This window comes from Phascolarctos cinereus, unplaced genomic scaffold, assembly GCF_003287225.1.
Source record: "Phascolarctos cinereus isolate Bilbo 61053 unplaced genomic scaffold, phaCin_HiC Scaffold_2;HRSCAF=192, whole genome shotgun sequence".
NCBI classification, from domain to species: domain Eukaryota; kingdom Metazoa; phylum Chordata; class Mammalia; order Diprotodontia; family Phascolarctidae; genus Phascolarctos; species Phascolarctos cinereus.
Window position 1 is genome coordinate 370,586,147 of NW_027555625.1, and position 142,642 is coordinate 370,728,788.

The following is a 142,642-nucleotide window of genomic DNA, read 5'->3' on the forward strand; positions in this document are numbered from 1 at the left end:
GGGAAATAAGTGGAATTGCAAGGAGTAACCAACAGTGAAAGCAGAAAATGGCATAGCATAATATGGCATGCAACTGACTGCCTGGCTTGCCATGGCAGGACAACAAGCTAAGAAATAAAAGCTGTGCTAGACTGTGCAACAGTAGCTTCTGCTTGGATTACTTTTTTTTTTTAACATCTCTAATCCACCTGTTTTGTGAGAGAGTTAATGAAAAGGGGTAGATGGTAACGGAAGGGTATGGGGACAAAAAATGAGCAGTGTACTGAATTTTCTTCAACAAAGGATCATTTCAGATTGAAGGATTGGGTTCCCTGACCACAAAAGTAAGGAGAATGTTATATCTTTAGGCATTTGTTCCAATAACAAATATTTCAACTACTAATAGGTGCTCATCCTCCCGTTTTGGTGAAAATTTGAGGACATAATTGTTTTCCATGTTTCTCCTTTCACTACTGAATTAGAGGATATTTTTCTCTTATTTGTTTAGCATAATATTTCTGGTTATAGTGTCTAAGGGCTTCTCCACCAATCTCCCCCCCCCAACATCCTCCCTCCAATAATTAGAGCACTATGTGGAAAATGGCTTCAATACAATGGGCTCTAGGTGTTATTGTAGACTAGTCAGCTAAACAAAAACACCTGCAGCCTCTAAGCCAGGGACTGGGAGGATTCTCAGCCCTGGTGTTGTCAGAAAAACATGTTAGCCTAGAGAAAAAACATACTTGGGGGTTTGGGGTCAGTTAAAAGAGGGAGAGGTGCAGAGGAAAGAGGCCAAGGGTCAGAAAAGGAGCCAGTTTAAGAGCAAAATTCACTATTCTAAAAACTTAGTTTCCATAAAGAAGAAAGTAGTTCCCAGCAAGAGAACTAAGATGCATAGGTGCAAATAAGGTTTAAGGAGACCAATAATCAGTCTTAACTTGGGAATCCTAGAATATCTTGCAATACTCGATAGAACACAGCAGTGTAAGAAATTACCATCCCTCCATAAGAAAGCTGATGAGGAGCTTTGGATATTTAATACTTTTTAATACTTTTATCTATTCTCAGATAGTTTTTCTTTTGGATATAACTGCCTTGTTCTAAATAATTGTGTATGCTTTTTAAAAATCATCTGTGTGGACATTTCTTTACTTGAGACTTTGAAATAGAGGCCACCTTTTCCCCTTACTAGAGCTGCATAACATAAGTTGCATACCTGCAATGGGCATTCAGATACTCTGCCCAGGTAGCAGATTAATTTGACAGCATTTCCTATCACACTCCCACCCCAGCACAATTTTCACATTGGCATAATGACTCATAAGGTGGCATCAGCCTGCTGTGCTTTATTACCAAGCTTGCATGACAAAGGAAGCCATGAGTCTTGAACACCATCAGGGTCTTCTGAATGGTCACCACCATATTGGTTTGAAGAGGTTTTCAAAAGAAACCTATGAGTATGCAACAAAAGAGATGCTTAACTGGGCCACTGGCTTATTCCCGGGCTTACATGGAATGTGCAGTATTTTAAGGTTAAAGAACAGTATTTGTAAACAAGTAAAGGAGAAAGTGCTAGGGAATAAGGCAAAACGCAACAAGATGCTGAAGAATGTTAGATTGGCCATGGGCCAGTGGAAAGGGAAACAATCACAGTCCAAGGTTCAGTGGCCAATGGGAAAAAAAGAATTTCGGCCATATGTGCCTCGGACCAATGGGAAAGGATGACTGGAACACCATGTGCTTTGGGAGCCAATGAGAAGAGAGATTGCACCTATGAACCAATGGGAAGAAAGACTACCTCATGGGCCGGCCAATGGGCAGAAAGGGATTGAACTTTAGGTCTACAGGTTGAGAAGACAAGGGGTTTGGGGGCTTGATCCTATTTATACTGGACAGGACCACTATACATAGTGATCCTCCCCAAGGTTTTCGTCTCCAAGGAAGATGACCTCCAGGGTCTCAAGGGATAGGGAACCCTGTGGTTGGGGAACCATGACTCCTCCCTCGAGTGCCTTCATAGAGGGCGCTGTTTATCAGAGACCAGAGTAGGGGGCAGGAGAAAAAGGACACCCCACCCACCCAGCGTGCAGTTCCCCTCCCGACCGCAGGGGGCGCTGCAGCGGGGAGACGGGGTGGGGCGCTGTGGGGGCCCGGGGCTGCGGCCCCGCTCCGGACCGCGGGGGGCGCTGTGAGGAGCCCGGGGCTGCGGCTCCGCTCCCGGCCGCGGGGGGCGCTGCGCGGCGGCGGTGGTTGGTGGTGGCTTGGGGGTGGGGGGGAGGGGGGTAGGGGGTGCGGAGGCCTCGCGGGCGGATCGGGCGCTCGGCGGCGGCAGCTCCTGGGCTTGGGGAGGCGGTGGGAGCGGCGGGTCCGGCCGGCCTTGGTCATGGCGGACGCGGCGGCCTCCCCGGTGGGGAAGCGGCTGCTGCTTCTGTTTGCGGATGCGGCGGCGGCCTCGGCCCAGGCACCGACGGTGGCGGCGGCAGCAGCAGCAGCTGCCGAGAGCGGGGATCCGGGGCCTGCGCTGCGCACTCGGGCCTGGAGGGCCGGGACTGTGCGGGCCATGAGCGGGGCGGTGCCCCAGGATCTGGCGGTGAGTGGCGGGCACGCTGGGCACGCAAGGCCGGGGCTGCGGGGCCTGCGGCGGCCCAGGGAGCAGGGGGGCGGCTCCTGCCCTCAGCTCGCCCGTAGGGACCTCCGTGAAGGGGCGGGTGGGGCCCCAGGGCCCCGGGGCCTCAGGAAGGGGCGAGCCCCCTGGAGTGCCCCCCATTTCCTCCTGGGAGACGAGCCGGAGACCGGGAGCTGCTGCTTTCCAGCCATCAGGCCCCGCCTCCTGGGCGACCCCTTTCCCGACGCCCCCCTCTCCCCAAACACGCCTTCCCAACAGTCCCCCGGAATCCTTCCCCCCCAACCCTGGGGCCCTGCTGGGCCTCCGGGCCCCGGCCAGCAGTGGGCGCCCCCGGAGCTGCAGCCCTTTGCCTGCCTCCCGCCCTGCCTGCAGCTCCCCCCGGGAGGGCTCGGAGCTCGGGCTCCGCTCTCCCGCTCCCCCTTCCAGGAGTCTCGCACCCCATCCGCCGCCCTCGGCCAGCCCCGGAGCCCGGGCAGCGTGCGGGGGAGGGCGGGACGGAGGGCAGGGGCCGGCGCGGGGTACGGGTCTGGGCTAGGCTAGTCCCGGCAGCCGGCCCGGCCTCGGAGGAGGCTCGCAGCCCGTGGCGGGCCGCTCCGGTTTCCAGCACCCGCAGTGCCCCCGGAGGGTGACAGCAGCCTCGGCCCGGCCGCCGCTTCTCCCCTGGGGCCCGTTCGGCTCCTTCGGTTTCCTGCTTCTGGAGTCAGCTCCCGCCCGCCCCGGGAGAGGTTCTGGGTTTTGTGTTTGGTTTTGGTTTAAACTTTGCGTTTGGGGAGCAGTGGGGGGGGGGTCGTGATCCGAGTCGGGAGCATCCGAGTCAGGAGCATCCGAGCCGGGCCGCCCGCGAGCTCGAGGCGGAGGTTTTGACCTCGGGGTGGCCGGACCGTGTCCGGAGCTTGTGCGGCCTCCGGTTCCTCCTCCTTCTCCGGGCTGGCCCGAGCTTCTCTTTTGTGAGGTTAGCTTGTGAAATGTGGGGGTGCCTCTGGAGGTATGTGACAGTTAAACGTCATGCTTTGAAAGTTTAGTTTTTTGGAGCAGTGTTTGCACCTGCCTGTATTTATCAGCGATTAACTTAAAAACAGTTGTTGGTGATTTTTGAAGTTTGGGACTGGTATAATTTAATAAGTGTTACTCTGTCTGATCTCGTGGGTGTTATTTGGTTTATAGCTTTTTAGTAATCTTGGTCGTCTTCTAAAAACTCAGCCTTGGTGCTTTGTGGATTGTTAGGTGACTAGACTCAGGGATTCTGAAGGGGACAGGGGAGGGATTTTATTTATTTATTTTTAAGATAGAGAAAATGTGGAAAGGAGGAGGCCAAGGAGAAGGGAATTTGAAGGGAGATCTCCTGTTATCCTGTTTCATACTTTGACTTGGGGAAATAGGGTCAAAGTGGAATTGGTATTCCCCTCACATCTGATTCTCGAAGTGGAGTTGGCATTCCCCTCACTCTGCTCTTGGAAGTGAGGTTGCTATTAAGGTTTAGGGCTCCTTTAAGATATTTGGAGACGCACTGGTCCACATCTCTTCAGTTTAATTCTTATTTACCAGTGAAGTTATCAGTGTAAGAAATGAATTAGGGCTAGCCATGTATTTTACCTCTCATTTTGAGAGTGATGGTCTTTAAATAACCAACTTTCATGTCTTCTAAGGGAGTTGGATATTTGAAGCAAGTTGAGTAAGCTTAACATCTGTTAATTCACGAAGAAGACCCACAGACCTGGTTCCACAGAGTAGGTAAAATTGTAGTAGTTGTGGAAACTGGAGTGTACACTTTGATACCTCACTATGACCTAGCAGTGGGGCTCTGCATGAAGCCAAAACAAAAAGTTCGGGTTTTTTAAAAGCTCTTATAAAATTGAACTTGTGGAAATTTTGATATGCTTGCAAGATATTTCTTGCTCTTGCACATTTAACCATTGTCGTGATAATAATTTGGCGATAAGTGTATATCTGTAATTTGAAGATGTATAGAAGCCAAACTGTATGCCATATTTTCCATTCTGATTAAATTTCTTATTTAGCCACCATCCTATTTTCTTTTAGGCCTTAGGCTTGTGGGCCTTTCTAATTTGCATGGCCGTTGTACAACACACTGTAGTAAACATATCACACTGTAGTAAACATATCCATCCACCAATCACAAGTGCTCTTCCTGTACTCATGGGTGGAGTTTGTAGAGAGCAGGCCAATGATTGGGCATATGTTCTTTCTGTTATTTTTAAGATGTTTTCAGGCATTCATAGTTTTGAGTAATGCATAGCAGGGCTCCCCTATTTAGTATGAATAATTGAGGGTTGACTAAACAAGCTTCTGGAGTGATTCAAAACATTCCTCTTAACTTTAGGCACAAATGGTAGTGTAAATTTCTAAATACACTTTGATGCTGAAATTGCTCAGAAGTTAATGCTCCTCTATCACCATAGTGGCAAAACAACATGCAAATTTACAATCTCCTTGAGATGGAAGATGAATATATAAAAACCTGTGTCTTTTAGCTTAGAAGTTTAAATCTCAGTTGGTCTGGAGCCACATTGAGTTTTTCCGCACTCAGGTACAATTGTGCCATTTGGGTTTTGGTTTGGGGTGTTTTTTAATTGCCAGTTTCCGTCAGATCAGATGCTGCTGTTGAGCAGCTTACTAGAGTTTCTAAAATAGCATCATCGTAACTTTCCTTTCTCTTCTACTTATTTCAGGTTTGTTCACTATCTCTTCCTGTGTTCATACTTTCTTACATAGTAACAACTCAATAAATAGTTGTTAAATTAGTGAATGAATCATTACTTCCTCAATTTCCTTAGAATATTCTCTATTAACTGATCTTCCCCTGGTATCTGTCTAGATGGTTCCGAGTGAAAGATGTTCACTCTTCACAAACCTTTCAATAGGCTAGGACTAATTATTTTCTGCTTCACTAATTGTCTCTTTCCTATCATGGATTTCCTTCCCTGAGAACAGGATTTTACCAGTCTTGCTTTTCCTGTTGTTTTCCTCAGCAACCATATAACTTCCACCTCTACATGACTACTATAAGGTAGTATGTCAGTTTCATTTGTCAGTAGCACCCTAAACAACAGCTGGGGTGGGCCCCTTCAGGCTTTTCTTGCCATAGCACCTGCTACTGCTTCTCAGTTTTCACTTGCCTTTGACAGGTTGGTGTTTTTCAAGACTCCAAAATGCCTTTGCTTCTTGAGATGACAATTATCGTCTGGCTGTTTCAGGAAGGTAGAGGGGACGTCACTCTGTCCACGGGATTGCAGACTGTGAGAAGCTTACTTTTATCTCTTCACCGAGGAGCAGTCACGTTCTGAATCATGAAATCTAAATTCATAAGAGACTGGTTTATAAACCCAAACGCCATTTTATTAATTTACAGTGGAAGCTATACTTAGCCTGAGAATGGGTTGGATAGTCTACATAGGCTGGATACTCCCTACCCACTATCTGGAGATTAAGACAACTCCATTGACTGAATTCAGAGGTTGAATATGTAGTAGCAGCAGCAGCAACAACCACCCAGTCAGTCAGTAAACATGAAATGACAGCTGTGTGCCAAGAACTGTGCTAAACGAAGGAGATATAAATATGAAAAAGCAGCCCCTGTCCTCAAGGAGTTTACAATGGAAGGGGGAGAGACAACCCATAAAAAGAAGATGAAAAGGCTGAAAGGAGAATGAAGGGAAGGAAAAGGAAAGGAAAAGAAAGTGATAGAATCCAGTCCAAACAGACAGTTGGGAAACGGGCGAGAGGGCTGGACTGGGCTGAGAGACCTCTTTAAGTGAAAGCTTTGAGAGGAGTTCTTTTCAGTCATCCAGCCCTGCAGTCAGAAGGGCTGAGGGTACAGATGAGAGGTGAGGATCCTGACTGACGCTATTTAGTAGCATGATTAGTTTCCAGTTGATAAGTTTTCCTAGATGATAGAGTCTAGTCCACACCAGTACAGCTGGATGGGAAAGGGATATGCCAACAAAAAGATACTGACGTTAAGCTAAGGCTTAGGCTGTTGGGTTATTTTGTTCTACTTAAACAGTATTTCTGCCTAAAAGAGAGCTATTCCATTTATTTGGCATTTAAGACCTAGGCTTTCTGCTCTTTCAGGGTATACAAATGCAAAGCATTTGTCCTGCCCTCAGGGACCTTACATTCTTTTGTGGGAAGACTACACTTAAAGGGGAGCTGAAAAGAGTTGGGGGAAGGGGGGAAGGGTTTAGCCATTCTTTGGAGCTATAGCCAGGAAGTGTGGTGGAGGCTTCATACCTGGGGTAGATGAGGCAAAAGGTCACTTGTTGGGTGTCCTGAGGTAGGGGGTGGGCATGATGGCCTGGGTGGAGACTTCGTGGTTTGAAGCTGTTGGCAGGAAGTAAACCAAGAACATTATTCTACTGTCAGAGCACGGACAGTATGAAAGACATAACTAACCCATTCTTTGTTAGCTGTCATTTGTCCTTCGGTCTCTTCCATCCATTATCAGTACATTCCATTATTTGACATCACTTGCTTTTTATCTTTTAATATATTAAAATTTCCAAAAATTAAAGCCTAATTTATATAAGATGCTACCCCTAATTGTATCGGCAGCATTTTTTATTTAAAATTCTTTTCTTTTGAAAATTTATTTATTTATTTATTTTTAGTTTGCAACATTCACTTCCACAAGATTTTGAGTTCCAAATTTTCTCCCCACCTGGTCCCTCCCCCCACCCCAAAACAGCATGCATTCTGAATACCCCTTCCCCTAATCTGCCCTCCCTTCTATCTCCCCCCCTTCTCTTATCCCCTTCCCCTTCTGTTTTCCTGTAGGGCAGGATAGATTTCTATACACATTGCCTGTGTATCTTATTTCCCAGTGCAACATTTTTTTAAAGCGTAGGTTACCATGATAAAGATTTCCAGAGGAGACTTTAACCCATCTGTTCATGTGACTTATGTTATCCCAAGCCATAGAGTATATACTTTCTGGACCTTATCTAATCTTTATTCCTTGGGCCTGGACTGACTCCATTTGCAATAATATTGTTCACCTTCTATACCCCTTCCTTACTGGCACCTCTAAGCCAAATCCCTTCTCACTTGCATTTATAGACAGTATTTCTGTCAAGTTCTACAACTTTATTTTCTATTTAAAAAAGAAAAAAACGTTATCTTCCCTGTTTTTTTTCTTTGTTTTGTTTTTCCCAGAGGCAGTCAGCATTAAATGACTTGCCCAGGGTCACACAGCTAGTAAGTGTCAAGTGTCTGAGGTCACATTTGAACTCAGATCCTCTTTGCTCCAGGGCCAGTGCTCTATTCACTGCCACCTGGCTGCCTGGGTTTTTTTTTCTTTGTATGTCCAATAAATACAAACTTAATTTTTTTTTAATTGTGTGGAAGAAGGAAGAATTTCAGAGGGAGGATGATATACATGCATCATACTGACATCAAAATAGAGTTCTATTTTGATTATTGTTTCCCCTACTCAAACTACCCCTCCTCCAAATTTCCCTATTTACTGTCGAGGGCACCATCATTCTTCTGGTCACCCATTTTCATAACAGTGTTAAGTATCTTGACTCTTTTAACTCTCCATTATCCCATTATCTAATTATTTGCCACTTCAAATCACTGCTTCCTGCACAGTCGACCTTTCCCAATCTCAACTCAAACTGCCCTACTTCAGGCTGTCATCATCTCATCTCTTACCTGGACTATTGTATAATCTGTAGAATTTCCAAAATAATCTTACTCAAAGCTTAGGTCTAATCATGTTATTGCTCTCTTTCTCAGAAATCTTCAGTGGCTCTCTATTGCCTCTAGGATAAAATATATACTCCTTTTGTTTGGTCGTTTCAGTTATGTCCGGCTCTTTGTGACTCTTTGCGTGGGGTTTTCATGGCAAAGATACTGGAGTGGTTTGCCATTTCTTTCTTCCTCATTTTACAGATGAGGAACTGAGGCAAACAGGGTTAAGTGACTTATCCAGGGTCAAACAGCTTGTACGTATCTGAGGCCAGATTTGAACTCTTCCTGACTTCATGCCTGGCACTCCATCCACTGGGCCACCACTTGCCCGTCTACCCCTTACCTTGACACTTAAAGCCCTTTGTAACCTGACTGCAGCCTACCATCCAGACTTTCAAGTTACTCCTCTACATTTTAGCCAAACTGGCCTACTCTTTGGTTCCTGAATGTGGCATTCAGTCTCTTGCTGTTCTGTACTTTTGTGCTTTCTCTGTATTCCCCCTTGTTTGAAGTGTACTGCTTCTTAGAATCTTGAGCTTCATTCAAGGCTTAGCTCAGATGGAAGCTCTGCTTCCACCTCTCAGATTTCTTGGTATTTACTCATTTGTGTACAGGTTCCCTCCTGTTGCAGACTCCTTGGGGGCCTGGAGCTATATTATTATTATTTTTAATTTGTATCCTTAGCTCCTAGCCTCACTTGTAGCTGGTAGTAGGCAGTTAAATGCTGATTGACTGATTGAAATTCTAATGCCTTTGTCCTGGTTTTCTTAAAAAATATATATATAATAATAACAAGGCTTTGAGTTAACCCTCTTCTACAATATTGTTCGATAGGAAAATGTGTTCTAGATTCCAAGCAAGACCAACTTAGAATTTTTGGAGGACAACCCATTCATAAATTAGTTTAATCCATAGGGTGTAAATCCAATTTGGATTCACAGAGTTTACAATTGAAATATTTCTTCTGGATTTATCTGGTGGTGGTAGAATCATGTCAGTAATTTGTTTTGAGCCTACTAAAATCATTCTGTGTGTGGCCCTTTTAAACTGTTTTTCTGGATCAGGGTTGCTAGAGAATTACGTATCTCAGTGAGCAGTGACTGCTTATTTGTTTAAAATAAATTACTTCTTGTGTTCCCCATTTCCATTCTGAAATTTTATAACCCTGTTTCAAGACTATAAAGTGGCTGTTGCCCTCACATAAGAATCCACTGCTTGAACTACCCTGGGAACTGATCGTCGTTAGCCTTTGGAAAGCTGAGATCATCTGTACTTTCTGCATCTTAATTGGTTCTTTTAGAGTCTTCAATGGAAAGTCCTCCTGGGTGTTTGTCACTGGCAGGGACCAGCATCAACTCCCTTTGGGAGTTCTCTCCATCATCTTCCTTTGGGATATTGTTTTTAAATTAATTAAACTAGGATGTAAAATTGTTCTAGTAGACAATTTTTATACTGTTTCAGGAACATTTAAGATTTACCTTTAAAATACCTCCTTATAATACTGTTAGATACTCAAATGGATTTGTGATTATAGGGATATGAGTATTGCATCCAGGTATGCATATTGCAACCCACTCATACCTAAACATTTTGTATGACTCTTGTCCAAGTCTGGCCATAAGCTTGCCGTGGAGATAATTCAAAAGTACTTGTATTCTCCTAACATAGTAGGGATGCCAGCGTAGCACATATATCCATCAGTATCAGTTATACTTACCTCACTTGTCACATGACCAGCCCATCCTAGGGTTTTCATCATACTTTTTTTATAATATTCTTTAAATCTGTGCTCCGTTGGAATTCCTGACTCAGAACAAATTACAAAAGTTTATTCTAATCTCCTGTATTAAGTCAGTACTTATTTTGGTAAGCCAAGAAAAGAGAAAGATTTGACAATTCTAGTGACTAATCTCAAGTGAGTTAATGGTTTGTTGTTTGAAGTCGGGCAGGTAGCCTCTTAATGTGGGGGGCAGGGAGAACAGGAGGGAGATGGAGGAGGGGCGAAGGAGAAAGGATCTATCTTATGTCTTCTAGGGAAGCTGAGGGGAAACATACAAACTATAATAACCTATGGGAAATCTTTGGAAGAAGTTTGGAAGAAGAGGATTAAGTGTAAATTGAAGGGTTTTTTTTAAATATACATGCAAGTGTTTTTAGAACGTGTCTGTGAGGTACCTAAGCTATTTAATTTCAAAAGCCAATCTGTTTAGGAATGTTTGAATTAAGTTTTTATAGGGGGAGCCGTGAGAAGAGAATAATGTCTGCAAAAGTAAAGGTTCTCCCAGAGGTCCCTTCCAGCCCCAGATATTATGATGCTATGAAATAACTGGTTCTTCCCCAACATTGTCTCAGTTTGCTACACAGTTTTATAGGATGGATATTTTGGAAGACTCCCATTTGGTACGAAATGTAGAGAAGATTGGGAAGGAAAGTTCTGTTATCAGTGATATCTCAAAGGAGAACAAGCCTTGTGAAAACTAGAAGCAAACGCTGTTCTGCTTTATATCACTTTGGAAGACCTGTATTTTTTTTTTCCGTCCTCTCGGGAGAGTTTATGAAAATGTGGTGTTTCGGAACTGTTTTTTCCCATATTTGATTTTAAAACTCCGAAGTCATATCAGGTTGGAGGGAATCTTTTAAAGAAGAGCAAAAAAGTTGTACTACTGTATGTCTGTTCTCTTAGGATAATTTATCCTCTGGTTCCCAAGTCCCAGTTACAGCATACTGTTGCCTTTTCTCCTCTTTGAGAAACAGTGCTGTTTTTCAGCTATGTTGGACCACTTCTTTTGATCACATTCCATTTAGAACTTAGTATTTTGCTTTCAGTGTTCTATGGGTTGATATACCCACATACCATCACCTATTTTGTCTTAATCTTTACTACTAGCTAATCTGTGATCTGACTACTACCAGTTATCTTGTGTATAAAATTTTTCTGATCTTAACTCATTTCTGAGACTTTTATTTTCTGAATTGAATTAAGCTCAACGTTAGATGCATATCCTTTGCAGGTATTCATCAACTCATCAGAAACACTCCACATTTTTATTCTAATCATTAATCTTTAAGAAAATAGATGGTTTTTGTTTTTATATCACATTCCTTTTTTAAACTTTTAATTCTAAAATGTACAAACTAAATAAAATGAGTGTTTCCATATGCATAGAACAGAAAAAGAAAATTGATCATACATGAAATTGGGAGTCTATTATATATACAGCTTGCTTTTCTTCTTAAAATATGTAATGAAGTCAGCCTGTAATTTCCAAAACCATCCTGCTTGTGATGTTTCCTAGTCTCTTCATGCCTCATTGACCCTGACTTTTTTTCCTCCTTTTTTGGTTCCCCTCTCCCCTTTTTTGGGGGAAGGAAACTTTATAGCAAATATGTTTAGTCAGGTAAAACAAATTTCCACATTGACTATAGCTGAAAATATATGTCTTGTTTTATGCATCATCATCATTCCTCTAGAATCTTAGTTGGACATTGCATTAATCAGAGTTCTTAAGTCTTTCAAAGTTTTTTTTCTTTATAATTTACAGTTGTTGCTGTTGTATAATTCTCTTGGTTCTGTTCATTCTGCATCAGTTCATAGAGATCTTCTTAGTTTTCCCTGAAATTGTTCCTTTCATCATTTCTTACAACATAGGAATATTCTGTTATATCATGTACCATAATTTGTTTGGCCATGCTCCAGTTGATGGGCACTCCTTTAATTTCTAGTATTTCTTTGCCCCTACAAAAAGCTGCTATAAGGATTTTTGTAAATATCGGTTCTTTTCCTCTTTCTTTGATCCCTATGGAATATATAGTTCTAGTAATGGTTTCTCTGGGTTTAAGGGACAGTTAGTGATTTGGGGGTTTGAAAGACTGGTGGTAATAGTTCGAGAATAACTGGACCAGTTCACAGCCCTGCCAACAGTATGTTAGCGTGCGTGTTTTACCACAGTCCCTTCAGCACTTGTCATTTTCATTTTGCCTTTGCCAGTGTGAGGGATATGAAGTAGATACTGGAGTTGCTTTAATTTTCATTTCTCTAATTATTAGTAATATAGACCATATTTCATATGGTTATCGATAGCTTGAATTTCTTTCTTTGAAAACTTCATATCTTTTGCCCATTTATTTATTGGGAATGGTTCTTGTTTGAACACATTTTAATCAGTTTTTTGGATATGAGACCATTATCTGATCATTTAGTGCATAGTCTCAAGAAAGTGGTTGTCCTTGGCTTGCCAAAGGCTGGTTCAGGGGCAGCTAGGTAGCGCAGTGGATAGAGCTCCAGCCTTGGGCAAGTCACTTAACTCTGATTGCCTCATCAAAAAAAACAGACCAAAAAAAACCCAACAACAAAGGCCCTCCAGCCCTCAGTTCTTATATACTCAACAGTCAGGGAAGTTAGGAAATAATTGATTTTACATCGATTAGATGACTCACTGTGTGCTAGCTCTTCCTTAGAATTGTAAAGCAGTTCAGAGAATACCTAAAAGTTTATCGTTTAGATTATTGTTTTCAATTCCCAAGGTTACTTGTAATAGAATATTATATTCCAACATATGCTGAAGGTTTCAATTTTTTCGTTATTATTTTTACTTAGATTTTAGCATAAGTTTTAGGTGAGTATATTAGTGTTAAAGAGGCAGCATGGTGGGGAACCTGCAGCCTCAAGGCCACTTGTGGCCCTCTAGGTCCTCAAGTTCAGCCCTTTTACTGAATCCAAATTTCACAGAACAAATCCCCTTAATAAAAGGATTTGTTCTGTAAAAGCTTGTACTCAGTCAAAAGCCTGCACCCAAGAACCTAGAATTCCACAGGTTCCCCACCCCTGGTGGGATAGAGAGCTGGCCTCAAAGCCAGGCACCCTGGGGTTCAGATCTGACCTCTGACACCTACTGGGGGTATGACCTGGGGCAAGTCAGTTGATCTCCCCAAACAGAGATTTTGGATTACGAATTTCAGAGAATCAATTAGTTAACCAACAAGTATTTATTAAGTGCTTACTGTGAGCCTGTATGCTAATATGAGAGAATATTTATAAAATGCTCAGTACAGTGCCTACTTCAGAGTAGTTAACCCTAACCCTAATTCTTTCCCCTTCCTGAGTGCTGGGCATATAAAGAAAAAACAAAAACAGTTCTCTGCCCTAAGCAAACTTACATTCTAATGGGGGTGGGGAAACAACATAAGTAGATAAATCAGAAAATACAAAATAAATACAGGAAGATAGATGATAACCTTAGAGTTCTTATTAACAGCAGCTGGGAGGATCAGGAAGTGGCTCCTGGAGTAAGTGGTGCTTGAGCTGAGTGTTAAAGGAAGCTGGGGATTCTGAAAGTGAGGTCAGGAGGGTGAGTTCTCCAGGTAACAGCTGAGGAAAGGCACTAAGGAAAGATGGACCGTCTTAGGTGAAGAGTAGCCAGTAGGCCAGCATGGCTGGATCGTAGAGTGCCTAGAGGGAAGTGGAATGGAAGGGGAGGAAGAGGCCAAGAGTGAAGACACCTGACTGTCACACCAAGGACTTTATATTTGACCCTGCAGGTAATAGGAAGCCAGAGTTTCTCGATCGAGGGTTTGGGGAGGGAGTAATGTGATCAGACTTGCGCCTTAGGAGAATCACCTTGGTGGCTGTGTGGAGGATAAATGGGAGCAGGGGGAGAGACGGGAGGCACTCAGACCATTGAGAACATGATTGGAACAGTCCAGACAAAAGGAGGTGAGATTCTAAAGGGTGGGTAGTTGTGTAACTGTAGAGGAATGATTGTATTCTAAAGGTGTTTCAGAGAAAGTTTACCTGATTTGGCAGCTGATTGGATAAAGGAGTCAAGAATGACAGTGACACTGAGGTCCAAAAGTAAGTGAAAAGGCGCTAGTGCCTTGCCAGTCAGTACATAAAGGAAGGTCAGAAGGCTAGAGAGTTTTTGGGGAGGGAATGACTTGGGTTTGGGATGCTTATGGTTTGTCTTGTCCTTCAGAAAATTCTTTGACAGCAGGGTCCAATATGGATGGATAGTTGTTTGTTTTTTATTTAATTTTTTTGGTATATCCAAAGGCCTGCTTTAATGACATGCTAGTCCCACCAGAAAATAAACCCCCATGACCCTTCCCCACCCCACCCCCCCTTATCAGTAACATGGTTAAGTTGGCCAGCCACCTCCTACTTTTTAACCTCCATCCAACCATGCCCCTCCCTCCCACGGAAGTGTGCTTCATTAGGTGTGTGCTTGTTAAAACCACAGCCACCAAGAGGCCTGGTGGTTCCTGCCTTTACACTGTGATTCTACCTGGTAAATGGATGAGTGAGGGTTAGGGTTACTCAGCCACCACCTCAAGCTGAAGTAAAAGATGGCCAGCAACCAAAATGGACTTTTTGGTCCCAGTTCCCTTCTGCTACAAATAGTCCTTTTCTCCTTAGCAGGAGAGCTCTACTTCTGACCATACCTTCCCATTTGTTCTGCCTCTCTGGTAGTTGCAATAATGTCCACAAGGCTTTAATCTTTTAAGTTCTACATATACACCCCAGCCCCTATGTACATATACCCCATATAGTTTTTTGTTTTTGTTTTTAAATTTAAATTTAAATACTACTCTCTTTCTTGTGAAGGGAGGATAATTGGCTAGAAGTTTCTTTTTCTCTTTTCTGAAGTTGAACAGTTCAGATTGGTTCACACAGCCTACAGACTGTCTTTTGGCTGTTCCCCACTCTAGGCCAGGGAAATATAAAGAAGCCCATACAGTTAGAAGACACAGGGTTTGTTTTCCTGTCTGCCCAAGGTGAGACTACTACCCTTACTGAATCTTACCTTACAGTCTCATGCATTTAACATTCTCCCCTCCCCCCAAAAAACCCCCAGTAAATCCCTCCTTCTACCCACCCCAGCCCTTGTCTCAAATACTTAGTTCTTTTTTTTTTTTCCTCCTGGAAGCCACAATTCTTTGCTAATGTACAAACCTGATTAGGTAGAAGCAGTGGTTATATTTCTTCAACCCGTTTTCCCACTAACACACTATTTCTCATTCTTCAAAGTCATCAATGACTAAAAACATCCCTTAACCCTACTCCCTTTTACACACACACACAAAAGCAAGGACTTATCTATGGGCACCAAAAAAAGGCATTTTGTGCCCTGGGTTATATGTAGTAGGAAAATGTGGAAATGTCAAAGAAGGGGCATGAGGTTATAGGATGGGGCCTACAGAAGGTACCTGTAGGTCTTGAGAGACTAAAGAGGAAAAAAGGTTTTGAGTATGTGAATAAGGATATCAATGAAATAGGGAATCAAAAAGTACTGCCATGCCACAGGGACTGGATAGAAAAAGCTCTAAAAGGTGGAGGGGATTGTAGGTTGTGATGAGAATGAAGAATAGGTTTAGGAAGAATAGAACATAGAGATAGATAGAATGTGAGAGGAGGATTTGGTCATGTAGAAGAATGTAGAATTTTTGTTCAAGGAAGTAGAACAATTGTAGATAATGATGAGATCTTGGCTGTGATCGCTGTTTGTGAATAAAGTGCCCCAAAGGAGTGAGTCATGGCTTTTAAAGAGCTTGAAGAAGTGAGAGGTTAGGAAGTTTGAGGGAGCATCAACATGGAAGTTGAAGTCTCTTGAGGAAGACAGTAAGCTAGCCAGTGCCCAACTCCTTGAGAAGGGAAGGAGAATGAACTGGGTAGAAAATTTAATTGGCCAAACTTCAAAGGAAGACAGGTAACTGAATTATCATGGCAAAAAGGGAGTCTCAGAGTGACAGCAGGAAGCAAAACTTCTCCAGGACCATTGTGTAAGAGGATTTGAATGAAGGTGCAGCAAGTGCTGGAGAGGATGGCCTGTCATCGAGGGGAAGAACAAGTAGATGAAAGGAAGGTGAGAGAAAGAGGTCCAGGATGAAGGAAAGCTTGTTCACTACGCGGTGGGAATACCAGAGGGTGCAGGAAAGGGCAGGGTTGGAGTTGCACATAGGTGGAACAGGGTCAAGAAGGATAGGAATAAGAGAGCAGGAGGTTTGGGTTAGGAATAGTTGGCTTCTAGGTGTCCTGTGACTGAATAAGAGACGGAATAGGCAGAGTAATAGGTAATGTAGGTAGAGTGTTAGCCATAGGCATAGTAGTGGGTAGGTTCCTTGAGAACAGTGACCATCTATCATTTTCCTTTTGTTCCTTTTCAGTGACTTAGTAAATATTTGTTGAATGAATCCAACTGCCATTCTTCCCATTTCCTAATTTGGATTGATTGTTTGGTCCCAGAATAATTACATGAAATGGAAGTGGGAATCTGGGCCCATAGTATGCAACATACTCTAGAGAATGTTGGGGAAACTAGAACTTTGTATGTATCACTTCATTGTTTAGACAACTTTTTAGTAACATCTATCAACAGACATTTTATTGAGAATTTGCTGTGTGTTTAATGAATAGGTTGTTTTCTACATTAATCCCATATCTGTATAGATACATCTTGGGTACTTTGTGACTTGTATGATTGTGAGCCAAAACCAAACTAGATGGGGTGGGAGCTTGTTATTAAAAGTATCTTTAGTATGAACTGTTTCCATGTAGTAATTTCCAGTTAACTACATTTTAAGAAACTGAAATAGTCTCTTCAGGGAAGAATGGGAAGCTTTATTGTGACTGAAGCATCTCTTGGCAAATAGATTATAATCACTAATGACAACAACAATTGTTATTATTTTTTATTATTATTATTATTAATTCACATTAATTTTCAGCATAAGTGCACAGAGCGTGTTGATACACACACCCTGTAATCTTGCCATAGAATCCAAAAGGATTTAGAAGCTAAAGCCATAACTTCATTTTTATGTTATGACTCCCCTGAGATCCTATAATACATTAAAATTGTCCATTGGCCTAATGAGAAGGAAGTGGAAGATTAGAAATTCTTGTGTAGGCCTTGCTGAGAATTATTGTCTCTGTGGTTGTCAGTGTCTATACTTCTGTATCTTAAGTGATAAAATGGGCCTGAAAACCAGCCTTCTATCTCATTAAATTATGCTCAGTAACTCTTAAAATGAATTCTAAAGTAATTTTAAAAGAACTTAGTTTTTTTTCTTTAACCATTTGCAGAGCAGAAGGGGTTTGTATGAGTATGTTGTAAGATGAAGAAATTCCAAAATAGATCTTTTAATCTTTTCTTGGATTCTCTGGCAGATATTTGTGGAATTTGATGGCTGCAACTGGAAGCAACACTCCTGGGTGAAAGTCCATGCCGAAGAGGTTATTGTGCTGCTGCTAGAAGGCTCATTAGTCTGGGCTCCTCGAAAGGATCCATTTCTCCTCCAGGGGACCAGGGTCTCAATTGCACAGTGGCCAGCCCTGGTGAGTATAGTGGGCAGCAACTGATTTAGCCTTCTGCTTTTGAGTTTGATTTGGAAGTTACATTTGTAGTAGGAATCTGATAGGATAACCAAATCTATACTGTATATGTGAGGTTTTTATTAACAGCTATAATTTTTGAGAATTGATCTGCATAATTTAGAAACATGGACCTTGCTGTCAAATAATTTTCTGCAGGACAAGACAAACGCAAATAGGAAATGTTTTCTCAAATGTGCTCTGAAAGTTTTTATTATCTTAAAATATTTAGTTACTTTTTAATCTCTGGGGAATTTTGTCATCTTCAGTACATTCTTATAGAAAATTTTTGGAATGGGTATATTATCCTTGAAGGAGATTTTTTAAAATGATCAAATATTTGCCCTTTTAAGGCATCAGCTAGAAAGCTAGCTTCAGAGCCAGTAAGATATGGGTTCAAGTGCTGCCTCTGGCACCACTAGGCTCTGTGACCCTGGACAGGGCCTAATTTAACCCCTCGGTGCCTCAGACAATTCTCTACTCCAGGCAAGTTTGGGAAACTGAGAAGGTGCAGACTGCCTTGGTAGCCGTTTCCTCTCCTGGGAGTTGCCCTTATCAGCTAAATTACCGGTCTAGTCCTTTTCCCTATCTCTAAGGTAGGATATAATAAACAGAATTTAATTCTAAAGGTAAGTACTTTTTTCTTACTTATTCTGTTGTCGAAAACATTAAGTAAAAAGTGGCAACAACTGAAAGACAATAAATTGATAGTTTAAGTTTGAATTCATGAAAAAAAAAACTGGGCCTTAAACTTTTAGTGACCCATTGTCAGTGTAAGATACATTTGCACTTGCTAGAACAAGTTCTCTTTCCTTTTGTTTTTTTTGGGAGTGATATTAAATGTATTCTTCCTTTTATAAAATTGTATTTAAAAGTATATTTAACAAGGCAGAAATGAAACTGTGCTGTTGGTTTTTAAGACCCTTTCTGCATTTTTTTGGTATATTTTATGGATTTTGTTTTTGTTATAGTATTCATCTTTATTTCCATAGTTGTTGTGGATATAATGTATGTTGGTGGAGGTTTTCTCAGTTCTGCATTTCTTTGCTCTGCATTACTTCTATTTTCCCATATTTTTCTGTATTCTTCCTACTCAACATTTCTTATGACCCACTAATATTCCATTACATTCATATACCATAATTTGTTTAGCTATCTCTTTCATTAGAGCTTTGAATGATATTTATGGTCAGTTTATATTTGAAAAGTTGTGTGCATATGCACATAGATTTTAAGGACCCTGCACATTTTAGACAATTAATGTTTGTTGTATTGAAGAATGGTTATTTTTTGGAACCCCTCAGATTCCAGGAACACTATCCAGAGGTCTTAAATTTGAACCTGTTTTCCTTGGGTCTTTATCCAGGCTCAGTCCTAACAAGACCTGGCATGAAGGTTGAGTCCCTTAGAGATCATAGAGAATTTCAGAATTTTTGCATTTTGACCTTAAATTAACTTTTCTGCACAGGATTGCCTTGCTTATGATGGCTAATAAAAAAAAAGGATAAAGAAAGGGAAGGTTATTTGAAGGAATTGGTGCTGAGTTAGGAATCATTTTATAGCACTTTGTGCTTTAAATTGTCAATCAACTTTACTTACTGTAAAGTTCTGACAAAGAAGTTTATGAACAAATGGAAGCTTTGGGGTCTGTTCAGGTAAGAGTTTGGCCATGATGTGCTTCCAAGTATTTAATCTCCTTTTTCTCCACTTCTCACAGACCTTCACTCCATTAGTGGATAAATTGGGTTTGGGGTCTGTGGTTCCAGTGGAATTTCTTCTGGATCGAGATCTCCGATTCTTGTCAGATGCTACTGGATTACGCCTATTCCAGGTACTTGAACTCTGCTGTAGAGCCTCATAACTATTCCTGTTACTGTTTCCTTGGCTAATATATATGCATTCAATCAATCAGTAGACGTTTGCTAAGTGTCTGCGGGAAGCATTGAGAAGGTATTGTGGAGAAGACCAAAGAAAAAAAATACAGTCCTTACCCTTATAGAGCTTACATTAGGAATATATGGGAATTGAGGCAGCTAGGTGGTGCAGTGGATAGAGCACTGGCTCTGTAGTCAGGAGGACCTGAGTTCAAATCCAGCCTCCGACACTTAACACTAGCTGTGTGACCGTTGGGAAGTCGCTTAACCCCAATTGCTTCACCAAAAACACCCAACAAAAACTATATGGGAATTTTTCTACTTGCCTTCAGCTTTAAACTTTGTACTTCCTTGAACTGTTATGTGCCATTAAGTACTTTGACCAGGTGCTGTGCCACTGTGTAAAGTAAACTTTAGTGATCATACCTTTCCCCTTTGTGTATTCTCTTGTTCTGAAAACTTAAAGCTTGTAAAAGTGAACAGAAGGAGTTGTGGCTAGAGAAGGTGGTCAGCAAAATGGAAAAGATGGTAAGGAAAAAAAAAGATGATGGAAAGAATAAGAGGTACTAAGTGACTGATAATCAACTTAATTATGCTTGAGAACCTAAACAGTAGTTGAAAGATTCTGTTTGCATTTTGGGCTTAGGTAAGATTGGCAAATTGCCTATCACAAGCTGCTGAGCAAAGTAGCATTGTGTCCCCTAAGTCTGCTATAACTAAGTGAAGCCTTATTTAGGAGCCCCTGTCAACTGAACCCCCTGTACAGCAATATTTAGTAGGCCTACAACCTAGCACTTTGCTGCAATATTTCCCCAAGAGAGTGGCCAATAAGAAGAACTTGCTTCTAGCAAGTTCAGGGGCAAGAGAAATTTTTGCCATGGCATGCAGAGAGTACACTTAATTCAGTGGTATGTAGGTAGATATGTAGATAGGTAGATTATAAAGATAAGGCTGCTCCCCCTGATAGAAGAGAAAGTGATAGGTTGGGAGCAATGCTTCCCTACTCTCCAGCTTGTCAGGGAGACCAAAGTATTTCTGAAAATAATGGATGAAGTACATCAAAGAAAAAAAAATTGTGAAGAAGCAGAGGCATTTCATTGTCAGGAGGCTGCTGTTGTTTGTCCTTCATTCTTGAAGAGGACCAGGAAGCTGATGCCATGACTTGAAAATGAATTGAATTGAAGTGAGGAAGGGCTGTACAAAGTCACCAGTCTCACTTTCTCCTCCGGAACTATCTGGGTCCAGTAGCAAGATACAGATCAGGATGACCAGAGGTGGCCCCCATCAAGTGGCTGGGACAATAATGGAAGAATGTGCAATAAAAGAAGGCTGGGAAGAAGTACCGCTGAACATTTAAAATAAAACCTGTTATTGAATAGGTCTTGGCAGGGAGCTTGATCATCTCAGAAGGAAAAAAAACCAGTGGATTTGAAGTTAAAAAATCTGGTGAATATGAGCTCTGTTAGTTCTCTCTCCTTTCTGACTGTAAGTACCTACTATGTGCTAGGCACTGTGTTTAAGCACTAAAGACATTTTTTAAAAAAGGCAAAATCCCTGCCCTCAAGGAGCTCATGACCTAACGTTGGAGACAAGGAAACACATGTGTACAAACCAGCTGTATACAGGATAAATAGGAAATAATTAAGGAAGGCACTAAATTAAGAGTAGTTGGAAAAGGCATCCTATAGAAGCTGGGATTTAATTGGAAGTTAGAGGACGCCAGCGAAGGCAGTAGGCTAATAATAGGAGGGAGAACATCCCAGGCATGGGAGACGGCCAAGGAAAATGCCCAGAGCCAAGGTGAGTCTTGTTTGTGGAACAGCCAGGCAGTCAGTGTCGATGGATTGAAGAGTATGTGGCAGGGAGCAATGTGTAAGGAAAGGACTAGAAAAGTAGGAGGGAGACTAAGTTTTGCAGGGCTTTGAACACTAAGTAGGATTTCATATTTGATTCTGGAGGCAATAGGGAGTCATTTGAGTTTATTGAGTAGAGGGGTGACATGGTCAGACCTGAATTTTAGGAAAATCACTTTAGTGTCTAAATGGAGAATCGATTGGAGTGGGGAGAGACTTGAGGCAGGCAGCCCCACCAACAGGTTATTGCAATAATCAAGGCATGAAGGAGAGAGGGCCTGGGTGGCAGTGTCAGAAAAGAGAAGGGGGGCTTATTGGAGAGATGTTGCAAAGGTAGTTAATCAACCAACCTTGGCAGATTACGTATGGGGGGTGAGAGATAGTGGGGAGCTGAGAATAATTGCTAGGTTATGCCCCAAGGAACTGGGAGGATGGTGTTGCTCTCTGTGGTAAGAGGGAAGGTAGGAAGTACTGAGTTTAAGATGTCTGCTGGACCTCCAGCCTGAGATGTCTGAAAGGCAGTTGGAGATGCAAGACAAGTCATTTAATCATTTTGAGTCTCAATTTCTTTATCTGTAAAATGAGGGGAATTGGACTAGATCAGGGCTTCTTAAACTTTTTTCCATTCTCAACCCATCAGCACTTCTTAAACTATGGGTCTCGACTCCATGTGGGGATGTGACCCACAATTTGAGAAGCACTGGGCTAGATGACCTCTAAAGTTCCTTCCAGTTCTAAATTTATGATCCCCCAGTTTTAATGCTTTCCTCTCCAAATTACTTTATATTTATTTATCTGTGTACATGTTATTTACCCTTCAACAGTAAAAATTCTATGAGGGCAGGGACATTTTAGTTTTTGTCTTTGTATCCCCAGCATCTCCATAGTCCTTCTCAGATGCCTTATCATGGTTTTGAAGTGATTCTGAACTCTCAAAGTCTTTGCCGACAGAGTGCAAGGGCTGACAAGTTCTAACGTGCTGAAAAGGCTTCAAGTGTGGCCTTTGAAATAGTTTTGAGAACCAAACTAGATAAGTATGAAGAGGCATATCACCAATAGGCTAGCCAATGAGTGATAGATTTTTTTTTTACCATGATAGCCCATGAAACGAAGAAAAATAGAAAATGACCCTTAGTCCTATAAGGCTTCTTCTACTTCTGCAGTGATTGCTGCAGAGAGAGTGCTAAGAATAATACAATTTTTAGATTGTAACAAAACTTTTAATTTTACTACTGCTCTTCTAAGTGTGAGATACTTGTCCAAAAACTATCATGTGATCATATGCTAGAGGTACTAACTAGATCATATCAATCTTTAGTTTGTCAACACAAATGAAACCAGAAGAAAAACAAGTACAGCTACATGGAAGGTTTGACTCACAGGTACTTCTCGTACTCTTTTCTTTGAAGAAGCAAAGATAGTAATTGGTGGGGGCAGGTTTTATTGTACACCTAAAGGCAATAAGAAACGGTATTTTCATGGGATATTTGGTCATCATATATTACAGTGCTGAAGATAAATATTTGCATAAAGGCCTCCATAGAAAAAATTGGAACTCGTTCACTGACATCAGTTGCTGAGGGTGAAGTGATAGCTAAATACTATGAAGAACTTGATAAGAGTAAGACCCTTCAAGTTAAATCAGTCTACACTCTTATACTTCGAATATCAAAGTGAAAAGGTAGGAAATATATGGGAAAGCATGATGGTTCAAGAAGAAGGAATGAAATAGGCCAAAGATTTGAATATCACACAAAAGCTTCATATCTTCATATCGTGGACATTTTTATTGGAAGAAAAAATGGTAAATACTGAACATGTTGAGTACCAAAAGAAAAGGAAAATGATTTCATTTTAATAAACAAGAAAACACATGTTACTGATATGGGAGTTATCCCTGAATTAACTCTCTAGAGCTTTTGACTCTTACCATCACTAAGATAAAGAGTTTAAAAAAGAGAGAGAAAAACAAGAATGAGAGGAGGGAAATGTGCAGTAGAAACAATACTAATCTCTTTAAACAGATAATTGATCATTAAAATTGGAAATGAACAGCATATATTACATCAATCTATACCATAACAATTTCGTACAGAGTTTAACAAACACAAGTTAATTGCTACAACAAAGAGACCAAAAAAAGCTGAGAAAGCACCGTAGTCACATGTGGTTTACTTTCCAAATAAAGATGGCTACCAAAGGCAATACCAGGTTAGAATATAAACTCATTTGTAAAATTTTATGGAGAAGGCTGATGGATAATTATGAGCATGTCATCTAATAATCTGCAAAAAGGATACAATGGAGGACAAAACTGACTTAAAGAAGGCTTGGCAAGACATCCAACTAAGCAAAACATTCCAGAGGCATTTAAGGGTAAAAGTGGGAGGATAACAAAACAAGTGGAAAAGATTTGTAAAAATCATGACAAATATTACCACATTTGGACCCTAGCGTTATAGTCCCATATGTGCTAATAGGGGAGGTATAAATGGCACTTGGAAAACAGTCAAACAAAGGGGCCTGATTGGATTAAGTATATATAGAAAATATCTATGCTGGAGGTGACATAATTGTGAGGGTATTGATGGATCAGTGGACAAGTATCTGAAGGGGAAGAAGATATCAAAGGCATGGGAAAAAAATCTCAGACCTTAGTAATACTGAAAAAAGGTAACCAACAGAACATCAGAACTATCAACCTATATGCCTTATTCCTTATCTATGCAGAATCTTTATGAGAGCCACATACATTGTGGGCATTGTTGAAGAGGATGTTAGTGAAGAACAGGCAGGCTTTCACCAGCAATATTCAGTAATGGACCACATCTTTACTAATTAACTGAGAGATAGAGAATATGAGATCTCACTTTGCTTATTTGTTGATTATTAAAAAGCATTTGAGTAGAGTAAAATGTCAGTAGGCTCTTTTTCAACAATGTGTCTCCAGTCCATATCTCAAAATCATTCAAGATTACTTGAAAGAAATAACAGCTGAAGTGATATCCTGTTCAGTTACCCTCTTTTCATAAACATCAGAGAAGGCATAAAAGAAAGAAATGTGTGTGGTCAAGGAGATTCAGCAGGGAGTCCAAACTGAAGGATTTCTTGTAGATAGCTAAACCTTACTTTTTGCTTCCTTGTTTGCTTATATTGTACTTACTGCATCAAGCCCCAAAACATTTCAGAATGTCCTAGAAAATATCAGTAATTACTTACAAGCATTTAGCCTGACCACACAGAAAAAACCAAGTGGATTTAGGATGTCTGTTGCCCAGATAACAGCATGTATTTGCATAGACAAGTTGGGTCCAGAGTTGAACAAGAGGAGGAAAGTAAGCTGGATTACCTTCAGAAAATTGCAAAGCTCTTCAATGACCCTAAGCTTCCACAACATCTCAAAGGTCTTTCCTTTTAATACTAGTATTAATGATGGAGTATGGGCAATAGAGAGCTTCATGGTGAGTGTTTGCAGGTTGTGACATATAACCAGTGAAGAGCTTTCAAAAAACAGAAGTAAAAGGTGTTATCAGGGAATTTTATGGTAGGAAGAAAGGTTGATGCCATGTTAAAAGAAAAGGATGACAGGTGGACAGCCAGAGTGCTCTCCTGATACCCTAGAGATCTCAGGAGAAAACAAGGAAGGCCTCACAAGACTCCATGTGGCTACATGGAAAGCTATGGAGAAGAATTGTATAGGATGGTCAGACATATGTAGGTTGAGATTTCTATCATTAGAGGAAATACCCAAATCAGTCAGATCACAAATCCATTTCTGTATCCCCAGAACCTGACAGGTATATAGTTGATACTTAATAAATGAATGTTGAATTGTATCCTGTGATCCTACAAACTTCTTGTTTTCCATGAAATGATGGGGATCTACAGATGCCAACCGGAGAGAGATGATTTGGGAATGATCAGAGAAAAATGAGACAAATAAAAGTGATTGTGTGATTCCCTGCTTAGGGGTATTGTGGACCTGACATGAACAATTGAGAGGTCTGCTGTCTCCTGGGGAGCATTTATTGGAGACCTGACAGAGAGCTTCAGAGAGATTTGTCATACCCGGAGACACCTGCCCACTCCTGGTGAATTGTGTAGAGACAAATGAAAACAACATAATGGAGTGGAAGGAAAATTGGACTTGAAGCAAGAGAAGAGGTCTACCTGTCTTCAGAACACCTCTTATACATAGTGCTTCTGTGACCTTGTGGGGGTCAGCTTCTCCTGATCTGTAAGATGAGAGGGTTGGACTACATGATCTAGAATACCTCTTCTTGTTCTTAAATCCTCTGATAACACCAGAAGGAATCTAGAAAAGTATTACTAGGGATTATGAAGTCTTAGGCAGGAAATTCCAGACCTTAGGGGACACAATTAATGTTTCATCACTGCTACCAACTGGAAGCAGGGGCTTCAAAAGAGAACGATTTGGGAAATGAATAGATAAATATCATAAAATGTAATTTGGATTCTGAACCACAGCTTAAAATAGAGAAATAATGGGCTTTTGGCTAGGGATGCAGGATACTCAACCAGGACCAGTAAAAACATATTTGTCTGGAAACTTGCAAATCTTATGAAGAGAGCTTTTAACTGAGAGTGGAGGAAAAAGAGAAAGGAAACTGCATACGTAACTCGAAGAGTCGCAGTTACATCTTGGGAAAGAGGACTATTGGCATATATTACTTCTTAGTAAAATCAGAAATTAATGTGTCCGATTGGCATCAGAGGCAGGCATGTTCTAGTATTCAAAAAGGAAAAAGGTAAGAGTCCTTGATTTCAATTCCCAGCAAAATTCTAAGATGCTGTCTTTGCTCTAAAAGTATAGTTTGTGAACATTTGGAATCAGGGACCATGATTACTAAAAGTCAGTATTGTTTTGTCAAGAACAGGTAATGCCACTAATCTCGTTTCCTCTTTAAGTCAGGACCATTAGTGTATAATAATATGGTAGGTAGTCTGTCTAGATTTCAACAGGGTGTTAGACATAGTCTCATATCCTTATAGACAAGATGAACAGATGCATCAGTTCTCTACTCAGAAAATCCTAGTGGTTCATTGCCTTTATGATCAAATGTAGACTCCTGTATTTGTCTTTGTATACCCAGTTCTTAGCATGTAATTGGCACTGTATGATGGTTGGTTGACCAGGTTGGTATAGTTAGATACATTCTGAACGGGTTAAATGAGTAGGTCCTCAAAGTAATAAGGAGTCAGTGAGGTCAGCTTGGAGAGAAATATCTGGTGGAGTGTTTGGCTGTGTGCTTGTCAACACCTTTATCAATGTCTTGGATAAGGGCACATCTGGGATCCTTATCAAATACGTACATTTCTCCAAGCTAGGCTGATTAGCTTATGGAAAAGTAACAGGAAAGGGGGCAGCTAGGTGGCACATTGCGCAGAGCTCCAGCCTTCGAGTCAGGAGGACCTGAGTTCAAATCTGGCCTCAGACACTTGATGCTTGCTAGCCATGGGACCCTGGGCAAGTCACTTAACCCTGATTGCCTCATTAAAAACAAACCAAAAAGAAAAGAAAAGTAACAGGAATCAAAAAGATATTGATGGGCTTGGATGATGGGCCAGATGTTAGAAGATGAAATTTAGGTGATAAATGAGTTTGAAGATTCAATTGAAAAAGTATAAAATGAAGGGGATGTGGCTACATAACAGTTCTTATGAAAAAGATTCTGCAATTAAGTATACTGCAAAGTTGATACGAGTGTGACATGGCAATAAAAAAAAGTTAATGTAATCTTTGGCTACATTAAGAGAAGCATAGTACAAGGAAAGTCATAGGCCTGCTCTACTCTGCCCTGGTCAGAATATTGTGTTCCGTTTTGGAGATCACATTTTAGTCAGGATATTTTCAGGGTAAAAAGATAATGTGAGGAAGGGAAACCATGCAATATACATTTGAAAGAGCTGGGCTTTTTTTAACTTGGAAAAGAAAAGATATAATGGGCTTGAAGGGCTACCATAAGGAAAAGATATTGGACTTGCCCCATATGGTCCCAGAGGTCAAAACAACCTCTGGATGTTGCAGATTTAGGCTTGATATTAACAGAGACAACTCTAATAATTAGAGCTATCCAGAAGTGAAATGGGATGCCTGAGAAAGTAGGGTCTTCTCCCTCCCTGGAGGTCTTCATTTGGAAGCTAGATGATTTTTTTTATTGAGGATGATGCAGAAGAGATTTCTGTTTAGGTACACATCAGACCAGATGACCTCTTAAGTGCTTTCTAGCTATTGAAACTTTAATTTGTGATTCTGTGACTTTGAGCCACAACTACTATGGTGACTTCAGTGGTAAGGGTAGCCCCAGAGTGGCTGCTATGCCTTGTGGTAACTGTGGTTCATGCCACACCTCTCTCTTAACAAAGTTTCAGGGGACCCTAGCCTGCTGCAGTGGCAGGGCTATCCAGAAGTAAGAAGAAAGTTTAAGTAGGAGTTTGGTTGGAGAAAAAGCATAAGGAGAATAGATGGTTGGGATTATGACTAATGCAGTATTTATTTTAGCTTTTTTGTATAAAGCTTTCTGAAATTTAGAAATGAGGTCTTCTCTAGAGAGATTCTCTACTTACTCTAAAACTTTAAGAGTTATAGTGGTACAGTAGAAAAAGAACTGGATCTGGTATGAAAAGAACCTAGGTTTAAATTCAACAAGTGTTGCTTACTCCCAATTGGACAATCACTTAACTTCCCTGGCCTGCAAAATGAGGATGTTGGACTGGATCAGGGTTCTGAAGCTGAGGCCCATTTAGCCACTATGGACAGATGTCAGAAGGTCCATGAACTTAGATAGGGAAAAAATTACATCTTTATTTAATATAATTGGTTTCTTTTGTCATCCTAATTCATGTATTTTAAAAACATTCTCCTGAGAAGAAGATTGTTGGCTTCACCAGACTGTCAAAGGGCTCCAGGACACAAAAATGCTAAGAACCTGAGGGCCCTCTCAGGCACTAGCACTATGAGCCTAAATCTGGAAACGTGGCTGCTCAGGAGGCTAATTCTTTTCTCTTCTCACTAACCAGATGTTATTGCTCTTAACACTAACATTTGGTATCTTTTTCATTTCTTTTTGGCAGATGGGAACAGAGAGCCAGAACCAGATTCTTCTAGAACATGCTGCATTGAGAGATACAGTTAATGCTTTGATCAGTGACCAAAAGCTCCAGGAGATATTCAGTCGAGGTAAGAACAGGTAGTTTCCTGTGCCTGAGCTACTTCCAGCAAACCTATGGCTGGTGTTGAGGATGGTGAAATTGTGCACCATGTTCTTTTCCTGACTAAAAAAACCTGAGTAGTACAGTTTAGTAGTCACTGCACAACAGTAAAGATGTGCAACTGAGGAGTTGTATAAAATTTCTCTTACATAGGTTCTCTCACAAGAGATTAAAAAATCTAGTTCTGTAGTGATCTGGGTTGGGGCTGACTGTTGCTTTGCTTATTTTCCCTCTTCTGTCACTTTGTTTTCCCCACTGAACCTTGTAAACATTTAGATTCAGTGTCATAGAGTGCCCAAATAGGGTTGTGACTCTGTCCCCAGAGGAAGTCTAAGCAGGAAAAATTGATCTGCTGGTAGGATGAAGGGAGGGTAAAAAACAAAGGGGAGAGAAAAGAGTTAAGGGAACAGGCTATGTGACGTGTGACTGAGTATAAAGGTGACTAGAGGATGAGTGTGGTTTTTGACTTAAGTGAGTGCTCAAATGTTCGGGGGGGTGGGGTAAGGGTGGGCGGGTGCACGGGGGGGGGGGGCGCGATGTGAAGTAGCCAGCTGGGTGTAGCAGGTTAATCTTTGTATATCAGACATGATTGTAGCATGGGAGGGGCACTGCCCATCAAGAGGACTAGCTGAATAAGGAAAGCCACTATTACCTTGCTGTTGGAATAGCCCATGAAAGTGCTGCATTCTCCTAGGAAGAAAGATGTTAAATTTGATCAAACAATTATTAGCGTAGAAGTTGTAGCTCTTTTGCCTACATTGAGCTTTCTACCCACTGTTTTTGAAAGAAAAGGTGATATATCATTCCTAAGCATAATGGTTTATTCAGTTTATTAACTTTTTTTTTAAACCTTATGTATACATTGGGCATCTCACCAAATACCAGGGTAATTTAATTTTTTTTTTAAATAATTTTCCTTGTCCCATAAACAGGAAAAGAAACCTAAGGGTTTAGGAGGGTCTGAGGAGTTCCCAAATAAATGACAGAATTATGGGAGATTTGGGGAGGAGCAATGTAAAGGAACTGGACAGACCCATCAACTAAATTTTCTTTTGAAATAGTCTTTTATGCCTGTATCAGATTGTGCGCCGTCTTGGGGAGGGTGGGGGGGTGGAAAGGGGAGAAAATTTTTCAACTCAAAAGCATATGGAAGTGATTGTTGATAAATCAAAATAAATTAATTTAAAAAAAAAGAAAAGAAATAGTCTTTTACTTTTAGTACTTCCATATCTTTTAGATGGCTGAATGTGGTGGATCTGTCTTTCCTAATTTATTCACTTCCACATAGAAATTGACAACACAAGTATTAGTGCTGTAAACTGTTCTCCTCCTTCGATTGCTCTGGTGACTAATATTAGGCCTTTTATCATTGATGCTAACTGATTTTACCCCTAGGTCCCTATAGTGTCCAAGGCCAGAGGGTCAAAGTGTACCAGCCAGAAGGTGAAGAAGGCTGGGTTTGTGGTGTTGTAAGCCGTCAAGACTCCATCACTCGTCTTATGGAGGTGTCTTTATCAGAGGTAAGAACCTTGGAGCCTTTAGTTTGCTTTTTCTTACATGAGATACTATCATGTCTCAAACTCACAGCTGTAGTTTAAGGATAGTAAGCAGCAGGGGCATCTAGGTAGTGCAGTGGATAGAGCACTGGCCCTGGAGTCAGGAGGACCTGAGTTCAAGTCCGGCCTTAGACACATAATACTTCCTAGCTGTGTGACTCTGGGCAAGTCACTTAATCCCAGTTGTCTCACTAGCAAAAAAAAAAAAAAGGTAAGCAGCAGTGCATTTAAAAAAAAATTTCCTACAAGAGTTTTTCTTTTGAATTGGGAATGGGAATGGAAAGGGAAAAAAATAAAATGCTTGTTAACTAAAAAAAAAAGCAGAAGGGGGAGAATAGTAAGCAAATAAGGATTTCTGAGGTTCTTAGAAATATGTACTCTGCCCATAGAACTCAGGAAAAAGTTTCTGGTGAAATAGATGGACCGAGAAACTTAGTCTAGATTGGGTAATAAAATGATTTGTAATCAAGAAGTAGATGAAAATATTTCTTAGAAAATAAATGCATATACAGTAACATCTCTGAATTCGTTTCTTATCTTCACTTTTACAAGCACATTTAATGCAAGTAGCAGGGGTTGTATATGATTGGTTTTAGAAGCATTTCTACTCTTCTGGTCCCAATAATATACAAAATGAAGAAGAGTTTGATAGTATAGAAGTAGGAAATATCATTTCTAAGAAAGAAATATGGATATTGAATTAATTGGTATGTGTCATGTATTTCTTTTGGCTGATAAGTTTAAACATCTTTCTTTCATTCTTCTGTTCCTTGCCGTCTTGCTGCAACCTCTTATCAACTCTGAAAATTATCATAGAGTGGTGAGATCAAATCAGTGGATCCCAGACTGATACATGTGATGTTGATGGACAACTCTACTTCTCAGAATGAGGTACAGTAATGCACTGAGTCTCTGGGAGTAAAGTAAGGTCTTGGCTTTATTATTTAATCCATACTTATTCTGCATACTAAAGGAAATGTTGGGTATTAATTATATGTATTTCCACACACACAAACATACATATACAGTCTCTTTTGCCATGGCAGCTTTAACAGTAGTTCCATTTTCTGGGTCTGTTAAGGTGAGGGTGAATGAGAGGAGCTGTTGTTATTTTATATATTCCATAGTGATCATTTCCAGTCACAGTCATGTTACCAGTCATTTCTCAGATTCAAAACCAAAAGGCCAAAACTCTTGCCTTCTTAGACATTACATCTAGACTGATATATTTGAAAGATGTGCTGGACTGAATTATTGCATTAAACTTTAGTAGGCAGTATAACATAGAATCATAAATAAATTAAAGACAAATTGCATCTTATTCATTGCTTCATTGATGGGCTCCAAAGAGTATGTGAAATCTTATGGTAACATTTTGTTAGTGCCTCCTAGAGTGTGCAGCACTAACTGAGTTACTCAAAATTGTTGCCAGTAAAACAGTTTGTGTATTATAGATCAGGGCTTGTATCAGTTAAACTGAATATGAAACTCTTTCAGGTTAAAGCCACCAATCAGTGGCTTTTCAGTATCATTTCCACAGCTCTTTATTGACGTTGCTCCCTGAGTTCTTTCTTCTATAAAAGGCAACTCTTCATGAGGCTCTCTAGGCATCATTTTTGTCTTGATTGAATGCTGTCAAGCTGGGTCAAAAGAACAAGGAGTTTTCAGAGCTGGAATATTTATTGTCCTTTCATATGGAAACCTCTAATAGTCGTATCTTTCAGCGCACTGGTATGATGAGAATAATAAGGAAGATGATAAAGTGCAGAATGTATGGAAGTGGCAGTAAGGATCAAAACAATGAGGGGAAACAGAGATTACCAGTGTTTTACCAGTTAAATAACATAGGAATAAAAATGAAATAGATCCAAGACCAATATCAAAATGAATTAAAGTAAAATGAGATGCCTTAAGACTAAGAAGACTCAGGGTTAATTATTGTCATTGTTAACTAATATGGCCAACAGTCACACTTAAAGAAATGCTTGTGGCTACCATGTTGCAATACTTCATCTAGCAGGACACCTCACTGTGCTCTACAGACAGAGGAATGATTGGTTCAGAATGGGATGCCCAGGCCAAGAAAACCACAAGTTGTAGACAGTCCACAAAGACCGTCCAAGACTATCTAGTGGCTGACGTGAATCACACAAAACCAGCTGGATCTCTGGGCACCCTTTAAAGAAGATATTCTTCAGAGTTGTTGATAGCCCTCTGCTGCAGGCAGCATCCTCATCCTTATGTCTAGCCTCACCAGTGATACTTAACTTAATTTCAGAGGCTCTGACATTGTTACTACTGAAGTATAATAATAGTTCTGCCTGTCAAAGCTATGGTAGTTTATACTTCTTTCCTCCTTTCAAGCCTATTTTCTTGTGAAATAGAAAATTAGGAGATTGTTAGTAAGGCTCCCTAGCTCATATTTAGCCAAGTAGTCTAAATAATAATAAATACATACACTTGAAATTTTAGAAACTACTTAGATGTTCAAGCCACATCTCTACTAAATAGTGCTTTTTTGTTTTTGGTGGGGGATGATATAGTTAGCTTTATGATATGTGGGTTTTCTTATTTTATTGTTGTTTGTACTTATTATACACATTGGTGACTTGTGTCTAGAGCAAATGGTAGTATTTCTCTAACTGAGATACACAGTGAAACTTTTTTTCTTTTGATGGCTCATAAATCCCTTATCTTGGGAAGATTGGGTGCTGTCATTTTATGCTGGAACATTGTAGTATGTGAGAGCCTGTGTATTTTGAAGCCTTGGGGATCTCCCATATGGCCTGGGCCGTGCAGATATTCTTTTGGAATGGCAACAATGAGCCAGTGTTAGAGCAGTGTCTTTTATACAGAGGATATTTGATATTTGAAGTCCCTCTGAGGTGACAAGGGCCTTTGTGAAAGGGAATGGTATGCTAGAAGTAGAATTGAGGAAGTTCATAATAGGTTAAAATAGTTGACTAAAAAGGAATATATGTTAAAGCTGAAATTAGAACTTAAGCATCTTTGCTTCTTTGTTTCTTTCTTTGATTATTTCTTTCTGGAAACATAAAACCAAAATGGTTTATGATATTAACAAGGTAGAAGTTCCTTTTTTCATAAAAGTTTTCTGAATTTTGTGTTCATAGGGAGGTACATTAAAGGCGGTAAAGCCCTCCAAAGGAAAGAAGAAAAGAGAGAGCATAGAGGGGAAGGATGGACGAAGGAGGAAAAGTGCTTCAGACTCTGGGTGTGACCCTGCAACAAAGAAACTAAAAGGAGAGCGGAGTGAAGTAGACAGTAATGGGAGCGATGGAAGTGAGGCAAGTCGAGGGCCCTGGAAAGGGAGTGCCAGTGGAGAGCCAGGGCTGGATCAAAGGGCCAAGCAGCTGCCTCCATTTGTTCCCCAGATCAATCGAAACATTCGATTTGCCACATACACCAAAGAGAACGGCAGGACTCTGGTGGTTCAGGATGAGCCTCGAGGTGGGGACATACCTGTACCTTTCACTCCATATTCTTCAGCCCCGGGTCAGTCACCTTTGGTCACAGAGGTGGGTGGAGCTGGAAACAAGGAGGCTGGAAAATCACTGGATCAAGGTGCTCAGAGTCTGGCAGTTCCAACAGCCATGGTCACAACCACCAGCTCAACACCAACTACCGTGAGGATCTCCGACACTGGCCTTTCAGCAGTGACCCTGCAGGAGAAACAGAAAGTAAGCTGGTCTCAGACTCAGGGAGAGGTGAGTGACTGAAACTTGGGGCACGTGTTTTACAGCCACTGTTTGGTTTTTTTGATGTTATCTGTAGTTCACACATTAGAAGCCATCTCAGTTGTCATTGGAAAATATAATTTCTAAGATACTGTTAAATTATACTCCTTTGACAGGGTCTTTAATGCTTCATGAGATGTCATTTCCCTCTTTTGTCAAGTGCATCTATTTTAGTAACTTTATCAGTTCTTGATAGGTGCCTCAACAATTGAGCTAATCAAAAACTGATTATGCAGTCCAGTTTAATGAGATGCTAAGATGTTTCCGGTGGAGAATCTTTTTGAATTCAATTATCCATTTGGTTCACGTAGCAGTTGCATCCTTCACTAGGCCTATAAAAGGCAAGGTTAATGAATTACAGTGTTTGTAGTGGTGAACACTATAATTAAAGCTTTGTGTAGGCTACCATTACCATCCTCTGTTTTCAGTTCATAATTTTCTAATAAATTTTTCCTAAAGGCTGAGATTTTTCCATGATTGGGTTCAGCAAAAATTCTAATTTTTTCACATTGCAGGTAATTTCTGTGGACAAATTAACAGGATTGGCCATGATAAACCACCACTTCACGTATTCGCAATCTGTTTTTTGATTGTAGTTAGTTGCTAAAATGTAAATTTAGTTTTATCTACATTAGAATAAACCGATTTCTCAAATGCAGTTTTTTAAAACTATCTAAAACATTGGTGCATTTTTATGTTTACCACTATAATGTATGCTGTTATCTTTTTTTAAACTGGCTACTAGCTCTCAACTTAAAAGAAAAATGCAAAACTTGAAGGTACTCTGTGCTAAGCACTGTGCCTAATGGGTAGAGTTGTGATCCATACTTTCAAGGATCTTGCATCCTTAAAGAAATGAAGATTATAAGATACAGGTAAAAATATAATAGGCATCTTAGCTGATATTTGTCAAGTTATGATTAAAAAAGAGAAACTTTTAAAAATAATAAATTTCACCTGACTATCCATGATAATTTCTTGGTATCAAGGGAAAAGTAAGGTTGGATGTGTCTTAGTAGAAGAGGAAAAGGAGACTTATATGAAAATTTTACACAGATCATTGTTCTTTCTGAAGGGGAGACATAAACAAGTGTAGTAATACCTCTCTGTTCTCAGCTGTGAGCCAGCTGAGGTTCTCTAGGAAACCCCAATTGAGGATTTTATGTTGTCACTTCCATCATGTTCCAATAATTTTGTAGTTTTGCTTCATTTAAAATAGACTCTGCCTAAGGTGATGTGGCTCTAAATAGGCCAAGCTTTACATTTTAAGGGAAAAGAACCACAAAAATGCTGCTGATCTACAAAATTCTTTAGAAACTGAATAGGTAAAAATGTATGTTAGAAAACATTTTCTAATCAGGCTGTTGAAATTTCTGGGACTTTTTCTGTCATTTTGCTGATAATTTCAGCCTGGGTTTCCTCTGCGAACATAATTTAAAATACAGGAAATGATGCCTATTTTATGATGCCAGATTCCAAAATGGGGACATCTGGCCACTGGGAAACTTCATGCCCTAAATATCAAGTCCAAATGTAATTTTTTATCACTTATCCTGTGAGAAGATTTGGAATTGAATTACTTGAAGGAAAGTTTACAAATTGTATTCCCATTTTTCCGTTTTGATTAAAAAGCATGACTTTAATGTTTGAAACTTGTGCTACTCATACTTCTTTCTTTTAGTGGTATAGGTATCAAAGAGCATGACCAAACCTAGCCAGTAACTAACAAGGAGTTTTCAGTACCCAAGACAGGGTTAGCTTCTCCTCTGTAACACTGTAAGTATAAGAGGATTCAAGTCAGTGATTACAGGCAAACAGGAAGAAAGAAAAGAAAAAAATTAAATGACACCACTGGGGAGTGATTATTCTATTTTAACTTTAAAATAGCCGATAATAGCCAGCATGATCCCTATAGAATGTGCAAATTACCCACAAACTATATACAAATATCTGATGAGTCCTCTGATTTATACCATAAATGATCCTCAAAAAAATCCTAATGTCCTTGTCCTGGAATTTTCCCTGTTCTGAGACATTTAAGCAGGAGAAACCCTGATTGATCTCAAAGAATAATGCTAATATTAGTCATTAATTAATTAATCAACAAATGATGATTAAGCCTTACATTAAAAGAAAAGAGAAGGGCAGTATGGAGGGGAAAGTGTTGGATTTGGGGTCAGAAGAACTTGAGTAGATCCTTTGTGATCATGGGCAAGTCACTTAGTGTCTCTAAGCCTCAGTTTCCTCGTCTGTAAAATGAGGGAGTTGGAATAGATCTGTGGCCCCTTCCAACCTTAAATCATATCCTATGACGAACTGTCAAATTGGTCAAAAGAGATAATATTTGTAAAAAGCACTTAGCTCAGTGCCTGGCACGTAGTGGGTACTGTATAAATGTTTATTCCCTTCCCTTCCTCCCCTTGTCAGGAATGATATAGAGGAGATTTATCTTCAGGTATAGGCTAGACTAAATGAACTTTTAGGGCCCTTTTAACTCTGACACTCTGTGTTTTCCTATAAAATTGATAAGAGAGTTTATACCTCCTTTCACCCCTGTACCTCACCCCTTCCCCAAAGTCCTTAAGGCTTCATTATTTTCTCCAAAATACATTCATGTGCTTGCTGGGATTGGAGCATTACCAAATTTTATTATAACTATGATTATCAAAATAATTATAAAGCACATTTTATGATTTTAAAAAGAATTCTTTCTCTGTCTCATCTGATTTCCAAAATTGTCCTTCTGTTTGTTTGTAGCCATTTTCACCTGTAAGGCATAGTTTCAAATACATATTGTGATTTATGTTTTCTCATCTCTTACATATCATAATTAAAATCTTTCATACCACAGGGTTGGTTTTTTATACGCAAAATGCCAGTGGTTGGTTTTTTAAATTAAGTATGTATTAAATAATCTTATATCTATAAACATTTTTTTTAAAATAAATGAGAGACAGCTCAAACAGTTTCTAATGTAATTTAAAGTGTTTCTGGACTCAGGGTCCAAATATGTGCTTAGAATTAAAGAGCATTCACTGAATTCTAAAAAGACTATCTCTGAGAGTTTCCAGTTAATAAAATATAATACTTTTCCATAGCAGAGAATTTGTTTGCAGAGCTAAGCTCACCTCCCAGCAAAATGGTTTAGCAGTTTACAGTAAACTTTCTCCTCTCTAACAGTCTCTTAAAACAGTTGCATTGGGATAATATTTCATGGACTACTAGATATGCTTCAGATTAATAGCTCATAATCATCTGAGAGTAGTAAGGGAGAAACCTCTTTCCGAAGGGACTCCATAGTAAAATTACTCACTTTTGAATGCTGTGCAGGGGATTGCAAAAGTCTTAGTTCAGTCTTAAGCTTTATGTTTTTCAGTTTGTGGTAGCCAACTGCATCAGCTATGGAGGGAAGGCCATAGAATTAATTATGTTCTTCTGGTTAACTTCATTAAATAAACCATTCATATACTTTTTTTTTAAATAACCTTTTATTTTGTTATCTATATTTCCCAGTTTCCCTATCTCCCTCCCAAAGAGCCATGACTCTATAAATAAAAAAGAGGGAAAAAATAGTTTGGGGAAACTGATCAACACATCAAAAATCTGATGTTATATGCAATGTTCTATGCCCGTGGACCCTAACCTCTGCAAAGAAGCCAGGAGGGATGAGGTAGAGAGGAGATACCATCTCATATTTCTCATGCTTTGTCTTTAGGGACAGGCTTAAGTCATTGTAATTTCATGCCTTTCATTTTAGATTGTCTTGTTCTTTCCATTTGGTGTGTATATTGTTTTCCTATCACTGCTTACTTTGCTTCGTATTAGTTCATCTCAGTCTTCCTATGCTTCTCTGTATTCAGCATTTTCAGTGATCAGTAAATTTGTGTTAAGTACTTACTGTGTATGAGGCTGAGCACTATGGACATAAAATAAAGGTAGAAACAGCTCCTACTCTCAAGTAGCTTACATTTTGATCAGGGAGAGAAAGAAGATGTATATAAATAAGTACACACATGATGCATTTCTTGAAGTACATCAACATCGCAGTATATTTTCTGTACCACAACTTGTTTAGCCATTCTGTGGTTGATAGGCATCTGCTTTGTTTCTGGTTTTTTATGGTAAGAAGTGTCGCTATAAATATTTTGGTGTTTATGGCTCCTTTTTGTCATTGAACTTCTTCGTGTGTATGCCTAGTGGTGGAATCTCTGGATAAAACGTTATATACGTTGTAGTCACTTTCTTTGAATAATTGCAAATTGCTTTTCAGAATGGTTGGACCACTTCACAGCTATACCAACAAAGCATTAGTATGCCTGTTTTTCTATATCTCTTCTAGCATTGATTATTCCCATCTTGTCTCATCTTTGGCAACTGGCTAACATCCGTACACTTTTAATTCATGTCTCATGTGACCAAGATACTGTGGCTGCACCTCTATGAAGTTGTGGTAGTGGAGGGTAATAGTGTTTGAGTCATGGGGTTCACTGATGAAAAATATGAATATACTGTCTCCCGGGCCTGAGAAAGAAACTATAAGATTTGGGTGAGTTATAATAAGCAGCTCTTTAAAAAGTCACTAAATAATGGCTGTCTCCTGTTTCAGAATTCCAGAAACTCCCTCTTGGCTTCTTCTGGATTTGGAGCATCTCTCTCAAGTTCATCCCAATCCTTGGCTTTTGGAAGTCTTAGAGCCCAGTCCAATGGGGTCTTGGCTACAGAGAGCAAGCCTTTGGGGTTTTCTTTTGCCTCCAATTCTGCTGTAGAAACCCAGAAAGATTCTGATCTCTCAAAGAACTTGTTTTTTCAGTGCATGTCACAGACATTGCCCTCAAGTAACTACTTCACAGCTATTTCGGAGAGTTTATCGGATGAGTCCTCTGGTCGGGACTCATTCAAACAGAGCCTAGAGAGCATGAGCTCTGGGCTTTGTAAAGGCAAACCCACCCTGACAGTAGATACAAAGGCTGGCAGTACCCTGGACCGGAAGGTGCCCTCAGAGTCCATGCCTACCCTCACTCCAGCCTTCCCAAGGAGCCTCTTGAATACCCGAGTCCCAGAGAATCATGAAAATCTATTTTTGCAGCCCCCTAAGTTATCCCGTGAAGAGCCATCCAACCCTTTCCTGGCATTTGCAGAGAAAGCTGATCTCAGTCCTTTCAGCAGTTTTGCATCTCAGACAGCAGGTGGCTCCACTTCGGCTACCACTGGAGCACTCAAGGCAGCTTCTGGCTGGCCAGAGTCTCACGCCTCTGCAGATTCAGCATCCTTAGCAAAGAAGAAATCTCTCTTCATCACAACTGATTCTTCCAAGCTAGCCTGCAGTACACCCAGCTCGGCTGTGCCTCCTAGTGTCCCAAGCCTCTCTGCCATGGGAAATGGCCGCTCTAATTCGCCCACCAGCAGTCTTTCACAACCTATTGAGATGCCCACCCTCTCCTCCAGCCCAACGGAGGAAAAGCCATCAGTTGGGCCTGGGCAACAGGACAATCCTCTTCTGAAAACATTTACTAATGTCTTTGGCAGGCACCCAACTGGCTTTCTCTCCTCAACAGAGTTTTTGCAGGAAAACAAAGCTCCTTTTGAAGCTGTAAAAAGGTTCTCACTGGATGAGCGGAGCATGACATCTAAACAGGACTCAGATTCCAGCACCAATAGTGACCTGTCAGACTTGAGTGACTCTGAGGAGCAGCTGCAAGCCAAGGCTGGGTTGAAGGGAATCCCAGAGCACCTAATGGGAAAACTGGGCCCCAATGGAGAGCGAAGTGCTGAACTGTTACTGGGGAAAGGACGAGGGAAGCAGGCCCCTAAAGGCCGACCAAGAACAGCCCCTTTGAAAGGTGATGGTGCTGAACCAAGCTGAGCTACCAGGGTATACGCAGGATTGATTTTCTGTGCCCTGGCACATTCCTTTGGTTATAAGGATCCTTAATTCAGAGCTTTATGCCCTGGTAACACAGAGAGTCTGAGGGGAATGGTCTATAATCTACTGGGCAAGATCTCATATAAGCTATAACAGTTAAATGGTTGTCTCTCCTGTTCTTGACATCCAGAAAAGTAAATCCTGCAGTCTTTCTCGGCAGTAGTCCCTGTAAATACTGTTCCATTGAGTTTTTTCTTTTTAATCAGGAAGTGTTTCTTTATCTTCCATCACTCTTGCTTCAGTTTGAGCCCATCTTCCCTTGTTTTGTCTTTAGTAAAGGTGGAGACTAGTTGGTTAGCATTCTCCAAGAGAAAGGGATATTAGCTGTATGTATACTTTGTGTGTTATGCCGGGACCTTTAATTACAGTGGTTTGGAGTTAATCACTGTAGTGTGCATAACAAGATTATCAACTCAGTGTCCAAGTACTTTCACATCGTTCTGATTTGGGTAAAAGGCAAGGTCAAATAATGGGTAGAGAGCCAGCTTTCAAGTCAGTCCTTTGTAAATAGATAGGAAGAGAATTAAACTATCCCTTATCTTTGCTTCCTTGGTCAAAATATTAGGACCCTTGACCCTGGAAAGAAAACTTTCTTGTGGTATGTAGTTCTGACCAAGAATGGTGTAAAGTTTTTTTTAAATGATGCAAAGTAAAGAATTATGGTTCACTTGGGAAGAATACATGTTATTAATGGCGGGGGGGATATTCTTTTGAAGCTTATGGGGTTTAAAACATTGATAGCCTGGATTGATTGGGGTCGATTAGCACAACCTCTTACTTGGGTACCTCAGGTAAGCGGCAAGTGCAGCCAGTCTGTTGGAGTCTCTGGTCTCTTGCATTCATCCCGTCTTTGGGGTGGTACAATACTAGCTAGGACAACTCCTTTCCCAAGCTCTCTGCTGTCCTCAGTTTCTAGCTGCTGTGTCCTTTCTCTCGCCCCTACCTTTGGGTGAGCAAATTGGAGAGGAAGTAAACAGGCAAGTTACAAATTTTTAATAAGACTAAGTAAGTAGTAAAAAGTCAGCCAGTAAGCCAGGTGAGGGACTGTGGGAACTAGTAGCTGTCTTAGGCAAAAAGAAAATTAAGTGATGTCCTTTGTGAATAGCATAGTTGCCCGTCAAATCCTAGCTTTTGTTTCAGGCTATTTTGACCAGTGTTTTTGTTTTTTGTTTGTTTGTTTTTCCTCTTTCTCTCCCACTTTAGTTGGCCAGTCAGTGCTGAAAGACATGAGCAAGGTGAGAAAGCTCAAACAGTCAGGAGAGCCTTTCCTCCAGGATGGATCCTGCATTAATGTAGCCCCTCACCTGCACAAGTGCCGGGAGTGCCGCCTGGAGCGTTACCGAAAGTTTAAAGAGCAAGAACAAGATGATTCCACTGTGGCCTGCCGATTCTTTCACTTCAGGAGGTGCCAAGAATCATCTGTTTTGTCTGGATACCTTTCTCTCACCATGCCCCTTATCTTTTACCACCACCCCAAGGCTTTACCTGTTCTCATGTCCTGAGATTGTAAACACAAATAACCTGTCCTACTTTCACCATACCTACACTTTAAAGTTTACAGAGTACTCTTTCATTTGATCTTGTAAACAGTGCTGTAAGATAGAGATTGCAAGTAGTATATTTTACAGATAAGGAAATTAAGGCTTAAAAAGAGGGTACTTGGCCAAGTACATACCATAAGTATGTGCTAGTAAGAGCCAAAACCTGATGTCAAGATTGTTGACCATTCTTTCTATCACGTCATGTTGCCCAATGAAGAAATTAGCTGCCCCCAGTATTTAGTATAGCAACTGAATCTTGGGTCTCAGTTTAAAAATCTCTAAAAAATTATTATTTAATTCTGTAAACTGGAAGTTCCAGTAAAATGGATCAACCAAGATTCTATGGTAGAATGATGGGTGGAGGATGGTGGAATCCTTATCTCAGCTTGGGTATGTCCCTTCAGAGCTATGTCTTTTTTGGGTTGTGGACCCCTTTGACAGTCTGGTGGAGCCTGTAGCCTCCTCCACAGGAATGATTGGGGTTTTTTATTCATAATTGAAAGAAATGCTGAATTTCAATTAGCTAGAGGTTAGTGAAAATGAAGGTTTCATTTATTTTTCCAATCCAAGTTTACAGGGGTTCATGGACAACAAGTTAAGAACCCCTGCTCTGAGATGATAAACTCCAAAGCAGGTGCTGGTCTGTGCTGGTAGAGGGGGGTACTTCATCTAGGACTTTGCTGTGCCAATGAAATCATGGGTCCAGCCACATGCCATTAGGTTTGGGTGCCTTTGCTTCCTTCTGTGTGGTAGTGACAGTTCTAAGACTTCAAAAGGTAGATTCTCTTGAACTCTGGAGTATTCTAAATTTTTAACACAGGCTATTCTGTTATGGTACTGCATCATATAGGCATAACTTAGTTATTGCATTATTACAAGTTCACCTTTGGAGGATTGAAATTTTAAGGTTTGTGAGCTTTATCCATCAGCCCTCCAGCTCAGTTTAGTTTCCCCATTTGAATTGTTAATTTAAGGAGAATGAATCTATCCTATACTTCTGGTCTGCTGCTATGCCTTCTTTTTTCAATCTCTAGAGTAACTTGACTTGTGGTTGAGAAAGAAAAGCTGTAGGGGTATATTCAACACATGCAAACATGCCACCGAACTGCAGAGAATTGACACTAGGCCTTGGAAAGGTCCTATTTCTGTACCAAATAATAGCCATTCCTCTCAGATACGTAACTTCGCCACCACTCAGGAAACAGAAGTAGAGAAGCTGCTTATTTTTTCTTCGATTTCCCCATTACACTGTTTCCTTCATTACAGAGAAAACGGGTTGAAGTACTCAGAGGGAACATTTGTTTTAAATAAAGGAGCTTGTAGGAGTTCTTGCAGTCGTTTACAAAAAGCTTAAAACCCCTAAAAATTGTTCCCAGCCTTTCTCATTTTTGGGGGTAATGCATGCCAGAGTGGGGAGCATCAGGAGCCTGAAGGATAGGACCAGTGCTTTAGGTCAAATTTTCAAATTCAGTGAGGATTTTTACTTGCTCTCAGCCTAGAATTGCATGCATGAGGTGATTTGTGTGGCTGCCATGCATTTGACCAGCTTTTGTTGCTTCACAGGCTTATCTTCACTCGGAAAGGCATCCTCCGTGTAGAAGGGTTTTTAAGTCCACAGCAGAGTGACCCAGAAGCCATGAACCTGTGGATTCCCTCTTCCTCCCTTGCAGAAGGAATCGATCTGGAGACCTCAAAATACATACTGGCCAATGTTGGGGACCAGTTTTGCCAGCTTGTTATGTCAGAAAAGGAGGCCATGATGATGGTAGAGCCACATCGTAAGTCTTGCCTTTCTGTAGTTCATACTGCCTTTTGAAGAAACTCTTGTTTCTTTTACTTAAATGGAGTTATGTTTCACTTCCTTCCTTCTTTTGAACTGAAATAATCACTATTAGAATGTGGGAAAATTTTCCCGTATTGAGAAGACTTCTACTTATATCAGTCTTTCTAACTGAGGAGCTAAACTAAATTAAAAAATTTTGTTTTAGGGCCTCTGGAGACTGATAGACCCAGTGCATTCTTTCCCCTCAGTCTGGATGCTAATGAACTAATTTTACTCTCTACACTATTTTATTTGAACAAGAAGATGGTGCTCTGTTGTTTTTCCTTATTTAAAGTGCCCCTTGGTACCAAGGCATATCAGTTGACTTGTGATTCTTCCAATCTGAGTGGAAATTGGGAATTCATTATGTGGTTATGTATACAAGATGCCACATCTTATTTTCAAAGCAAGGTAGTAAAGTTTGATTTGGAACAACATTATGACTACTCTCCTTGTCTCATGGAAGAAAGGCTTCTTGATTTTCAGTCCTCAGAAGTTGCAGGGACATTTCTCAAAAGCTGTTAATCTTGGCATGATCATGGGCATTTGAAACATATTCTATTGCAGATTTTTTTATACGGTCTGTTGAGAAGCATTTTTTAAAACTTAGTCTACCTTTTGTATCTCCCAAGATACTAATTTTATAGATTGGTAGGGTTTTTTTGCCCTGAAAATACTAGATATGTCTGAAGAGTTGCCGCTGTTTATTGGGTTAGCAACTATAAATTACCTTCCTCTTGATCTTCTCCAGAAAAAGTGGCATGGAAACGGGCAGTACGTGGTGTCAGAGAAATGTGTGATGTGTGTGAAACAACCCTCTTCAACATCCATTGGGTTTGTCGCAAATGTGGATTTGGAGTCTGTCTCGACTGTTACCGACTTAGGAAGAGTCGTCCACGAAGTGGTAAGTGACTTTTTCTCTGTCTTGTTCAAAAGAGAATACAGGGAAATTCTGCTGGAATATGTTAGGGGTGAAATGAGTCGAGGTTTCAGGGTTAGGGATTGGGGAGACAATAAGACTATCTTGTGCCTCAATCATTGACTAAACTCAACAGCTTTTTCTCATCACAGGATCATAGAATCAGACCACAAAGGGACCTTAAAAACCATTCATGCTAATAACCCTTTGGTTTTATAGATGAGGCAACCATAGTAGAGAGTGAGGAGACTTGTCTGAGATCATAGTGGTGGTATGTTGCAGACCTGGGAGTGGAACCTGTATCCACTCACTCCACAGACAGCATTCTTTCCAAAATAATTCTTTGCCAGTTTTCACCTATTAGGAAAACCTTTATCAAATCAAGAAAATGTATCTTTCCTATGCTATTCATTCTTGGTTGCCCCAGCATGTACCAAGAATGTCTTCATACCTGCTTCCCTAGTTTCTTCAGCATTGCCTGGTTGAACAGACATGTGGGATACATTCTTTTTAGAGGAATTCTGAAAATCTGAAGGAAGTAACTAGTGGCTTAGGAAGAGAAGTTAGGGATATCATAGGTCCATGGTAGGAAACATACCCAGAAAAAAAATAAAGGCTCTTCCGATTTCAGAGACAGAGGAGATTGGTGATGAAGAGGTTTTCTCTTGGTTGAAGTGTGCAAAGGGGCAGTCACATGAACCAGAGAATCTCATGCCCACACAAATCATCCCTGGCACAGGTAAGTCCTACTCTGCACTCTGCTTGGTGAGGGGGACTTCAGATTAGTGAAATTTGCAGCACAGGTCTTAAAAAATTAGGGTTTAAAAAAAACAAAATCATAGAATCTTAATAATGGCACTGGTCTTAAGCCTTCCTGTATGATTCTATATTTATTTTTTTGTACTTAATAGTATTTTTTTTCCCAATTACACATAAAGATAGTTTTCAATATTCATTTTTGTAAGATTTTGAGTTCCAAATTTTTCTCCCTCTCTCCCTTCCCTCCCCCTTCCCCAAGACAGCAAGCAATCTAACATAAGTTATATGTTGTACTGATTCTTTGAAACTTGAAAATCCATCCTTGTTTGTTTAGGAAAAATGTAACTGAAAACTTAATACTTTCATTGTGTTATATGAAGGGGCCATCTAAATAGTATTAATAGATAACTTGTGATTGGGTCATGATATAAGTTTAATTTTTGTGTTTCCTCTATTAGATCTGTATGTCTAAGCTTGTATTTTGAAATATATGTGCTATAAATAAAAATGAATCCAGAGAACCATCACCTGCATCTCCTTTTACTTAAGAACTGTTTGCCATTTAGATGATAATCTCAATGTATTCATAAATACTTACACAGAAAAAATACTTGTCACATTTAGGGATAGTAATTCTCTCTCTTGCTAAGTTGGTAATTAATTTTCTGAAGTTTTCAGGTTGACATATCTATCCTATGTTTAAAGATCTCTAGTCCATGGAGAATTCCTTAAAGTTCTCCTTCATGGCCTTTCTTTCAAGTGTTATCCAGCCAAATCATATTTCACTTTCTTTTCAGCTCTTTACAATATTGGAGATATGGTACATGCAGCCAGGGGCAAGTGGGGAATTAAAGCCAACTGCCCTTGCATTAGTCGTCAGAATAAATCTGTATTGAGACCTGCTGTCACTAATGGGATTTCACAGGTAAGCAATTCAGGAAGCTATTTATAGATTAACTATAAACTACGTCAGCTGAAGCAGGCGCTGTGGAGTGAGTGCTTAGAGCTTGGTCAGGCATCAAAAAACGCCAAGGTCATCCACTGCATCCTGAGCCATTGCCGGTAGTTTTGACTTTTGTCCTGCCACTAGACTTTGATGACTCAGGAAGAAAGAGTGAAGCTCATGACTTTAGGCAGCTCTGCCTCACTTAAATCCAGTTCATGAGCAGGTGAAGATACCACCCGTGATTTTACTGGTCCTCTTTTTAAAAATAATAGGACAAACAAGAAGTTAAATGTATTCTAAAGCAGCTACGGAATAAGAGCTGGTTGTTGAGGTTAAGTTACTCGTGTCTGAGATAACCTAACTTGATCCTTCTTGTCCCCAGACCTCCCTTTGAGGTTATAAGAGACTCATCTAGAAACAGATCCAAAAGTTGTTCCGGCTCATCTGCTAGGAGCCAATGAATGCTTTAAAAATGCCCCAGTCACTTCCTGGTTTCCCTTCCTTCATTTGTCTGTGCTCAGTTTTGATAGAGTATTAAAACACCTTTGATTTAGAGTCAAGATTGCTATGTTAGAGTCCAAGTCTTTGTATGTTCACAGTGTGGAAAACACTGTTTAAACTCTATTAGTCTGTTTAGCCACATTGCACAAGCAAAACATGATCACCGTCTGTGGCATAATTATCTTCAAGCCTGGTGATAAAGACAGATTCATTTGTTTGGAATTGTCATACTGCAGACTGTTTTCCTGTGTCTCTACACACATCCTGGTGTAATCAAAGTTTAAAAAAAAAACAACATCCTAAAGTTGATTAATTTTGTCCCAAAATCCTTTCAGGATGAAGAATACAGCCAGTAATGAAAGCATAGGAGTTGAAAATGCAGGGGAAAGAGTAGGTAGGTAGAAAGAAAGTATGGCATGAAGGTGTTAGCAGAAATGTTTATATTTTTACGAAGGTTGAAGTGTTAGGCCAGACAGTATGAAAAATGGAGTGCATTTTTAAATTAATCTAGAACAGTTGTGGTACATTAGCAGTACTTTTTAAGGTATCCTTCTGCATTACTTTGTGCAATTCACCTATTTTTCTTTCCCGAGTACATTGTTTTAAGTACAGTTGATAACTATGTATGTTTCAGCTTCCCAGTATAAATCCCAGTGCTTCCTCTTCTGGAAATGAAGCTCCCTTCTCCAGTGGAGGAGGAACAACAGGGGTAACAACAGGGGTGACAACACCAGAGTCTGACCTTATACCCAAACCTGACACTGTGGACAGCCGGAGCGAGGAGGCACTGAAAACAGATGCGTCAAGTAGCAGTGGTGAGACAAAGACCAGCAGGCCACTCTGCACTGAAACGACACCACCATCCTCTGCTCTGCACTGGCTGGCAGATTTAGCCACACAGAAAGCAAAGGAAGAAACAAAAGGTTGGTAAATTAGATTCAGTCGAAAGGGAAGGAGCAGAGGCCGTGGCAGTGGTTGCTGTGACTCAGCGCATTTGTCCCAAAGCATCGGAGGAGTGTAGGAATTGAATTGCATGTGGTGGGTCACATAGAACAACGTAGTCTTGTCTGACTTCTCTCTGGGAAGATGTCATGGCACAAGGGATCATCTGGAGGAGGGCAGAGCCCTAGGGGAAAATGTAAATTAAGAGATGAATAACTGAGAGTAACCCAGCAGTGAATGCAAAAAGATTTGGATGAAAAGAGATTAAAAAAAGAAAATGGCAAAAATGGAAGTGAGATGGAAGAGGGCAAAGTGATAAAGCACATTACCTGCTGTGTTCACTGTTGGTTGTCTCTTCAATGTACAGTATAATCTTTCCCAACGAAGACTGTAGATTGAAAGGCCCTTATTCTTTTCTACTTGTCCCTTTGTTTTTATGGTTGTCACTCTGTGTTATAACATTTCAGAAATTCACTTTCTCTGTTTCCTTTATTATATTGTCTTTACTTATCTCCTTCTTATGATTCTTTTCTTAAAGAAGCTGGATCCTTGAGATCAGTCCTCAGTAAGGAGTCTCATTCCCCCTTTGGGCTGGATTCATTCAACTCTACAGCAAAGATTTCTCCATTAACTCCAAAGCTCTTTAATAGCCTGCTACTGGGTCCTGCTGCCTCCAACAACAAAACAGAAGGCTGCAGCCTTCGAGACTTACTGCACTCTGGGCCCGGAAAGCTTCCCCAGGCCTCCTTGGACACCAGCATACCTTTCCCTCCAGTCTTCTCAGCGTCTTCAACAGTGGGTATCCTCCCCATAACTTCAGCCATTGAATCTGGTTTTTTATTTTTGTTTGTTTGCGTGTTTAACATTGCAGTGTTCACCACTTCTTGAACAGAAAAGAAGCCAACATGCTGTAATATCAGGCATCTGGAATCACCTTGGCTATTATGTTCACCTTAATTCTGTTGTATTTTAGTGCTGTTTTCATTGACATCATTATATTCATTGGACATTGTTCTTTTGGAGCTGCTTTAATTCTCTCTGCATCAGTTCATGCAAGTTCTACCACATTTCTACAAGTCCTTCGTTTTCTACAGTTCAGTTATATTCCCTTGCATTCAGATACCACAGTAACCCTTGGATCCCGTGAAAGGATCTTTCATGAAAGATGTAATGGCATCCTTTTTGTGTAGGTCTCTAGATTGAAAGCCATACTGACAGGCTCCTTCTGTGCTGTTTAAGCTTTGTGAAAACGAGATTCTGTTGAGAAATCTCTGAAGTGAAATGAGGCATCATCTCATTGGTTTTGCTAGGGAAGAATAGAGCAGAAATTGGACCATTGCCTTCTCAGTAGTAAAATTAGGTAGCATTGGCAAAAAGGGTAAGGCCGGGGCAGATGCGTCTGACTTGGATTATTTGTTAGTCTTTTGACTGGATGGGGAACCTGTCTCTAAAGGAGAATTAGGCACAACATGTAGGTGTTTTTGATGGCTTTTTTAATGTCTGCAATCCACATAGGCTTATTACCATTATATACTCTTAGCTATCAAAATGATTTCTTAGGTCTTTTATAGACTTGCCGTGCCCCTGGGTGAAAGGTAGAATGAGTAAAAAAAAAAAATACAGTGCTTCTTACTGTTCCTCCCATTTGGTAAGGGATGTTTTAAGAACCTACATAGAATAAGGCTAGCTAGGTCAGTGACTGTTTTTCTGTGTTAGCATGAGTCGTTTGACTATCTTTTTTGCCGATGATTGTGAAACTAAATATAGATGTTGGGGCTTCTTTCTCTCAGGGGGTGAAGAACAAGGCCAGTCTTCCCAACTTCCTCGACCACATCATTGCCTCAGTGGTAGAAAATAAAAAAACTTCCGATGCTGCAAAACGGGCCAGTAACCTCACTGACACCCAAAAAGAGGTGAAGGAGATGGTGATGGGACTGAATGTGCTGGACCCACACACCTCCCACTCATGGCTCTGTGATGGGAGGCTCCTGTGTCTCCATGACCCCAGCAACAAAAACAACTGGAAGATCTTTCGGGAGTGTTGGAAGCAAGGCCAGGTCAGCTTGATTAAGGACCATGTTTAAAGCCTTGGGCCCACAGAAAATATGTGGTTGTAGCTGGTTGTAGTTTAGGCATAGCTGCTATTCCAGTGAATATCCAGTCTTTTACCATATCTCAGGGAAATACCAGTGGGATTGAGAAAAGGAGGAGGGAAGGAGAACCAGTGACAGAGCAACCAGATTCTTGTAGGTAGTACTGCTTTTGGAGAACCTTTGATTACTACAAGCTCTCTGACAAGTTCTGGAAAAGACCATGGAAATTCTTGTGAAATTAGTGATCTGGCTTGGATATTGTCTTGGAAAAGAAAGCAACATTAGGTGTAATGTGTGTTGCGGGGTGGAGGGTGGAGTGTAATACTTTACCAGGGAAATATTTCTTGGTTATACCAAGTATATATTAAAGCAGTCATTTATTTATACACGTTTCAGATACATAAGGAAGGGAAAGGGTGTGGGATTTCTAGAATTATCCTTTACAAATATGAAATGTTGCCAAAAGTTGAGTTTGTCAGTGTTTGGCCTCCCACCTTTCTTTTGTATAGCAGTAGGTATCCAGAGCAACAGAAGTGATTTATCTGATTGGACCTGGAAGGTGGAGGAAAAAGTGATAATAATAGAGTGGAAGCAGTGCCTATAAGCTTCAGCTGATGTTAGAATCGGGAATCCCATAATAGAGTTGTCAAGCTAAAGAACTTGGGAGAAAGAGGAGGAGGAGGAAGAAATGTTACTGGGGGATCCTTATTCCTGTCCCTCTTCAGCCCTGGGGGGCTCTTAGTGTTTTTCCATGACCGTGCTGCTGATCAAGATATTTCTTTCCACAGCCTGTCCTTGTTTCTGGGGTGCATAAGAAGCTCAAATCTGAACTTTGGAAGCCAGAAGCATTTAGTCAAGAATTTGGAGACCAGGATGTGGACCTAGTGAATTGTAGGAACTGTGCTATCATTTCTGATGTGAAAGTGCGTGACTTCTGGGATGGTTTCGAAATCATATGCAGTAAGTGGCTTTGAGGTCATATCCACTAAGTGCAACCTGGGAAGAAAGCCAGCTCTCTGTCTTCCCAAGATTGCTTTTCAGCACAGCATACCTCTGTAGAAACAGCCACAGAGGTCACTGTAGCATGGTAGGAAAATCTTGTCCTTGGACTGGCCACAACAGAAGCCCATCTAATGGAATAAATTCCTAGCCCTCAGTTTGTGGTCCAGCAAAGTTTGTTATCATTGACAAACAATGGAGACCCTTTTAGCCAGAGGTGTATTGATCTCTGAAGCCATGGACAGGGGAAACGTTGTATATCTAGTCCACTATGGGAGATAGAATTGAAAATTAAAAAGCTAGTCTTCTGTGAGGTTGAGCATCAGGAGATTTTCCATCATTCAGTTCAGTGAGCCAGGACTAGTAAATGACTACTTTATCTCTCACAGAACGGCTAAGATCAGAAGATGGGCAGCCGATGGTACTGAAGCTCAAAGACTGGCCTCCAGGGGAAGATTTCCGAGACATGATGCCTACAAGGTTAGCAAACTAAATCAAGCTACAGCATCTTACGGGGTATGTCACAAGAGAAATAGAGTTATAAGGGATTACGTTTTGAATATCACCAGAAGACTGGCTACTAGGGTATGACTTGTTTCAAACACAGCAACTAAAAAATGTCTCCTAAGAGAAGCTGGGAAAGTTTGCCGTCGGTTTTATTTGAGCATGTCTCCATCTGTGAAATCATAGCTCCTTGAGTATTAAAGTAAGTCAAGGGGACTTTAACTTGGTGGGCTTTTCTTCTGTAGCACAGTATGTCCTCTCCTCTCTCTTGCCCTTCTTTAGGTTTGAGGATCTGATGGAGAACCTCCCCCTGCCAGAGTACACCAAGCGAGATGGAAGGCTGAATTTGGCTTCTAGACTACCCAGCTATTTTGTACGACCTGATTTGGGTCCCAAGATGTACAATGCCTATGGTATGAGGGGATAGACCCAGGGATGCCCTCTCAAACTCCTCTCGTTTAACAGCTAAAGAATGATTTGTGGGCAATGAGGAACCAGGAAATATTTGTAGCTAGGAACCGGTATAGCAAGTGACCTTTTATTATGGCAATAATCTGAATATTATTGACAATTTTAAAAAATTTTTTCATACTGATTTATGTACCTGTATTTGTTCCCCCAGGTAGGTGGAAAGTAACCTTTTAAAATTTCATATATATTAAATTTAATAGACAATATTTTCTTATCTGTAAAATTGAAATAGTCATACTTTCAACACCTATTTGGTTTTTAAATTGGAAAGCACTATGTAAATGTGAGTTGTTGTTATTGTTAAAGATATGACTCAATTCTAAAAAAAAAAAATCAGAGAGTAACAGTGAAGAAGTTTGGATGCCAAGATACCCAGCGTGTCAGGCAGTCCTAGTAATGGACATCACAGGGAGAGAGAGGGAGGACGTTCTTGGATGTTACTGAGCCCAACCCTTATTATCTTTTTAGTTTTAGATGGGAAAAGTAAGGCAGGATTTTTTTTTTGGGGGGGGGGAGATATGATTTGTTTTGCTTTGATGGAAGCTGGTTGTTTAGGCAAAGATTTGGTTTGGAATACTCACTATGTTAGTGCTGTCTGTCCACTGTGTTAACCTGATTAGGAGGAATTGCTGAAATGAACTGGAAAAGTTTTCAAGACAGTAATTTGGAAACAATCTTAAAACCAGAACCTCAATACCCATATAAAGCCATTCTAACACATGTTCTTGGCAGAGGGTTTGTTTGGATTATTTAGAGTATTGGCTTTTCATCCTATTTTTTCTCTTCTGTAGGTTTAATCACTGCAGAAGATAGAAGAGTTGGTACAACAAACTTACACTTAGATGTGTCTGATGCAGTGAATGTGATGGTGTATGTTGGGATCCCCATTGGGGAGGGAGCGCATGATGAAGGTAACATCCCCAAGACTAATTCATTGATTTATTGTCCTACGTTACTTCAAGGTTGTAGCAAATGGGGGTGGTTGGTGGCCCAGTAGATAGGGCACTAGGCCTGGAGTCAGGAAGTCTTGAGGTTCCAATTCACCCTCAGACACGTGGGCAAGTCACTATTGAGACACAAGGCTCTCTGCCTCAGTTTCCTCATCTGTAGAATGGGAGTAATAATAGCACTTAACTCCCAGGGTTGTTGGAAGGACCAAATGAGATAATAATTATTAAATGCCTTGCACAGTGTCAGGCACATAGTTAACTCTACATGTGTTAATTATTATTATTATCAAACATTATTATCAAGATCTTGGTAGGAAATATTTGATATCCTTTTCCTTGTTTTAAGTCCCTGAGTGATGTATAGACCTCTCATCAAATGCACCCCTCCTCCACCCCCCCACTCCCCCATGTCAAGAAATATAGACTACAAACTAGATATAAGAAATGACTATAGTTTGGCAAGACACCAAACCACTTCCCCAGCTGGAGGGATGGGAGGAGGGGGGTTGAAATTGCCTTACTTAAGAAAAGGGAAAGAGTCTGTCAATGGAAGGTTTAAGTCATTCTTCCTGAAGGCTTGGTGATGGACTAAGTGGCATTTTGACCCTTTGATCTTCTGATTTATCCTCTAAAGTTCAAAATATTTGGAATCAATGGGCTTTACTTTTTTTCAATCTGTGGCAAATGGTTGACTGCGTCCGCCTGGTGGAGATCTGTTTATGATTTCTGTTTGCCCTTCCAGAGGTGCTGAAGACTATTGATGAGGGGGATGCTGATGAGGTGACAAAACAGCGGATTCATGAAGGGAATGAGAAGCCTGGAGCATTATGGCATATCTACGCAGCTAAAGACGCTGAGAAGATCCGGGAACTTCTCCGAAAGGTGGGGAGGTGTCTGCCAGTACCTTTTCTTTTTCTTTTCTTTTCTTTTTTTGCCAGCCCCTTTTCACATTCGCAGAAATGATTCTGGATGCCAAAGAAAAGGCTGAACTAAGCCTTTGGGACATGGCCTGGATTAGCCTTGCCACTCCCCTAGGATTTCTCAGGATATTAATCTTTTTGTGAACCGAAGACCTTGATATTTTTATTGTTGGTTCTACCCCCAGGCTGCTGCAACATATACATACTTTAAAATGCTTATGTTCCAGGCAGAAGTTGCTTCTTTGTGCTGCTTTGTATTAAATGTCCATTAGACCTAAATTCCTGTCTCCAAGATGTGGCAGTCAGTATATTTTAGCTCAGGATTGTCTCAAACCCTGCTGTAGCTCTGTGACAGATTGTGATTTTTGCCACTTTATGGGTCATCCACGTATTTCTTTGGTGTCTGGCGTTAGGTCGGAGAAGAACAAGGTCAAGAAAATCCTCCAGATCATGACCCAATTCATGACCAAAGCTGGTACCTGGACCAGACCCTTCGTAAACGTCTCTATGAGGAGTATGGCGTGCAAGGCTGGGCAATTGTGCAGTTTCTGGGGGATGCTGTCTTCATACCTGCAGGAGCCCCTCACCAAGTAGGTGTACAGTTTTCTAAGTAGGAAAATAGAATTTGAGGTAGTTGAAACCAAACTGTCCTTTGACCATTGAAAATCTAAAAGGCTGTAACTCAGCTGATAATCTATAGCATCTGTATTCTCTCTAGAAACCAGTTTCACACACTGCTGCTTGTACTCATCTAGTATATAGGAGTTGCCCCTATATTTCTTGCATGGTAAGGCAAGAGGTAAGGTGGCTAATGTTAGAACATTCAATTTTTCATTGTGTTTCCAATGCCTGTTACTTTCCTCATATTTTTCTCAGGTTCATAATCTGTACAGTTGCATAAAAGTGGCAGAAGATTTCGTATCTCCTGAACATGTAAAGCACTGTTTCCGCTTGACCCAGGAGTTCAGACATCTGTCCAACACCCACACAAATCATGAGGATAAACTGCAGGTGATTATGAATCCCCACAGACACACTTCCCATATTCTGGGTGAAACCATAGAGGAATGTTCCAGAGGAGAAGCTGGATTTTCTGGAGATATTGTCCTAGATCTTTCTAAACCACATTGCTCCAAGATTTTGATTTCAAAGAGCACACTTACAGAGCAGCTAGCTGACGCAATGGATAGAACGCCAGCCCTGGATTCAGGAGAACCTGAGTTCCAATGCCGACTGAGACATATAATATTTACTAGCTGTGTGACCCTGGGCAAGTCACTTAACCCCAGTGCCTAGCCAAAAAACAAAAACAAAACAAAGAGTACACTTACTTTTTCAACCTAATCTCTTTTCGGGTGTAGTTATACTTTAGGAGTCATTCTTTGTGTGAATAACTGTCTGAAGTCTAGCTGCACCAACCAAATGGAAAGAGCATTTTACCAATTAGTGTCTGCCCAATGGAGTGGAAGGGATCTTATTTTGTGGGAGATGGTCCTCCTTGAAATCAGATTTTTTTTTTAGGTATAAAATCCTCCAAGCCCTGACTATGAAAAAAAAAAATGGTTGATAATCTTAATGTCACCACTCAGGTGACCCTTAAAGGATGGGCATCCAAGAGATCCATCAGAAAGTGAATTTTTCGGCACAGAGAGTTCCTGGTTCTCCCATTAGAGCTCCAACTTCCTTGCCCAGCATTAGGTTATTTACTGGTTGATTTGCTCTGCCATATTTCTCTTACAGAGGCAGCTAGGCGGTACAGTGGGAACGCTGGGCCTGGGGTCAAAAGGACCTGAGTTCAGATCCAGCCTCAGACACTAGCTATGTGACCTTGGGCAAGTCACTTAACTCTGCCTGAGTTTCTTCATCTGTAAAATGAGCTAGAGCAGAAAATGGCAAACCCTTCCAGTATTTTTGCCAAGAAAACCCCAAATGGTGTCACAAAGAGTCAGACAGGACTGGAAAATGACTGAACTGAGTTTCTTTTATCCTTCTTAAACTCGGAAATGTGAAGGTCAGAACCACGGTACCTACCAGTGCATCTAGCTTGTGTGATATACAAATAACGAAGAATAAGGGAATAAAATAGCTCTGACTAGAAGCACTTTCCTTGCCTGCGGCTCAGTCACTTTCCAAGTTCACTGTATCAGGTGGAAGCATCTTGTTTGTTTGGAAACTAAGTCACCTTCAGCTCCATGTTTTAAGACAGTTCATTTTGATGCCGGGCTCTCACTCTTGAATGTAGCTCTAGATATTTCTTGATAATGTTTAGATTGGGGCTGCAGGAGGGCTGGAATTTGGAAGATGTCTCTGTGGTATGTGGAACACTGTGCTTTGCATTAATAAGATGGTATCACAGTTAGAGCACAGCACTCATTTGTCTTCACAGGCATAGGCAGGCACTGACTCTGTCCTTTTGATCTCCCAGGTGAAGAATATCATTTACCATGCAGTGAAGGATGCTGTTGGCACACTGAAGGCTCATGAATCCAAGCTGGCAAGGTCTTAGTTGTGGCTAGTTTCCAAACCCTTGTGAAGCAGGCCTTTCACTCACAGTACTTACAGGGAACGGGCAAGGGTCTCTGCTGGAGCAGGGACCCCCTCACGGGGAGCCGGTGCGGTCAGTATTACGAACTCTCCAGCCACTGTTTTCTACGCTGCCTCAAACACTGATGGTGGAAACGGGAAAGTCGCACTGTTACACACCCAATTCCAGACTTCGAGCCGAGGGTGCCACATCCCCCATCCTGCGGCCTTTTGGGAATCCAGATCACCTAAACACCACTGGGTTTTCCTGCATATTCTTGTGATTAGAGAGTCAAAACCAAGAATGTGGGCACTTTTTTTCTCCTTTTTTTTTTCCTTTTCTTTCCTCATGCCTAGTTAGTTGGGAATATGTTTGGAGATGGGGGGATCTGATAGCAGATACAGTAGGTGGCATTTGCCGAAGTGTGACCCATAGAAACCCGACAGCATATCTCTTCGTATGACCTTTTGTGTGACCCAGCCTGAGGAAGAGGGGTGAAGCTGTCCCCATACTCCCTCCCTTGTACACTGTAGACTTACAGAACCCAGGGAGAACCCACTGCTTTTCCCAGGAGGCTCCAGGAATAGGAGAATTGTGTATTTAGTGAAAAACTAGGTTTGTAGTGAAACAGTTACTATTTCATGAAAGTAGATATTTTTAGAATTTTTGGAAATACCACAACTGTTTTCCTGGATTATGAGGAAAGGCACATTACATTTAGTCTTCCTTTCAATAAAATCTTTGAAGAGAAATGGTTTTTAGGAATTAAATGTCCATAATAGCACAAAATTAGCCAAAGCAGAGCTCAAAAGAATTGGCTTTTTAGGGTTTCTTTCCTTTCTCCCCCTCCCATCCCAGCAGTCTCTACAGAGAGGGAACAGTAAACCAAGAATGAACTTTTGTCATGTCTGTGAGCTGTGGTGTGTATGTCCCTGCACTGGTGACTCCAGGAACCATTCCACCTGTTACCAGCGTTCCCTTGGGACTCAGAATACTTTCCATACGTGAAAGAAAATTTAATTTCCAACATCAGGTTTTTTGTCCAGAAATATTTTCAACAAAACTTTACAGCTCAATGGAGTTTTATTCAGATTTCAATGTCAGCATTTGAAAATGATGGATTTCATTGTCCCATGATAAGTACATTGGGAAGTGTATCTACCTTCTTTTCAGCTGTACTGTAGTGCCCCCTGCAGGCTTGTTTATATGTTCACAGTTACTTCATTTTTTAAAAAATAAAAGTCATTTACTGTAGAATACTTTTAATTTCACTTTCTGTATTTTCATTTTGTGAAGGGCTGATTGGGGTTTCCATGTTCTTATTAAAATATAACAAATCTCTGTGGAGTGGACTAACTTCTTACCCCCTAAACCCAGGCCAGACTTTTGGATGTCATTACAGATAAGGTCCCTTTTGGTTCTCTGTGACTGGTACACACCAGAAAACTCACTGTGGCTTTGACACTTTGAGTTAGCACCTTTGCCAGAGTGGGACCCGATGCTGTTTTTTGAGTTTCACTGGCATTTTATTGAAGTGTAGTGGGAATTTCTAAGGGTAGAAGGTGAGGGAAGGGTTTTTTGCAGTTTATCTTTGAATGAATATGAAGGCTTCCCATCTCAGCTGGGGCAGAGGTCCCAGACTCTAGTCTCAAGTTTTAAACAACAGTTTCTTTGCTCCTTCCATTTGCTGCCCTGTGAACTCCCTGGTGACTCTGAAATAGGTTGTGAGGTCTTAAGTCTCCACATGGTTCTCTAAGAAAGGAGAGTCAAGTCATACTTTTCCTAGTTAATCTTAAAGGCAGTTTATGGTTCATTTGACAAAGTGAAAAAAACTTCAAAACTGAAGTCCTTGACAAATGCAGGAAATACTTTTCTTTGTGACTGTAAAGAAGGCCACCAAGCCAACCTTGGGGGAAGAAGGCACCAGTACAAACCTTGACGTTTTGTGACTGGGTAGCTAGAATGGTTTACATGTTGTTTTGGTGAAAAAGGGTTGCAAAACGAGGAGGAAAAAAGCTTTTGGAAGAGGGAGCTTTACTGAAGGGAGAGAAGGATCACCAGGGCTATTTCTCTGAAGGCTTCTGAGATACTGATTCTGGAGCATTTGAGATTCAGAATGGAAATTGAACAGCACTTAAACCTTATGCTTTGAAATTCAGAGTTTGTAAGCTTGGGTGATACAGAGGGCACCAAAAGATCTATGTACCCTTTTGAGATGTACCACCTTTCTATAGAGACAATAGGAATGGCAAGGGAAAAAAAAAAGCTTTGAAAATATTACACCAGTGGGATCAGAAAGGAAAACAGTGGTGCCAACACTGTGTAGATGTGAAATAAAATGGAAATTGGAATTTTGCTGCTTCATCGAAAGTTAGTGTGAGAGATAGCCTACATTTTGGCTATAAATGTCTCAGTAATTGGGGCAGCTGCTGGAGCAGGTACTGCCCTGTGGGAGCAGCGCCTAAGCTCCTCGCCCAGTTCCTCTGCTGGCCTTCTTGCTGCCTCTGACCTGTTGTCTCATGGTAGATAGTGTTCCTTGTGTTTCAGTGGGCCAGCAGCCCCCCCAACACCCGCCTCAAAACCAGGTTTTGACTCCTAGCCCAGACCTGTTTCCTCTGTCCCAGAATATGCTTTTTCAGTCCATTGGTGCCTGATCCCTAGCGTCATCAATATTATACCCACACCCCTCCTACCACAAAAAAACAAAAGACCCAGAGGGGTACTAAGGACAGCCTGTTCTGCAAAGATTTTTCTTCCCAAGAACTGAGCACTTAGCTTCTCAGTTCCTTTATGCATGAAGGAGGTCACAGACCGATAGGCTCTTAAGCTTTTCTTAGGATCATAGGATCATAGATTAAGGCTGAGTGACTTGCCGAAAGCTACACAGGGAATAAATACCAGAGCAAGATTTGAACCCAGAAGCTTGACTCCAGCTCCAATGTCCTTTTCACTGATAGGGCTCAGTATTCCCTAGAGCTACACAGAATTGTAGATACTTGAGTGGAGCACAGCCCCTGTCACAGTGCCTGACACACAGGTGTTTAAGAAATGCTTGTTAACTTTTCTGGGGAGGTAGGTGGAATAACGTGCACTCGGGCCCCCTTGAGGTTTCCGGGTGGTTGTGGCCCCACTAAGAGGGACCGGGGGGGGGGGCGGCGCGGCAGGGATTTAGGCTGGAGCTTCTAACATCCGAGAGCGAAGAGGCCTGTCCAGATTGAGAGGGGAGGGGGCAAGGAGGGAGAAAAGATGAGTCTGAAGTCCGCAGATGGCCCCAGGCGGGGAAAGGGAGTCCGGGGTGACTGGGCCAGAAGATAAAAGAGGGCTTCCAGGCTGGGTCGAGGGGGGCGATGAGAATCTGGCCAGTGATGAAACCGGTGCCAGAAGGCATCGGGGAGGGCGGCTCGGCCCGCACTGGGCTGGACCGGGCGGAGCAGGTGCAGGGGAGGGGGAGGGGAGGGGCGCGCGCGGGGCGGCCGACAGCAGCGGCCTCCCCTTTAAGAGCCGCCGCCGCCCGCAGGCCCCGCGGTTGCTGCAGGAACCTCCCCTTTAACGGCCGCCGCTGTCCCGCTCGCCCTCTCGGGCTCCTCCATCCTCCGGCCCGGGGCCCCCCGGCCCGCGGACCCAGGCGCTCTCGGGGCGCGCACCTGGCCCGGCCCCGCCATGGTGTCCTGGATCATCTCCCGCCTGGTGGTGTGAGTAGGGGCGGGGCGGGGGCGGAGGAGGGATGCGGGGTCGGGGTGTGGGGCTGAGAACGCGGGGTAATTGGGGCAGGTGCGAAAGGACAGCCGAGGGTGAGGGCGTCGGGAGGGGCGGGGGCGCGGGGGACGTTCCCCGGGGGCTTGGAGGAGCCCGGGAGGGGTCCCTTTCAGGGATGACCGAGCCTCTCCTGGGGTACTCATCCCCCATCCCCGAGGTCTGGGGTTCCCCCACTTGGCCAGGGAGGCCTGGCGGGGCGGGGACGTTTGCGCCCCCTCCCCCATAGCTCATCCCCACCCGGGATGGCGAATGCAGGGGGCTGCACCGGGGACCCCCCACCCCAGCCCTGTCGGGGCCCGCGGAGGCAGCCGCGGCTCCTCCCTCCGAGCATCCCCTCTGCGTGCCCGGCTGCCGGGCTCCCTTCCCTCCTGCTCTCATGGCCGTGGCATTGCCGAGTGCCCTCGGATGGGTGGGAATCCCCCCGAGCAGCATCCCCGGGCCCCGGAGCGGGAAGCGGCGGCACAGCTGTGGCCCCCCCGGGGTGTGAGCGGGCGCAGAGGGCGGCGAAGGCGCCCCGGGAAGAGCCCCGGTCCGCGAGGCAGGCGATCCGGGTGCTGCGGGGGAGATGTCGGCAGCAGTGACAACGTCGGGGGCGGCCGGGGCGCGATTCCACCGAACTGTAGAACCAGAGGGGCCTGGAGGCTGCTTAGTCCAAACCCTTCATCTTACAGAGGAAGAAACTGAGGCCTGGGGAAACCAAACAGTCCCGCAGATACTGCTCTCAGATCCCCAGATTCCCAGGGTGGACGTTGTATACCGTTCTGTCGCTGCCCTCTATGGAGCTAAACGGTGCCTGAGGGCTCTGCTTTTTCATGCGTTTAAAGGGGGGTTCTGGATTGTGAATTTAGTGAGAATGGTGGGTTATTTCTGGATCGATTCCACGAACATGTAATGCTTCTTTTGAGGGATCCGGGTCCTCCCAAGGCTGCTAGAATAGCTAGCTGGTTCCTCAGTGCAACTAGGCCTAGCCGAGTTCTCCTAAGGGTTCACCCCAATCCTCTAGGGGAATTCTGTCCTGAATTCCATGTTATCTACATTCAGCAGGTTGGGGAGCAGGGCTGTCGACACAGGGTGGAGGAAAAGGTAAACTTTCTTAGTTTACCTTGCTGAGCCATCCTTCACCCTGTGTCTCACCCCTCCCCTGCCAGGGAAGATGGGTTACCTCAGATCTGGGGAAAGGAAGGCTCATGCCTTCAGGAAGCTGGGGTATGATGGGGGTCTTGAAAGATCATGGTTGTGAGGCAGAGGAATTCGGGGCAGGGAACAGAGGTTTGCTTCTCTGATATACCAAAGCAGAGAAGAGAAGGGTAATTCCCAGGCTGCCGTGATTGTAACCCCCGCCCCATCCTCCATGCCATTTCTCCTCAGCTCTAGGCAGAAAACTCTGCCCTCTTTCCTCTTTCCCCAGGGAATCCCTATTATTGACCAGGTCCAAGGAAGGTCCCCTGGTAAGAAATCGTGCCTCCCTCAGCCCTCCATTAGTCAGGAACAGGAAGGAACTGGGAGAATTAAAGCCCTTAGTTCAACCTGGTAGCCAGGACCCATCCTCTCAGCTACCCATTTGTCCCCGGAGCTGGTAAGAAGTCAAAAAGAAAAATTGTGTTTCCTCTTCATTCCCAGCCACTGTGTCCCCAATTTCCCTACCCCTCATTCATAGCCTAGAGAAGAAGGAGAAGCGGGATGCTAGAAACAGTTGCTAGATTCCATCTCCCCTCTGGCTAGTGGCTTCTCCTTCCCTCTCCCCTCCCCCATCGTTATTGTTTAATCATGTCGACTCTTTGTGACCCTATTTGGGGTTTTCTTGGCAAAGATACTAGAGTGAGTTGCCGTTTCCTTCTCCAGCTCATTATAAAATGAAAAAAACTGAGGTAAACCGGGTTAAGTGACTTGCCCAGGGTCCCATAGCTGGTGTGTCTGAGGCCAGATTTGAAGATGAGTCTTCCTGACCCCAGGCCCAGTGCAGTATCTACTGTGCCACCTGGCTGTCCCCCTCCCCCATTACTACATATAGATATATGTATGTATGTATATATGTGTGTGTATATATATAGATACATATAGATTTTAATTTACTTATCTCTGCACATATTGTTTCTCCCAATAGGATATAAACTCCTTGAGAACATGGATTTTTTTTTTGGGGGGGGGTCTTTGTTTCTCCAGAGCCTTGCATAGTGCCTGGCATACACTGGGCTAGGGGGCTAGAGCTAGGGATTGGATCTATGATTTCAAGGGTATAAGCAGCCCCTGCTTAAGGAAGCTCCCTTTACCGGATGTAGAATGACACCATGCCTGCAATTTAGAGTTGCCTAGAGCCTAATGCCCTGTTCAGTCACATGCCATTATGTGTAAGAAGTGGGATTTGAACCCAGGTCTTCCTGGCACATAGTAGCCACTTAATAAATGTTGTTGTTGAATAAATAAGCTGGTGGATAAGTGTCCAGGGTAGTCTTGAATGGCTTCTCTCCCTAGCCCTGCTTTGTGGCTTGGGCCAAGTCATTGACCCTTTCTTTGTTTATCTGACTGAGCCATCCTTCTCCCTACCCTCACCCCCAGGGAAGATGGGTTACCTCAGATCTGGGAAAAAGGAAGGCTCCTGTGCCTTCTGAAACAGTTCAGGGGCTTCCCCAACTTGTTCTCCTAGGAACAAGATCACAGTTGCCTTCTGTTACCTCCTCCCCGTGGTTCCCAGTGTCTCAAGGTCTTTATACACATCCTCAATATTCCCATCTGATCCCCTGCCTTTTCCTCACTCCAGCTTATACCCTCTGACAATTCTCCTCTTCTCTCCCAGCTCCCTTGGTCCCAGGTCCTCATGAGGCTAGAACAGCAGCCGCCTCCTGGCTCTTTGGTCCCCTGGACATCACCAGGGGCAGTGCCAGGTCACCAGGGGCAGTGCCAGGTCACCATTCATTAAGCAAGCATTAAGCACCTATTGTGTGCCAAATACTGGGGATCGTAAACAAAAATGAAAGAACTTGCCTTCAGAGAACTTTATTGTATTGAAAGGAAATAATGTGCAGAGACAGGTAAGAGGCAGGGCCTAGGCCTGAGATTTCAGTGGTATATAGGAACTCTCAGGAGAGGAAACTCCACCAGTGCAGGTTGGCACATTTGCTATGACTTACATTCTTTTACTTTGGGGGGGGGGTTGGTAGGCAATGGGGTTAAGTGACTTGCCCAAGGTCACACAGCTAGCGTCAAGTGTTTAAGGCCAGATTTGAACTCAGGTCCTCCTGACTCCAGGGCCGGTGCTCCATCCACTGGGCCACCTACCCGCTCCTATGACTTATATTCTTAAAGAGTGGCCTAGGAATTGAAAGGTTAAGTTACTTGCTCAGGGTTAAACAGCCATTATTACATTACATTGAACCTAGGTCTTCTTGGCTCCAAGGCCATTTCTGTATCTACTATGTCACATTGCCTCTCTGTTCGTAGAGAAATGAATATAACATATGTACAAATTGCCTTTTAAAAGCAAAGCAGTGGGGAGGGGAAGGACTAACAGTTATGGGGAGGGAGGAACTGCAGTGATTGGTGTGCACTCAATATGAAACAAGCTGGCCCCAGTACCAGATGATCCCCCACCTTCCAAGGCCTCCTACCCTCCAGTCATACCCCACGATCCCAGGGTCTCCGGCATCCTCTCTGGCCCTTTGACTGCAAGAAGGCATTGAGTTCCAGTTCTCTTGAAGAGCTGGCCCCTTAAGACCCACCTTCCCCTCCCCGATGGTTCCCTGAGAAGGGCAGGGGTGTGCTGATAAATGTTTAACAACTGGCTCTCCAAAAAACATAAGAAGACAAAACCAAAAACCCTTGAAAATGTTTGTAGGATACACTTTCAAGTTTAATCTGCGTTATTAGTTTTTTCCATCTGTTTATTAAGTCTAAACAATCAATAAGACAATAAATCAAGCCATGATTTGTGGTGTTTGCTAATTTCTGGGGTGTAAATACTCCCTGAAAATTCAGCAGTCAGCTCTGTGAGTCAGTTCAAGCTGGCTTCAACACATCCCTCCCAGGGGACTGGAGATGGAGGTGCTGGACTTAGGGACCAGAAAAGGGCCCTTTGTGCCCTTTCACCACAATGAGCTGTTTGGGCTGGAAGCTGGGCTGAAGGGTACTCAACTGCTGAATTGGGGTCTGTCTAGCAGGCAAGCCCGAACAGATTCCCCAGCTCCTGCATAGGGAGTTGTGGACCAGAAGGGTGGGCGGTGGCTCTGGCCCTGGTCTGAAGGACCTCAAGCTGGCTCTTGGAGCACCTCCTTCCACCTACCCAGGACCAAAGAAATGTTGATGCCTTTCCCGTGAAGCAGGGGCTCTTAACCTTGTTTTTGTCCTATCCCACTTTGGCAGTTTGGTGAAGCCTGTGGGAACCCTTCTCAGAATACTGTTTTTAAATGCATAGAATAATAGAATTGCAAAGAAAACCAATTATGTTGAAATAGTTATCAAAAAAAATTTTTTTTAAAAAACAATCTCATGGATCCTAGATTAAGAATCCCACCCTGCCCTAGAAGATCCTTCAAATAAAATCTTCCAAGATCTTTCTGTTCCTGTAGACTTAGAGCCAGAAGCAACGGGGAAGGGAGGATTGTGGTAATGAGGAAGGGCTTCCCGGGGGCTATGAGTCACAGTGATTGTCTCTGCCTCTCCCCAGGCTGATCTTTGGCACGCTGTACCCAGCCTACTCGTCCTATAAGGCTGTCAAGACAAAAAATGTGAAGGAATATGTGAGTGTGTGGGGCTCCCTGCCTCCTGAGGTGGGGGGTGGGTATGATCTGACCCCCAGGGTCAGAGTGGGATGGGGAGCTGGGGGAGGGGCGTGTGACCTCCATGACTCCTCCCACACACCTCCTGCTGTGCCCACAGGTGAAGTGGATGATGTACTGGATTGTGTTTGCCTTCTTCACCACTGCTGAGACTCTCACGGACATTGTGCTATCCTGGTAAGCGCTGTCCCTGGCCCACGCCCACGTGCTCACAAACCCCCTTCTCAGCTTTCTTCAGGGTCCCTCACATAAAGAGTGCCGCACACCTACCCAGACTCTCCTGGGGTAAGCAGAGAATGGAGACTCCAGAGTCAAGTCAGGAAATTTTTCTGGAGCTCTTGTACCCTGTGCCCAGTATAGGCTCTCATCTCCTTCCTCTTCTTATTATAGCAATAATAATGCCCTCTCATGTTTGCATTAGTATTTTATGCTTTTCAAAACCCTTTTAGATCCTTCATTAGATCATGATAACACTCCTGAGAGATTAGGCAGGGCAAGACTTATTACCCCCACTAGACAGGTCAAGATACTCAGATTCAGAAAGGATAAATGACTCAGAGGCAGCGTGGTACAGTGGAAAGGAAGGAAAGAAGTGAGCACGTGCCAGGCACTGTGCTAAGTGCTTAATATCTCATAATCTTCATAACAGAGGCAGGTGCTATTAATATTCTCATTTTACAGATGAGGAAACTGAGGCAGGCAGAGGCTACATGATTTGCCCAAGGGTCACACAGTTAGTAGCTGCCTAAGGCTGGATTTGAACTCAGATCTTCTTGACTCCAGGCCACAAGACTCTATCCACTGGGCCATCTAGCAGCCTTTAGAAAAGAACATTGAACCTGGAGTCAGATGACATACTTGTACAGATCACCACTTTGGCAAGTCACTTAACACCCCTAAGCCTCAGTTTTCCCATCTATAAAATAAGGAGGTTGGACTGGATAGTCTCTAGGGCCCTTTCTAGGTCTAGACCTAGTGTGATGGTATGAAGCACAGGACCTCAGAGCTCATCAATTCCAAGCCATAGATGGCCAACAGTCTTATGATAGCTGTGTGGCCTCCATGAGAAATCTCTGATGTTGGGAAAGCTCACTACCCCCCTCACCCACCCCCCACCCCCAATTAAACAAACACTTCCTATATTTTAGGCACTGTGCTGGCCATTGGGGATACAAAGAGAGACAAATACTGTCCCTGCTCTTAAGGAGCTCATTACATACAGACAAGATATATTGGATAAATTGAAGGTGGTCATGGGGGAAGCATTAGGATTAAGGAGGACTGGGAAAGGCTTCTTGCAGAAGGTGGGACTTTAGGAAGTGAGATTTTAAGAAACCCAGGGGAAGCCAGGAGTTGATCAGGGAGAGGATTCCAGGCATAGGGTCAGCCAGTGAAAATTCAAAGAGAGGAGGAAGGGAAAGAATTGGGAACTCAAAGTTTTAAAAATAAATGTTAAAAATTGTTCTTACCTGCAACTGGGAAATAAGATATATAGGCAGTGGGGTATAGAAATCTATCTTGCCCTACAGGAAAATAGAAGGGGAAGGGGATAAGAGAAGGGGAGGGGGTGATAGAAGGGAGGGCAGATTGGGGAAGGGATATTCAGAATGCACGCTGTCTTGGGGTGTGGGGGAGGGGTGAGATGGGGAGAAAATTTGGAACTCAAAATCTTGTGGAAGTGATGTTGAAAACCAAAAATAAATTAATAAAAAATTTTAAAAGAAGAAAATTCAAAAAGATAGGAGATGAAGTGTCTGCAAGAACAGCCAGGAGGTCAGTGTCACAGGATTGCAGAGTATATGGAGGGGAGTACATTTTAAGATAACTGGAAAAGTAGGAAGGGGCAAGGTTATGAAGAGCTTTAAAAGCCAGAGGATTTTATATTTGATCCTGGGAAGTAATGTAGAACCAGCAGAGTTTATTGAATTGGGAGGTGAGGGGGTAGGGGCCAGGGTGCTCGGCACCTGTGTGTCAGACCATGCACTTTAGGAAGATCTATTTGACAGCCAGTGGAGGATGGCCTGTAGTGAACAGAGACTTAAGTCAGGGAGACCAACCAAGAGGGTATTGTAGTCGTCAATGTGTGAGGTGATGAGGCCTTATAAGAAAGTGGTGGCAATATCAGAGGAGAGAAGGAAGCGTGTACCGGAGACGTCACAAAGGGAAAATCAACAGGCCTTGACTGACTGACTATGGGAGGTAAGAGAGTAAGGAGTCAAGGATGACCCTTAGGTTGTGAGCCTGGGTGACTGATGAGATCACCAAGTAAGATGATATCAAGGGAAGAAGAGAAGAGGGCCCAGGACAAAGCCTCGATGGGCACCGTCCAGCAAAGGAGACTGAGACAGAAACAGAGAACTAGGAGCGTCATGAAAACCTAGACAAGCTGCAGGGAGGTCAAGAAGGATAAGGACTGAGAAAAGGCCATTGGATTTGGTGATTATGAGATCATTGATCACTCTGGAAAGAGAAGTTTGAGTTTAGTGATGAGGTCAGTCAGTGAACATTCATTAAGTGCCTACTCTGTACTAGGTACTCTGCTAAGTTTTGGAGATACAAAAAGAGGCAGAAGACAGTCCCTGCCCTCAAGGAGCCTACAATAACATGAGGAAACATGCAAACAAACATGTACAAACAAGCTACATACAGGATAAATAGGAAATAATTAAGAGAAGGAAGGCACTAGAATGAAGAAGGATTGAGAAATTGTAGAAGATAGGATTTTAGTCGGGACTTAAAGGATGCCAGGGAGGTCAGCAATAAGAGCAGAGGGGAAGAGAGAGAGAGAGCACATCAGGCATTGGGACAGCTAGAGAAAATGCCACAAGTGAGAGAGAGAGCAGTTTGTGGAGCAGCCAGAAGGTGTAAGCAGACTGGGAAGGTAGAAAGGGGCTAGGACGAGGGCTTTGCACACCAAACAGATTTTTGTGTTTGGTCCTGCAGGTGACAGGGATCCGCTGCAGTCTGTTGAGTAGGGGCATGATGTGGTTGGACCTGTGCTTTAGGAAAACCAGTTAGGTGGCTCGAATGGAAGATGGAATGGAGTGGGGACGTGAGACAGGCAGACCCCCCAGCAGGCATGAGGCGATGAGGGCTGCACTGGAAGATACTGAGGAGAGAAGGGATGTATTAGAAAGATGTTGTAAAGGTAAAATCGACAGATTGGATTGGGGAATGAGGTGGAGGTGGAGGGGCAGGGAAGGGGACAAGGTAGAATCAAGGATAACTGGTAGGTTGTGAACCTGAGGGACTGAGGGCATGGTGTTGCCCTCCACAGTAACAGAGAAAGTAGAAAGTGGGAAAGGTTTAGGACGGGGTGGGGAACCTGGGGCCTCAAGGCCCTCTGTGGCCCTCTAGATCCTCAGGTGCAGCCTTTTCACTGAGTTCAAGTTTTACAGAACAAACCCTTTTATTTGTTCTGTGAAGTTTGGATTCAGTCGAGGCCGCAGGTTGCCCACCCCTGGTTTAGGAGGAAAGATAATGAGATCAGTTTTGGATGTGTTAAGTTTAAGATGTCTGAAAGGCAGCTGGACGTGTGAGATTGGAGGTCAGCAGAGAGGTTAGAGCAGGATAGGTAGATCTGAGAATCCTTAGTACAGAGATGGCAATTAAATGCATGAAATCAGATGAGATCAAGTGAGACAGTATAGAGAGGAAAGAGAAGAGGGTGCAGGACAGAGCTCTTTGGGATACCTACAACAGAGGGCAAGGATGTTGTTGTTGAGTTATTTCAGTCATGTCGGACTCTTCGTGACCCCATTTGGGGTTTTCTTGGCAGAGATACTGGAGTGGCTCATCATTTCCTTCTCCAGCTTATTTTACAGATGACTTGCCCAGGGTCACACAGCTAGGAAGTGTCTGAGGCCAGATCTGAACTCAGGAAGATGAATCTTCCTGACTCCAGACCCAGTGCTGTATCCACTTCACCACCTCACTGCCCATAGGGTGAGGAGGAGGATCCAGCAAAGGAGACTGAGAAGGAATGGTGAGATGGTAGGAGGAGGAAAAAATGACGTCCCAAAAACTGAGAGAGAAGAAAAAACCGAGGAGGAGAGGATGATTGACATTGTCAGAGGCTTCAGAGAGGTCAAGGAGAATGAGGATTGAGAAAAGGCCATGAGATTTGGCAACTTTGGAGAGAGCTGTTTCGGTGGAATGGTAAGATCAGAAGCCAGATGGTAAGGGGTTAGAAAGAGAGTGAGAGAAGGGAAAGTGGAGGCACCTATTGTAGACAGCCTTTTAAGAGGAATCTTCTATAAAGGGCAGAAGAGATATAGGGTGATAATTAGGGATAGAAAGGTCAAGTGAGGGTGTTTTTCAGGTTAGGGGTACATGGGCATGTTTATATGCAATAAGGAATAGAGCCAGTTGAGAGGAAGAGATTGAAAGTAAGTGGAAGAGTGGGCATGATGGGGGGGGCAGTCTGTTGAAGGAGACAGGATGGAATGGGATCAGTTGACTAGATAGAGGGGTTAGCCTTGGTAAGGAGTAAAATGCCTTCATCACGTGAGGCAGGGGTGAAGGAGAAGATAGTGGGTGGTAGAAGGCCTCATGAGATGATGAAGAAGAGAGAGGGACCACATCAAATAGCCTCAATTTTTTTCTGTCAAATATGAGACAAATTTCTCAGCTGAGAGGATGGGGAAGGGGGAGCCATAAGAGGTTCAGAAGTGCCACTGTGGAGAGTGGAATAGTGAGGTGATGAGGAAGGTACTATAAGATTGCCTGGTGGTAGTAAGGGCCAGTTGTGGTTGTGTAACATCCATTTGTAATGGACCCAGTCGGAACAGCTGCATGATTTTCTGCACCTCAGTTCAGCAGCAGATGTGTAGAAGCGAAGGCGGTGGATAGTGAGAGTGGTCCGAGGCTGAGGCTTGGCAGGGCACAGTTTTCAAATTGGGCTTGGCCTTGGGAATCAAGGGAAGAATTTGTTCACTAAGAGGTCAAAATGAGGAAAAGAGGAGAGAGTGGCTAGTCCAGGGGAGATGACTTAGGAGAGGATGGAGGAGGGGTCAAGGGATTGGAGGTTAGAGTGTGAATGAAGGGTAGAGTTTTGTAAGGGAAGGCAGAGGGAGAGGTGGAAAGCCAATAGGTTATGGAGGTGGTACATTTATGGATGTTGGTAAGATCAAGGATATGACCATCTTTGTGTATGACTGAGGTAGGGTAGAGGAGTAGGTCTTGGGAAATGAGTGGGTTAAGGATATTTGAGAGAGAGAGAGTCAATGTGTATGGTGGGTAGTCTTTTAGTGTTAGGGCAAGAGTTGGGGAGAAGAGAAAGATTGTGAGCCGTATACAGAATTCATTGAGAAAGGAAAGGAAGGGACCTAGAGACTAGGATTACTAGGATTTTGGCCAAGTGATAGAGATGAATAGCATAAACTTCGAAGGAGGAGAAGTTACTGAATGATAGGGATAGGGAGAAGACTGGAAGTGGCAATGGGGAGCAAGGAGTAGTGGAAAGGCAAGGTAGTGTTTGGTTGGAACTTTAGGGTAGGAGGGTTGAGGGGGATGGGAATAAGGAACTGGCTGGGGGGGAATGGGGCTTGAATGATGACCTACAGGGCTTCAGAATGACTGAAGAAGTTTGAATTGAATGATGCGGTCAGAAGGAAGAATGAAGGGAGTTAAGGGGGGGGCGAGGAGCAGAGCCAAGATGGCAGAGTGAAAGCAGTGACTTGTTTGAACTTTCCCCCAAAGCCCTCCAAATACTTATAAAAATGGCTCTAAACAAATTCTAAAGCAAAGTCTAAAACAAAAAGACAGAGTGAAACAAATTTCCAGCCCAAGACAACCGGGATGGTTGATCAGAAAAGTATATTACACCGGGTGGGAAGAGGAGCGCAGTGTGGCGTGGGCGCACAGGCCGCAGTGAGCCTGGAGCAGGCCTCAGAGGAATGAATCATGGGCAGCTGTGGAAGTTTCCAGACTTCTCAACCCACGACCGTCAAAGGCAACTTAGAAGGTCAGTGGGAAAAGTCTGTGTCTGCAGTGAGAGAGAGAAGCAAGGTGGTCTTAGCTCTAGTTCCCGAGCTTCGCCCTGGGGCGGCGGCTGCCTCCTGAGCTTCTGGCCCACAGACTGAGGGGAAATCGAGTGGCTGATCAGAGGGGGATTGCAGGAATCGCCCTGCTGGTGCAGGATTCTCTTGCTTTGTCCGTGCTTGGATCTGGGTCACAGTTCTGGGTGGCAGTCCTGGGGCAAGGAGGAGCACTGGCGTGGTGGAGCTTGTAGTGGCTGTGAAGGGCAAATCCTCATAGTTCCCAAGACAGAAAAGGTGCTTGTGGTCACCCACAGACCAGAGCACAGGCCAGGAAAGGAGTCGACACCTCGCCCTTGATCATAGCACCTTGGAAGAACTGAAATTTACAGGTCCCTAGAAGTATCTCTGAAAACAGCTGCACAAAACCCCTGAAAGCCTGGGACAGTACATTCTCCACACTGGAAACAGACTCCTACCTTAATAAAGAGTTTATAACTCAAGTAATTAGCCAAGATCATGAGCAAGCAGCGCAAAAAGAGTCAGACTATATTATCTTACTTTAGTGACAAAGAAGATCAAAACATACAACCAGAAGAAGACAATGAAGCCAAAGCTCCTACATCCAAAGCCTCCAAGAAAAATATGAATTGGTCCCAGGCCATGAAGAGCTCAAAAAGGATTTTGAGAAGCAAGTAAGAGAAGTAGGGGAAAAACTGAGAGTGATGCTAAAGGAGACCCAAAAAATATTGAAGAAAATAACACCTTAAAAAATAGCCTAACCCAAATGAAAAAGAGGTCCAAAAAGCCAATGAGGAGAAGAATGCCCTAAAAAGCAAAATTGGCCAAATGGAAAAGGAAGTCCAAAAGCTTACTGAAGAAAATACTTCCTTAAAAATTAGAATGGAGAAATTGGAAGCTAGTGACAATTTGAGAAATCAAGACACTGTAACACTAATCCGAAAGAATGAAAAAAATAGAAGAGAATGTGAAATATCTCATTGGAAAAACAACTGACCTAGAAAATAGATCCAGGAGAGAGAACTTAAAAATTATTGGACTGTCTGAAAGCCATGATCAAAAAAAAGCCTAGACATCATCTTTCAAGAAATTATCAAGGAAAACTGCCCTGATATTTTAGAACCAGAGGGCAAAATAGAAATGGAAAGAATCCACCGATCACCTCCTGAAAGAGATCCCCAAAGGAAAACTCCTAGGAATATTGTAGCTAAATTCCAGAATTCCCAGGTCAAGGAGGAAATATTGCAAGCAGCCAGAAAGAAACAATTCAAGTATTGTGGAAACACAATCAGGATAACAAAAAATTTAGCAGCTTCTACATTAAGGGTCCAGAGGGCATGGAGTATGATATTCTGGAGGGCAAAGGAGATAGGATTACAGCCAAGAATCACTTACCCAGCAAAACTGAGCATAATCCCTCAGGGGGAAAAATGGTCATTCAGTGAAATAGAGGACTTCCAAGCATTCTTGATGAAAAGACCAGAGCTGAATAGAAAATTTGACTTTCAAATACAAGACTCAAGTGAAACATAGAAGAGATAAACAGGAAAGAGAAATCATAAGAGACTTATTAAGGTTGAACTGTTTACATTCCTGCAGGGAAAGATGATAATTTGTAACTCATGAGATCTTTGTCAGTATTAGGGTAGTGGGAGGGAAAAAAATTGTATGTATGTATAGATAGATAGATAGAGGGCACAGGGTGAGTTGAAGATGAAGGAGTGATGTCTGGAAAATAAAATTAAGGGGTGAGAGAGCATTGATTATACTGAGAGGAGGAGAAAGGGGGAAGTAGAATGGGGTAAATTATCTCACATGAAACAGACAAGAAAAGGCTTTTACAGTGGAGGGAAAATGGGGGAAGGTGAGAGGGAATGAGTGAATCTTATTCTCATAGGATTTGGCTTAAGGAGGGTTAGGGTTAGGGTTACACAATGGGTATGGAAATCTATCTTGCCCTGGGAAGAATGGGGGGGAGGGGGATAGGAGGGGGGAGTTGATGGAGGGGAGGGCAGATTGGGGGAGGGGATGGTCGGTGGCAGGCAGTTCTGGGGAGGGACAAGGTCAGGGGAGAGGGTGGAGTGGATGGGGGGTGGGATAGGATGGAGGGAGGTATACTTAGTTTTTTGCACAGGACTACTGTGGAGGTGTTTTGCATGACTGCATGTCTGTGACCTGTATTGAGATGCTTGCCTTTTCAGTAGGGTTGCGTAGGGAGGGAGGAAGGGAGGGGATTTGTAGCCCAGGGTTTTAAAAACATATGTTAAATATAAAAATAAATAAAAAATTTTTTTAAAATAGAGTTAAGGAAGAGAGGAAAGGAAATGGAGGCATCAGTTGCAGACAACTTTCTCAAGAAGTTGAGCCATGAGGGAAAAGAGAGATATCACAGGGTAGCTAGTAAGCAAGATGAGATCAAGTGAGGGGTTTTGAGCAGGGAATGAGACAGGGAGAGACTGAAAATTCACGAGAAAGAGGGGATGGCACAGAGAGCAATCTGCTGAAGAAGACATGAAGAAACGGGATCACTTGTGCATGAGAAGGGCTTACCTTGGCAAGGAGGATAGATGTGAGCTGGAGACGAAGGAGATGATGGCAGAAGGCCACTGTGTGAGATGAGGAAATGGGGAGAGGAGGGAACTCTTGTCCAGTGGCCTTCATTTTTTCAGTGAAATATGACAAGGTTCTCAGGAGAAAGGGTGGGAGAAGGGAGCCATAGGAGGTTTGAGAAGTGGGCCCCCTTGAGTTTACAGAACATAGATTTGTAATGGACCCAGTCGGCATGCTTTCATGATTTTCCCTAGCTCACTTCAGCAGCACATGAATAGAAGTGAAGGCAGCAGGTGGTTGGGTTCAAGGCAAAGGCTTGGAAGGGCAAAATCAGTAATGGGATGAAGGGGAAAGGGCTTGGAGAGATGAGGACAGTATAAAGTTGAACTCATTCACCAAGGAATTGCAAGCCAGAAGGGAGGAGAGCGTAGGGCCGACAGCCTGGGAAAGGCCAGGGAGGGGGAAGGCCCAAGACAGCCTGTTGTACCTGGGGGCAGCCTTATTGTTAATAATAATAGCCAGCATTTCTAAAAGGTTTGAAGATTTGCAAAAGATTTTATGCATGTTGTCTTTTTTGAGTCTCACAAAACCCCGAGAGGCAGGTGTTATTCTCATCCCCATTTTATTTTTTTTTCCTGATTTTTCTGTCATACACTCCCCGTATCATATGACAATCAGGTACTTCCTTAGTGGCATCTACCTACCACTTCAATCACACTGATAAGTACTCTAGGACATTTAATATCATATTCGTGGCATATTGTTAAGTACAGTAGAATAAACTTATAATGGCCAGCCACGAGCCTTTGGTAAGAATGGGTAGTGGTATCACATTTTCTGAAAATGGATTAATTCACATGTTGAAACCACATGTAAGTTTTCAATTTTAAGTCTAAATAAAGCCTTTCTCCTTTCTTTAGAATACAGTTATACAGCTATCCTTTCAGATGCTGTTTTATGGTTTCGGAGAAGGAGAAAGGTCTATCTCAACCATAAATGATGATTTTTTTCCCCCCTTTCCTAAATGGAGATGGGTTCTCATCCCCATTTTAAAAATGAAGAAACTAGGGCCAAGAAAGGTTGCCCAGGCTCACACACTGAGTAAGCATCTGAGTCAGGATCTGAACTCATGTCTTCCTGAGTCTAGCCATCCATTCCCCATGCCTCCTCACTGCCTAGGTCCAGCCCCAGCCTTCTTCTTAGCACCCTCTACTGCTGCTCCCAGTTCTGCCTTCTGAGGCCCAACAGAACTAGTCCAGTGTCTCTCCTTCATGACAGCCCTTCAGATGCTTAAAGAGTACTTGGCCAAGGTCACTTAGCTATTGGTGATGGAACTAAGGCTGGAGCTCAGGCCACCTGACCCCTGTCCAGGTCTTTCTCCCTCCCCAACATCTTAATACACTACTTGGCCTTTCAACAGGTTCCCTTTCTACTTTGAGCTGAAAATTGCCTTTGTGATCTGGTTGCTGTCCCCATATACCAAGGGCTCCAGTGTGCTCTATCGAAAATTTGTACATCCTACACTCTCCAACAAGGAAAAGGTTTGGCCCCTGTTGCCCTCCCTCTTCCCCTTTCAAACCAATGGACCTTTTCTCCCAAGTCATTGCCCAAGATGGGAGGGGGAAAGAAGGGGCTCAGTGTCAGTCTGGGGCTTGTCATCTCCAGGTGCCATTGTCCTGGAACAGCAACCTCAGGGGACTGAGACACCCAGGATGGGCAGGCAGGCAGTGCCCAGGCTGTCCTCCAGGGCTCCCAGACACTACCACCTGGGTGGGGCTTGGGGAGAAGGGCTCCATAACTTGGGACGGGACCTTTCATCAGAGGGGGCTCAACTACTCACTCCATCCTCCTCCCCTGTCACAGGAAATTGATGAATACATCACACAGGCCCGGGACAAGAGCTATGAGACCATGATGAGGGTGGGCAAAAGGGGCTTGAACTTGGCAGCCAACGCTGCGGTTACTGCAGCTACCAAGGTAACAGAAGGCCCAGGATCAGGACGTGGGGTCTCCGGGCTTTCATCACCCCCCCCAGCCACATTGCCCCCTTTCTCCCCAATGTCTCACAAGCACCTTCCGCTCAGCTCTCATTGTCTCCCTCTTGGCTCTCTGAGGGAAGTCTGTGCCCCTTCTCTGTGAGCCTGTCTTTTCTGTTGTCCTCACTGGTCAGGAGAGGCTTTCTCTCTTTGAAGTATATGTTTATCACCTGCCCAGGGCCAGGGAGTGTTGTCAGAAAAGCTGAGAAGCTTCAGCATGCAAGATTTGACTCTGATCCGAGATGATGAAGCCTTGCCCCTGCATGGTTCTGATGGCCGGCTCCGACCCTCAGCCAGTGGCCTCCTGGACCCCATTGAGGACTTAGGTACCTGGCAGGACTAGACGGAGATGGGAGGGGAGATCAAGGGGAATAGCACCCAGGACGTGGAGGGGACCCCCAAGCCAGAGGAAAGGCAGAAAGGACTGGGGCTACAGTAGATGAGTATCATGTGCCTTGGTTTTCCTCAGTTCCCCAGTAGCCTCCACATGGTCCCCCTTGCTTCTAGCCTTACTCTGCCTCTCCCCTAGGGGATGACCCTGGCCTGAACCTTCGGTCCTCAAGTGGGAGCCAGTCAGACCCGAGAACAGAGGCCTCTGAGGATGACATGGGGGACAAGACCCCTAAGCGAGTCAAATCAATCAAGAAAGTGCCAAAAGCTGAGGTGAGGCCCAAGTTCCTTCCCCTATAGCCCCACCCCACTGGTCTTTCTGACTTCAGTTGAGGTCCCTGCATGGAGCAAGGGGAAAGGGAAAAAGGTGATGAAGTATCTTAAAGGGAATCCTCCCTCCCAAGCACTAAACCCCATCCCCTCCCCTTACAGCCAATCCCCAAGACGCTGAAGACCCGCCCTAAGAAGAAACCCACAAGTGGGGGAGAGTCGGCCTGATGTGAGCTTTCCCCCCCAACTCTGCGCAGAGACCCCAGTGGGGGGAGTCATGTACAGAACTGCTGCTGCTTCCTAGATTGAGGGGTCCCCAGGGCGAGGGCAACTCCTGGGGATCCATATCCTCAGACATACCCTCCATGGGAGCAGCCCCTGCCCCCACCCCTTTTTCTCACTGGCTGAGTCTGAGGACCAAGATGTGAGATGCTGCCTCTGGGGTCTCCCAGTGAGACGTCTGGCCAGGGTTGGGTGGGCAGGTATGAGGGATCACAGGTCTGAGAGCTGTTTAGAGTAAGCTGACTGGGGCCAGGCATTTTCTTGCTTTGGGTGGCTGGTTTGGGAACACAAGGGCCAAGGTTGGGAAGGGGGGTGGAGGAGGTTGTTATGTCCATGGAAGAACTGCCCACTTGGAATAGCAGTATTTGGGGCCTCTCTGGTTGGAGGCTTGATGTGTGTGTGTGTGTGTGTGTGTGTGTGTGTGTGTGTGTGTGTGTGTGTGTGTGTGTGTGTGTAAGAAGAAGGATCCTGAGGACAAAGCCACATGGGGGACCCATCAGAGCATCCTTCCTTTGTCTTTGTCCTCCAGCCTTCCTTCTTGAGTGACCTCCCCCACTCTAGCCCACTTAGTGCCTTGCTGGGTGCCAGGGCATGCTATGGGGGAAAGGGCTAAAGGCCAGAGTTCTTCCAGCCTTACCTCATATATTCTGCCCCTCTTCACCCATCCTTTTTTTTAGTAGATCTTGGCTGCCCCATATCCTCTGGCTGATATAGGCTGGCTGAAAAATGGGCTGATGGGCTAAGCCCCTAGAAGACTTCTCCTCCCCCATGCGAAGTTGAGGGAGTGAGAACACCGGGACCATATTGCCTCTAGATTAAAAGGGATTGGATAGAAAGAGCAATTTCCCATTGAAAACCCAAAGTAACTAGCCAGGATTTGGGATGGGGTGGGGGAAGGGGGAGATCAGGGCCTATCTGAATCTACACTTTCCTGTGCTCTCCTCCCAGAGGCCATTTCCTTGAATAATCTCTCTTTTCCTCTCCCTCCCCCTCTCAACTTTCCCCCTCCTCCAGCTTCTATTCATCTAGTTCCAAGGGTGAGGGTGGGGGGTGGGGAGTGGGGAGAAGAGTCCCTTGGGACATTTGAAGAAGCAAAATAGCCGAAATAGCCGTGATTGACTTGGGCAAGGGGTGGGAGAGGGCGAAAGGGGGGGGGAAGGATGGGAAGCTGTGCCTCTCTGAGTGAACATATGAAACGCTAAGTGTGAGCGTATATGAGCAATTGTGTGTGTGTGTGTGTGTGATGTTTTAAGTGGGGAGCTTTCCTTGCAAAGCCAGGCATGAGGCGGGACAAAGTAAGTATGTGTTTTTGCCAGGACACATGCATGTCCCAGCTATGTAGTCTCATCTCCTGGGCTGGGAAGAAGAAGACACCTGTATTGTGTCTTTACACACATTCACGTGTTGCTCCTTGGGTCTGCGTCTTTACCTCTGGGTCTCGGTCTTGACCAATGTCTTTGCATCTCTGTGCATGTCCCCATATTCCCTGTTCCCCTCTGCCCCTACTTCTCCCAGTGCTGGGGTCAGCCATAGAGGTAGAGGCTCTAAGAATTCTTATTCTAGTGGCCATTAGCCCTTTCCCTGCTCTCTGTTTCCACACTCCATCCTGCAGCTACCCCCAGCTCCAGCTCCTGTCTGCCTCAGGAGAATCGTGAGGACTGGAGGGGGATGGTGGGAGGCACTCCCCAAGCTCTAGTCCTGACTTCCCCTCCCATCTCTCCGCAAGCCCATTCCTGCCTGGGCCCTACCGGAACAAGAGAGCAGAGAGAAAGGATTTCCCAGGGGCCCCTCCTCCACAGAAGGAGCTACTGATGGGAACAGGACTTGGATTGTGGGGTCGGTCCCTTCATTCCTTCCCTGCCCTCACCTTCCTGTTAGCTCCTGTCTTTCCTCCTCCCCCAGCAGTGATTATACTGACCTGACCCCAGGCCAGGAGGATTTCAGAAATTCGGTCCTAGGTTTCCCACGTGTAGAGTGAGTTGGGGAGGGAGCGTATGTGTGTGTGGGTGTGTGCGGGTGTGTGTGCCGTGCATTGGGAGAAGTGAGGGAAGGGAAAGCTTGGACCCTTGGCCGTGGGGTGATCCAATAAATTAAAATTCGGCACCCTGTTGTTTCTTTGTTCCCCAGCCCGAATGGAAGTAAGGTGGGGGCAGGCTTGGGGAGAAAAGCCGAGACTGGCCTGTACTGGGCCTGGACCGCCTCCTCAGGCGTGTAACCCAGAGGAAGGAAGAGGGGAACCACCTCTACTCCCCAAAGTCAGCAGAAGAATGAGGGAGAGGTGAGACTAGAGTCAGCTCTTCCCCAAGAAGATAAGAGATGTTAAGGGGGGGGGCACGTTTGATTGTGTTCCCTGATATACAGCAAGAACAGGAGGAACTGAGCCTCCTGGCCCGTATCACTGACCAAGCAGAAGCCAAGCAAAAGGGCGGTGTGGTGTATGTGTCCTTGAAGGGTGGTTGGGACACGTGGAAGCGGTGATCCACCTGTTCTCCCCTTCTCCCTCGAGGCCTAGAGATGCAGCAGGAGGGATTCAAGTTAGATATTGGGAGAACGATTCAAGAATAAAGAGAAGTGAGACCCTGAAATGGGTTGTCTAGGCTGGGCATCACAGCGGTCTCTCCGATGGAGCACTAACATCCGGGAGCGTACAGCTAGGCACAGATAAGAGCACCTCTGACCTTCCCTGGGCCCCACCGGGGACAGGACCAAACTAGTGCCAGAGGCAGTTCTTTGGCTCAGGCCTCCCTGCACCCTCCGCTCCCCCAGTGGGGAGACAATGTTGAGGGGAGGGCGGGAGGGCAAGCCTGGCCCGGGGAATGCTGAGGCAGCACAGCTCTCAAATGGCTACAGCTGGAATTCTGAGAACAAAGATCACAACCCCGGGAGGCCCCGCTGGGGGAAGGAATTCAAAATCAGGCCATGTCCAGGATGAGTCCTCTCTGGGACATGGACAGGGGAGAAAAAGAGACCAAGGAGAAATGAGCCCAGAGACACCTAAAGAGCTAGAGACTGGTAAAGAATAAGGTCCGGAGAGGGAGAAGAAATAGAGAGGAAGGGGAAGAGTTGAGAGACGAGGGTTGTTGAGAAGATGTGGACTCTCATTCCCCTTACCCCGGCTGATGGGGAGGGAGATGGGGAGCTTGGGCGATGCCAGAGAGGTGGTGGAAGCACTGAAGTCCTCTTCCTAGGACAGGAGAAATCTGAAGAGAACAGCCCTTAGCCTAGAACATGGAAGAAAGCAGTTTGGGACAAACATCCAGAGAGAGGCGGAAAGAAGTCCAGCGGAGGGAAAACACCTGAGAAAGAGCAGGGCCCACCTGACTTGAGGGGGGAAGCAGTGAGCAAGATGGAGGCAGTGGGAGCTCCAGGGGGAAAATAGCTCAGAAGAGAGGGGGGAGATGAGTAGGCCATGGGCCTAGAGAGAAGGGGCAGTGACACTCTGGGACTGGGGGGCAGGGGTAGGGCAGGGGCAGGTCCAGACAACGTCTAGCTCAATTGTGCTTTAGAGAAAACCCCAAAAGAGAGGGGAGGAGGAGGAAACCTGAGCAACGGGGAAAAGGTACCAAGCAGGGATGGGGGAGGACAGAGCAAGAGAAAAAAGAACTGGGGAATGGAGTCAGGATCTGAGGGCAGGTGCCCAGCTGGAGGAGGGAATTGTCCTGGGAAGGGAACATGGGGAAATGGATTTGAGCATACATCTGAAGGAGCAAAGAAACTCATTGCAGTGGGAGGAGAGAGAGAATTAACCTAGAAATAGGGAAACAAACAAATCCAGTTCTGGGACTTTGGTCTGAAGAGGATAAAGAATGAGGATGGTCAATGTCTGAGAAAAGATGAGATCAGAGGAGAGGGGTAGTGACCGAGAAGGAGCAGCTAGGTGGTGAGCGGATAGAGTGCCAAGCCTGGAGTCAGGAAGACTCATCTTCCTAAACTCAAATCTGGCCTCAGACATTTCCCAGCTGTGTGACCCTGGGCAAGTCACTTAACCCTGTTTGTCTCAGTTTCTTTATCTGTAAAATAAGCTGGAGAAGGAAATGGCAAACCGCTCCAGTATCTTTGCCAAGAAAACCTCAAATGAGGTAATGAAAAGTCGAACACAACTAAAACAACTGAACAATAAGAGCAATGACTGAGAAACATAGGAAACAAGGAGAAAACAACCAGGATGGACAGTGGGGCCAAAAGGGCCACCTACCCAAATAGCTTGGCATATTCTCCCCAGATGAGGCACGGGGCCTTTTTCACTGTCATCACAGGGATTAAGAGGCAGCACCGTTTCCCCCAGATGCCTGCACAGCAGGACCAGGCAGAGGGCATTGGAGGACAGAGCAGAAACAGAAAAGAACTCAAAAAATTCTCCACAAGGCCTCTCTGAATCACCCTCTACCCAGACCTGTGCTTCTTAACATCACATGCATATTAATTGCAGAGCGTCAGGAGTGACTTTCCCAGATTCCTCAGTTATTTATAATGGGCAGATGGGGTCTCTCACACAAGCTATGCAGAAAGGAATGGAGGAAACCCTTTGGGGTGAGTCAGTAGAGGAGAGAGGAGAAACTTGTTGGGATGACTGTGTTGGGAATCTCCTTGTTAAACCAGGTTCATGAAGGTCATTCCCAGAGTACCTCCTCTCTCATTGCAGAGGAGAAAGGGGGGGGGGCAGATATCATTCCCCTGCTGAAAGGTTCCCAAAGAAGGAGAGGCCTTGGCCTGTGTTATAGCTACCAAAGTAAGATTACCAGGAAGTCCTTTCCTGTGTCTAACCTAATTCCCTCTTTAAGGTCTGCACCATGCTACTGGGTGATGGTTGATGGGAAATGAAATCATCTAGGTGCACCAGGGTTTTTCTCGTCAGAATGAGCAAGTCTAGGCTACCGGGCGTATCTGTCCGTTGCCATGGAAACACCCAGGGCTTCTAGAACTACAGCCTTGCTCCTATGCTATTAGTACAATGAGAAGAAAGATAAATGAGGGTTGTTTGGAACACATTAGAAAGAAGCCCCTGGCCTTGGCCCAAATCTGCCCTCTCTCCTCCTTTCCTCCTCCACCCAGGATTGTGTGTGACAACCCAGCCTCTCCCCTCCATCCTGTTTCACTCCTCTGGACAGATAGCAGCGAGGAAGTGAGAAAGGAGCAGAAGTGAGGGGAAAGAGCTGGGTGTGAAAGGGCAGCCAGTAGGAATCCAGTCCCATCCCAAGCTCAGGAATACCCTGAGATCATCCTCAGGGGCCCACGGAAGATTAGGTAAGAGCTATGGCCTATCTGAGCTACTTCACCCAGCCTGAGACCCATCCTTCACCTCTCAGCCTGTATTAGTGCCCATTGACACTCAGCTCTGGATTGCCTGTTTCCTTGCCTGTAAAAGTCCAACCACTGAGCAAACAGTCTTCAACTGGGATTTCCAGCCTGTCACGTCAGAGGAAAGTCAGCAGGATCTCAGAACCTAGGCTTGATTCTAATGTTGCTGCCTGGAACCAGAGTCCTTGCATTGCCCCAATACAGTTCTAAGGTGTTGCGAAGCAAGCAATGAGAAGATGGAGGAAAGAGCAACTGTATCTAGGCTAGGAGAAGGAGTTTGACAGTGCAAACAAGTTAGGCCCCGGCCCCCAGGCAGGAAGACCCCATTCCCCATTGGTCAGATGCACCTCTTCTCCACAGGGAAACACAGTGTCACATCTGACTAATGTAAAGGTCTCTAACCCCCATCCATCTCTTGCTGAATGAAGTTCAAGCCCCTCCCCTTGGGTTTGGTCCTCAGGGGAAACAAAACAGGCATGTCTGATCCCTATGACACTTCAGACAAGGAAACAACAGCTCTTCCCCACCCTCCCCACACCCAATCTAGTGTTTTCTTGTCTGGGGTAGGCCAACCCTGGCCAGGTATAATTGCCGGCTGAGTGACCACCTCCTGCCTTTCCTCTCCCTCCCTCCCCAGGTTTGCGTTCCCATTCTCCCCTGCAAGGTCTGCCTGTACTAACATGAAAAGTCCACTAGGTGGCACTGCTTCCCCCCTTTATGCTTCTCCCCAGTGGAGTCCAGACCAAAGGTGTCCAGAAGCTTTCTCAACCCAAGCTGAAAGAATAGTCTTGTTTTTCAGTATAAACCTTTGGAAGGGTTCCTCTTCCTTTGCCCCAACCTGCACAGGACTCGTAAGAAGACGTGGCAGTAAAGACGGCTCCTCTGAAGAGCAGCCTTCCCTGTCAGGATGCTAAGGACTACAGGGGTGGGGAACCTGCCGTTGGTTTCAAGGCCACATGTGGCCTTCTAGGTCCTCAAGTGCAGCCCTTTGACTGAATAAGGGTCGAACTTGTGGACCTAGAGGGCCACGTGTGGCCTTTGACTGACCAAGGGCTGCACTTGTGGACCTAGAGGGCCACGTGTGGCCTTTGACTGACTAGGGGCTGCGCTTGTGGACCTAGAGGGTCACGTGTAGCCTTTGACTGAATAAGGGCTGCGCTTGTGGACCTAGAGGGCCACATGTGGCCTAGAAGCCCCAGGTTCCCCACCCCTATTCTCTTGGAATAGCTCCTACCTTATCCCCAGTTCCCACCCTACCCCCCCAACCCAGCAGCCCTCCTCCAATACGTATTTCCCTTGCTTGATTATTCCCCATGTCAGAAATTTTTGGGAGGAGGATGTTGACCAGACCTGTAGCTTCTTTCTAGGGAGCTCTGAGTGAGGAATTCCCCTCTACAAATGTACATTGTCACTATTTCTGTAACTTCTGGTCTTAGAGTAGCTATGTAGTCACGCAGTTAGTATGTACCAAAGGCAGAATTTGAACCCAGGTCTTCTTGCCTGAGTTCTCTATCCACTATAATTTGTTTTTGTTTTTTTGTTTTGTTTTGTTTTGTTTAGGCAATTGGGGTTAAGTGACTTGACCAGGGTCACACAGCTAGTAAGTGTCAAGTGTTTGGTCTGAGGCTGGATTTGAACTCAGGTCCTCCTGACTTCAGGGCCAGTGCTCTATCCACTGTGCCACCTAGCTGCCCCCTATCCACTATAATTTGTAATGGGGAAGCAAGTCTGGTCCCCATGTCTCCTCTTGCCTTATGACCCATAGTGGCTATGAATTCCTGGGAAAGGATGAGGATTTGCACTGGTAGAGCAAATTCCTCACCAGGTGCTCTGTACATTGATGAAATCATAGGACCATAGGTCCAGTTTCTTTTTTAATTATACATATGCGTGTGTCTGCTCAAAAAAACAGATATGGCCAAGATGCTCTTAGAAATTCTCTGCCAGAGCAAGGAATAGTTTACCTGTCAGATCGACGGAGAAGGGAAGAATGTATGCCCAAACAAGAGATAGAGAACACTATGAAATACAAAATGGGTAATTTTGGTTACATTAAATTAAAAAGGTTTTGCACAAATAAAGCCAATGCAACCAAGATTAGAAGGAAAGCAGAAAGCTAGGAAACAATTTTTTCTAGCCAGTGTTTCTGATAAAGGTCTTATTTCTGAAACATACAGAGAACTGAGTCAAATTTAAAAGAATATAAGTCATTCCCCAGTTGATAAAAGGTCAAAGGATATGAACAGGCAGTTTTCAGGGGAAGAAATTAAAGCTATCTATAATCATATGAAAAAATGCTCTAAATCACTATTGATTAGAGAAATACAAATCAAAAGAACTCAGAAGTACCACCTCACACCTATCAGATTGGCCAACATGACAAAACAGGAAAATGATAAATGCTAGAGAAGATGTGGGAAAACTGGAACATTAATGCATTGTTGGTGGAGTTGTGAACTGATCCAACCATTCTGGAGAGCAATTCAGAACTATGCCCAAAGGGCAATCAAAGGGCATACTATTTGATCCAGCAATATCACTACTAGGTCTGTATCCTAAAGAGATCATAAAAAAGGGAAAAGGACCAATATGTACACAAATATTTATAGCAGCTCTTTTTGTGGTGGCCAAGAATTGGAAACTGAGGGGGATGCCCATCAACTGGAAAATGGCTGAACAAGTTGTGGTATATGAATGTAGTGGAATATTATTGTACCATAAGAAATAATGAGCCAGCAGATTTCAGAAAAACCTGGAAAGACTTACATGAACTGATGCTGAGTGAGGTGAGCAGAACCAGGAGAACACTGTTCACAGTAACAGCAACACTGTGCGATGATTAACTACGATAGACTTAGCTCTTCTCAGCAATACAATGATTCAAGACAATTCCAAAAGACTCATGATGGAAAATGCTAGCTACATCCAGAGAAAGAACTGAGAATCTGAATGCAGTTTGAAGCATATTATTTTTACTTTTTTTGGTTTTGTTTTTTGTTTCTTGTGGTTTTTCCCTATTGTTCTGATTCTTCTTTCACAACATGACTAATGTGAAAATATGTTTAACATGATTGTACATGTATAACCTATATCAGATTGCTTGGGGAACAGGGGAGGGGAGAGAAGGAGGGAGAAAAATTCAGAACTCAAAATTTTACCAAAATGAATGTTGAAAACTATCTTTGCTTGTAATTGGAAAAAAAATTAAAAAGGAAGGAAAGAGAAGTAGGACCACTAAACCTTACATAAGTTTCCCTTTGGGCCACATATTGACTTAGTTTTTAAATGTATTATTAGCTTTGTTTTATTGAATTTTTAGTTATTATGTTAAAATATTTCCCAATTACCTTTTAATCTGATTTTGGCTGCATTTGGGAGTATTGTAGGCCATATGTCTGATACTTCTGATTTAGAATTCTAAGGGCTTCCATCACATCCCCATGATCACATAGCTAGTCTGTGTCAAAGGCAGAACTGGAACCCAGGTCACTTTGGCTGGCTCTCTGTTCACTATACCATGAAAACCTTAAAGCACTATATAAACATTAGCCTTATTGTTAACATTTAAAAAAGAAAGAAATTCTCTGGCACTCCCAAGGCGGCAGATTCTCAGACGTGAAGGTGGCTAGCCATCGTCAACAGTGAAAGCCGTCTTTGGTGGAAAGGGAAACATGCCGCAGTACATAAGTGCCACCTTCCAATCCTGTGTCAGGCCTTCAGAAATGGTGGTGTAATTTATACTATGTACCAAGTCTCAGAACCTGTAAGTAAACTGGTGGGCATTGAAGTCTGCTCAGTGTACTTAATTAAGCCTTAGTGGTACACCTCCCCATGAGTCAGTCCAAAGGAGATAAGGATGTTGGTGATCAAGATAGAGGCAGGTTAAGCCCGGATATCTCCAAACTCAGAGCTGCAGGCCTTCTAGTCAAAGTACCAGGGCTGTTAACTCAAAATAATTCCCAAGTTTTGTGTTTCCTTTGCATATTGTTCCTAGATTGTTAAAATGCACATAATCCAAGGGGCTCTGTACCTCTTTCTCCCTGCCTATCTCCTTTCTAGCAATTCTATAGCCCCTGATCCTCTTCCTCCCGTGTCCCTCCATCACTGTCCTCTTTCTTACCAGAGCTTCTCCCCCAAGAACCAACTCTGGTCAAAATTTGAACCATGTGGACTGTTCCCTATTCTTATTTATTTGCTGACATTGACATAGCACTTTAAAAACACAAAGTGCATTATATCTCATTTGATGGCCTCCCAGTGACCTGTGAAGTAAGTGCTATAGGTGTTATTATCCCCATTTTGCAGATGAAGAAACTGAGGCTTATAAAAACTTACCCATACTAGCAAGTAAGAGTGGTGGGATTCAAACTTAGATCTGACCTGATTCCAACGCCGGCTCTTACTCTACATTGCCTCATTCCTCATTTTTGGATTCCCCGAAGGGGGAAGCACTGGGAATGATTCGAGGAAGCTGACGATCCACTCCGATCCTTCCCTTCCCCTAGCTAGGGTTCCTCCTTAAACTGTTCCCAACCGTGGCTACCCTATTTATTACACCAGATGGGGGCAGGGGTCAACAAAATGACGCTCCTCATCTGAGCCATGCCTGAAATATGGATGACTCGTTTCACACCGGCCTCCTTTAGACACCACTGTCATTCAGGGACCCTGAGAGGCGTTGAGAAAGGAAGTGCCACCCAGTAAGTGACACGTCACCCCCAAGCCACTGAAAGTGAGGAATTACATCCTAGTGTCTCTCCACTTTTCCCCACGGATTCTCCTCTGACTTTTCTCCCTTCAGTCATGTGAGCTAAGATTATGCCACAACCTTGTTTTCTCCCACTAGAACTAGGACCTCATCCCGTAACTCTGGCCTAGAAGGTATCCCAGACAGACATGACACGGGGAAGAGAAAAGAGCTATATGGGAAAAGACTGACCACATCTCTCCTTGGAATCCTGTCACACAAACAAGATGTTCTTAATATCTAACCCTTGTCTCTGTCGCTGCAATCTGAGCCCATTTTTCCCAAGTCCATCCCCTTATGGCCCCAGCTTTCCAAAGAGGGTACGAATGGATTTAAAAGTACTTGAAGAGCTAGCTTCCCTTCCTCGCCAAATGCCTAAGGTGGATGGGTCATACCCTCCCAGGCCTCTCTGAGGCTATATCCTCCTTTGAGTTCTGTCTGATCTAAGAGGCATCAGCATGTAGTGGAGAGTGGGCCAGCCTTGGATTCGAGAAGACTTGGGTTTGGGTCCTGCCTCCTACACAAGCTATGGGCACAGGTCGAGTACCTTAGGCAACTCTCTAAAACTTGGTAAGTTACAAGTGGTGTAAGTGCATCAGTCAACAGAGGGGAGGTTTCCACATGACGAGTTCCCCACACTGATGAAACTGCAAGGTGTGTGCATGTGTATGTATATATAACACATGTCACATGTATGGCATGAGTGTACATATATGATATATGTGATGGTGTATGTGTGCTTTATCGCATGTACACACATGTATAAGTGGTAGGGGTATATAGGTATACATGTTTGTATATGGGTATGTATGTACATAGGTATGTATGTTTATATAAATAGTATGTTCTCAGTTGAGTTTGACAAGATTTACATATTCTTAATAAATAAACTTTAATCTCCCATCAAAGAAAGCCATACTTATGTATCTTATACTTGTAACTAGGGAAACCAATGTTTGGGAAGAGTGAATATTGATACTTTATTTTCTGTTTATATTGTATGTAAATATACACATCTATACATACATATGTATGTGTATGCATACACTCAAAAAAACTACCAGGGTTGTCAAGCTTTATAAGATAACGTATGTAAAGCATTTTGGAAACTTTAAAGTACTATGTAAATATCAATTATTACTTGAATCCCTTTCTTTCTCTAACAAATTCTTGGTCCCCAGCTCCTTAGGGGAAAGGGGAAACTGTGGTCCGGGTCCATCTACCTCATCCCTCTATAGCCAATCAGTTGCTAAATCTTATCAGTTCCCCCCAAGATCAGTCCTATCCCCTTCTCTCTATTCACCCGCCACCACCCCAATTCGACCCCACCCCTTTCCTGTGACCTACTGCATAAGCCTCCTAATCAGACTCCCTGCCTCCACTGTCTCCTCTTTCCAGTCCATCCTCCAGACAGCTGCCAAATGTATAGATTCCTAACGCTCAAGTTGGCCCCTGTCTCTCCTCTGCCGAAGAAACCATAATGGCTTGTCATTGCCTCTAGGATAAAATATATCCTCCTCTGGCATTTATAACTCTTCCCATTCTGACTCTGGCTTGTCTTTCCAGACTGATTTACTGTTCTAGCCAAACTAGCCGACCTTCTGTTCCTTGTAGATGACACTTTTTTTCTTGCTTCTGTGCCTCTTCCTAGGCCTGGAATGCTCTTCCTCCTTACTTCTGCCTCTTGGCATCCCTAGCTCCCATCAAGGCTCAGCCCAAAGGTTACCTCTTGGTAGAGACCCTTCTTGATTTTCCTGCCCCGAAATTACATTGTATTTGCTCAGCAAATACAGCATAGTATAAATAGTGGCTAGAGAGCCTCAGATTCAGGAAGTCTCACCTTTTAACACAATCTGGGTGGGTGACTTTGGGTAAGTTAATTAACCTGTCAGCATCACAGGCAACATCTCTAATGCTATAAATTGCAAAACAGTTGCCCATCTGGATTGAGAGGAGTTTCCTTTCCAGGTATTCCCTGTGTCAATGAAATCACAGGTCCTGACTAAAACAAAAATGTTTTATTTACTTGGGATCATAGATCATGAGTTGGAAGGGACCTCAGAGGCAATCCTCACAATTCAATCCTCACAGGACTTGACATCAGGAAAATCAGAGTTTCTATTCTGCCAGAGACAATAGATTTGTTACTCTGAGCAAGTCACTTCACCTCTTCCAGCCTTGTGTGGCAAACCTTTAAAGTGATTTGTAACTGTTGGTTATTACTATACTTTATTATTATTATTATTATTATTATTAACAGTTCAAGTGACTTGCCCAAGGTCATACCAGCAGAAATTGTCATAGGTGGGATATGAGACCAAAGCCTCTAACTCTAGTCAGTTCTTTTCCTTCTTATTTGCATACATGTTGTTTCTTAACAGTAGAACTTAAGCTCTGTGAGGGCAGGGACTGGTTCATTTCCATGTCTATCCCCCAGAACCTAGCACAGTGCCTGGCATTATGAGCCTAATAAATAATTGCTAAATTGAGGACAGACAGCGAAACATTATAGTTATTCACACACACACACACACACACACACTTATTCCTTCTCTTTTATTTTTGGTTTTTTTTTTTAAGTAACAGGCACAGCTTCATAAATTTAGGGTTGCAAGAAAACCTAGAAATCGTCTACACCAGCACCCTCACTTTAAAGATGAAACTGAAGCTGAGTTAGGTTAAATGATTTGCCCAAGGTCAAACAGGTAGTAAGGGGGAGCTCCGGAATTTGAACTCAGATTCTGTGACTCCAAAGTTCAATGTGCTTTGTACTTATCAAGCTGCCTCTTGAATTGCCCTTCATTCAGAGGAGGGGGAAAGCCAACCTTAAAATTAAAGAGCTACTTTCCGATGTGAGGGCAGAGGGCCCCATGTGAATGGGGAAAATGCCCCTGTTATTTTCCTTCTGCCTCTGGGCTAGAAACAGAACGGTGAGTGGATTGTCTCTGCCCACCCCCTGCCTAAATGAAGATGCATACAAAGTAATGGAAGGCTGTCTTCCAGTCATTTCCAATTCTCACTTTAATACAAAAGCTAAATTGGGAAGAAAAGCATCTTCACACTCCCAATTTAGCCTGGGAGAGAAATCGAGAAAGTCCTGATTGTTACCAGGGGAAGACAGAGGGTTGGGGCTGGGACCAGAGCAGTAGGGCTGAAGCAGAGAAGAATCCAAGTAAAGTAAAAGGCAGGGGGGAAACCCCTCACAGCTGCACAAGAAAGCCAGCCCTCAAACAGCTGTGACGTCAGGTATTGCTCCAAGTGGGCCCCAAAGCCGCTCATCCCTGGTCACTTCATTCATTCCTCAGCTTTCTGAGTGGCATAGCCTCATCTTCAGATTTGAGTAGTACCATTTAGACTGGGGTCCCCAACCGGTTAATAGAGGCTAGGCCTGGCCCTCCCTCAGCATCTTGCCAACTCTGCTCACAGCTCCGGGCAACGATGTTCATCATCTTGTTTCTACTGGCTGTAGCTGATTGCCTTGCTTTCTCTCAATTTGTAACTCTTTTCACTACAGGCTGTTCCTCTTCATTGGAGTTGACTTCCTCCCTTATTAACTTTATATCAATCTATTTGATTATCTGGGCTAAAGTTCTTCCTGCTTCCTGGGGTTTCTGTCTCACCCTGTACCTCACCTCTCCTAACCTATTGTCCTTCCTCAACATAATCTCTAGTCATTAACCCCCTCCCTACCTCCCCAGATTACTGCCCCTGCTCTGGCCTCACTTTCTTCCCTTCAAAATCTTGACCCTTCATTAGTTCAATTTTATACTGTCCTTGATCCCCCATCCATCCCTCCCACCCCATTCCTACTGCCCCCGTCCCTCTCCAGACTCCAATTTTGGATTATTCCTACTACACCCATCTTCTCAATGCCTATTTTCCTGCTGGGCACTGCTATAGGTAGTCCAAAAGCTATGCTAGCTAGGTCCAATACAAGTTTATCTTATTTAATATCAACTAAGGGCAGCTAAGTTGGTACCACAGTGCACAGAGGACCAGGCCTGGAGTCAGGAAGACTCATCTTCCTGAATTCAAATCTGGCCTCAGACACTTCCTAGCTGTGTGACCATGGGCAAGTCACATGCTTGCCTCAGTTTCCTCATCTGTAAAATGAGCTGGAGAAGGAAATGACAAAGCACTCCAGTATCTTTGCCAAGAAAACCCCAAATAGAATCATGAAGAGTTGGACACAGATGAAAAATGACTGAACAACACCATCAAGTGAGGACTTACTGTTGCATACCAGCCGTACTCTTCTTCCCGGTTGGATTCTCTACTGATCTCACTAAATCAACTGTTCCATACTTCCTCTTATCTCCCCCCTCCCACTTAGCAGAGGAATTTTATAATTCACACACAAAAAAAGAAAAAAATTGAGGCCTTCAGTCATGAATCCTTTCCTTTCCTCAGTTTTATATCTCAAATCCCCTCAGTATCAACCCTATTCTCTTTTCCCTTTGCTCCTACCTTGGAGGAATTGGTGGTCTTTCTCCTTAGTAAAGCCAAACCTTCTGATTGTGTCCTTGATCCCTTCTTCCTGAAGCTTCTGTTTCAATTATCACCCCCCCACACACACTAATTTTCTACCTCTCTTTATCCATTGACCCCTACCATGCTGTTTGTAAACATGGAGGTCTTAAAAAACCTTTTCTTCACCCTTGCTATCATCTTCTCTCTCTCTCTCTCTCTCTCTCTCTCTCTCTCTCTCTCTCTCTCTCTCTCTCTCTCTCTGTCTCTCTCTCTCTCTCTCTGTCTCTCTCTCTCTCTCTCTGTCTCTCTCTCTTTCTGTCTCTCTCTCTCTCTCTCCTCTCTCTCTCTCTCTCTCTCTCTCTCTCCTCTCTCTCTCCCTCTCTCTCTCTCTCTCTCTCTCTCTCTCTCTCTCTCTCTCTCTCTCTCTCTCTCTCTCTCTCTCTCTCTCTTTTCTTTCACAGCCAAACTTCTAAAGGGAAAAACAAAAAAACTGCTCACACTCCTTGATTCTACTTCCTCACATCCCACTTAGTTCTCAACCCTTTGCAATCTGCAATCCAATGAAACTGCCCTGTCGGAGGTTACTGACAGTCACAGTGACCTTATCTTGTCCTCATCTGTTTTGATCCTCCTTTGACCTTGCTAATCATTTTTCCTCCTGAGTATTCTCTTCCCTTGGTTTTGGTGGCCATACTACGCCCCCTGTACGAGCCTTCCTTCTCAGTCTCTTTTGTAGGATCAACCCTATCCCTCCCATATTCCTCCTCAAATTTGCTTTTCTCTTCCTGGGGCTTCTTCTGTTCTCTCTTCAGGAGACTATCTCATGAGCCTCTATGCGCTCACTCCCATCTCTGAAAAGGCCTCCCAAATCTATTTATCCTGCCTTCATCTCCCCAACTCTGCTCCTTCATCTCTACCTATATGTCCCATAGGCATCTCCAATTCAAACCATCCAGAATAGAACTCTATCTTTCCCCCTACTCTCACCCCTTCTTTTAAATTCTCTTTCTATTGAGGGAACCCCAAGCCTTTGAGTCACACAGGCTGTCATACAGTCATCCTAGAATCCTCATTCTTCCTCACCCAAACATACCCAATCAGTTGCCAAAATTAATTGATTCTAACTACACAGCCTTTTCAGCTCAGTCCTTTCTTCTCTCATCCTCCTTCCTCCCTAACCCCAGACAATGAAGGCTTCATTGTTGTTGTGCAGTTTCAGTTGTGTCTTGATGATGCCATTTGGGGGTTTCTTGGCAAAGATACCGGTGTGGTTTGTTATTTCCTTCTCCAGCTCATTTTACAGAGGCAGAAACTGAGGTAAACAAGGTTAAGTGAGTTGCCTGTCATACAACTAGCATGGGCCTGAGGCCAGACTAGTCTAGTGATTATAGTCCTATATTAGAGTCTTATTATTACAGTCTTCCTGATTCTTGTGATTCATATTAGAGTCTTATTATTATAGTCTTCTTGATTCCAAGCCCACTGCTCTATCCACTTTGACACCCATCTGCCTAAGGCCCTTATCACCCCTCCACTAAACTATTTCTATAAGCCATTAGTTGGATTTCCAGCATCCAGTCTCTCCCCTTTCCAGTCTATCCTCCCCACAAGTATTAAATCAATCTTCCTAAAGCACAAATCTGACTATGTCACTTCCCTGCTCAAAAAGGTCACTCCCTACTGCTACCAAGATAGAATGCAAACTTTTCTGGCGTTTATAGTGCTTCACAATATGGCTCCAAGACTGATTTTTCACATTATTCGCTCTCACACATTCCACAAGATGCCTTTCCTAATTTCCCTAGTTCTTAGTGTTTTCCACACACCCCCACCTCCCAAAATGCCCTGATGTTTCCCAGCTCACAGTGAGGAAGTTCTTTCAAAAATGTCAACTAAATCCTTAAGACTGCAGCTTAAATCTGACTTGTTCCCCCTAAAAATCCACTTTCTTTCTAAGAAAAGACAAGCCTGTTCCCTTGTCGGTGGCAACCTACCATCAGCACCTGGCACACAGTAGGCACTTAATAGTTGCTTGTTGACTGACAATATCCTTTAACTATTTTGTTTGTTTGTTTGTTTTTCTGGCAGGGCAACTGGGGTTAAGTGGCTTGCCCAGGGTCACACAGCTAGTAAGCTTCAAGTATCTGCTCTGAGATCACATTTGAACTCAGGTCCTCCTGACTCCAGGGCCAGTGCTCTATCCACTGCACCACCTAGCTGCCCCAACAATATCCTTTAAACGTGGATTGAGCCCCCACTTTTCCAAGATTACTCACTCATGTGAATATTTGATTATATTTTCCTTTTTATAGAACATAATCTTGAGGACAAGATATTCCTCTCTCTCTCTCTCTCTCCCTCTCTCTGTGTCTGTGTCTCTGTCTCTCTCTGTCTCTCTCTCCCTCCCTCTCTCTCTCTGTGTCTCTGTCTCTGTCTCTGTCTCTCTCTGTGTCTCTGTCTCTGTCTCTGTCTCTCTCTGTCTCTGTCTCTGTCTCTCTCCCTCTCTCTCTCTCTCTCCCCTCTCTCTCTGTGTCTCTGTCTCTGTCTCTCTGTCTCTCTCTGTCTCTGTCTCTCTGTCTCTCTCTGTCTCTCTCTCTCTCTCTCTCTCCCTCTCTCTCTCCCCTCTCTCTCTCTGTGTCTCTGTCTCTGTCTCTCTCTCTCTCTGTCTCTCTCTTTCTCTCTCTCTTCCTTTCTTTCTTTCTTATTCCCTGGCCAAACATTGAGCTTGGTACTTAATACCTGCTGAATTGACTTTTAAAGTATTCAAAGTATTTTACAAAATATTGCATTTGATCCTCACAACGCAATTGGGAGGTAAGTACTACAGGTATGCTTATCTTTATTCTACAGATGAAGAAGCTGAGGCCCAGAGAGGGTTAGTTCCTTTGTCAAGGTCACACAGCTGGTAAGTGATAGAGCTGAGATTGCAACCTAAGTCTCTCTAGCTTGTTCCAGGTCTGGCTCACCATTCAACCACTCTCTAACTTTGGCCAGTAACTCGGATGCTTTATGATTGTAGGAGACCTGACCCCCTCTAATTACAAAATTCTCGCCTCCTCCTTTTCCAGTCACTTCATTGTATGGGATGGAAACACGCTCTTGGGGTACTGAATTTTGGGGTTTGATCAGCTGTCCAGGGTGTCTGTGAGTATGTCCCACAGTGTGTACTCTGTGTGTGCCCCCCACAGAGCCCACCACCCCACCCAAGGCTGAATCAGTCCTTCCTGAAATTCCCAAACAACCCGCGTTAACCCATGGAAAGGCTAGAAGCCAGAGCAGCTTGGCCTGGGAAGTGCAGGGGGTGGTGAGGAGGGAAACAGAAATAACATGCAGTTTCTATTCCTGCCTTTTTGGGGCTGGATTAAAACACCGCCTTTCTAATCTAAAGGCTGCTCTTTACTTCCTGGCCATCGGTGGGCTCTTATGTAATGCTCTCCTCCCTCTGCCTTCACAAGCAGCTTCCAGAGATTTCTGCAGCCAACCTTCACAGCACACTCCAGAGGGAAACAGCAGAGAGAATCCTGGATTGTCCTTTGTGCCCAGAGCCCAGGGCTGGTGACAGGCAGGAGAGGACCAAGCAGAGGTGCCTGCCATTGACTGGACCTCTCACTTAGGGTAACGAAAAACGGCTGGGAAATAAAAATGAGCCAATGGCATCTCTGGGGTCATGTCTCCTCCCCAGGGTAGAAGAACCCTTTAGTGACCTTGAGGATCATGCCAGCTACAAGATACCTGTAAACAAAAAGAGCTCTCCTTTCCTTAGACAAATCTGGGTAAGAGCAGACTTCACCATCTCCCAACGTCACATGCCCTGACCTCTCCCAGCTGGCAGTGAGGAAGTTTCCAAAGACCTCAACTAAACTCCCCAAGACTACAGCTTAAATTTGACCTTGTTCTCCCTAAAAATCCATTTTCTTTTCAAGAAAAGACAAGCCTGTTCCCTTGTTCTTTTGTCAGTGGCAACCTATGTCACCACCTGACACACAGTAGGTACTTAATAATTATTTGTTGACTGATAGTATCCTTTAAACATGTGATGAGGACCCCCCCCCAACCTTTCCAAGATTACTCACCCTGTAACCTTTTGCAGTAGCTGTCTTGACCATCAGTAATGCAGAGCACACATTTTGGAAACCTGAAAGGCCTCTGCACTGCCCTGAAATGGTCTAAAATCTTTTCTCTTTCTAAATGACCTGAAATTTAGTAGCAGTGCTGCCATTCACTCTGCGGTGTCAGGCAAGCCATAAGCACTCTAGGCCACAGTTTCCTCATTTCTAAAAAGCAAACAGAATGGACTACATGATTTCTATGGGCCCTTCCAACATCATGTATATTGTTCTCTCTAAGTTTCTTTTGTCTTTCCTATTTCTTTCTGTGTCCCCCTCACTCCTCTTTTATAACTTCCCACGCTTCTCCCCTCCCTACTGGTTGCCCCATTTGCCCCACCCCAGTCCTGGTTTTGCCCTAAATTCTGCCTCCTTCCCATTCTCTCCCCAACCCCCAGTTCCTCCCCCAGGTTTTTAGAGGTTCCCAGCAGATAATGGGACTAGATTTGGGATCCCACTAACCTCCCATTTAAGGTCAGGCTCCTCAGTGTTTCCGGCTGGTGCCTGTCACTCTGTCAGCCATTGGAAAGTGTGACAACTACTCAAGTCGGAGACAGAAAGAGTCACTTCCTGAGCCCCAGTCACAAAAATAAACCGTGGGGCCCAAGCTGATGGGGAGCCATGCTGACGTAGCTGGGCGGAAGTTGTGATGGAAAAAGGGGGGTTTGTTTTCCTCCAAGTGTCCTTTTCTCAGCTAAGGCCCTGGGGGAGAAGGTCAAAGCATTGGGGAGGGGTGGGGATGGTTTGGACTTTCTTTCTCTCTGACTTTCCAATGGAGCCCAATCTGCCATGCTTCATTATATTACTTTGTCTCCCTTCCACACGCCTGGTCAAAAGAATATTCCACATCTTCAGTAACACAGCTAATCCAGACTATCGATTTTTAAAAAGAATTTTTCCACTTAATAGTATTTTATTTCTTCCAATTACGTGTAAAGATCGTTTGCAACATTTACTTTTATAAGATTTTGAGTTCCCGATTTTTTCCCTCCTTCCCCTTCCCCCTTCCCAAGATGGCAAGCAATCTGATACAGGCTATGCATGTACAATCATATTAAACATATTTCCACATTAGTCATGTTGTGAAAGAAGAATCAGAACAAAAGGGGAAAACCACAAGAAAGAAAAAAATTAGAAAAAGAGAGAGAAAAGAATGCTTCCAACTGCATTCAGACTCCATAGTTCTTTCTCTGGATGCAGATGGCGTTTTCCACCATGGGTCCCTTGGAATTGTCTTAGATCACTGCATTGCTGAGAAGAGCTAAGTCTATCAAAGTTGGTCGTCGCACAATGTTGCTGTTACTGTGAAGAATGTTATTGATTTTTTTTTTAAAGAATAATCCCAAATCCAACTCCACAGAGTTACCAGAGACAAAGGTCCCCTGGCAGAAAGGTTGGACAGGCCAAGGCCACTCACAAGCCTGCTGCTCCATTCAGGGTTACTGTGTTGAGCCAGGAGAGGCAACAGCTAGATGAAAGACAGAAATAGTAGGGTCAAGGGAAGGGCACAAGATGGGAGGAAGCTGCCATATTTGTATGTGGCCTTTCTTGCCCAAGAGAAATTGCTGGTGTCTAATCTTTGCTTAGCTCTAAACCTCATCAGCTGGTTATGATGTTCAATTCCCTTTTTCTGGAACTCAGTACATTTTTTAGAAGGATTTTAGATTTTAGAAAGATCCTTTTAGAAAGGACCTTAGAAGTCATTTTTATTTCACAGATGAGGAAACAGAACAAAAGAGGGTTAGTGACTTGCCTCAAGTCATGTAAGTAGTAAATGGCAGAATAGGATGGGAATTCAGGTCCTATGACTCTAAATCTAAGGCTCTTTCTACAAAACTGATCAAGTTCCTCTAGTCCTCCCTCATTTCAATAAATCTTCCACTTTCTATTTCCCATTGTTGTTGTTGTTGTTCAGTCGTTTCCAGTGATTGATGGCCAACTTTTCACGACCCCCTGTGGAGTTTTCTTGGCAAAGGTACTGGAGCGGTTTGCCGTTTCCTTCACCAGCTCGTTTTACAGAGGAGGAAGCTGAGGCAAACAGTTAGGTGACTTGCCCAGGGTCACACAGCTACTAAGTATCTGAGGCCTGATTTGAACTCAAGGAAGATGAGTCTTCCTAACTCCAGGCCCCGAACTCTAGCCATAACACCAGCTAGCTGCCCAGTTATAGTTCCCAACATTCACCTATTACACTCCATCTATAGGTTTATTATTCTCACCCCAGTCCTTCCACACACACTTGCTTACTTAAATCCAACTTTTTTTTTATTTCAAGGCTCAAGTGGAATCACAGAATGTTAAGAGTTGCAAGAAACTGTAGAGAATCATCAAATCTCATTATCTCATTTCACAAATGAACACCCAGGACCTGCTTCCTCCAGGACACCTCTCCAGGCCATCCAGCCCTCCATCATCTCAGCCTTCCTTGAACTTCTTACTTACTGTCTATAGTCCTTATATGACACTTACCTTTTGTATTGCGGGCAACTAGATGGCACCGTAGTGCACAGAGCGCCAGGCCTGGAGTAAGGAACGCTCATCTTCCTGAGTTCAAATCCAGCCTCAGACAATTAATTACTAGCTGTGACCCTGGGCAAGTCACTTAACCCTGTTTGCCTCAGTTTCCTTATCTATAAGATGAACTGGAGAAGGAAATGGCAAACCTTATCTATAAGATGAACTGGAGAAGGAAATGGCAAACCAGTACCTCTGCCAAGAAAATCTGAAATGGGGTCACAAAAAGTTGGACACAACTGAACAACAATTTGTATTGCTATTTGTTGTCCATATATTTTGAAGTATCTTGAAGCTATGTTGCAGACAACATTATGCTGGCTTCCTTAAGCCCTGGAACACTGTAGCGCTTCCAAAATGAGACTCATAATCTTTCAGATTTTGGCATAATTATTCACACAGGGAAAAAACAAGTGGATGAGGAATGTCTATTGCCCAAACGACTATTTAGTTGGATGGACAACTCCATGGAGTTCGTTCATTGCTATACATGGCCTGGCACTGCAAATGAAGCATAAACTGACTGATCCCAGAACTGAACAGGAGAAAGAGGTTTCGTTGCCTCTGAGAAACTGCAGAGTTCTTCTGATGGCCCCAAACCTTTGTTTTTCCCTCAAAGGTTGAACACTGATATATTTCTGGTGTTATCCACAATCTCCCAATGGCAAAGGAATAATGCATGATGGGCATGAGTAGGCTTCAACAACATTACATATGAGGAATTGCGCAAGAGGAGAAGTGAAAGGGTGTCATCAGAGAAACTTATGACTGGAAAAAAAGATGAACAGGTCGTGTAGCAAGAGGGAAAGTTGGACAGTGCATAGGCTTCACTGGTATTCAAGCAACGTCAAGAGAACAAGAAAGCTCCCTCCACGATGAGTGGAACCCCCTATAGTGAATCTAGGAAGTACATGGACTAAACCAGGGGTGGGGAACCAGCCCACATGTGGCCTCGAGGCCGCAGGCTCCCCAGCCCCAGATTAGACTCTAGATTACAGTCACACTAGATGGTCCGGCATGAATGAATTGTTACGTGCATTATTGAAGGGAATATCTACATTGATGAGATACAGCCCTTCAGAGTCGTGGAGCACATTTTTTGAAGTATCCTCTGTGAATTCCACAAGCAAGTGGTTCCTCATTCATCTGTCATTCATCTGTACCCTCAGTGTATGTCAGTAAATGCTTATTGTTGATGATAATGGTGATGGATCTGAATTCTCAGACCAAGCCACCTCTGGGGCTTTCACAAGAACCCTGCAGAAGCATTATGGTGACATTTGCATAGCAGCTTATATGGATGAATATATTTTCCCCAAAGAGTATTACAGACCTTGGAGTTTCCAGGCTTCTATTCCCTATGCTTTTTTGATTGTTTTAACTCTGCCTTTGATTCTCACCCACTCAACCCACAAAGGAATGGGTTTCTGGGGCAATGTAGGGATTTCATGTAGATATTACAGAGAACTTTATGCCAGCCAGATTGTTATACCTCTTGTCTCCTTAGAGAGAGCTTGAAAGAGAGAGAGAGGGAGAAAATCAACTGCCTATAATGGTTTAAGAGAAGACCTACCAGGGACCCAAAGGCTGGGTGGCATAGCCTTGGGAGAGTCCCATCAGTTTCACAATTATCAAATATCACAATTCATTGACCCTTCTTCTAGTTGTACCTATATCACACCTGTTTCCTGGAAGGGGCAAATAGGGTAGGTGTAGTTGGGGAGGAATAGGCATATTACTGTCTCGGGGGCGATGGGGGGGAGTTTACGACTGGGTCCTTTTAAAATCTGGATAAATAAAAGGCTTGCAAAGTTTAAAATTACACTGAGACTTTTGAAACACCTTGTATAAAATGGGGCTTCATTCCTGGGCCGATTAAAACGAAGAGTTAAAAAAAACACACTGGGAAGAAAATGGAGAAAATCTTTCCTTTTTGCAATTTAAAGAAACCCATCCATCGACTACTTCAAAAGTGATCGACAGCTAGGTGCTTGAAGACCCTGGCTCCTATCCTTTCTCTGATTTCAGTAACCCTGAGGTTTGCTCCATGCTTCGGCTTCCCCCCCCCATCCCCAAAAGATACTTCCGTTAGATTTACGACAATAGCTTTGTAGGGCAGGGGATGCAATTCTAGCGGAATCCTGGAAATCAGCCCCCGACCCAAGATCAGAGGCTTCACTCCTCCAAGGAAACCGTTTCTCCTTCTTGGGACTAGAAAGGAAGGAGGCAGCTGAATGGACCCGTAGGGTGGAGCTGGTAGTGGTGGTGAAGTGTTCGTTGTTTTGGAGGAGGGAGGGGGCAGGGGAACTTTCCTTCTAGTTATCTTGGTCCTGAGGAACCTAGCAGAAATTCCCTCCTCTTATTTCTTTGCCCCTATAAAAGGGAGGAGGCAGGAGTGGGGGCGGCTGGCTCAGACTTCCAGCCCCGGCAGCAGTGGGGAGATCCCGGTGTCTGGGCTGCCTCGGCAGCGGCGGCGGATCCCCGGGGACTGCGGGGGGGAGCCCGAGCTGGCGGCGCCTGCTCACTTCGTGTTCACTGCGTCGGAGTCTCCCCCAGTCTGGCCGGGTGCCGAGCAGCTAGGGGAAGAGAGGACAGAAAGCGGTGGTGGAAGGCCTCTCTCGGCTCCCCCCGTCCGCCTCTCCTCCTTTCTCTGCTTCCCTTCTGGCCCCAGGAGACTGGAGTGACCGCTTCAATCGCCTAACCTCTGGACTCCTCTCACCAGAGATGGGAAGAGGGCAGCACTGAGTCGAAATGCCCCTGCATCCTCACCACTCCACCCCAGACCCCCCCCCCCAAATTGGGGCCACTAGACCGAGTCTCCGGGTTTCATACATCGCTGGGCGGTCCCGCCCCAGCTCTCTGCAGCATTTGTTTTCCCAAACATATCTAGACGTACCCCCCGACCCCATCCTCTTCCCCATTCCCGGGCCCGCCCCAGTGGCCAGTTTTTGGCTTGGACTATGGGGGAAACTTCCTCCACTCGGGTCCTCTCCCCCATCTCCCCAAGGCTCTGCCCTGGAGCTCCAAGGGAACCCGGTGGTGGAGGTGTTGGGGGGAGAAGAGAGGGAGTTGGCGACCCTTGGCCCTGAAAAACGGGATTCCCTTCAACCCTACACTATTCCCCAAACGGAAACACAACTCCCTGGCTTCGAGGGGGTTGGAAAGGGAGCTTCCAAGCCTTTTCTGCAGGAGGAGCTGGCGAAGTCCCAACAGCTGGAGGGGGTGGGTGGGTCTTAGGGTCCCCCAGGATCTTACAGTTTGATGTCCCAAGTAAGCCCCCTTCTAAAGGCTCCTAAAAGGCGGCTCAAGAAGGATTCCTGCCCCTGACCCAAGACCCGGCTCAAAACTCAAAAGGCTAACCTGGGGACAGTGCAGTACCTCCTGCCCGCCTCCTCTAACAGGTGCATAAAACGAGCTGCTCCCGCCCCTCCTATCCCACGGGGACTAGGGCTTAGAAGACTGCAAATGAGGTGGGGGCTGCATGCAGAAAAGGAATGGAGAAGCCCCAGACTCCGATTTCTTTCTTTTTTGCTCCAGAGGCAGCTCTTCTCCCACGGCCTGAAACCACGGGTGTCCTTGCCCCGCCCCTCCCGGCCACGGCCTCTGCCCCCTTCGCCCAGTCTACTCCTCCCCTCCCCGCTCGGCTCCCACGGTCCCAGGAGGTGGGCGGGTAAACCCGGGGATGACGGCTGAGCTCCCGAGCCCGGGCTCGCCCTCGCCCCCGCCCCAGGGACCGGGGTTTCCCAGCCTCCCCAGCCTAGGGCAATGCAGTCCCCGTGGGGAGATCGGCTGGAGCTGTCGGCCCCAGTGCCCCGGCATTCCTGCCCCCGCCCGCCGTCTCCCTTCCCCCCCACCCCCACCCCCGCTCGGGCTCCCCTCTCTCGGTACAGGCGGGGAGGGAGAAGAGAGGAGGAGGGAGGTAGCGAAGAGCAGGGGCCCGGAAACACCATATATGGAGCAGGAAGGATCCCCCGCCGGAACCGACCTTATTTGGGCAGTGCCTTATTTGGTGCGGCCCAATATGGCCCGGCTGCCCGGGGCTTCCGGCAGAGGAGGGGTGGGAGGGGGGAAGTGGGAGGAGGGAACCGAGGTCTGGGGGGTTGGGGAAAACACTGCCCTGGCGGGAGCCCCAGCAGGCCTGATTGAGCACCGGGGCCTCGAAGCTGGCCCCGGGAGTTCCTGGCTCAGGCTCGAGTCTCGGGATCCCCGGAGTCCAGGGGGCGAGGGAGAGCGGGGGGAGGGGAGGAGAGAGGGGAGGCCTCGCGTCACGTCGGGTCCTCCTGTCCCGCCCTGCCATATAAGGGCTTCCTGCTTCCCATATATAGCCATGTACGTCAGGAAGGGGGAGGAGCCTGACAACTCCAAACCCTTCAAATAGAGGCGGATCCGGGGGAGTTGCGAGAGATTCCAGGCAGCAGAAGTGGGGGAGCCGCCGCAGCCGTCGCCACCGCAGCAGCAGCAGCAACAAGCCGCCGCAGCCGCCGGGACCAGCCCCATCCTCCGCAAACAGCAGCAGCGCCACCTCCGCACTCAGCAGCCTGCGGGGGCAGAGCTCGGAGGAAGCCCCCTCCAAAAAAAAATTTATTTTTTGCCTCCTTATCATGCTCCACTGAACCCCGCATGTGAACTGCCCAGTCCCCGCACAAGTGCCCCTCCGGCCCTAACCCCGCGTCCGCCCCGTCCAGAATGGCTGCGGCCAAGGCAGAGATGCAGCTGATGTCCCCGCTGCAGATCTCCGATCCCTTCAGCTCATTCCCTCACTCCCCCACCATGGACAACTATCCTAAGCTGGAGGAGATGATGCTGCTGAGTTCGGGGGGGCCCCAGTTTCTTGGCGCCGCCGGCGGACCGCCTGAAGGCAGTGGTGGTGGGGGAGGTGGTGGAGGAGGCAGCAACAGCAGCAGCAGCACGGGTGGTTTCAATCCCCAAGGGGAAGCCAACGAGCAGCACTTCGAGCACCTGGCTGCAGGTAAGCAGTGGCCCAGAGCAATGGACTTCCTTCCCCTTTCCTCTTCCTCCCAGCCCCGGGTTCTTTGCTACTATTTGGGAGAAGGCACTTTCCTAGCCTTCCGAGATCAAACAAACAAAACCGAAATAAGGTCCCCATCTCATTTTCTCAGCCCCCAGGGGTTTGTGCCCAGGAGAGAGTTTGTCTGAGGAAGAAGCTATACCCCCCTACACCGCCTCTATGAGGCTAAGTACTGCCCTGGAACCGGGGCATGCCCGGTGGAGGATCCCTGGGCTGTTGTTTTGGCTGGAGATGTGCTGGGGTTGCGTGGGTGGGGGTGGAGGAGGACTTGTTTTGAGGAGGAAAAATGAGCTCTCTCTAGACAAGAGTCACCCCTCTGTCCCCTATAGTGATGGGCTAGGAAGGGGGAGAAGGGGGGAGGAGGGGTCCCGGTGTTGCTGGGGAGGCGGCAGGACTAGCCGGGAATCCCTTGCCTACTGTGATGCAGAGCGCTGGTAACTGCAGTAGAGGGGGGGATTCTCCATATTTGCGTCAGCTGTTGTTGAAATGGGCTCTGGTGCTGGAGCTCTTCCAGGAACATTGCAATCTGCTGCTATCAATTATTAACCAGCCCAGTAGTCAATGGCAGCAGCAGCAGCCAGTAGCAGCTCTTTACCTCTCCAAATAAGATCTTGCTCCAGTAACACGGGTTGTTCTTTCCTCCTCACTAGACACTTTTCCTGATATCCCACTGAACACGGAGAAGGTGCTATCGGAGACAAGCTATCCTAATCAGCCCACCCGGTTGCCCCCAATTACCTACACTGGCCGATTCTCCTTGGAGCCAGCCCCCAACAGTGGCAACACTCTCTGGCCAGAGCCGCTTTTCAGCCTGGTCAGTGGACTTGTGAGCATGAGTAACCCACCGGCCACCTCGTCAGCAGCTCCATCTCCAACAGCCTCCTCTGCCTCTTCCTCACAGAGTCCCCCACTGAGCTGTGCAGTGCAGTCCAGTGAGAGCAGCCCCATCTACTCAGCAGCTCCCACATTCCCCACTCCCAACCCTGAAATCTTTCCTGAGCCCCAAAGCCAGGCCTTCCCTAACTCTGCAGGCTCAGCTCTCCAGTACCCACCACCTGCTTATCCCACTTCCAAGGGCAGCTTCCAGGTGCCCATAATTCCAGACTATCTGTTCCCACAGCAGCAGGGTGAGTTGGGCTTGGTCCCACCAGACCAGAAACCCTTTCCAAGTTTGGAGAGCCGAGCCCAGCCTTCCCTCACCCCGCTCTCCACCATCAAGGCTTTTGCCACACAGACTGGCTCCCAAGATCTGAAGACCCTCAACACCACTTATCAATCTCAGCTTGTCAAGCCAAGTCGAATGCGCAAGTACCCTAACAGGCCCAGCAAGACCCCCCCCCACGAGCGCCCCTACGCCTGCCCGGTGGAGTCCTGTGACAGGCGCTTTTCTCGTTCCGATGAGCTGACTCGCCATATCCGAATCCACACAGGCCAGAAGCCCTTCCAGTGCCGCATCTGCATGCGAAATTTCAGCCGAAGTGACCACCTCACCACTCACATCCGTACTCACACGGGAGAGAAGCCCTTTGCCTGTGACATCTGTGGGAGAAAGTTTGCCAGGAGTGATGAGCGAAAGAGGCACACAAAGATTCACCTTCGACAGAAAGAAAAGAAAGCAGACAAGGGTGTCTCGGCCTCTGTGGCCTCCTCCTCCCTCTCTTCATACCCATCCCCTGTCACTACCTCCTACCCATCCCCTGCTACCACTTCCTACCCATCTCCAGTACCCACCTCCTATTCTTCTCCTGTGTCATCATCCTACCCCTCTCCAGTGCACAGTGGCTTCCCCTCACCCTCTGTGGCTACCACGTACTCCTCTGTCACCTCTGCCTTTCCACCCCAAGGCATTACCAGCTTCCCCTCCTCAGCCGTCACCAACTCCTTCAGCGCATCAACAGCGCTTTCGGACATGACGGCCACATTTTCTCCCAGGACAATTGAAATATGCTAAAAAAAAAATAACCAAAAAAACCCCTTCATGAGACTCAACTGGGACAGGAGGGGAAGATGGCCAGGTGGGGAAGGGGAGAGGAACTCTTATACCTTAAAGAGTTCTGACCCCCTTGTTCTCCAGTCCCCAAAGTATGAGTGGGGAATATTCACCAATAACCCTTTCTACCCTGTTTCCCATTTTCATCATCCCCTTATTACCCTTTGACTTCAGCTGCCTGAAACAAACCATGTCCAAGTTCTTCACCTTCTACTCAAAGGACTTGACCTGCATGGATTTTTGGATATATCATTTCAGTTTCATTTCCATCATTGCCCTCCCCATCCCTCCCTTTGATGCTAGAAGTTGGTAAGATAGGGAAACTGAGCTTTGAAGCTCAATCCCTTTCCTTTTTGCCCCTGTACAGTGTCTGTGCCATGGATTTTGTTTTTCTTGGGTACTCTTGATGTGAAGACAATTTGCATATTCATATTGTAATTATTTGGAGTTAAATGGGCCTCATTTTGTTTAAGGGGAAAAAAAAGCAAAGAAAAAAGTTGAGCAACAGTAATTTTTTTTGTGAGATGCTGTGATGATGAGTTTGAAGCTTCTTTTTGAAACAGCAATTTTTAGGTATTAATCAGCATGTGTCAGAGTGATGTTCCGTTTACTTTGTAAATATCAAACCAACTTGTACTCTCACATGTGGCAAAAAAAAAAGTTTTTTTTTTCCTTTGGAGGTTCCCCCCCCTTATTTTGTTTTCAAAGTTTCATGTTTGGTGCCTTTTTGTGTGAATGCCTCGCTGACGCCTTGACACGTACAGTTGTGTAGGAATGAGTATTATACCCACCTCTGGCCTTAATGGGGTGGGGAGGCAGGGAAAGATGATTCCAGGGAGGCTTTGGGAGCAAGAATGGGGAAAGAGGGCTGAGCTCCTTCATTTCTCTGGAATGTAAGCAGCAAAAAACAAAAACTAAACTAAATCTGAACTCTCAAAAGTCTATTTTTGTAACTGAAAATGTAAATTTATAAATACTATTCAGGAGTTGGAATGTTGTAGTTTACCTACTGAGTAGGCAGCGGATTTTTTGTATGTTATGAACATGCAGTTCATTATTTTGTGGTTTTATTTTTACTTTGTAAGTGTTTGCTTAAACAAAGTGACTGTTTGGCTTATAAAACACATTGAATGCGCTTTACTGCCAATGGGATATGTGGTGTAATATCCTTCAGAAAATTAAAAAGAAAATAAAGAACTGTGGTTGGATGCATTTTTCCCACGAGGAGGAGAGAATCTAAACAATGGTTCTAGTTGAGGGAGATTGGGGATTTCCTGAAGGCCCTAGGGGGAGGCCTTTTCTGACTGGGGGGTAGCCTGGGCTGGGGGGAAAGGGGGCGAAGATTACAATTTGTCTAGTTTATTCCCGCTTAGTCTACACTGTGACAAGGGGGATGTCCTTTGGGACTTGAAGACAGTGGTTCTTGTTAGCTTTAGCTGGGTCCCAGCCTGCTGCCAATCTCTGGGGAAAGCCCCTAGCACTCTTCCACTTGACTCCTGCCAAAAGTGGGGGGGGGATGTATCAGACTGGTAGAGTGTGAGGATGCTGTCCTTGAGGACTCAATGGGCCAGGTTTGTTGAGGTAGGGTCTGTGCCCTTCTCTCTGTTCACATGAGTTGTGGAAATTGGGTTCAAAGGAAATTACTACTGTCATGTTACCCCCTAGAAGATGTTTTTTAAAGGGATTGAGGGCATATGCTTTGGGATACAGCAAAACCAAGATCAAGGCCAGGCCTGGTCTGGATTTACCCACCTATTTCCCCCTGTTTCCTAGCCTGTCTGTCTAGGGTGGGAAAAATAGAAAGAGAAAACCAATTCTTAAGCCAAGAAGCCTTCCAGGAAGAAAAGCTTGTCCGTTTGCCAGCTGGAGCCAATACATACCCCTGGCAGTGACCAAGGGAGCAAGGCGCTGAGGCAAAGCATGTCAAGGTTGGTGTCAAGGGTCTCTGGCCAATGCCAGGACAATCTCTGGAATAGAGGAATATCTGCCACTCAATTCCCACCACCACCTCTTCCTTAGATATCTGCCACTTAATTCCCACTCCTACCTTCCACCTTTTCCTTAGAACGTACCTCAGCTCTGGAGCAGCAATTTTCGTAATGTTAAAGGAGTAAAGGAGAAAGTCAAGAAAGACTCTCATGGGGATGTTTACTAAGCCATTGTGTAGACAGCGCTAGTCCTGATTTATGACTAGCTTTCCATGAGTCATCAGTGACTATTATAGATGGAGGATGGGGAAAGGAAAGGTCCTCATTTTCCTCTTTCTTCCTATCCATTCTCTTCTTCCTTCCTTTCTCCTGCCTACCAAGACTGCCAGCCACAAGGCCCTGTGAGAAGAGTTCTTTGACAGCAACAATTGGATCAATGGGGCCTAAACAAATAGTATCCAACCCAGACTTTCTGCAAGCATCCAATTTTAGCCATATGGTCTTTTGTTTTCATTTTTGCCTTATCAGTTTTCTTTTTTATTTAGTGTTTTGCACTCTTGTCCTCTGCTTGAGCCCATTAGATGTTATTAGGCAAAAGTTCTGTTTCCTAAAATTCCAAACTTCCTCTGCTCGAGGTAATTGTGTGTGTGTGTGTGTGTGTGTGTGTGTGTGTGTGTGTGTGTGTGTGTTTGGAGGTTGACTGAGGAGGAGTGATTCCTTTGGGGGGAACAAACAAAATATGATAGCCTTGAGAGGAATAGACTAATGTTAATATAATACCATTCAAAGGGGCATGAAAAGCCCCTAAGCTTGGAGGGCTTTATTGTTGTTTTTTTGTTGTTTCTGACAAAAATTATTCTGAATGTAAATGGTCATTGGAAAGGGTCTCTTAAAAAGCATTTTGTCCCAGGGTTCCACCTATAAACCACAGCAGTGGACTCCACTAGGTACCCACCCACCTTCGAAGCTCTGTGTCTCCCACACCTGGATCAACTTTTAATATCCTTTCCTAGGCCTAAGGAATACAAGCTGCCCATTGTAAAAGCAAACATTTAGGAATGCCTCCCCACTCTCCTCTCAGGAGTCAAAGGATCATTAATTTGAACTAGAAAACATCAGAAGTCACAGGAATTAGAATTAGAAGGGAACACAGTCCCGACACACATACATACCTGTGAAAGAAATCTCCACTATAATATATAGTTGACAAATAAGCGGGTATCCAGCTTCTGCTTCGGAGACCTTCAATGAGAGGGAACACTGCCCTCTTACCTCTCAAGGAAGCACATTCCATTTTTGAAGAGCTGTATCTAATTAACATTAAACCTGAATTTACATCTTTAGGACTTCTACTCTGGGGCCAAGCAGAACAGGTCTAAGTAAGCAGGCCCACCAAATACTTACAATTATCTATTACATTCCCTTATTAAGTTACCCCAGTTCTTTCAGGCAATCTGGCTGTCTTTGAAAATGTGACATGGACTTCAAGGATGGAAGTTCTAGAACCAGCTTATGATCACTCTTTTTTTTTTATGATCACTCTTAAACTGCTGTGCTAACAGAATTTTAAAATAGTGCTCCAGATGTGGCCTAGGGCCAGAATGGATTATCACCTCTTTTATTCAGAGCTGTGGGTTGTCTTAACACAGTATACTAATCATGGTTAAACCATATCTTTTTGTCTGCCACATATGGTACCCTAAAATCCCCAGATCTTTTTCAGAAAAACTATATATGACACCTTATTATACTTACCAGTTTTTTGAACCTTGTATACTTTATTCAAGACTTTATAATTAGTCCCTACTAAATTTCATTATTAATCCAATCCAATGTCATCTAGCCTATAGATCTTTTTGAAAACTTGCTTGTCAATCCAGTATGTTAGCTATCCCTCTCAGCTTTTGTCCATTTGAAGAGGATGTCATCTAAATGCCTTGACAGCATTGTTAATTAAAGAACATCCTGGGGCCCAAGTACAAACAGATCTCTAGAGAGCTCCATTGGAGACCACTTCCTTCTAAGTTGACATTGCATAGAGTTGATCATTCAGCAAATTCAAACTGCACCTAACTGGTATTATAATCAGTGCATGCTTCTGCATTTTTCTATAAAAATTTCATGAGATCTTTTATCAAACAGAATGCTAAAAATCTATGGCATTCATTCCCTTGTGCCACCAGGTTAGTAACTTTGTCAAAGATAGAATTCTATATAGTCTGATATGACCTTTTTCTTGCTGAAGCCATGGCATTCCAGCTAAGACCTTTTCTAGATGTCCAGTGAACCATCTCTTTAATGAGCATTGCATTCTAAGATTTTCCCAGGAATCAAAATCAAGCTCACTGGCCTATATAGACTGTTAATATCTTACCCTGTTCTCTTCCCTGTTTTTAAAAATCAGGCCATTTTCACTTCTTTGGTCCCTCTCATATTTCCTTATAATCTTTCACATATGACAGAACAGTCTGGTTCAGTAGTTATATGTTCTTATCAGCAAATCAATTTATCAATATAATCAATTAATCATCAAGAATATATCAAGTTATCAGTAGGTTACTAAACAGAGTATCAAAGGAGGAATGATGTACATATATATAGTTTACCTAGAACAATTTTGTACTATCAGTTCTTTGAGCAATCTCTGAGCAAAATCTTGAATTTTATAGAGTTTTTAGCTTTTGATAATGATATTCTTCAAGAGAAGATGGACAGGCTGTAGGCTAGATAATAATACAAAGAGATAGATTCAGAGTTGGTTACAATGGCTGGACTCAGTATTGTCTTTAATGGTGTCAACTTGGAAGGAGGTAGTCCCCAATAGATATGTATCCCCAGGTACCTGGGCTTGCTCCTATGGATGTTTAAAACACTTTAATAATAATCTTGGTAGATGATTTGCATCTAAGTTGGGAAAGATAGCATACTCTGTTGGCAAAGTCAGGATCCAAAAAGATCTTGACAGGTTAGCATTGGGCAGAATATAGATGAAATCCTAATAAGTCTTGATAAATACATAAAAAGATAAAATGTGGGAGGGACTGCATGGTTCAATGACAACAAGTTTGCTTAAAAGACCTGGTGGAGGCAGACCTCATTTGGAAGAAGTAGCAGGAAGTAAATTGAGTCTCCTGACTAAAACTTCTCCAACAAAATCTAGGAAATGCACCAGTACAAATCCTGATGGGCAAAACTTCCCCTAATGGGCAATAAGAAGTCATAGTGAATCATTTTTCCAGCCCTGATCAACATAGCAAGACAGACAGAGATGAGAGAGGTCTTGTGGCTGCTGGGGGACACAGGATTTTGGCAATGTGTGAGCACACTGCAAGGAGAGCATTCCATTCCAGCACAAGGATGCTTGGAAGTCCTCTTTTCATAATGGTCCATTTTTCCCCCTGCAGAATTATACTCAGTTTTCCTGGGTAAGCTTTCTTGGGTGTAAGCTTTGGCTTCTTGAAACATCTTATTCCAAGCTTTCTGATTCTTTATAGTGGTGGCTGCTAAATCATGTGTGATTAAGACTATGGCTGCTTGCAGTATTTTTTTCTTTGACTTGGATGGATTTTTAGCTATTTGTGCCTGGGATTTTTCATTTGGTGGTTTCTTTCAGGAGTTACATGTGCATTCTATTTCTGCTTTGCCCTCTGGTTCTAAGTAAGATGTGGGCAGTTTTCTTTTAAGATTTCTTGAAATATGATGTCTCATATGCTCTCTTTTGGTCATGGTAGTTCATAATGCATTGTCCAATGATACTCACATTTTATCTACTCAATCTGTTTTCCATGCAATACATTATTTAATCTTCTATTTTTAGTATATAATTTTAATATTTCTTGTCTCATGGAATCATTGGCTTCTATTGTTTAATTCTAATCTTTAAGGGACTTAACAAAGATAAACTGTTTACATTCTAATATGAGGAGATACACATATCCCCTCTGAATTCTATCATTGTCAGGAATCATAGAAGGAAAAAAATCTAATTAGACAGAAGGCCTGGGAGTGGTTCTCTTATGTCTTGATAATCTTAAAAGAAGAATGGAAAGAGAAGAGAGGATACACTAGAGGGGAAAGGAAAAAGGGAATATTATTATATCACATAAATAGGATGTTTAAGTAGAAGTCTACAAAAAACAAGAAGAAAGGGAGTAGCTGACAGTTGAACTTCATTCTCATCTGAACTGGTCAAAGGAAGGAAGCATACATACATGACATAGTACACATATAGAGTTGGGTACAGAAATACATTTAACTCATCAGGGAAATAGGAAGGCATGGGGAGAAGGAAGGGAGAAGAAAGGGAATTAGAGGGAAAGGAGGTATGTTCTAAGCAAAACAAAGTCCAAGTTAGATTGTACAAAAAATAGCTCCTTTTGAGATGGCAAAGAATTGGAGAATGGCTCTGTATGTGCAAGTCATGGAATGCTGTTGTGCTAAAGAAATGATGAAGGGGGATAGTTTCAGAGAAACCTAGGGGGTACTTTATGAACTGCCAATGCAGAGTTGGGTCTATGCAAGGTGATTTATGAAGTGATGGAAGTTTGTAGAGATGAACACACACAGTAACCATATTGCTACCTCTCTTGCCTGAGAAATAACAAGTTATGTTCAGAGCAGGGCTACCTGTTCTTCCCTATTTGCTATTTGCATCAAAGGTCCTGATCATGTTTGACCTGATCATGTTAAGCAGTGGATTGCTACTTGGTGACATTTTCTTTGGTTTCCAAGGACAAGCTCCTTCTCTGTTTGGCATCTAAAGCTCTTCACAACTTGTACCTTTCCAGGTTTAGTGTGTATTACTCTCCTTCATACCTTCTGATGACCCAGCTGAATGTCCTTCTTGCTGTTCCTATGCCATGGCTTTCCATTTCCCATATCCACCTCCTTTTTATAGGCCTATGCTATGAATGCACCCCTCTCCTTCCTTGCCTCTGCTTTCTGAAATCCCAAGCTTCTTTCACAACTCAGTTCAGGTGCCACTACCTACATGAGCTTACCAGATCTCCTCAGCTGCTACTAGTGTGCTCCCTTCCGCAAAATTACCTTATGATAATATTGTATAAATTTTGTATAGGAAAGGCAGCATGGTATAATGGATAGACTGCTTGTAAGCCGTGGAGCCAGGAAGGACCTGGGTTTGAGTACCACCTCTGACACATACCACCTATGTGACTGAGCAAGTTACTCAATCTCTTGGTGCATTAGAGGTATTCCCTAATACTATAATTTGCAGGGAAGGTTCTCACAACTCGCATTGAATGTAGAGGGAGTTTGCCCATGTGGGAATTCCATGTACTAATGAAATCACAAGCCCAATTTTTATCTCATATGAAGCATGTCTCAAAAGTCTTAGTGCACTTTTAATTTTTAATACTTAATATGTGCAGTGTTGTTTTCCAATCCACCCACCCACTAATAGAATATAAGCTTCCTGAGGGCAAAGACTACTTATTTTATTTTTGTCTTAGTATACACCTAGCACCCAACAACAGTGTCTGGCACATTAATAGGCCCTTAATAAGTCTTGTTGATTAAATTGATTGATGGAGGAGTGGCAAATGGGTATAGAGAGAGAAAAGAGGAGAGAGAAGGTGGGGGAGAAGAGAGAGAGAAGAAATCATCCAGGCCTCCTTAAGTGAATATGACCTAAAGTAGTTAGGAGATGGGGAAATGAGTTGAGGAGTAATATTGCACCAGATTGACATAGAGGAGGAATGGTTTTGTCACCAGCCCTTTGCTGCCATGTCAAGTGGCTAGACGGGATCTTAAATATATGTGTTTGGGGAAGCCATCTTGCATCTGATGCCTATGAGCCTGTCTCTAGAGAATGACTATGTCAATCTAGTTATAGACAGAAAGCAAGAAGGAATATCAGAAGCCATCTTGTTCAACCCCCTTCAGGGTCCTCACAGAAGCTAAATGGAGTCTTACACATACTGGGGAGTGTAAGAGCCCAGAGAGGGGAAATGTCTTACCTGTGGGGTCACACAGGTCAAGTGGCAGAGTCAAGATTTGCACCCAGGTCCCATGACTCCAAGTTCAGCAACCATGCTGACTTTCCTTCATAGCTTTAGGGGTAAAATCCCAGGCCCACCCAACTGGGGACAGATGTATATGTGTGTGTTGAGACGTTGCACAGTAAGATCCCAGAATAACAGCATCTTAGGACTGAAAGATAAGGCAGATAAGTCCAACCTCCTCATTCTTTTATTTACCATTCAGTCTTCCAGTTGTGTCCAATTCTTCATGACCCTTGGCATGCCAGGCCCTTCTATCCTCCATTATCTCTCCAAATCTGTCCAAGTTCACAAATTTGTTGCTTCCATGTACATCCATTCATCTCATCCTCTGTTGTCTCCTTTTCCTTCTGCCTTCAATCTTTCCCAACGTCATGTGGTCTTTTCCAATGAGTCTTGTCTTCTATGGGGCCAAAGTATTTAAGCTTCAGCTTCAGTATCTGACCTTCCAGTGAGGAATCTGAGGAACCTAAGAGATTAATGCCCAGGCTCATACAGTACATTTTTGAAGGGGAATTTGAACCCAGGTCCTCTCCACCTCCTTATTTCACAGGCCATTAACAAAACACTCACCTGAATAAGAATCCCCTTTACAGTATACTGTATACCCACCAAGGGGCATCTAGTTTTTACTTGAAGACCTCTAGTAGCAGGAACTTCCTTCATGCCTCCGAAGGCAATGTCCTTCTTTTAGATAGCAACTGAGAGGAAGCTTTCCCTTCTGAGGCTTGACTCAGTCTGCCCCTTTGTAACATCTACACATCGCTCCTAGTTTTAAAAGCCCTTTGGTGAATGTGAACTTTGCCACAGACTAGGTACCTAAGAGCTAAGTGTTACTTGCATAAGGGGAGTTAAAGGCAAGAGCACAGAATTGGGCTCTAAGAACTAGAGGTGACACAGGCTCAGGAATCCTTAAACATAGGCTTGGACTAGGGAAAGAGTATGATAGCAGGCCACCTCCTCTCTCTCTCTCAGTCATTGTCAATGAATGGTATTAGATGCCTACTGTGTGTAAGGCCATGTTTGGCACTGTGGGAACTCTAACTCCCAATGCATGAAACTCATGATCAAAATGATTGCAGAGGTTTAGAAAGTAGTGATTTGGCTGGATAAGTTACTTTGGGATTGCTAGATATACTTCTAACCCTTCCTTTAATTCAATTCAATTCAGTTGAATTTCATTCAACAAACATATTAAGTGCCCTACTATGTGCCAGGCACTGCCCTAGGTTCTAGGGAAAGAAATAAAAAAAAAATCCCTGCCCTCAAGAACTGCATTCTACTGGGAGGAGACAACATTCATGCCGATAGGTAGTACATACTGTTTACATATAACCCATAATTCAGGGCTTACCCAAGAATTCTCACAAGAACTCTGACTACTCCTGGGGTATGTGATCCCAAGAGAATAATTTTCTGTCTTTGGCTCCTTGCCACCTGGAAAATTCATTCACGAAAATCTCTAAATATACTCATGGTGTCTAGGTTTCCCTATATGTGGCTAATATGGCCCCTGACTCTCAGACAGGTAACCTGCTCAAGGTATTAAATACATATTGAGCATAGGACAGCTTTTCATTTTACTACCATGGAAAATGCAGAAGATGAAAAGGCTTCAGAGTTTATGAGCAAATCCATTCTACACATAGAACAGTTATAATGAGTTACCCATTAGATTCTTTCCCCATCCCCACCTGAGCTCAGAAGACTTAAACCTTCTTTGGGGGCTGCTGAGTGATCCCTTCCTACTGGACTAAGCCGTGTCTGAGCAACTCGCAGCATCTGGCAGGGGAGCAAGGTCCATCTCCAGCTTCTCTGCAAGTGAGTGAGTGGCTCCAGTCCTGTAGCTCCAGAGACCATACTGATAATATTTTCTTACTAGGATCACTACTCTAAAGCTATGTAAAAACAATTGCATTTCTCCATCTGCTATGGACTTTGGCAGAAACTCTGTCAATGCCCTGGATCCTGCCATATCTTGGGCACAGAAAATCCATTCTCAGGAACTTCATCATACTCACTGATCTGTGCTCAGAAAGAAAATCAGAAAGACAGATAGCAGATAGCAACTTCTGATGCTTGATCTCCCCTCTCAGGCGAGCACCTCACCCATGCTAGTCACCATTAACTGAGCCTGGCATGGTAGGTGGTGTAGGATTTCTGCCCCTACCTCGCTGTATGCTGGAAGAAGGCACTGGAGAAAGTCAAAGAAAGAATCCTGAATAAGTATGAAAGCTACCGACCCAGCTCAATTTTTATAGACCACAAGGGAAAGGAAGGTGGTTAATAAGCATTTATGAAGTTCCTACTGTGTGTCTAGCACCACTATACAAAGACAAAAATGAAGCAGTCACTTGCCCTCAGGAAGCTTACATTCTGCCAGCAGAAACAGCACATGCACCTATAAGCACAGTAGTTGGAAGGGTAAGCAGTAGCAGCTGGTGGGATCAGAAAGGTTTCGTTTAGAAGGTAGCAACTGAAATGAATATGAAAGTAAGAGTTTGATTATGACCCAGAGTCATCAAACACCTTGGAGCCCTGACACTTAGGAACCAATCGAAAGTTTTCCTTGATCTCCTAGCAAGGACCCGGCCGGTGTGTTTACCTTCAATGTAGAGGAGCTCCTCAGATGTCTCCAAAGAGACCAGTCATTCCTGCAATTTCATCAAGCTGATTGGCAAATTCATTAAGCTAAGCTGAACAGCTTATACAAAATAAGAGATCAGGGGAAAACGTTGAAGGATACTAAAGATAAGAAAGCATAAAGCATGAGCAAAGCCAGCCTGGACAGGAGGGAGCCCTCTGGACAGAAACAGAGGAATCCAGCTAGTTAATGGTGACTAGCAGGAGAAAGCCGTGGTGTGAGGTGCTTGCCCAGGTGATCTGAGAGGAAAGTTCAAGGATCTCCAGTTAGTAGCTGCCTTCTGAAGGCTTTCTCATTCTCTTTTTTTTTTTTTTGAGCTCAGATCAGTGAGTAGAGTTCCTGACAAAATAAATCTGACAGGAAGAAAGTGTTAACATTTGGAGGGTTCAAGACTCTTGGAGTAAGCTGAGCAGTGTCTGGAAGGAAGCTAGGGGTTTAAGAGGCAGAGAGGAGTAGGGAGAACATTTCAGATATGGGGAACTATGTCATTTACCGAGGACCAATTAGTAGGTAGGACTGAAATGGAGAATGGAGGTAACCCAATTTTAAACCAAAGATTAAATTTCTTGTTCCCTAGCACCAGTCCTCTTCTCTAGTATCCCAAGGTTCCCTCTTCCATTCCTTGAGGAATGAATGGATAAAATATATACATGCAAGATGAATGAATGAATCAATCAATCAATAAAAAAAAAAGACAGGAACTTATTCATCCATGTTTCTTTTCTCCACAGCACCAAAAGCAATGTCTTACCTATAATAGGTGCTCATGAAATGCTTGTTCAATTGAATCTGTTGAATTAGCTGGTCACACCCACATGTACAAAAATATTTATAGCAGCTCTTTTTGTGGTGGGCAAAGAATTGGAAATTGAGTGAATGTCAATCAACTGGGGAATGGCTGAACAAGTTGTGGTATATGAATGTAATGGAATACTGTTGTGCTATAAAAAGTGATGAGCTGCTGGCAGATTTCAGAAAAACCTAGAAAGACTTACATGAACTGATGCTGAGTGAAGTGAGCAGAACCAGGAGAACATTGTACACATTAACAGCAACATTGTGCAATGACCAGCTTTGATAGACTTAGCTCTTCTCAGCAATACCATGATCTAAGACAATTCCAAAAGACTCATGATGGAAAATGCCATCCACATCCAAAGAAAGAACTATGGAGTCTGAATGCAGATTGAAGCATACTTTTCTCTCTCTCTCTTTTTTCTTTCTTTCTTGTGGTTTTCCCCTTTTATTCTAGTTCTTTCACAACATGACTAATGTGGAAATATGTTTAATATGATTGTATATGTAGAGTCTATATTAGATTGCATGCTGTCTTGAGGAGGAGGAAAATTTAGAATTAAAAATATTATAAAAGTGAATGTTGAAAACTAAAAATAAATAAATATTTTTTTAAAAAGTGAATGTTGAAAACTATCAAGTAATTGCATATAATTGGAAAAAAATGTAATTTTTTGGTAATGTAATTGGAAAAAAATGAAAAACTATTAGGTGGGGAAAAAAGAATTAGCTGGTCACAGAAAACGGATTTGTCAGGAAGTTCGTTTGGATTCTTTCTCCTGGGATTGCTTCTCCTGTCCCTCAGCATACCAGATTCCCCTGTTAATCTACAGAGCTCCCTGTCACACAGGCTGGCTTTGCTCAGGCTTTATACTCTCTTCTCTTTTGTCTCTTTCTCCAGTTTCCCTCCTGACTCTCTGGCCTTACTCCTGTCCCCTGACTGCAGGTACTCTCTGAATACTTGTACCCCTCTCAGAGGAGAGAGATAGCTGCCCTAGCACTCAGCAGGATTCAACCTACCTATAATAAAAATGGGCTTCTTTTTATCTTTCTCCACATAAATAGAGCTATTAATACCCTTCATCATTTTTCTTGCCCTGTCCTAAACTCCTTTCTATTTGTTTATATCTTCTTGGGCAAGAATCTGCCTGGAACAGAACTAGGCATATTATCATTAACTTATTCAGTTCAGGAGAGAAGTATATTGGAAAAACTTTAGGTTCAGAGGGATGAAGACTTGGGAAGTGGAGGAGCCCACAGATCCAATGGGCTTTCTCACATGGGAAAAGAAGAGAGGGGGAGCTAAGGAAACAAAAATTAAGTTATCTAATGACTTGGATTTCTACCCTTAATTCTTTGTGTTTCTTTACCATTTTTTTTTGTTTAACTTTGAGCTTTCTTTCTCACCCAGTTAGATTTGCTAAGAAATTGTCTCACTCATGATTGCAGCCCACCCCATCCCCTGACTTTTAGATCATATTGGACATGTAATCCCCTCTCCTTTCCAGTCTGGCCTCAGACACTTCTAGCTGCTTGACCTCGGGCAAGTCACTTAACTGCTGTCTGCCTCAGTTTCCTCAACTGTAAAATGGGGATAATAATAGACCAACCCTATAGGGTTGTTGTGAAGATCAAATGAGATATTTGTAGAGCACTTTACACAGTGCCTAGGGCACACATTAGGTACTTCATAAATACTTTTTCCTTTTCCTCCCTTCCCTTTGTCCTTCCCTTTTCCTCATTTGAAAAGATAGGGGGATAAGGCTGTTTGGTGTCTACTTCTGCTCCCTGTATATCCTTTTTGCTGCTGGGGAAATGTGTCCAAATGGCCACCTGGCTTGGGGTGGGAGATTCATTTTTTAAAATCATCTTTGCCTTCTCCTCCTTGGTATCTGTTCTTCATGTGGGGGCATTTATATTTCCCAATATTAGCTGCTTGAACTCCCACAGATTTTCCTCTCTTTGATGCTACTTCTAAAAGTTAACTACTAACTATCTGCCCTCTATTTGGCTAGCTGCTCTTATCTGGACATGGCCTAGCCTATTCACATCTAAGAAAAAGTAGCTTTGTAAGAAGGTTGTCTTTTTCAGATAAGGCTGAAACCTAACTAAGGTTGGGCAGAAGCGGGGGGACAGGGTTGATCCCATTGGCATGGCAGGAAAAGAGTCCCCCTTTTCCCCCTTCCATCTCATTTCAAGGGAGGAAAGTTGGAAAATTTTTTTTTGTGAGGCAACTGGGGTTAAGTGACTTGCCAGAGTCACACAGCTAGTGAGTGATATGTGTCCAAGGCCAGATTTGAACTCAGGTCCTCCTGACTCCAGGGCTGGTGCTTTATCTACTGTGCCACCTAGCTGCCCCCAAAAGTTGGAAAATTTGCTCTAAAACATGGTAGTGAGTAAACAGTTAGGCTAAATTTTCAATTTCCTCAGAACCAGTCTTTAGTTTCCTTTTATCCAGGGGTCACTGGGGCAGCTAGATAGTGCAATGAATAGAGTACTGGGCCTTGAGTCATGAAGATCATCTTCCTGAGCTCAAATCTGATCTCAGACACTTACCAGCTATGTGACCCTGGGCAAGTCACTTCACCCTGTATGCCTCAGTTTCCTCATCTGCAAAATGAGCTGGAGAAAGAAATGGCAAACCACTCCAGTATCTTTGCCAAGAAAACACCAAACGGGGTCACAGAGAATCAGACATGACTAAAAACAACCAAGCAGCAACAAATCCAGCCTCCAGCCTCCTCAGAACCAAATCAATTATTAATTTTCCTTAGAACTCATTTCACCTCTTCAGAAACATTTTTGTTCTCAAAATCCATTGTTAGTCTCTTCAGACCCAGCCGTTGTTACTTTAACTTTGCTTATTCATGTCCATCTTTTCTCCTCAAAACCAGCTTTATCCAATAAGAAACACTTTTATTCTTCTCAATATCAACTTTGTTTCCTTAGAACCACCATTTATTTCTTCTCAGAACCAAACTGGTAGTTACCTCAGAACTAGCTTCTAGAACCTCAGTTCATTCGATGAATACTAATTGAGCCTTCAGAATATGCTGGTCACTGCACCAGGTACCACAAAGGTGAAATGACCTGCTTCTGGCCTCGGGCCACTTTGTATTTTCATCACAATCAACTTTCTGCTTTTCTCTCATCCCACTCCCAATCTTTTCAGGTCAAAATGTCAGCCTGTTTAGAAACAGCTTTTTGGCTCTTCAAACTCACTTTCAGATAGGCACACTAATACACTTCTAGTGGAGCTGTGAATTGGTCCAACGATTCTGAAAAGCAATTTGGAATTTTGCTTTAAAAAAAATAGTCCCTAAAATATCTGTAACACATGGCTCAGAGATCCCATTTCAAGACTTATGCTTCCAGGAAGTCAAAGGAAAAAAAAGGGTCCCCTTTATACCAAATATTTTAGTGGCTTTTTTTTCTCTTTTTGGTGATAGGAAAGAACTAGAAATAAAGTAGATGTGCATCAGTTAGGGAATAACTAAACAGTTTATGGCACATGAAGACAATGAAATATTAGCGCACTATAAGAAGCCTTGAATGTTGGTCAAAAAGAATCTTGGGAAGACTTGATACAGTGTGAAGTAACACAGAATCAGGAAAACAATATATGCAAAGACGACAGCAATGGAAATCAAAAGAAAAGCCTGGGTCAGGTTGGGGTGGGGCAAGGTAATTATGATGGCTAAGCTCAAACCTAGAAAAGAGAAGAGAAACGTACCTCCCTTCCTTCTTTGCAGAGTTGAGAAACTATGGGTGCGGAACACTCCAGATTTTCTCAGTTGATGAATTGTTTAGTTTTGTTGAACTGCTTCTTTTTCCCCTCTTTTTTATTCTTTGTTATAGTTTGTGACTAGGTGGGGAGTGCAGGGGAGATGGATATATTTAGAGCAAAAGTGATGTAAAAACTAAAATATCAACAAAAATAGTATAAAATGAATAGGAAGAAACATAACACTAACTTTCAGTCTCCTTAGAGCTGACTGTCAACAGATTACTTAGAGTCAATTTTGAGTGTTCTCATATACAATTTTCAATGTTATTTAGTCTCCTAAGCCCTCAGTTTTTCTGACTGTAAAATTGAGAGAATATTACTTAATGGATAAATTATTGTTATTATTATATGGATCAGGTATGTACTAAGGGGCTTTATGAAGGCCCTCAGCAATTTATTCTTCCTACCACAAGGAAATGTTTGTCATTGTTAATGTTTTATGGGAGATTGCTGGGGAAGGGAAAAAGGCATCTTCACCTGTTCTGGGTCCTGCGCACCTACTATCCAGGCTGAGTGGGTGTAACTTGGTTTTTTAATATTCCTCGTAGGTGGATTGTCTGTCAGAAGCTAGCACAATGGAAACACCAGGCAGCTGTTACTGCTGTTACTGGTTTTTAGGTTCTTTGGACTTCAGGCTTTTCAAAAATCAGAAGCAGTTATCTTCATCATCTGATAGAGCACCCTTCAATCTGGTGTTTGGGGAGCCCTTGGCCTCCCACGCACTTCTGGAGGCTTCTCCAAGCTCAGTTCTAACAGGCAACTCATATATCCTCTACAGCCAGGGTTCTTAATTGAGGGCGGAGTCCATAAACTTATTTTTTAAAAATATTTTGATAACTATTTCAATTTACTTGTTTTCCTTCATAATCCTGTGTATTATGATCTGAAACAATTCCAAAGGACTTATAATGAAAAATACTATCCACCTCCAGAGAAAGAACTGATAAACTCTGAGTACAGATTGAAGTATACTTTTTTCTCTTTCTTTATTTTTCTTGCTTCTGCAGGGGGCAGAAGTTTGTTTTGGTTTTGCAACATGGTTATTATGGAAATGCGTTTTGCATGACTTCACACATATAATGGGCATCATACTGCTTGCTTTCTGAATGGGTGGGGTTGACTGCAGGGAGGAGAGAATTTGGAAAATTAAAAAAAATTTTAATGAATTTTTAAAATAAATAATCCTGTATATTTTATTTTACGCATTTTTAAATGTTACTCAGAGAAGGGATACAAAGGTTTTAGTAGACTGCCTAAAAGGTCCGTGACACCAGAACAAGGCAAAGAATTCCTGCTCTAGAATAAGATCATATGAAGTGGGGTTGGCATCATCTATCTCCTCTTTTGAAGCTGGAAGCCAGAATTGCCAGAAGCCACAGAACAGCTGGAAGAGACAGAAATCTGAAGAGATTGAAGAATTTTCTCTCCTGCTCTCCCTAACTCGCCAGCCCCTCATGCTAGGGCAGGGCATTGATCTTCACCAATGAGGAGAGAGTCCCATAGCATTGGGCTTTGGGACCCGGCTTACACATAGAATTATGGATCTAACAAGGAAGGGACCTTAGAAGATCATTAGTCCAACCCCCTAATTTCACAGATGAGGAAACCGAGGTCCAGAGACTTGAAGTGACTTGCCCAAAGACACACATATTATCCATCATAGAGTCATGCATGATTCCAACCCAGGTCCTCCAATTCCAAATTCATTCGGTCCAATCAGTGCTCAGCTTTGTGCTCTCAGACCTCCTAGTCACAACCTAGGGATTACATGGGATCTTCCTTCCCAGTGGAGATCTGGTTCCCAGGAATCCTTCCCTGGTGATACCAGTGTCTTGATGCCAGCTCTTGGCACAGATGGTGGGGCCTGGCCTAGCTCTCAGCTTCTCCCCAGGGTTTGGCTGCATTTTACTGTCTATGCTGTCTTAAGACCTAGTCCCAGCCTCCCCAATCCAAGGACAGACAAGTGCGCCTTTAGATGCTTCCCTCTAGAATTTCCTGATTTTACTTATTTTGGGATCAATAGTTGATCAGATTTTCTTCATGTCAGCCAGTCCTTGGGGCATGTCCTGTCCATGCTGCTGTTGTATGATTTCAAGGGGGAACTTCTTCGAGAGCAAGGTCAGTTTTGTATAACTTAGTTGATATATCACTTACTTGGCTCAGAGCCACACATAATAAACATATGAGTGGGTCTGCAACTGGTTATGTTTTCCCAGCCTTAGAAAAAAAAAATTGATTAGCATTTTGAAAGTCTTGAGGTTTCTTGCTACCTCAGAAGGGTCTAGGAGCCTTTCTGTGCCTATTCTATTCTTGCTATTGTGATAATAATAGCTAGCATTTCTGTTAGAACTTTAAGATTTACAAAATACTTTATAAATGTTACCTCATTTATTCTCATGACAATCCAGAAATTGATGTTACTATTATTCCCATTTCACAGATAAGGAGACTGAGGCAGACAGCGATCAAGTGACTTGCCCAAGATCAGAGAACTAGTAAATGTCTGAGATAAGATTTAAACTCAGGTCTTCCTGGCTCCTGGTCCATCATTCTATTTACTACTCTATTCTGATTGCCTCTAGGCAACTTCACATATGAACCCCTTCCCCCCCATAGCTACCGTAGTTAAGGTAGTTTATGGGTTAGCATCCACTCAAAAGCATAGCTCATGAGCTCCCATTGATATGTTTACTTTTGCTAGACCAACTAATGGACATATTAGTTTAAAGCAAAAGACATTTAATCAAACAGCATAGCAAACTAAGTGACCAAAAATTCCTTCTTATACACAAGGGAGCATTCTCCCATAGAATGTTGTTGTTCAGTATTTTTCAGTCATGTCTGACTGTGACTCTTCCTGACCCAATTTGGGGTTTTCTTGGCAGAAATACCGTAGGTGTTTGCCATTTCATTCTCCAGCTCATTTTACAGATGAGGAAACTGAGGCAAACAGGGTTAAATGACTTGCCCAGGGTCACACATCTAGTTAGTGTCTGAGGCTGGTTTTGAACTCAGGTCTTCCTGACTCCTGGCCCAGCACTCTATCCCCTGGGGCATCTAACTGCCCCCTCCCATAGATTACTGAACCACTAGTGGGGAAAGAGACATATGTTGGAAACTTGCATGAATTCAGAGTAACTTATGTTTCAAACGCTGAAAAGCTATGAGTGTCATTGGGGCCCTTGCTAGCTCTGCTCATCTAGCATCCTCTGCTGCTCTAATTACTGATGTTTACTAGGCTTCCTAATCAATAAACATTTATTAATCACCTACTCTGTGCCAGGCACTGTGTTAAGCACTCATTCCTGGCTATGGATACTCCGCTTTCAACTGGGTTTGTCCCTTGATACTTTCTGGTGCCATCCCCCAGTTTTCTGCTGCAATGTGGTTTCTTCTCCCCAGAGGAAGTCCTTTAACTTATAAACCAGAGGCAAATCTTAGCTCTTTTTGTAATGGCCATACCCAGCTAGCTGCCCCTAATCCACTAGTTAGTGAAGCCCTTGAGTATTTTTAGGTTTATCAGTCTTCTTAACTGCATTTTGGTCAGGCAATTCTTTTTAAGGAACTTTGTGAATAAAGAGAGAGCCAGTTTTTGATTTGGAAGCTGAGCTGCAGAGAGGAGCAGGTCCCGGAAGCCCCACTGAACATCCTGCCTAGCTGAGATGCAATGTCCAGGGAGAACAGCCTGAGGACACTAGGAGAAGGGAAATGACAGGGAGGAACTGCAGCGCCAGAGGTGTGAATTGCCTGGACCATATGTGTTCTCTGTGAACATACCTCTCCACTAGACACTGTGGGCACATGATTCTATGTGTGAGCACACACTTTTCACTGATGCGTATCCTTGTGGGAGAGTGCACCCCAGATGTCCTTGAAGGAATGTTGTGTCGCTGTTGTACTTATGATGCCATCTTAGTAAATGTCTTTGCTTTGAACTTAAAAAAATTTGTGAGTCCTACGTTTCCACTGGCCCTGGAAAATCACTCAGAGGCCCCACTTCAGTTGTGCTAAACTGAAAAAGAACCAGGTGAAACTGTGGTAAGATTTTTCTCAATTCCCCCACCATGTCTCTTATGTACCATGCAAATCACAGGAGAAAGCTGAAAGGGCTTCCCTTTACCCTATTATCTACCAGAGACAAAATCGCTATCTTTCTCTATTAATATTAATACTCAACATCTGCTTTATAGGAACAATAAACAATAAAAACAATGTTTACAATAACCCTATATAAGGAAAACCATTGCTCACTTCTCAGATTAAGATAAATATATACATGTATATATATGCCTTGCTAAAACAGTAAAAGAGAGACTCATCATCTTTCATTTTAATACAGTTAGATCCCTTTAAATTTGCAACAATTTTTTACTTTGCTATCTCATTCATAGCATGCTTGACGCATGACATAAGAATCACCTCTAAAGCACAATAACCCCGTTAGTTTCCATTCTTCTCAACATAAAAAAGAGTAATTGCTTTAGAATATAACTTCCGTATTCATTCACCAAATATTTATTTCTTTAGTCCTACATTGTTTCTATAGATACCTGAATTTTGTATGAGTAATGTGCATCATCTCCAGATCATAACAACGAGCACATTTAAATGATCTGTACAAGTGCCTTACTAGTCGGAAAAGTCCACAATACCTATTGAGAACCTTTTCTGTGCAGAGCTTTGAATTAAGTACTATGGGATCTTTAGCAGGAGGAGATTTGGTTAGTATATAGTTGACAGAAGAGCTTCCTTATATTTCCCTGTTTCAATAAGTAACTATGATCTCATCAGTGTGGATACTGTAACCCAACCATACCTTCTCATCCTACACAATTCTTGCCTAAATCTTTCCTCTGTAGAGGACCTAGCCAAACAACTGGAGACCTTCCTTTGGGTCTTTTAATATGTTGTGGATACCAGTGCAACACTCAGGTTATCTTTTATCTATCTGTCATCCGTTTTTATACATGACCAGTCGATCTCCTAGTTCTCCCCTACAGAGCATGGGCAGGTATTCTGTGACTGATTCCTATTTATTTACTGAGTGCTGAAGAAAAGCCTTTTAATTAGCTACTGAGTCGGACCTGACTATGCACAAAAAGGGCACTAATAGGCCAAATTGTCTCTCTCTTGCTCTGGCACTTCGAGTCAAGAAGAATCAGCTGTAAACCTCTGGTTGGAGAAGACCGTCCTCAACCTGGTTACCATATGGCTTGGAAGTCACATGATGCCTATATTCTATCTGTACCTGCCGTGTCTACTCTTTCCAGCTGTCAGGGAAAGAAATATCAGAGATGGAGAAACCTTGTGAGATTCAAAAGATCAGAGAAGCCACCAGAAGCCAGTGATGGGAGACCATGACGAAGACTGCTCTGTCTACCTGAGCCAAGATGGAAAAGACACCATCACAGTCCCAGGAACAACCTGTGGGATCTAGACCAGCAGCAGATATACCATATCCCACAAGCAAAGAAATAACTCCATTCAGTGGTGGTGCAACATTCAGAAGTGAACTTGTTAGGCTGATTACTTGGTTAGCAACTCCTTCGAGTTTGAGCCCACTCTCTCTGGGGACTGAGGTGATAGAAGGGAGAGTATACACTTCTTCCTACAATTTGGGAAGACGTGTTTCTTCTTGTGTCCTCGCCATATCTTTTCAGTAAATATCCTTCTATGGAAGCTAATTGAAATTAATTGGCTAGATGATTTTTGAGATGTTAACTGACATTTGATATTGGGGGAAAACATACCAGAATAGGGGTTCAAATTGATAGCATTAGAAAAGTACCAGTTCTCCTCAGGAGTTATTCTTAGAACCTTGTATTAGAAATGTAGCTGCCATCTGGGGATTTGACTTGCCAGTGTGAGGAGTTGGGATAAGGACCCTAAGAATATATGCCTGTGCTACCAGTACTTACTTGTTTATGTACATGTTATAGCTCCAACCTGGATTCAAGTAGAATGTATGTTTCTTGAGGACAGGGATATTTCATTTTTTTCCCTTTGTATCCATAATCTCACATTGTTGTTCAATGGTTCAGTCATGCCCGACTCTTTGTTTCCCCATGGACCATAGCATGCCAATGCTGTTCATGGGGCTTTCTTGGCAAAGATCCTGGAGTGGTTTATCATTTCCTTCCCCAGTGTATTAAGGCAAACGGAGATTAAGTGTCTTGCCCGGGATTGAACTGCTAGTAACTGTCTGAGGCTGAGTTTGAACTCAAGTCTTCCTGACTCAAGGCCCAGCACTATCCCCCTGAGCCACCTAGCTGCCTTCATAGTCTCACATAGTAGGTGATAGAATTGAATTGAAGAGGGAATGTCATGTTCCTACTTGTAGACATGCAATCATCACAATGTCATCTGTAAAGAGGAATATCTAGAGGACCACACCATCTATAGGGAATCATTCTTCCATTTTCAAATATGTCCCAGGACCTCTTCAATGTGACCACTCCTCACCCCTAGCTACACTCAGACTTATGGTATTGTTAGAGACTAGTTTTCCATTAAAAATCATAACTCTAAGCCCGAATGAATGTGCTACTTTATGGAAGACCAAGGCAGACAGCAAGTGAATTCAAAGCAAAAGTTGTTTAAACTAAATAGCAAGATAAATAATGAAGGGAAATTCTCCATATGCAAAGGAGTGAGTACAATCTCCCATGCTGGCTGTGGGAAAGGGAACTTTCCCTGGACAGCTCATATTCCTAAGATGAAAAAAAGTCTCATGGCCAAATTGGCTCCGCTTCCTAGCAAGCTGTTGTGCCTCATGACTTCCACTCCACCTCCACATCTGCTACTTGTGGCTTTCCCTCAGAGTTGCTGCTGTTATCTGGCACTCGATTACTTTTCCACTACGATACTTTTCTGAGCTGCTACTGCTTCGCTCTGCTACTAGATGTCCTGTTAAGCTGCTCATCTGCTGTACAGCTTTTGCTTCATAAGCTAGGGTTTTTCCTCAAAAGAGGCATTATCCCTCTTTTGAGAGATTGCTTGTGACCTAGGCTATTTTAGCTCTTTTGTTAGGCAGGTCTTTAGCTTCAGCCAGCAAGAAGAAAAGCCCTTAAGACAAAGCCTTTCTTTTTAACCACCTCACTCTACTTCATCCAGAACTCCCCAAGGTCCACTTTGCAGGTTGGAGTGAGTAAATTCCTTTCAAAGTCCACCCTTGTGTCTATCTTGTAGCTAGCTCCAGTTTCATTCAAAATTACCTGGACCTTCAGTCAGCAACAAAGAAGGAGCCCATAGGATTGGTGACTTTTGCCCTACAGTCATACATTTAAAAGTAAAAGGAATCCCAGAGGCCATCTAGTTTAACCCCTTAATTTTGGATAGGATAGCAACTGGACCTGTGATTTTATTTGTGTAGGAAACTACAAGGTTAGGAAACTCTCCCTTCCAATGTAGGCCAACACCTTCTCAGCAGCATATAGTCAGAGTGTTGCCTAGAGTAATGAGAAGTTATTATTACACACAGTCAATATGTGTTAGAGATAGGACTTGAACACAAGTCTTTGTGGGTTCAAGGTAGCTGGGGGGAGAAAGAGAGGTGGCCAAGGTAGTGTTCCTTCAGAGAGGAGATTTGAATCTGGAGCCAGAGAATACAGTGGCAAGCGACTTTTATTCCCTGATCACAAAGGACATTCTTGGTGAACATGGTGAACATATGTCTCTCTATTTTAAATTATGCCTGATAGCTATTTCATATAGCTGTCTTTTTATAAAATGAATCAGTACAATAATAACATGATTGTAAAATGTATTCCCCCTGTAGAGGAAAAGGAAAAGGAACAAGCATTTATTAAGAACCTAAGACTTCCTCCTCCTGGCTCTGAGCTCCAGTTTGACCCACAGTGACCACGGGAGAAGATGGCAGCACCCAGTATGTCTGGGATGCTCTGGCAGGTATGCCACATCACCACTTCAGTGAGCAGACCATTTGCTAAACTCGTCAGGCCTCCAGTTCAAGTGCGTGGTCTAGAAGGTCGATGTGCCACTGCTTTTTATTCTGCTGCATCTAAGCAGAATGAACTGGATGTGGTAGAAAAGGAGTTACTCAGAGTAACAAAACTTTTGAAGGATTCCAAAATGATTGATTCTATTATGAATCCCCATATAAAGCATTCTATTAAGATAAAAACCCTAAGTGACATGACAGCGAAAAATAGAAGTTTTCCCCCATTGTAACCAACCTCATGAAATTTACTTGCTGAAAATGGTCACTTAAACAATACCTCAGAGTCATTTCAGCATTTTCTACCATGATGAGTGTGCATCATGGAGAAGTACAGTGCTCAGTTACTACTGCATCTACTTTAGATGATATGACTCTTTCAGAATTAAAAACAGTCCTGAACAGCTTCCTAAGGAAGGGCCAGGTCCTGAGAATGGAGGTTAAGACTGACCCTTCGGTCACGGGAGGAATGATTGTTCGTATAGGAGAGAAATATGTTGAGATGTCTGTGAGAATCAAGATCCAGAAACTAAGCAGGATTATGAAGGAAGCTGTTTGAAAATAACATTTTTCCACAACTCATCAATGAAACTTCCAAAAATTATGGAAACAATAAAGTACTTAGAAAATTAAAAAAAGAAAAAAGAATCTAAGAGGCAACTAGGTGGTACAGTGGATAGAACACTGGCCCTGGAGTCAGGAGGACCTGAGTTCAAGTCTGGCCTTAAGCACTTACTTAGCTATGTGACCATGGGCAAGTCTCAAAAAAAAAGAAAAGAAAGAAAGAAAGAAGAACCTACTATGTGCCAGACATTGTGATAAGCTCTTTATAATTATTATCTCATTTGATCCTCACAACAACCCTGGAAGTAGGTGCTATTATTATCCCTACTTTACAGTTAAGGAAACTGAGGCAGATAGAGCTTATGTAACTTAGCTGTGATAAGGTGTGTGACATATCTGCTACGGGTCTGAGACAGGATTCAGACTCAGATCTTACTAGATACCAGGCTCAGCACTATCCACTGTGCCACCTAGCTGCCTATAGCTAATGTACTCATCATATCAGATTAATATCATATATGTAAAATTGGATTCCTCACTGAAGACTTATCTATAGGTATGCAGAATTAATAAAGCAGGGTTCAATAAATAATGTACCCAATGATACCACCAAAGGCACCCAAATTCAGTTCAAATGCAACAGATAATGTTGATAGCATACTGTCACAGGTCTTTTCTATTAACAAGGGTCAAGTACAAAAGTGGGAAAACAATGGGTGCTATTGGCAGCAATCTTGCTATCAGGCAGTTTTGCCTAACTGTTTTCTGGGACTGCACTTTCCCAGAAGATTTGTTTGGGCATTCACTGAAAAGTATCTCTTGTCAAAACAAAATGGATCAGTGAAAACGGTTTACCTTAAGGAAGAGGGAGTGGAACTGTGATTCTACCGGAGTGCTCTTGAGAGGATACACCTCCCACCACTGCAAGTTGGTGCATTCTCTGCAATTTATAGCCTAGACCTAGAACATGGAGAAATTGCTTGACTTGCCCAGAGTCACACAGCTAATAAGTGTCAGAAACAGGATTCGAAGTCAGGCCTTCTTGGCTGTGAGGCAATTCTATCTACTCTGCCATGTTGCCTCTCTTTAGTTTAAGGGGCAGGAAGAAGGGAAGGGCAGGAAGGGGATAAGGACAACCATTACTTAGTGGTCTGGTCCCAGAAAGAAGAAAATCAGGAATGAAAATGACCAGGTATTGTATTGGTCTGGAATTGGCTCTTACCTCGGATGCTCCCAACTTGTGCTGCTGTCAGGGCAGGACTTCAGGTTTAGAGGATTACACAGGGCTGAGAAAGGAGATTAGCATTGTTCTTTTTTTTTTTCTTTTAAACCAAATGCCATTCCTATATTCCCTTTCGGGGGCAGCTAGGTGGTGCAGTGGATAGAGCACTGGCCCTGAAGTCAGGAGGACCTGAGTTCAAATCCAGCCTCAGACCAAATACTTGACACTTACTAGCTGTGTGACCCTAGGCAAGTCACATAACCCCAATTGCCTAAAAAATAAAAATAAATAAATAAATAAACGCATAAATAAATAAATTAATATTCCCTTTGGGAGCAAGAATCTGTCTTACGAGGAGTTGGGCTCTCCTTCCCCCTTTGTTGCCATCCACTGTAATTGTCTATCTTTCTTCCCTTCGTAGCCCCCATCCTCATCAGTCAATGTCTCAGCAGCCTCGATTTTCCATTCCAGGGAAAGTGAAGTGGAACTTTTCCTTTGTATCTACTCTGACTCAGGTTTTCAAGCATTTCCCACCCCCACAGCATCTGCAGCGGGGGTGGGAGCAGCACGGAGTCATGCTTCTCTAATGGTGTTGCAGAAGCCTCCTGGAATGGCCCCTTGGGAGCCAGCCTGGCTAAGAGGGCCTTATTGCCTAGGGTCATTTTCTAAGTGGCTGCCAGCTTCTCTGCCTGTGAGACAGAGGCTGGTTTGATGGCCTGTCCCTTTCTCCAAAGAGCATCACCAACTTGGGTGTCAGGTCCCGAGGGAACCTCCTCCGGACTCTTTCTAGGTCATACAAGTTGGAGGGCTTTTTCCCTCTCTCTCTTGGATGTCTGGAGGCAGGGGAGAAGGACCTGGCAACCTCATGAGGTTCTCTCCTGCTTAAGGATTCTGTGATCAGACCAGAATCAGCCCCTTAAGGAAACAGGTGATGAAGCAGGACCCTTAGCCACAATGGTGTGATTTCCTACCAAAACAATATCCAGGGCCTAACCAGAGTCAAGCAATGGAAGCCCATGACCTGCGGCAAGTTGTTCCTGGTCATGTGCTCAAGGGAGTTGGTGTATGGAGGTGGGGGCAGACTATTGGGTATAGTTGATACAAGCAGGCATATGCTCTTAGCTTATTAATGTAAGGGCCACAGGAGGTAGAGTCAGGTAGAGAAGGACTGGGGATGTGGGGAACCCATTCTCAAAGCTGTTGCTGGAATATACAGTGCAGCTACAGAGGAGGATTTTGTGCTCCCAACACTGCCTTTATTCCAATACCACCTCCTCCACCCACCATGCTGCTGTGAACAGTGCCTTGTCTCCTGGGTCTGCTCCCTTTTTTCTTTGCTTCCCAGATAGCTGTGCCCACATTGAATGTCCCAGGAAACGAATCTTCATGGTAGCTGTGGCACCCCAAACAGAGAAAATACTTAGGGTCTCCTGAGGGTTGACTTCTATTCCCAGACCCTCAAATTCCTCATAAGTCACTGAACCAGTGAAAAGCAAGAAGCCAGTCTGCTCTCTTCATCATAGCTCTGTCCTTCACTGCATAGTCTAAGAACCCCCCAGTGGATCCAGGAGGCTTGGTCCAGAAAAATTTGGTCCAGAAACTCTTTGAAAAACATGGTTTTCTGGGCAGCTAGGTGGTTCAGTGGATAGCGTACTGGCCTTGGAGTCAGGAGGACCTGAGTTCAAATGTGACCTCAGACCAGAGACTTGACACTTACTAGCTGTGTGACCCTGGCCAAGTCACTTAACCCCAATTGCCTCACCAAAAAAAAAAAGAAAAGAAAAGAAAAAAGAAAACATGGTTTTCCTGAAGAGGTCACATTGCTTTACAGGCTTCCTTCCTGGGAAATAAGTTTACATATGGGCCTCCCTGGCATTTCTGTCTGACCTCTCAGTTCTGGTCCTTTCTGTATGTCTCCAGCTTCCCTCCATAAAAGTCAAGTCTAAAGGCATAGTTCAAGTATTTAAGGTGGTCATAAATCAACCAATTACTTTTGAAGAAATGTCATTGGGGTACCTCAGGAATTTATAAGGATTAAGGAGTGAACTTTGCCAAGGGAATTTCATCTTTGTTAAGGAGATGACATCAATGCCAAAAATTTTCCATGAGGTAACAGAGAGAATCCTGGACAATATTAGGTGCACCCATGGTATAGAAAATGAGAGGACTAGATGATTCAACAGTTCACCAAAGAGTCTAGGGAAAAAAAACTTTAATATGATTTTAGACTACATTATGAGTGACAACGTACCAGAACATGGAAGTTCTATTCTGGGTTGATATATTTTATTGTGACACAACAGACATTTACTCAAAAACACCCAAACTTCCTTTCTCCCTCTTAAAGATACATTTCCCCTCATACAGTTAATACCAAAACAGTTCAGCAAAACTAACAGTACGATTTCAACTAAAGGTACATGTTACTCTCCATTTTGATCAATGATTGATAGTTAACACAAAGTAAGGCCGTTTCCTTTAACTTTGACAGTAGAGTACCAACATTGCCTGTTGGGATGGAATGGGGTACGAACCACAGGATCAGGAGGACCAGGTTCCAGATCCTGGCCCTATCATTGGCTCTTTGTGTGACCTTAGACAAGACAGAAGAGGAAACCAAGGCCCAGAGAGGCAGCTTACGTCTCTGGGCCTCAGTTTCCCTGTCTGTATAATGATGGGGTGTTCTAGGTGACCTCTAGTTTCCTTTCCAGCTCTAAAACAATTTAACTCCCGTTTTATTGCCTCTCAGTGTTGACATCATTTACATTATTGTATTCCATCACTTAGCCCAGCCCCTGGCTCTTAGGTTATTAAGTAGGAGCTGAATGAGTATTTATTGATTGGCTGATGTGTATTTGCTGTGTATATTATTTTTGGGGCTCTGCTTTCTTCACTTGACTGTAGTCTTCTTATGTTTCTCTGAATACTTCCTATCTGCCTTCCCTTTGGTGGGCACCACATTTTAGGAAGGACATTGATGGACTAGAAAATATCCAGAGGAAGATGTCCAAAATAGCAAGGGAACTAGAAACCATGCCACACAAGGATAGATTGAAGAGGCCGGGATGTTTAGATTCTGTAGCTGAAGATTTCTAAGGTCCCTTTCCACTTTTAAATTTTTTGATTGTTTAATTCACTAGATCAGGAACCTGGCCTCTCTCCTAAAATGCCCTCCTCAGGAGATACTGTACCTAGAAGTTTTCTTTAGAATGTCTCCTCCATGAGGAGAAGATGGCGGCACCCAGCATGTCTGGGATGCTCTGGCAGGTATGCCACATCACCACTTCAGTGAGCAGGCCATTTGCTAAACTCGTCAGGCCTCCAGTTCAAGTGCGTGGTCTAGAAGGTCGATGTGCCACTGCTTTTTATTCTGCTGCATCTAAGCAGAATGAACTGGATGTGGTAGAAAAGGAGTTACTCAGAGTAACAAAACTTTTGAAGGATCCCAAAATGATTGATTCTATTATGAATCCCCATATAAAGCATTCTATTAAGATAAAAACCCTAAGTGTGACAGCGAAAAATAGAAGATTTCCCCCATCATAACCAACCTCATGAAATTGCTTGCTGAAAATGGTCACTTAAACAATACCTCAGAGTCATTTCAGCATTTTCTACCATGATGAGTGTGCATCGTGGAGAAGTACAGTGCTCAGTTACTACTGCATCTACTTTAGATGATATGACTCTTTCAGAATTAAAAACAGTCCTGAACAGCTTCCTAAGGAAGGGCCAGGTCCTGAGAATGGAGGTTAAGACTGACCCTTCGGTCACGGGAGGAATGATTGTTCATATAGGAGAGAAATATGTTGAGATGTCCATGAGAACCAAGATCCAGAAACTAAGCAGGATTATGAAGGAAGCTGTTTAAAAATAACATTTTCCCACAACTCATCAATGAAACTTCCAAAAATTATGGAAACAATAAAGTACTTGGAAAATAAAAAAAAACCAGAATGTCTGCTCCATCATTTCCTTTTTTTTTTTTTGGGGCTAGGCAATGGGGTTAAGTGACTTGCCCAGGGTCACACAGCTAGTAAGTATTATGTGCTTGAGGACAGATTTGAACTCAAGTCTTCCTGAATCCAGGGCCAGTGCTCTATCCACTGCGCCACCTAGCTGCCCCTATCATTTCCTTCCGTAATTCTAAAGAGGGTCAACATTAATAATGTTCAACTCAGGAGTAGTGGCTTCTAGCTAGGAATTCCCATAAGAAGAAGGAGAAAGAGGCAGAGGAGGAGAAGTAAAAGAAGGAGAAGAGAAGGAGGAGGAGGTGGAAGAGAAGAAGAAGAAGAAGAAGAAGAAGAAGAAGAAGAAGAAGAAGAAGAAGAAGAAGAAGAAGAAGAAGAAGAAGAAGAAGAAGGAGGAGGAGGAGGAGGAGGAGGAGGAGGAGGAGGAGGAGGAGGAGGAGGAGGAGAAATTTTTAAAAAATAATGGGAAAAAATGCCTTTTTCTTCCTTCCTTACATGAGAAGCTGAAATAGCTTGGGGGACACAGGAAATAGGGACTAGCTCTAATATAATATTGTATGGATGGAATTTGTAACTGAGAGTCTGTTTGCCCTCTATCCAGGAAGCTCCACATAAGAAACTATGTGGCTGGCTGAGGGGGGAAGTCAGTAAAGAAACTAGACTTACAAACACCCAGGATTTAGATAGAGCTAGAAAGGAACCTCAGCTTTTTAGCCCAACTCAAAAGAAATAGGTCTTATACTTTACATGAAGTTACATAGAATATCCCAAAGCTGCCAGTACTGGGGTCCTTTCAATCAGATGAATTCCTACCCCTCCTTTATTCCAAAAAGCCAGTCTCCTGGAACTTTGTGCTCCTGCATTAGAAGTGAGAATGCATTATTGATGCCTAGACTCTGGTTAAAGGAAGAGATGTAAGGGCCTAGCCCCTAAGAAATGTTATTTACTGATTTAGTGCCTCTCATAGTGACTTCTGTGCCGGACTAGAAATCAGAAAGACCTAGGTTCAAATCCCGCTTCTGAATTTTATTAGCTATGTTACTAGTTAGCTATGCAAGTAACACAGCAGGTTACTTATTGTTATTATTGTTGTTCAGTTGTTTCCGTCACGTCCAGTTCTTCATGACCCCATTCGGGGTTTCCTTGGCAAAGATACTAGTGGTTTGCCATTTCCTTCTCCAACTCATTTGACAGATGAGGAAACAGAGGCAAACAGGGTTAAGTGACTTGCCCAGAGTCACACAGCTTAGTAAGTATCTGAGGCCAGATTTGAACTCAGAAAGATGTCTTCCTGACTCCAGGCCTGGAACTCTATCCACCGTGCCGTCTAGCTGCCCTGGAACATATTGTAGTAGACACTTAATATTTGTGGATCGATTGATTGATTTCATTGGAAAAGGCATATGTAGTCTCAAGAGTACAGGGTGCCCTCACTTTCCTTAAATACCCCAGACCTGATTATTAAGCTTTTATTAAGTACCTACTATGTGTCCAGGCTCTGTGCTAGGTGCTGGAGAAACAAAGCAGGGGGGGGGGGAGGAGTCTTTTTCCTCAGGAAGCATACATTGTACTGGTGGGAAACAACACAGATAAGTAAATACAAAATAATTTTGAGTTCTGGGAGAATTAGGAAAGGACTTGTAGAAGGTAATGCTTGAACTGAGTCTTGAAGAACTAGGGATTCCAGGAGTTGAAGTGAGAAGAAAGGTCATTAAAGGCATGGGGCACAGCCTTTGCAAAGACTCAGAGGTGGGAGACGTGGTATTCAGAGACCAAGTAGGCCAGTTTGGCTAGAACAAAGGGTGTGTGACAGGGAGTTCTATAAATTCAGTCTGGAAAGATTGGTTAGAATCAGATTGTTAAGGGCTTCGAATGCCAAACAGAGGAGTTTGTATTTATTTAAAAAAAAAAAAACCCAAAACTTGTAAAGCATTATCTCACTGAATAAAAGAACAAATCTACTTTGAAGGGAGTGAAGCCGGATAACACATCTGTCCTTGATAGACTTCAGGAAATAAATTACACACATCTAAGGGATACCAGAAGAATGTTACATAAAAAATGGGCATTAGTAACTCCATTATACTTTTATTCACTGTTTTGTGAAGTTTCAATTCCATGTGAGTCACCTGATTTCCAGGGACATAGCCAAGTACCAAGTGGTCATCTTCAGTAGAAAAGGAAGAAGTATCCCTTTTGGAACAGAAAAAACATCCTTGAAGGCTGCAACTTATAAGAGGAAGGTTACCATGCCAACCATTCAGTCTCCTTGTCCAACAGGGACAAAAGAGAAACAAGGCCATGAGGGAAATGTATGCATTGTATGACTACAAATTGGCTGGTAGCTCATTAGGAGTTGATACTGGCTTTTGGGAGCTGCCAAGTGAAGACATCCCCAAATGTGATTGGACTTAAGTGTTGGTAGATTGAAGGAGGACCTCTTGATGGGGAAAGTTTTCTAGGTGAGGCTCAAAGGAGGCTGATGGAATCTTTCCTCCTGATTGATGGCCATATATACATTTGGACATGTTTCAGTATGGTACTGCCTAAAGGAAAGCAGGATGGCAGTATCCCAAATCCAAATTTCCCGGGAGCTCTTCCTGCCCTTGAACAGAAACTCAAAGAGGTTACAACTCAACTCAATTTGGATAAGTTAAGCAAATCAACCCCCGGCTGCCATCCACTAACCTCCAAAATTCAATTAAACAAAAATGAAATTAATTTAGGGCTGGAAGGGAACTTAGAAATCATTTAGTCCAAACCCATTCATTTTACAGATGAGGAAAATGAGGACTCAACTTGCCTGAAGTCTCACTGGTAGTAAACAGTTTAACATGGATATGAACCCTGTCTTCTCTAGACTAGCAGTCTTTTCTCTCACCACACTGACTCTTCAGGTGAGCAGGATGTCAATATTCTGAGCATCATCAGGTAGATGGGAATTGAGGGAATTGACTTAAATGATGAGGGAGATTGTCTCACACACACACAACTTCTTAGTGGGTGGTACCAATCATTGAATCAATGTCTCAGAGACTCCTAAAGTGAAACCAGATTCCTCCTTAGGGATAAGACCCAAACAAATTCTGTGTGTGTGTGTGTGTGTGTGTGTGTTGTGTGTGTGTGTGTGTATGTGTGTGTGTAGGGGGGATGAATGTGGCTCAAAGACAGTCCCACTTTAGATGTAGTGAAAGGGAAGTTTATTCCCCCAGAGGACCCTGGCCCTCACCCCTTTAAAGCTGGGCTTTGAGAGGAAAGGGGAAGGACTTGGGAAGGAGGACAACTGTAACAGGCCCATAGAGGGGTTGATATGGAATGGTTGGGCCCTCATCTCTAAAGAATCACAGGGAAGTTGATCATCTTAAGGAGGTAGTTTACTCCAGTAAGAAAGCATATCCTGATGCCAGTGACCTATATTAAAGCCTCATTTGGTCCTAGCTAGATATATCTCAAGGCAGCTAGGTGGCAAAGTGAATAGAATGCCAGGCCTGGAGCCAGGAAGACCTGAATTTAAATCCAGCCTCAGATACTTACTAGCTGTAAGATCCTGGGCAAGTCACTTAACCTTGTTTGCGTCAGTTTCCTCATCTGTAAAATGAGTTGAAGAAGGAAATGGCAAATCACTTCAGTATCTTTGCCAAGAAAACCCCAAATGGGGTCACGAAGAGTTGGACATGACTGAAACAATTGAACAACTAAAGATATGTCTCTGGGTAGAACATCTTCCCTTCAGTCCCCCCTTCTCTTATCTCCCTAAGCAGGTTAACACTTCCAGTAGTCCATGATCCTGGATGTAGTGTCCAAGCATTCTGCCTCAGTCCTACACCACACAGACACTACTTAAAAGAAAAAAAAAAGGAAAACAGGTTTATGTCTGCTAGAGTACATGTTCTATTGCCTTCTGGGAAAGTCTACCTCTATATATCCCTACTTGTGGCAGGGAGATTCTTGGGTAGAGTCATAAAAGAAGTAGCTGGTTCCCTCAATGGACTTGAAACTGATCCAGGTGAGTAGAAGAAATGATGCTCTGATAGCCCCAGAGAAAGTAGCAAAATGTCCTGGATAAGGTATCTACCCTTGTCAGCAATCTTAGGTTTAAGACCCCAGTCTGTTACTCATTGTGTGACCTTGGGTGAGTCATTTGCTCACTTTGGGCCTCAGTTTCTTAATTGGTAAAGTGAGAGGGTAGTACCTTTCTAAGGTTCCTTTCCATCTGAAAATTCTATGGCTTTGAGTCTGTTGTTCTCTGGATGGCTTTCTACCAATTCCTTTTGCTCTTGTGGGAAGAAAAATGCAAGTAAGTGGCATAGTGGATACAGTACTGTACACGGAGTCAGGAAAACCTGAGTTCAAAAGCAGACTGTGTGACCCTGGGCAAATCATTTAACCTTTGTTTGTTTCAGTTTCCTCAACTGTAAAATGAGGATGATAATAGCATCTACCTCTCAGGGTTTCTGTGAGGACAATATTTATAAAGTGCTTAGCACAGGGCCTGGCACATAGTAGGTGCTATATAAATACCAGCTATTATAAACCCACCTCCACTAGTAGGTTAAGAAGTAATAATAACCATCCCCCCCTATGCAACATAACCGGCAAGTGACCATTCAGCTTCCTCTTGAAGACCAGTAGTGACAGGGAACTCACTATGTTCTGAGGCACCCCTTGCACATTTGGACAGCTCTTTTTAGGAAGTCTTCCCTTTATATGTCAAGCAGAAACCTACCTCTCTGTAATTTCCACCCAATTCCCTAGTCAGTTCTGTCTTCTGCCGCCAAACAAAACAAGCTAATTCCTTTTCCATATGGCAGCTCTTCAAAAACTTGAAGACAACTATGGCTCCTCTTCCTGGAGCTCTAATTGGAGTCGTCCCTGGGATGCTGACCTCTTGGACTGTGCTTATGTGTGAATTCGAAGGGTAGGAGGGGAAGGGGAAGCCAGGCTGTAACAATGCCAGGGCTCGGAGCCAGGTCCCTGACCTAGGTTGCAGGGATTATAATCCACAAGTCACTATAGCTCCCTGTGGATTGGGGATTAAGTGTCTCATCAGCGACCCCCACCTTTGCCCGCCTCTCGCCTTTCGGATGGATGTCTTATCCTGGAAAAGAAACTTCGATAATGAACTTTGTTGTCCTAGTACTCCTGGTGTGGGGACAGAGAGGTGGCTAAGAGGGAGAACGAAGAGGCGAGGGGCAGTGTGTGTGTGGGGGGGGAGGGGTGAATGACCAGTGGGACACACATAGTCAAAAGGACATATTGAAGAGAGCAAATCGGGGAGAGGGGAGTGGGCTAGGAGTGGTCAGCCGGATAGTGGAGTAACAGTAAAGGTGATGGAGAGGAGAATGTATATCACTGGTCCAAGGACAAGACCCGATGTGGTTAAATACCATGAGATGGGACCGAGCGCTTCAGAGAGCAGAATGTAAGCCCCTCGAGTGCAGGGACTTTTGTGCTTGTATTCATAATAGCTGGCAGTGCCTGGGACGTAGCAGCGCTTACTAAATGCTTAATGACTGGTTGATTTATAAGGGGGGAAGGGGTGACCGAGGTGCTGCAGGATGAAGAAATTTGGGATGAAGACAAGACTGCAGAAACTCAAGGATGGGAGACTTATAAGGAGCAGAGAAAAAAAAAGTTGGATTTGCGGCGGGATTGGGGCAAAATGGCACAGGCAGGGGATTTCCAAATGCAGGGATCTCTCAGGTAATCCCTGCCACAGCAGCTGGGGAAAAGGTGAGGAGTCCGGCTGCGCAGAGGGATGGGCGGGACTGGCCAGCTGGCTAGAACTGACACCCGATCCAGCCCAGCCTGGCGGAAGCGGCTTCCTTACTGGGCGCAGTCCCCTCCTCCTCGGACAACCTCCTTTTCTTAAGCCAAGCCGGCCTCCCAATCCGCCCATCCCCATTTATGGAGCTTCCTCCCGCTTCCCTAAAAGGCGCTTCCTCCCTCCCCCGCAGCCCATAGAAGGAGTTTCCTTTCCGGCGCGGCTGGCTGGCGGCCCGGGGACCTGGCCGACTGGGAGCAGAGCCCTCCCGGGGCCTTCCCTGCCGCTCTGTGCCTGGCCGCCAAGGCGGGGGCCCCTGCCCTTGGCCTTCGAGGGCTCCAGAATCCCGGGCTGGACGCTGGGAGCTAGGAGACGGGAGGCGCAGGGGAGGGAGTAGAGAGAGACCTGGGCAGACACCGGGCAGGAAACCGGCTGCCTGTGCCCCCCAGAAAATGCGAGTTCTCCCCTTCTCCTTGTCCTGGGGCCGGAATACCCCTGAACTCCGGAATACCCCACCCAATGGTAGTGGTAACTCAGCGAGGTCCAACTGAAGCCGCACCCTACCCCCCCCCACCCCCGCCGAAGTCAAGACTTTCCTACTCCCGTGTCCCTTAGATACCTATTTGTGCCCCCTTTCCCCCCCAAAATGTTTCCTTTCAGGTGAGGGCTCTAAGGGATTCGACTTAGGTTTAGAGGAGGGTCGGTTCAGGTGTCCCATTGCTTAGGGTGGCTTAACAGTCTTCTACACATTTCCCCCCAAACAACAAAAATCCCAAACACCCACCCACCCATCCACACACACACACAAACCAAGCCCACAGCAAAGAGGGTATCCTGTTTGGCCTCATTCTCTAGGCCTCACTCAACTCCTTGATACCACCCTCTTCTAAATTGATTCTTAGGGAACAAACACCATGGCTTGGAGCCAGAAACTCGGGGTCTAGCTCACAGCTTCTCATCTCCTACAGCTCCAGCTCAAAGTGGAAGTGAAACCCAGCTCACATGGTTGTCTTTCTTGGGCTATTTGAATCTGGGAGTAGGAGCTCTGGACAGGAGGAAGCAGGGCCTGGAGTAGAATTCCCTAATGTAATCTAGATCAAGAGTAGGGAACCTGTGGCCTTGAGGCCACATGTGGCCTTCTAGGTCCTTGGGTGCAGGCTTTTGACTGAGTCCAAGTTTTACGGAACAAATCCCCTTAATAAAAGGATTTGTTCTGTGAAGTTTGAATTCAGTCAAAAGGCAGAACTTAAGGACCTAGAGGGTCACATGTGGCCTGGAGGCTGCAGGTTCCCTAGCCCTGGTCTAGATAAAGCTACCCCCAGACAAGACAGAAGTGGGGGTACAGCCTGGCAGAGTAAGACAGTTGGAGAAAAGTCTTCCCAGGCTCCAGGTAGCTAACAAATATTTTCCCAACCTCAGACTTCCTTGGCCTAACCTCTCTTGCTTATCCACACATCCCTACAAAGTGCTTCCTCCCATACCTTCAGGCTAGGGTGAGGGTGGGGGAGGGAAGAGAGAGGGAGGGAAGATCTTGCCTCCATATTTCCAGCAGAAGCAGGCTCCCTGAAATATAATAAACATGTGTCATCACCCCAACCTTAGTTAGTCTTTACTGAAATGGGCAAAGGTCAGAAGAGTTGTCTCTGTCTTTTATACCCTCCTGGGCATCTAACAACCCTGGCAAAACTGAAGGCCCTAAATAGGGATTAGCCAGTAGATAAAAACAATCTCTCCTTAGATTCCTCCACAAACTTCTCCCAGCAGTCTGGGATGGTGAAAGAAGAAGAGATTGGCTTTCTAAATTAGGCTCATTGCTGGGAACTGCCATGGGTGTGGTAAGAAGATGAAGGGGATGGTTCTATATGGTGGAAAGATAACTCTATTTTCTTGACTGGACTCACCAGAAGAAAGCTGAAAAAAAAAAAGGAGACAAGTGCTTAAAGTATGGAGGTGAGAAAAGTTGGAGTTGGAGGAAAGAGGTAAGGGATTATCATCTTTTTGAAAAACTTATATAGGGAAGATGGAATTCATTCATATTCCGGGGGGGGGCTCTCTGGAATGAAAAGGGGGCATAATGATGTAGAAAGCCGAATGCACTGGTCATCACCACCGTAACAAAAAAAAAGTTTTTTTTTATTAATAGTCCTATTGGGCAAGGACAAACTCCCAGAGCCTTAAATACACACAATTTAGATTTAAGACCAGCAAGGAGAGTCCCAGTGAGAACAAGGACAGGTAGCCAATTTTGATTCAATGACTCCCCTTTGGAGTGGGTGGGGGGAAGAGGAGGAAAAGGAAGGGTTGGGAATAGGGAGAGGGTTTTGGTTTCTTTAAACCTCCTTTCTAATGGGGCCCATTTTCTCTTAGTCTCTAGGTCAGCTCCTGTCCCACGTGTCTCTATCAGGGCCTCCTAACCAATGTATTAGGCAGTGGTACAGGGCAAACTATTTCCCAAGGACAAAGTCTGGGGGCCGAGGACAAAACTTGTGGCAAAATATGTGTCAGAACCCTAAGCCATCTTCGCCTTCCGAAATCCCCTGTGTCCAGCGCCTGGGAGTGTTTTGTTTTTCACATGGGGCAGAAGGACTCCAGTTTACTGTTTCCTCCTTTTCCGAAGCTAGGATTGTGGGTAATGTAGTCACATTGGAGCTGAGGTTCCCGCAATGGCTAACTTTAGCCCACTGGGTCCCCATCCTTTGCTCCTCCCCTTGCCTGTTAACCCTCCTCTCCGCTGCAAGGCCTGCCTGTGGTGAGGGCAGCTCAGGTTGGGTGGGGTGGTGCTTTCTTCCCCTGCATACAGGCAGGGGAAATCCCCTGCTGGAAACAGGCCGGTTATTTATAGCATCAGCACCAGAGAAACCGAATGAGAAAGGAGAAGGGAGGAGAACCTTAAGCAGCCTCTTCCTCAGATCCAGAGTCTGTATGAGACTGGTACAAGCTTGGGAGCCAATGGGGGGAGGGGGGTGCTCGACTGTTAATGTTAAGGATGGCAGTAGGTCTGCCTGGTATGTCCTTTTCAAGAGAGGAGCTGTCAGGGTGCCTGGAAATTATCAGGGGGCTTTGAGGCCATGCAAGAGAAAAATCAGACTAAGGAGTGGGGGCTATTCAAGGTCCTACAGGACTCCGTGCTGTGCATTTTACTCACACAATTCTCTGTGCTTGGAATTCTTTGCCACCCTCTCTTCTGTTGAATTTTAACCTATCCTTTAGAGCTCTAGTCTAGCTAAATGCTGCTTTTTTAGAAATCCCCCTATTTGTGAAGATTACCTCACATTTTTAGCAATGTATCACATAATAGTATATATTTAACTCTAGCATATTTACCATGTAATAGTATATATTATTGCTACATGTTGTTTTATCCAACTGCTAAACTATAAGTTTCCTGAGGGCAGGAGCCCATCTAGTTTAAAATTTCTACCTTTTCTATCACCTCAGCACACAGTAGGCACTTAATATGAATCTATTGTGACTTTAATTGTAAGAATATTGATAAATGTCATTTGGATCCCATAAACTTCTACTTCCTGCTCTCAGAATCTCAAAGGCTGTGAATCTAGGAAATGAGGGCATAGTGAGAGGTTGATCTGTTGAACCTCTTTGCAAATTTAATTTATACTTTCACATAAAGGCTTCAGATGGTTTCCCCAGGTTTGCAGTGCATCATTCCCTAATTGTTTCCTGTATATTAGATTCTTCTCCCTAAACAGACTATAAATTCCTTGATGGCAGGGCCAGTGTCTTTGACCTGACTCATTACAAGCACAACTCTCTTAGCATAGGACTACCGAATCAAGTTCTCAGTAAATTCCTTCTGATTGATTCTCTGGGGAAATTAAATTCATTTCAACCCAACAATAATTTATTTAGTACTTACTATATGCAAGATACTGTGCCAGGCTCTGTGGATATAAAGTTGAGAGAGAGAGAGAGAGAGAATGTCCCTACTCTCATTCTACTCAAAGATACCACATATAAAAGGCAAGTAAATATAAGATAACTTGAGAAAGGA

At 43.7% G+C, this 142,642-nt stretch overlaps 3 protein-coding genes, 1 long non-coding RNA gene and 2 pseudogenes across 7 annotated transcripts; 5 read left to right on the forward strand and 1 right to left on the reverse strand.

The window, feature by feature from the left end:
• The first annotated feature begins 2,284 nt into the window (after positions 1 to 2,284).
• On the forward strand, positions 2,285 to 57,108 carry KDM3B (lysine demethylase 3B). Of its 3 annotated transcripts, none has more exons than XM_021004999.2 (24): positions 2,285 to 2,569; positions 17,481 to 17,648; positions 19,402 to 19,515; positions 28,507 to 28,612; positions 30,040 to 30,164; positions 31,017 to 31,091; positions 33,332 to 33,925; positions 38,562 to 39,795; positions 41,082 to 41,283; positions 42,983 to 43,197; positions 43,993 to 44,145; positions 44,792 to 44,899; positions 45,717 to 45,844; positions 47,001 to 47,289; positions 47,847 to 48,103; positions 49,099 to 49,365; positions 50,190 to 50,361; positions 50,790 to 50,880; positions 51,187 to 51,317; positions 52,167 to 52,286; positions 53,068 to 53,207; positions 53,659 to 53,835; positions 54,122 to 54,256; positions 55,671 to 57,108. In XM_021004999.2, the coding sequence occupies exons 1-24, from the start codon at positions 2,363 to 2,365 to the stop codon at positions 55,749 to 55,751; spliced, it is 5,289 nt and encodes a 1,762-aa protein (XP_020860658.1). In that variant the 5' UTR covers positions 2,285 to 2,362; the 3' UTR covers positions 55,752 to 57,108. The 3 variants fall into 3 exon arrangements, with proteins under 3 accessions (XP_020860658.1, XP_078006581.1, XP_020860659.1); XM_078150455.1 differs by lacking the exon at positions 2,285 to 2,569 and adding an exon at positions 3,248 to 3,330; XM_021005000.2 differs by lacking the exon at positions 2,285 to 2,569 and adding an exon at positions 14,954 to 16,176.
• Positions 57,109 to 59,245: 2,137 nt separating this feature from the next.
• Positions 59,246 to 76,268, forward strand: REEP2 (receptor accessory protein 2). Of its 2 annotated transcripts, XM_021005167.2 has the most exons (9): positions 59,246 to 59,461; positions 60,934 to 61,101; positions 64,186 to 64,258; positions 64,398 to 64,474; positions 74,267 to 74,387; positions 74,710 to 74,823; positions 75,061 to 75,208; positions 75,412 to 75,545; positions 75,705 to 76,268. In XM_021005167.2, exons 1-9 carry the CDS (start codon positions 59,430 to 59,432, stop codon positions 75,768 to 75,770), a joined length of 933 nt encoding a protein of 310 aa, XP_020860826.1. In that variant the 5' UTR covers positions 59,246 to 59,429; the 3' UTR covers positions 75,771 to 76,268. The 2 variants fall into 2 exon arrangements, with proteins under 2 accessions (XP_020860826.1, XP_020860827.1); XM_021005168.2 differs by lacking the exon at positions 60,934 to 61,101 and having other exon boundaries at positions 59,250 to 59,461.
• LOC144455963 (uncharacterized) lies at positions 62,504 to 94,998 on the reverse strand. Its single transcript, XR_013484865.1, has 2 exons — positions 94,908 to 94,998; positions 62,504 to 64,229 (listed from the first exon to the last, which is right to left on the reverse strand). It is a non-coding gene; the product is annotated as an uncharacterized LOC144455963 (long non-coding RNA).
• A 6,343-nt stretch (positions 94,999 to 101,341) lies between these two features.
• EGR1 (early growth response 1) lies at positions 101,342 to 105,175 on the forward strand. Its single transcript, XM_021005171.2, has 2 exons — positions 101,342 to 101,928; positions 102,639 to 105,175. The coding sequence occupies exons 1-2, from the start codon at positions 101,646 to 101,648 to the stop codon at positions 103,937 to 103,939; spliced, it is 1,584 nt and encodes a 527-aa protein (XP_020860830.1). The 5' UTR covers positions 101,342 to 101,645; the 3' UTR covers positions 103,940 to 105,175.
• A 21,799-nt stretch (positions 105,176 to 126,974) lies between these two features.
• LOC110220807 (ATP synthase peripheral stalk subunit OSCP, mitochondrial pseudogene) lies at positions 126,975 to 127,668 on the forward strand (annotated as a pseudogene).
• A 4,458-nt stretch (positions 127,669 to 132,126) lies between these two features.
• Positions 132,127 to 132,766, forward strand: LOC110220806 (ATP synthase peripheral stalk subunit OSCP, mitochondrial pseudogene; annotated as a pseudogene).
• Positions 132,767 to 142,642: the final 9,876 nt, after the last annotated feature.

Excerpts from the sequence above, each read along its gene's own strand:
- KDM3B (XM_021004999.2), top strand. The coding sequence starts at position 2,363 with ATGGCGGACGCGGCGGCCTCCCCGGTGGGGAAGCGGCTGCTGCTTCTG. Across the intron at positions 43,198-43,992 it reads GATGATGGTAGAGCCACATC|AAAAAGTGGCATGGAAACGG; the intron begins GTAAGTCTTGCC and ends GATCTTCTCCAG. Across the intron at positions 44,146-44,791 it reads GAAGAGTCGTCCACGAAGTG|AGACAGAGGAGATTGGTGAT; the intron begins GTAAGTGACTTT and ends TTCCGATTTCAG.
- REEP2 (XM_021005167.2), top strand. The coding sequence starts at position 59,430 with ATGGTGTCCTGGATCATCTCCCGCCTGGTGGT. Across the intron at positions 64,259-64,397 it reads CAAAAAATGTGAAGGAATAT|GTGAAGTGGATGATGTACTG; the intron begins GTGAGTGTGTGG and ends CTGTGCCCACAG. Across the intron at positions 74,388-74,709 it reads CACTCTCCAACAAGGAAAAG|GAAATTGATGAATACATCAC; the intron begins GTTTGGCCCCTG and ends CCCCTGTCACAG.
- EGR1 (XM_021005171.2), top strand. The coding sequence starts at position 101,646 with ATGGCTGCGGCCAAGGCAGAGATGCAGCTGATGTCCCCGCTGCAGATC. Across the intron at positions 101,929-102,638 it reads CTTCGAGCACCTGGCTGCAG|ACACTTTTCCTGATATCCCA; the intron begins GTAAGCAGTGGC and ends CCTCCTCACTAG.